The sequence below is a fragment of the Prenolepis imparis genome, unplaced genomic scaffold (assembly GCF_030444845.1).
Source record: "Prenolepis imparis isolate NDT839.2.m4 unplaced genomic scaffold, iyPreImpa1.0 SCAF_9, whole genome shotgun sequence".
Lineage (NCBI taxonomy): Eukaryota > Metazoa > Arthropoda > Insecta > Hymenoptera > Formicidae > Prenolepis > Prenolepis imparis.
Window position 1 is genome coordinate 1498262 of NW_028141167.1, and position 112106 is coordinate 1610367.

Sequence of the window (112106 nt, forward strand, 5' to 3'; positions counted from 1 at the left end):
CACTGTCAAAAAAAAAGGAGAAGTAAGTCTATATATATTTAGTATAGCGTGTGTACATGTATGTGTGTGTGTGTGTGTGTTCAGCAAAGTTCTTTCCAAAAAAATCGCGATAAGAAAAAAAAGAGGAATGAGTGTCCACGTATATTTCGCTTCGCTATATTTTCTTTCGTTTCTTTTTTTCTCTATATGTCTATATAACGCTAATAAAAACTTAATTATATTTTACCGAACACTTTATAGCGTCTCCCTTAAACGTACGTTCATTTATTTATTTATTTAGTGCATTGCGCGGCGCATCGCGCGTGGATTAAGGTTTTTAATTCTACGAAAAAACGCACGGACATGTATAAAAAAAAAGAACACACCAGAAATCATAGAAACGGAATGATTTCTTCCGTTTCGGGTCAGACTTTGTGCACTAAAAAAAAGCATATACAAATCGTTTTACATTGCTTTTACACATGTCCCCTCCCTCCCTCGTTTCTTTTTCAGCCTTCCGTCTCTTTTTCGCGTTATTTATTATTATTATTAATATTAGTATTATCATTTAGAGGTTCTCTCTCTATATCGATAATTTAGAATTATCAACAGGCCGATACGAAAAATGATGATAAATACACGAGACGTTTTACAGTTACGCGGCTGAGCCACACACATGTATTTTTTTCCTTTAATATCCTTCACATGTTTACATAGAGAGAAATTTGTTCGCTGCAGACTTTCAAACGTGACGAACGAGACCGCCGAAAAAAATCTTTCAACTAAATGCAGTCGGCTCGTTTTTCTTGGCAAAGACAAATAACGCGTATAAATCTTAATTAAGATTGATTACAAATGGAAAATACAATAACGTACAAGAGAATACTTATAAAGTTGGAATTAGACTCGCCAATCGTATAATTATACAATACAAGCGACCTACAAAATACGAGCGAATACATATATTCGCAATTCTTCTTCGAATAAACTTATTGTAGTACAAGATCGCTAAGGGCTATCATACCGAAGCTCGTCAGAAAATTAATCCCGTTTTTTTTTCTTTTTGTACATTTTCGCGACTTTTGTATTGCCGATTCACTCAAAATTAATTTTACATCATGCAAGAAATAATTATTATAATTGGAAGGACCTTCGAAGTGTCTGTCTGTCTCTCTCTCTCTCTCTCTCTCTCTCTCTCTTTACTATTTGTTGCGATTCTTCCATTTCGTGAGATCAAGCGCGATCAAGTAGCCGAAAGTTCCTTCCTATCCATTTCACCTTTGTGCTTCTAAGAAATATTATCAAAAAGTTAAAAAAAAATGCGATTTATATACTTAACAACTAATGGAACCTCTCTGCTCAGTTCTTTTTCTCTATAATAAATTATATCTAAAGACTCGCGCGTGCAGACTCTAAAAAATTTTCAAAACACGATCGATATAACTGATTACATTTTTCAATTGCAATTAAACGTCGTTTCTGAAAAAAATTTTTTTAAAAATCATATAGATTTATTTTTATCTCGACAGAATACGATTATTTCTATCTCGATAGAATATGTCTAGAAATGACGATTTTCACTTGCATAAAAAATTGGTCCCTTATCCGATCGATATTAATTTCGACATGATAGCGACAATTTGTTTTACACGAGCAGAGAAAAAACTTGACAGAGAAAATTAGCAAGATGAAAGGACGGAAGTAACGATCGAGACAACGATCGCGCCACGAAAGAATAAAAATAGACGATGAATATGATTGAATGAGATGTGAGAAAATATAAGACAAAGATATAAGAAGCAAGAAATAAATATGCAAATGAAATTATTAATTCTCAAGTAAGATTGATGTTTGAAGCACGTCGTAAAGAGACGCTTAAACGACGTCGTTTTGAATACTTTAAATCTTTCAAACATTTATTTTTTGTTATGTCATTTACATCGTATCTCGTGGTGTTTTAAGGTGTATCAATATTATTATACCTAATATTCTTTTCGCTTCTCAAATCTTGTTTTTATATATCTCATCGTGTCTCAGCCCGAAAAAGCGGGACGCGTCGATCACAAAAAACGCACAATTTGTCACGAGACTTTGTATGGCATTGTCTCGGTGAAAATCGGATCGGTCTTTAAAAAACGCGGGGGGCAGGACCCATCGTATATATTTATAACTCTTTTCACAACTCTTATGTCCCGCTGGCAGTGTTTGTGACAAATTTATGGGCTCGACAAAGTTTTGGCAGTACGTGACACATGAGCGCTCGGAGGATATCGCTGGTCTTAAGAGAAAGTCTTTACGAGTAATAAATTTTCCGAAATTATAAAAAAATGAAGATCGTATTAGAACGAAGCGCAAATTTATGAATTATTAATTTTTCTAAATCTGTACGAATTAACGAACGTAATGTACATGCGGAAAATAAATTTTAGCTTGTAATTAGATTTTTCCAAATAAGTTTATCTACTAGATTACTATGTTGATGAGTTCTTTTAAACGGCAATATATATAATTATATATATATAATTTTATAAATATATATAATTATAATAATTATTTATATTATAATTATATATATAATTTATATATATTATTATATTTATTTTTATTTTATGCATATTTATATGGCCAAAGGATATAAATACGGAAAACGAACGATAGCTTGCGGCTAGGCCGTGACTGTGTAAGTATATATAAAGAGAACAGGGCCGCGCGAATGAGAACGAGTTTGTTAAAGCACGACGTAAGCAAACGAACGTGCGACTGAGAGAGATTCTACGTTAGTAGAGGCGCGTCGTTAAGAAACGACGGAGCTGGCAGTGCGTGAATTTTGGCAGTGACGCGTTTCCTCTTTTTTTTTTTTTTTTTTTTGCATCTTCCGGTGTCGATCTTTCGATTTCCTCAAAAAAAGGAAGGAGCGATCTTCGCCGAAGATCAGCGGATACAGAGAGATTATACCGTATTTTTTTAGACAGCTGTGTCGGATACTCTCGCGAAGTAACTTTTGCCTCGGCGACGACGAACCGCGTGACTTCGCGTAGTGTAAATATGCCGTTTCGTTACGATAATAATTTCAACTAAGTATTTACATTTACAACTCGCGCGTTCGCGACGCGCGGCTCGGAAAAATTAAATCGTAAATCCATTAAAACACGCGTGCCTCGCGGAGCGGAAGCGACAGACATTTTCGATGCTGGCTCGTCCGCTCGCGCGCGTCAGCTAGAGATCTATTCGGTTATACACTTATACAATCGTACCTTTTATAATAATAGTAAGAATAATTATAATCGATTAATTACCGTAGAGCTCTTAATTACAATCGTATTGGCAGTGTTTCTTAGCTGGTGTGTATGTAATGACGTACCGTCTCTGTCTGTGTGTGCCTCACGCGATCTCCATTTCCAACAATCGCTCGATCATCCCTCATTCATTCACTCATTCATCTTTTTCATATCATTCCATGTTTTCGAATCTCAATCTCTCACGATCGTTCAACACACACGACACGACACATATCCGTCTCCTTAATTTAATGAGCCTTAATTTACATAAATCTTTATTCGCTACACATACGATCGCTTCGCGATCCTACGAGCAGCAATCGCGGTCGCAAGAAGAATCGCTCTTGTTTCCTTCCTCGCGACTACGATGGCTAGCTACGCGAATCGCGAATACGGTGTACGTCGCATTCTTTGTTCACGTTCCCTTCCACATTCTTTCTTTAACAACTCCATGGGAAATGTAACACAGCCTTCGTAATTTACCCCTTTTGGGATAACAGCTCAATAGGTCGCGATCGCGCTGCATGTTTAGCTACTCACGTTTCTTCTCTTCAACAGATTAACACTAGATTGATAAAAATCTCGCGAGTCGCGACGAGCGTATGCCAACATGCCGCGCGAGACTCAGCAAAAAGGTAAAAATAATGCGACGATGATGAGGTATCATTGCATGCAAAATCGAACACGTCTCGGGCGCGAAAAGGAAGTAAGCTCAACGTCCCTTAGCGAAAACTCGCTTGCCTCGAACCTTAAGGGATCACTATCTCTTTTCTTTAATTTTTCGGTTTTGTACATCGCGTCTATTCTACGCGTCCCGTTTCTAGAAAGAATAATTATTCTCGAGAAAAATCTCACTGGCGAACGTGTCGTCCGATTATTCCGCAATCTTTCAACTTCATGCCGAGCTCTCAAGCCTGAAGACTGTCAACTCCATTCAGGGAAAAAACGGCGGGTTCGAATCAATATCATTCAGCCTCTTTCTCTCTTTCACACAACACACACATACACACATTCTTTCTTTCTCTCTTACTTTCACATTCTTTTTCATTCATATTTTCGCATTCTCATCTAACAGCCTAAGCCTCCTCCGCGATTTTTTCTCGTTTCTCGATACAATCTTCTGCGTCCGCTTCACGCTGTCCACGATCCTCTTCTTTGTGTCTTCATGTTCCTCTTCGTGTCATTGTACGACGACAGCCGACGCGAGTTTCTACCGAGTTGTAAATCAAAGTAGACGCATCTTCTTTGTTTTTTTCTCGAGGCATCGTCGGGAAATCGTAAAGGTATCATCAGTTCTCGGAAATGCCAAGGGACCGATGTTAGATATTAATTGAATCCTAAGGCCACCAGAGTGATTATCTCCTTAAATTGTAACTACCATTTAAACATTTTGTCTGTGCACCCCTCGGCTTCCTTTGACAAAAGCAAATTACGCAAGAGCTCCCCTTTACTGGTTTCTTCATTCAATTTTCCGCTTTTTTGTTCTGGACTATCGATACTACCGTTTCCATCACGCGATCATCCCTGGGATCTTGATCGGCGATAAAAGACGGTACAAAACGTATCCACGGTGAGGCACTTTCGAGGCCCAGACTTGGTGCTTCCGAGGCCGACGAACTTCGAAATATGCGAGGTACTCGTGGCAGGGATCAGCATAGAATTTATCGCGTTAATTAGATGTATCCTTCGATGAACGATGACGAAGAGTATGCTCGTTACAACGACTAGCAACGCTCTCGTCCGACTCAAACGGGGGACGGATGATCATATCCCTCTATTGTCCTTTTTCCATTGTATATTCTCCTTTTTTTCTTATCGCTATACTGTACGCTATCCGATTCATTCTGAATTTATTATCTTTCGCGCGATTTTTCTCCTGTCACTGCGATTCTTATCTTCTAATCGATCTGAATTCGCAAAAGGATTGGTCGTTCTCCTAGATTAGATAAGTTATCTTCTAAGCGTGTGTGCTCCGTCTCTCGATACGTTCGGGTATTTTCAGGTCGCATAGTCGGCGGCCTTCGTCTTCACCGACCAGGAAGAGTGTAGACCGTGTCCTGCTCGTCTCAATCGGCAGAACCCTGTTCTTCCTCTCTGGTTCAGGTGTAAGCGCTCAGGTTAGGTCAGTTCTGGTATCCGGTCGATTGGCCGACATTATCACGAATTCTTTACTGGTTTCCGGCGTTGCTTCACTCGCGTTGTCGGTGGCGCGCGACCGCTTAACGCTGGATAGAGAGCCAAACTCACCTCTTCCGGATTACTGGCAGCCACTTTGCGAATATCTACGTATTTTATGCTTTGTACTTCGGATTCTAGTACCCATTCGTCCGGTTCTCTGCAGAAGAAACACGTGGAAATGAGCAAACTGATGAGTCAACGCGGTGATGTTACGAGTCGCGCAATTAAAGTTTATAATTACGGGGGGGAACTTACATATCCTGGGGATGCCACCGCAGCAGTACTTTCGTCTTTCCGTCCGACCCGACTCTCTTCGCTAAAACCTGGAAGAGAAATTTTTTTTAGCGAATTTAATTGACAAGTTTAACAATGCGTTGTGGTAGCTTTACACTCTCAACTTACTTGACTAGTTAGTACCATCGAGTTTCCTGGTGTCTCAGCTAGTCGCCCCTGCGTTCTCGATGCCGCTAGTTCCTGTAGCCTATGCTGAAGACCTTCCATCACTCCCGAGTCAAAGTAATCAAAAAGTCTCGCTGTAAAGATATTACAATATTCAACGATCTAACATTTCTCACACTATCAATTTGTGATGAGATATATTCATTACGTTAAAAAATTAGAATAAAAAAAATCTACGTCCATCAAAGTTGTTATAAAGCGACACTCACCAGACCAAGGTTGTCGCCTATATCTAAGCTTCTTTCCGTTCCTTCTAACTAGTTTGCCGCCGTTCTCGCAACTGCGTCTTCCGTTGTTGCTACTTGTTTCCGACTGATTAAAGTGACCGTTCACGTGCCTTTCGAGTGCCGTCTACAAATAAACGCGAACTTTAGTCTCTGAAAATCTACTCGCAACGTAAATCAACATCGCGCGCAGAGACCGCGACATTTTACCTGAGAGCTGAATCTGCAACCGCAACCGTCGACGATGCATCGGAAGGGTTTATTGCCACCGTGAGACAGAACATGTCTCTCCAACCAGCGTCGTGAACACGAGGTTCTCCCTTGCACCTTACAACCCTGCCACTGGCAAACGAAGTTATCGCCACCAGTTTGCGTGTTAATGTGTGCAGCCTGTAAAAGATAATATATACAGTATTGTACATGAATATATAGATTTATATTATATAGATTTGATATTATATCGTATGTGACGTTAATAAAAAACGTTAATAATTTTTTTCAAGAAAGAAATACGAAAGCTGATCGATGTAAAACCTTGTACAAAGATTAAAGATTGTATTTTTCGTTTCTATAAATGTACCTGTAAATGCTCCAGAAGACCTCCCACAGATTCGAAGCTAGCTTCGCACTTATCCCAGCGGCAGATCCCGTTATCGGTAGCCTGTGGTCTGTCCTTCTCGGGCGCTCGCGCCGGAAACCGGATGGTAGTAGGTGCGGAGAGGATGGGCGACAACGATGGTTTCGATTCGCTGCTTCGGGAATCCTCCTCGTCTACGTCGTCCTCGTCGACCGGCATTGGCTGTGCATCCTCGTCCTTGCTGTCTTCCTTCGACGGCGAGGACAACCTCGAGATGGGTGAATCGCGACCGCCTTGTGACCTCAACGCGCCCAGAATACCGCCGCAGCCGTTTGTCAAATTGTTATTCTCATTCACGTGCGGTTTCGACAGGATGCAACCCTTAAAGTCCAGTGGCACGGACTCGTTTAGCGAGATAGCGGTAACTGGCGGAGGGCTGCATTTGATCGCGTTGATACTCGCGTCCGAAGTTAATCTGTTTAAAAAAAAAAAAGTAGTTATTAATCTGAAAACAATCCTTACTTACCAAGATTCATCTAAAAATGTTTCCCCTACAAAATTGGTAAAATCTCACTTTTTGCGGTGAATTAGTATTAGTATTATATTATCAATTTCAGCTGTACACACATCGACAATAAAAGGCCTGGAACATAGTATCACTAAACGTTCAGAATTGCACCACGTTCTTCATGGGATCTTAAGATATTATTCTCAAAAAACTATTCTCGAGAACTGTACCACAAAAACAAAGTTCTGACAAGAGATATCACCTTTATGTTATTTTAATATAACTTTTGTTAAAATGCGTCGAATGTACTCAAAATTATATAGTAGATACCTGGTGGCAGGTGTACCTTATACCTATAGTAATGAGATTTGACAAAATACATCATGATTTTCGAATTTTTTATTAATTTTCCCAAAATCGTATCTTTGTGCGATTTTTGTTTTTCGTGCTGCAGCAATTATTTTTACAGTCTGAATCTAGTAATTGTTAAATTTATTGTCTTACAATATAAATTATGGATTCGTTGTTCATTTTCAAAGCATTTATACTTGTTATAATAATTCAAAGTTTATTATTAAATTTAACATATTTTGAAGATTTTAAATAAAATTAATTTTTCATAAGTTATTGTTTATTATTTGATGAAAAGTTATTTGTTCAATAAGCTATACTTACCATCAAAACACATTACAATTTGATAAAAATCCGTGCACTTTAAAACAAATTATGTTAAAAAAATCGAAAGGTGACATAATTTTGACCGGTACTATACGTGACATATTTTTTTGACTGAAATACAATAAGAGTAAACCCATAGATTTAAGATAGAATAATCCAAACTTTCCACTAGTTATGTGTGCGTCTAATAGCGAACAAATTAGCGCACTGAGAAAAAGGTTTCGTTTTTATTAATAAAATCGTTCTGGTAGAGTGCATTTTAATTAAACAAAACAGAATTTTTGGTTATTATGACAAAATTCAATATTTTATAACTACTTCGTGTGATAGATTTTACTATAAGGATCTGATTGAATATTTTCCTGTTGGATCTGCAAAACTTCTAGTTATATTCACGTTAATCGCACGTACATGGTCGTAGCTTGTGTGCGGCATTCCCTCCCATACTACCGAGACTTGTTATCTATACCAGAATTTCTTGATGATCTAACTAAAAATTTATCAGAATTGTCTGGTAATTTCTATAAGAATTCTGTTTCGTCCATTTTCGAACAGATGGTTGAATCTACCAGAATTCCTCATAATGCAACAAAACGTTTTTTTCCAATGTGAAATCAGCATTTTTGCGAAGACGTGAATTCGAAATCGGAATATCTATACCTAAGGGATGATGAGATCTTGGGCAGATTCTTCAGTACGTCGTTCGAGATTGGCAGACTTGGCAGCGGCTTCGGCAGTTTCTTGTCTATCTTGCCGTTGACCCTCGGCGTGATAACCACCGGCAGCTTCTTCGAGATAGCCGACGGCGACGTTAGCGTTCTCACCTCCCAGTCCTTATTCGAGGAGACGCGGTTTAAATTCGGCGACGTACCGTTGCCCAGATATTTAGCGAGTCCACCCTTGTTCCTCTGCACCGTAGGTGGCCTCCGAAACTCTGACGAGCTCTTCGCTACTAGCACCGACATCTCGCTCGTTTTCTTGATCTGTCAACAGAAATGTTATTGTTATTACAACGATGTATTGTAAATGTTATTACAACGATGGAACTGATGTATTTATTATCATTTTTTATCAGATATCTTCAGCTAGGGTATTATCTTCAAGTTAAGTGTCAAAGATAATCAAACGGGAAGTTTATTTATGTCTTCCAATGAAAAAAGCATCCAAAGTAATAATGTTTATATTATAAAAATAATGAAGATAATGTAACTAAATATGGATTTATATTAAATAAGAATTTTATGAATGTAATGAGCAATATATACGCCAGGTAAATATTCATATATGACGTATTTAATATTCTTTGGTAAACATCCTGGTAACATTGAGGAAAATATCTTTGTTTTTGCTGCGCAAGCTCAAGATTGTTTAAATCGCGACAACATCAAAATAATCTTTCAGTTACAGATAAAAAATTCGACTATTCGAGTACAGAGATTGTAAAAGTTTAAAAGATTGTTTACTTAGATTTTTTTTATATGCGCCTCTATTTCTCGTAATTGTAATATCATTAATAATTTCTTCCTCTTTGTTTCGCCTAACATTAATTTTACCTTCATACTATAAATAGACGAGCCACATATTTATAACGTTTAAACGTACAGTATGAATTATCAAGTATGTGCCACGTTAAATAGTCGATCGATAGGACGCGAGAGCAGGTTTCCGCGAATTAATATCGATCGACAGGAAAAGACCACTTTTACACAGACGGATTTAAAAAAAAAAAAGCTAATTCAATATCCGATAATGTGCGAGTTCGCCGATAAGGCGAATCTGTATCTAAAGTGTCCACGCGCGAAGTAGAGAGTGATATCTTCGATACTTCCGTTGCAACGTTAATTTTATCGAGGAAACATTTATTCTTTTTCCTGCGAGTTTTCTTCGCTTTAATATCTAACTGAGTTTTATAATAAATTAAATTACAAATTAAATATCGCCAAGGACGATTGATATTATACGTCATTTTATAATTATTCAATTTTAAATTTACAATTCGCAGATTATTCGCGAAGATTATTTTATTTTAAAATAGGAACGAAGTAAAGTCGACCCATTATTTTATTTTATTCTTAATTAAAATTCTCCGCTTTATATAAATGTAACGAAGAAGAAGCTTTTACTTCACAATTGTATATTCTTTCAAAATTTCTTTTGAACTTTTGAAAGATCCTAGAGAAAGATTTTCGGAGCTCTATTGGTTTACATTATATTCACGTGTTATAGATTATCCCAACCCAACTCACAAATCGTTCAGTTGTCCTTCCAAAACTCGTTTTTTTTTCGGAACACAAAGAAATTGTAGGTCGGACACCTGTAGCGTTTGACAATTCATTTTTTACGGAAAAGTGTCTTCACTACCTACTATAAAACAACAAAAAATTTATCCCTGATATCCTTATTATTTCTCTTCCTAATACTTTTTTACTTTCTCAATATATCTCTCTCTCAGAATGAACTTTATGTTTTGACAATTTTTTAATTTTTTTAACACCAGATCATCCGTGTAATTTTAGTACTAAAATTGAGAAGTATAAAAAAAAATATTGATGAATCGGAGTTCATATAGCACTTGAAAGTAAAAATGTACCGACCTTCGGTTGCTGCGGCTTGATCTGGGTCTTAAAGTACTCGGTGATCTTGCCCTGGGACTCGTGGTGGTGCTGACCAGTCTTTCCGTTCGCCTTGACGGCACCCCTGGAGATGGGATCGGCGGCGCCGGAGCGCGGAAGGGCGCCAGCTTCCGGCTCGCCCCTCAGCCTCTTGTACGCGGTGGTGGAGCAGGCGGTCGCCGCCAATGGCGGGGTCCAGGGCCACTGGGGCCTGGTGCCGATCTGCGACTGCGGAGCCAGCTTGGGCAGGATCGGCAGCAGCGGACTGGCGGACGTGCCGCGGATCGCGGCTATCCCTTCGTCGCTGCTGGTGCTGCACGGCGAGCCCGGTTCCGTGATATCGCTGGTTCCGCTGCTGCTGCATTCCCCGCAAGATACTGCCACTCCACTGCAACACAACAAGATGCGTCAAATTAAGTTTGAGTGTAAAAGTGAGATTCCTTGGAGAGAGAGAGAATTCGCTCCAGAATTTCCATTTATTCTATATATTATATCGATATTATATCATATATCTTAAATTATTGTAAGAGGTGCCTTCTGTCGCATCATCCTTTTAATAATCTTTAATAATTTAATTATCTTTTATCATATTATATTTTTATTATATCTTGTGTTCTTATCGATATTATATATCTTATATTATTATGAGAGGTATCTCTTACTTCTGTCGCGATATCCATTTTGTAAAAAATTATTCTTACTTAATTTATGAACTGAATTGATAAATTAAGAAAATGAAATATTCTCTAATCGAGTCAAAACTGCAGTAAATGTACACCAATGCAAAACGAGACGGCGGTACAATTTATCCGAATATGAAAGTACGACTCGTCCTCCCTTGCCACGTTCCGGTCGCACCTTTTTTCCCCCCAGGTACAAGCGAAACGAGTCCAGTCAACAGTGGCTTTGCGGTGACCACGAAGCGCCACGAAGGGAACCGAGGAACCGGTTGGAGACGATGAGCGAGGCGACGACGACGACGACGACGACGGTGGTGGCGGCCACGAGGAAATTGCAAGCTTACCAAGTAATGATGTTACCACCAACGCAAACCTAATTACAAGGCCCAGACATTGCCAATTGGCCCCGTCGTTTCGGGTTCCATGGCTTCCAGTACCGCGGTACGACGACCCGTTTCGGTAATTTCCAGGCAAATCGAGGCGCAAGGAGATATATAATACTATAGACGGAAAACACGAGACGCGCATTCCGGCTTCATTATCGAATTTGTTAATAGCAATCTAATTTCGAGACATTTGCGCACAAGTTGCCGCTTCTCCGTTTGTACTTGAACACAGAAAAGTTGTTACCAGGGATACTTTATATTAAGCAGTTATAAGAATCTAGCGAATCGAAAAATAGGATGCTTTTTAATATCGTGTTAAAATTGTAATTAATTATATATTTTTAATAGTAAAATCAAGATAAAAGATATTAAAACAAAAGCACACTTGCACCCAATAGCCTAAGATTCAGCCTCAATAAATTGTCCCCTAAAATTAAAACACAGGCATTCCTTTAATCTTTACACTTGTAATTTTTGGTTTACACAATAACTATTTTCGAATTTTAATTTTTTTTTCAATTTATTAAAAAAAAGAAATTTCATAAAAACTAAATTTTTATCTTGATTTTACTATTGCAAATATTGTTGAAAAATATTTTATGTCTTGATTTGTTAGATTCTTGCTTGACTCTTAAATAACGACTTGTTATTTTATTATAGATGTATAATTAATTGATGTTATAAAAAAATATCTCGATGTCACTAGAATAAAGAAGAGAATTTTCAGTTTCAATAACCGACCGACTCTCATACATATAATTCTTCGTTTTACGCTAGATTTGCTTTTACTACCGAGTCCATTCAATGTAAATACGAGAACAAGAATCACGAGACGGTCACGTTTACCGCTAAATGTGAATAAAAAACACGCGGGATCGATAAGCGCGCGTACTAACAAACGTGACAGGCAGTTACGAGAGTCCGCGATCTTCCGCATTATTGCAGGTTCCTCGAATAAGAAAAATGTGCGTGTCGAAAAAAAAAAAAAAATCCTTGAGAACGCAAGTCTCGCATTCGTTCGTCATCGTTCGTTCGCGAACAGGGCAGGTTTTTCGTTCCGCGCAAAAAAAAGAAGTCCGCGTTCGCGACCATCGTCTCGCGTCGCGTATATATCAGCGGCCGTAAATTATCCGGTCGGGGCTGTAAAGTCTGGCCGCGAGAAAGAGCGAGAGAAAAAAACAACAACGATCCCCCGTTGCCCCGCGTCCGGATAAGCCAGGCGCGATCGTCGATCTTCCTCTCCCATTCGCGGATATTTCGGGGCGTCTGTCGGTCCGTCGCGCGCGCGAATCACGACGACGTCATACCCGAGAGAAAGAGAGACACTGACCTTTCCATCCACGTTACGATAGCGCGCGCGCGACGTTTACGCAACGCGTAACCGTAGTTAGTTAGTCACAGCCTCGTGCCCGGCAAGTGGCAGAAAGACGCGTGCCGCCGCGCCGTTTTATTGACTCATCTTCATTCCTCGTCCATCGAATCATCCTTCCCAATTTCGAATCACTCGCACAGCGAATTCGGGAGCGCGCGTGTATCCTCTCTCTTTTCGCGCGACTGACCTCTTCATTCATAAATTATCGCGAGAGACGCTTGATATGCGCTTCAAAATAAAATTGCAATCGCCTTTTTAATTTTTTATCTCGCAACACTCAGACTTGATCGTATTACCGATAGAATCAACATTGTCCCAAATGCAGTTCTAAATACAGTACTCTGATCAAAACAACTATTTTAAGTTTCCATGGTTCTCAAAATAAAACTTTTTGCATGCAAAACAGTTTTCTTTAACCTCGTCCAGCTGATTCTATTTTAATTTAAAAATAATAAAATTATTGCTCTTTGCACGAAACACTTAATTATGCAATTAGGTGAGAGATAAATGATAGAGGAGAAAATGTCGGGAATAACGACGCGATTTTTCGATAAAGAAAAACGAAAAAAAAAAAGAGGGGTCGCAGACGATGACGATCGCCGGCATCACTGTTGCATAACTGACCTATACTCGCGAAAAAGAGCACGCGTGCAGAGCAGTTCGCGGACCCCGTCTCTTTCCCGCCCGAAAGTTGCGAAAGTACGGAAGAGCTTGGTTATTATTACGGCAGCGCGCCAACTCGTCCACCCACTTCGGGGACCCGAAGTTTGCGAGAGTCGAACAAAGCAGAGGTATAAAGTATAGCGCCGACTTCCAGAGAGCGACACGAATTTATGTTCGCAAACTGCCAACTGACGTTTTTCCCAATTTTTTTTGTTGCATCGTCAAAAGTTTGTTCGCGTAATAGCGCACAGGCGAGTTTTAAAAATAATTTTATTCTAAGAGAAGGGAGAAATTGAATTGCTTTGTTAATAAAAGTTGTTTGCTACAAAGTAACACGTCGCGTTTTTATCGAATATAAATTTGATTAAAAAAGATATAGTATATACTATAATATATAAAATATAGTAGAATATAGTAATATAATTAAATATAACGATCGAACTCTGATAAGTGTTGCGAAAAACATGCTTAACTGGACAACGCTATCCGCGAAAAGACGTGTAACAACGTACATTTCTCGGAACAAAGTACACATAACAATAAGCATTATAAATCCGCGAATGCATATGCGAAACCGATTTCGCATAGCGGAGATCGAGAGCGACTCATCATCGCGCCTCTGTCGGATTTCCGGCGAGGAGCGCGTGCGAAAATCGAGAGGCAGGGCCCCACGGCAGCGTTAATGCACACGCTATCATGCATTATACATGTCCGCATGTTAATTGCATAACGCGCGCCGTAATGACTGAAATAAATGTTATTTACGGCCCCGCGATTTTATCGCGCGCGGCTTTCGCGTAACTGACCTACGTCCATTTCGTCCGTTCCTTGGCCGCGGTCATGCGAATAAATGTGCGAATGTGCGTGCGTGTGCGTGCGTGCGTGCGCGCGCGTGCGCACGCGCGCGGAATTCCGCCCTTTCCGCTGGAAACTCGCTGGGAAGGGACGAGATGACAACAACGGCTGGGAGAGAAGCAGAACGGTGTACGTCGACTCGGTTCATGACGATCTTGTCTCGATTGGGGTCCAGTATAGGTCGCGCGAAATTGAGTGGACGGACCATTCGAAGGCACTTCAAGGACCACGAAGGACCATCGGGAAGTTTAAGCCTCAATAAATCTTAGCGATGCGTATATAGGTCGTATAATTGAATGGCAGATATCTCTCTGAAGAGGTTCGAGAGCAGAAGAGTTTAAAAGTTCCTTAATTAATGATTAATTAGGCTACTGTACACAACCATAATTGTTGCGATTAATAAGAACATATATAAATATAAAATGTTATATTTTAAGTTTCATGAATTTTCATGAAAAATACATAATATAACAAGATTGTGATTTAAAAGAGTATGATATAATTTGTGTTTGCTACAATTAAGACTCACAATCTTTACGAATAATCGTTATACCGCTTACAAATAAAAGCGCAATTAATTAAGTAAGGAATAAAGACGAGGAAGATAAATAGATTATCTGCTTTCGACTTCACTAATCGAGAATATGAAAAACAACACTCTTTCACCTCTCTTTTCCTTCCTTAAAGCAATAATAATTTACCAAGAAAATATAGCTTGTGAACTTATGATAATAAAAAATTTTACACGCGATAAATTTTATTAAAACTATGTGCATATCGCTGACATGTATACATTCATACTATTCTTTGACATATTTTCGCAAATTAATATTTCTAAATAAACGTGAGTACTGAATAATAAAATATATAGAACAAATACAAAATTTGTAGAGATCTTTTTCTATATAAATATGTATAATAAAAAGTAAAAATTAAAGATAGAAAAAAAGTAATGGATATTAAATTTGTAAAGGTCGCCTAATCAAGATCACTTTTAGATCGATCGATTTAATTAAATTGATTTCCCTTGTCGCCAAAAAAATTGCTGAATTTTTAATTCCATCCCGACTTGTATTACTTGTATACCAAGTGCGGAAAAAAAATCTCGAGGCAGGATATTAACCGCGCGGGAATCGAGGTACAACGGCCGACGAAGAGGTTTCCCCGTGCCATACATAATTAGACTTCAACCGGTAATCGTCGAGGGTTTGCATAATGTATTAGCGCCGGCACGGCGCGTACGTGCGAGTTGGCGAATTAACGTGACTCAAGCTGTATAACGCTCGAAAAAGCGGCGAACGAAAATAGTCACACGTGCGATCATCAACATCGCGCGTTCTTGGTTCTTGCGCGCGTGCTGTTATGCGCGTTATGTGTGAGAAAGCTGTTGAGGAATCCTGTAGAGTCATGAACGCTAGTTGGGATGAATGAAATGCAATTTATCGCAAATGCAGACGCATCAGCGAGTGGTGACACACTTTGTACGTACGACATTGTGTAATGTATTGATTAGAAACATTTGTTTTAATATCTCACTACGCTCTCTTAAATGGAGTCGTATGTATTATCATATGATAAGCGGCGGATTTCGGTCTGAAATACCACTGACAATGAGAAGAATCAGTGGCTCGTTTGTTTAAATCAGTAATATTTTAAAATATGTCGTATAATATATTATACGAGGTATAAATATTATATTATATTATGAGAGATGATTTCATATAGCAGTATATCTTGTTAAAGAAATATATTTGAGTTTGCTATTAAACGAGAATTTATGATACGAATAGAGAGAGAATGTACAATGTATGTATTAAGCTGTTAAAAATATATTCGATAACATGTCATATTTTATTATATCTTTTTCTTATTCCACAATATTATGTTTCTCGTTATTTTATTTATTATAGACATGGAACTTTCATAAGATAAACATTTTTCACTTGCATAACATTTTCATTATTTGATCATTGAAAATTACCACAACATTATTAGATCATTGACAACATATGTCAAGGTCAAGGTGATTGGGGCTGGGTCCGTTATTATGCATATTTACCAAAATTACGATAAAGAATATATATCGCATATTCAATATGTTGTTAAGAATATAAGCAGAGATAGATTTATATTTATAATATATTTTAGACAAATAAACAACTTAGCTTAGGTGGGTTGCCATACTGTTGACAAAGTAAGAGCTTATAAGTTTATGAGAAAAATTAAAAAAAAAAGTCTCGAGTTTTTCCCCTGATTTTTCTAGTTACAAAAGAAACCCTTGAAAATTTCAGGTTTTTCGTGTTTTTCCAGGAAGTAGATATCCTGTTGTAATTTTCTCGAAGCTGCAGTTTGTCTTTCGGCGAGAATTGACATGTCCTCGAGAGTTCGAAGGTAAATCTTTCCCTTTCGTCTTTATCCCTCCAGAAGGAAATCCATACGGAGCACGTTGAAATTCGAATCCCTTTCTCGGTTGCGTTTCTTTTCCTCGCGTTTCCCGGCGACAATAATAGACGGCAAAGAGAACTCGGTCCAATATATATCGCTGACCCTTGACACCCTCCCCCTGTCTGACAACGAACAAAATCACCCTCGGGCGGAAGATGACTGATTGGCAGTCCCTCCGGATCGAATACGACTTTTACTACCCCTCTTCTCCTCGGGAAGCTGCCCTTTCATCTCGCGGCCCTTCGCCTTTCTCCGCGCGTTTAATACGAAAAGGGGAGAGAGAACGAACATGCGCAACGACATACATTTTCGTCCGAAAAAAAAAGATTGCTCGGTATAAACGCCACAATAAAATCTTGCGGTAAAATCTCTCGACCTTTGTACCTTGAATGTCCTAATGTCACCGTGGCACTTAATTCAATGACAGCGGCGGTGGTTAGTTTTCTCTTTTCCCATTTTTCGATGCAAGCCGTTTCGTCCTTCGCAGCTTGATCGCTTAGAATTTTTTCACAATACGGAAACAGACCGCCCCTTTTTTCCACCGATATTAAAAAACGCGACGAAAGTGTGGTTCCGGAATAAAAGTAGAGAGGACGTAAATGGGACAATAAATATTAAAAAAATGAATTAGAAAAAGAAAATAAAATGAGAATAGAAATATCTAATGTTCTTTTTAATAAGGATGTAATCCAGATATTCCTTATTAAATTCTTTTTATTATTAATGAAAAAAATAATGATATTTGTGACACTTCTTATACGAGATCCCTTCAGTTTATCGCGAATTACCGTCCCCAAGCATAACACAAAGATGAACCGGCGCGTGTAAAGTAAAATCTCACGCGAGACACGCTCGAGAAGAATCGCGCGCGAAAGAGACAGTAACTCGGAAGACACGGGAGACTCACTTTCGGCGAATAACCGTTACGTCGATCGCACATAACACACATCACACACAAACACGCCCACGCATACGCGAGCACGTCGACTTGTAAGAACAGTGGGCGTATACGCAGGGTGTCCCAGAAGTCGCGGTTTTTCCCCGTTATCTCTCCAGAAGAATGCCAATTGCCTTTAGAGACACGGTCGAAAATTAAAGAAAAATTATTCTTAATAAAGTGATATAAAAAAAAGAATAATTAGTAAATCATACTCGGCTGTCGATTTAATATTTTCGATAACATTCATTGTAAAAAAGGTTTAAATTTTAATTTTCCTTACACACATTGACGTATTTTATTATTTATTCTGTCCACTTAGAATTGCACTATATCGCAATATTGCATTATATTGAATTCGCTTGTCATCGAGGTGTTTAAATGACACATAAATTGTATACATTGCACAATGCAGATGCAAGAATGCTAATGCGCCCGCGAAGCGAGTTTACTCGTGGATCACCGCGTATATCCGAGGTCGTTGTACATTACGAGAGAGACACACGGACTCTCAGAGTTCGCGGGCTGTAACCTGTTATAACGGATGGAGACACGTTTCTTAGAAGATGTCTACGTGCCCACGCGATTTCGCGTCCTCTCGCAGGAGTGCCTACACGATGCATAAGGTGCCGAGCATATTTAATCTTACGAGCCTTCATAGAACCGTATTACATCGCAGTTGAAAATTCTAATCTAAAAAAGTAATTAAAATAATTTGCAACTCTCGGATTTTATTTATCTCGCAACTTTTGCGTGCTTTAATTTACTTAAAAAATTAAATCTAAATTTCCTTAAAATATTTACTTGCAATTTGCTCTCTCGGAAAGTTTTATTCCAGGACCAGCACCGCATACGTCAGAAAGAGCGACGGGGTCTAAAGTTACAAACGCGCTCTCGGGAAGTTGCAAATGTACACGTTGCACTTTTGAGACTTCCTGTCCTGTGCCGTGGCCAACATCCGGCGGCATTTCCAATTTCCATCGCTTTCCGATTTGGCGATCGCGAAACTCTGTTTCGGACTCTCGTGTCGGAATTTGCGTGGGCGGAGTTTCCGTAGTTTCGCGAGTGACTATCGCGTGATTCGACGTCGTTAAGATCCGATTTGAATATCCTTGGATAAGAACGAGGTGAAACGGCGGGGGTGTCGAAACGGCCTCGAGAAGAAGCTTCTTCGTTTAAACGTTTAATCGCCCGTTCCTTTTATATCGACTTCTCTCTTTTTCCTTCTCTATTAGTTGCCTTTACATCGAGACTCATCCTCTCTCTGTGTATAAGTTGCTCTCCTCTTCCCCCTTTCACCTTCCCTATCCTCGTTTCGGAAGCTATTTATATTTATTTTTCTCCTTTTTCTTTTTTCCGTGCAGAAATCAAATCGACGAATCGAATAAATTGTCTGCGCGAACAAATTTCCCAATCCGTTTGTCGGATTGATTACTATCCGTTGAATTGCGAGACGATTATTAATCGATCTTCGCAAAACGAAGAAAAGTTGCAGTCGTGTAGAGGATGTTTCATGTGTGCGACGATGCTAGATATATTACGTAAGATTATTTAAGTAAAGGGAGGATTCTCGTAATAATCCGTGCGAGCGTGTTGAAAATACGTCTATAATTACGCAACATTATTCATATAGTTATACGCGCGCGCGGCGTGAAATAACCGAGAGAGAGAGACTCTCTATATCTTCCATTTTTCCCATCGATTCTGAAAAAGTGCGAATTGCTGCATCCATCCAAGCATCGCAGATGCATGCATGCATGCGTTGCTTGGCGGTCATATTTGCACGAGGCTCAACACGAAGCAAGCGTAACGAATCTTCGTGGCAAATGTTATGTTTTATCGGCGGTCGTGCGAAATGAAGTTTATAATCTCTATAATCGCGCCACGCAATTTAAGAAAAGAGAGAGAGAGAGAGAGAGAGAGAGAAAGAGGCGACGAATAGTTACCACTCCATAAAACGCGATCTCGATACTTTGGAACGTGAGCCGTAAATATTTCAGGAACGCCGGAGGGGAAAAAAAGATAAGTAACATAAGATAATGCATAATAACATGAAAAGTCCAAGAAAGTTGTACGATCGCGAAAATGTGTGCGAGAGTGTCGAGAAAGTTGCGGGGAAAGAATTGTAATGAACGAAAGAGATGCACTTAGCAGAGAAAAGTTGCAAGCAGAAAGGGAATTTTTAAAAATGGTTTGTTGATATCGAAAGAAAATTACATCTCCGCGATTCCTTGTTAAGTCACATCGCAATTATCTCTTCGCTGCAATATGACTTTCCAGGATTATCGATTATGATGTCTACACACGTGTTTTTCACATAATAAATACCGACTAGATGTTTGACGGATATTGATTAACGGCGCAAATAAGCAAAGTTAAACGTGCAGCTATAAAATAAAGTATGAATATTTATATCGTACAAATTATACATTGCACACGAATTTTCGAAATATATTTTAAATATGTATACATGTCGTATGCAAAATTGTGGGTACGAGCGATCAGTTTTTTGCGAAAAAAAGCAAGGAATTTTATATGAATGCCACGAATTAAGTATTCACCACGTTAATTATGCTTCGACCCATAATTATCTATCTATATTTTGTTTGCAAATTGATTAGATTTTTACGAAGAGCGTATAATATTGCGGGGTAAAACACAGTGAGATAGAGAAAAAAAGAAAAAAAGCACGCAGGTGCGAGAGAAAGCGAAGGAAATCTACCCCTTTCGCGAGATTGAGGGGCAGGAATTATCCTCGCTGCCCCTCTTTTCCCTTGTTCGGTAAAAGAAGAACGACGTCGTTCACTTGAAAATTGACCTCGCTGTCGAGGTCGGGGGTTCTCCCGAGTCTTCATGAAACATACCGTCCATAATTAATGCCACGCGAACGCGGTTGTACATATAGTACGTACGTTTACTAAAGTTATATCCCCGTCGTTCGCGTATGTACATTGTAAGAATATGCGGTTGAGAAAAATATCACTTTATCTCGATCAGAGTGTAATAAATCTTTTGCACTTTGCATCAGCCGAATATAAAGTTGATCAACGCAAAACACAGAAAATTTTTCTCTATAATATCTATTTTAAATAAATTTTAGAAATTACGAAAAATACAAAAATCATTTTAATCCCTTTTTCTATTTCCAAACCAAAAATAGATATATCTGGTGGTGAAGGTACCATCGTATATCACCCCGGCTAGACAGACAACTATCGAATTTTAGAGCCACTCCAGCGTTGAAACTTCAGTGTCCATCGGTGAAAAATCGAACTGCAGGGCCAATTTCGAGTACGACCCCTCCTTTCGTGAAGCGCGTGTCACTTCGTGCTGCCGGCTCGTTTATTTTCGTTCCGTTCGGGTTTTATCTCTCTTCTTCCGTTATCCCCAGTAGCCAGTAGCCTGCCAAACTCTGCAGTGCGTTTCGGTAACGACACAGTAACCTTGTCTCAAATTCGACGCATTCTAGCGCGAAAAGAAACAGAGAAAGGAACAGAGGTAAACAATGGAGCGCGGGAGTCTCTGCACTTTCTTTTTTCTTCTCGTCGATGTCATTACTTTGAGGTCGAAGAGACCCTTCGGGTCTCTCGTCCTCGTCGCTCCGAAACTTTCGCAAGTTCATTATCGAGACGAAGGAAGAACCTTGCCCGCGGCTCGCACCAGTCCACTACTTCAAACTGGCCAGGTGAGAAAAAAAAAGATAAAAAGCACATCGATGACATACGTTCGATACGCAAATATCGAAATGTGATTTGCCGAGTTTTGCGGCAACAGTGAATCAAGTTTGTAATTGGTTTAATACGACGATGTAAAATCGCATTTAAACCGTATTGAGTCTCGCAAATTGCTATTCCGTATTCCGCTCTAAATATAAAAAAATAGAAAATTTAAAGTAATAAAAATTAAGTATAAAATTAAGTGATATCACGAGAATAAAGTCATAAAAGATAGAAAGAATAAGTGAGTGAGATATTTTATAATTTAAATAAATTATTTGTTAAATATTTATAAAACCTTGATACGATATATCGCAGGCTATCCTCATATATATGTACTTGTACAAATATTTTAAAGTATAGTAATCAATTTTATAATACAATCGCAATTAAGATCTATATCACATCCGCCTTGCGCATATCGTCTTTGAATCTTTGAATTATGCAATATTTGCAATGCGATGTACATACATATCCCTCAGTATATATTGTATAGCAAATGAATAATCGACGGAAGAGTAATTAGTCCACGATACAGGAAGGGTAATAACATATTGAGCTATAAGAGTAATTGATCCAGGATGCGGGCGATAATTATGATATCGGACCTTTATATATCGCTATATACATATTCATATATTTTTTTATTTCGAATTATGGACGCAGCTGTTCGGAAGTGTCTCATATAGGATTCAGAAAAGGATCCCGACTGGATTACACGAGATAACGTTTGATGTGTAATTTCGTTAACAATTTCCACGAAAGATAAAACGCGACCGTCGTGATACATCGCCCCGACCTGCGTGTACGCGTTTCGAATTCGGAATTACGCCGAGGTCGGAACCCGGAGAAGATCGTAGAGAGATATACTATGGTCCCCCCGAAAGATCCTCGAATATCCTAAACATCATCCTCTGCCGTCTCTCATGCTGCCAGTTCTCGAAGGTGGAATTCGAAATCGAGTACGCGAGTTTCGCGTCACCGCAAGATACGATATTATTTTTCATACGAAAAAAAGGAAAAGAGAGAGAAGAGTAAAGAGAAAATCAGACGACGCGCGCTTGCAATAATCGTGCATAACAAAAGTCAAATTACGAGAATGCAAATATGTTGCGCGCCGTTAGATCTTAAACATTAGGGGGAAGCGGAACTTTGCCGATAAAGTCTGCGTGCCGAGTAATTTTTATAATCTTTAACCTCTGTGTTCGAATATATTCTCGCGCGCTGCATTTATACGCAGCGATTTATATGAAATAGCGTGCTATAAATAATTTTATCTATTTCTATAACTCCTCTACTCTTCTAATTTATAAATACACTGAGAGAATTTTCTCTTAGAATTTACCATGAAAATCATAGTAATCGTGAGACAGTATGGAAAGAATTTTATGAGAATTTCTCTGATTAATATTTATCACAATAAAAATAATATCTATCACAATAAAATATAAAATATGTTTGATTAATTTTACTATGCAGTTTAGATATTATTATTTTTATTGTGATAAATATTAATCAGAGAAATTCTCATAAAATTCTTTCCATACCATATATTGTCCCACGATTACCATGATTTTCAGGGTAAACTCTAAAAGAAAATTCTCTCTGTATATATATTTATTTGTGAAATTGTTTAATAATAGTATTATTTATTATAATACTATTTGTATTATTTATTCCGTTTTTTAGTCGATTTTCACGGAATTTCAATTTAACGTTTAATCATCGAGATATTTAACATTCCAAGACTATGAATAATGACTTTTTATCTTAGCACAGAATGCACATTCTAAAATCTATTACAATTGAAATTACCCATTTCATAGATTCGCCACTTGATTTTAAAGCAAATTTCGCGGACAATTTGGAGTTCACAGGCCGTTAAACGCCAACATTTTCGTCGATTTTCCTCTGAAACACGGTAAAGTGTCGAAGTTGCTAAGGAAAGAAGCCCCTGTATGTCGAAGCTAATGCTGGTGGAAATAGAAAAAGATCGAGCCAGGCAGGAACAGCTGCACTCTCTTAAGATGAACGAACGAACGAACGAACGAACGAACGGCAGGCAGAGCACAAGCGAAGGAGGGGGTGGCTTTTATTGGTTTAGGGTAGTCGGAAAAGCCGGGGTATGGCAGCATTTCGATTCCTCACCGGCAACGTGGTTCTTCTAAATTGTAAAACCGGTAGGTTAGGTAGGTAGGTAGGTAGACAATGCTGGTTCTCGTCGACTATATTATGATCGATACACAGTAGCGAATGCTACGACAGACGGTGACAACCGTAATCTCTCGTCAACCTTCTATTGTCGAATACAGGCTTGACTTTATCCGAATTTTAATTGCGTCTGTCTTGTTTCTCCATCTATTTTATACACTATTTTATTGATCTTATTGTTACAGAAAAAAATTGCTCGAGTTGATAAAATTTCTTAAATTTTCTAAACATCTTGCCACATAGAAGTAATTTTAGAGAAATTAATATGTATATAGTTTAGTACACTCTATGTCAACTTGATTGTCGAAGATATCGGTGAAAGGATAAACATTTCGATGATATAAAATGCCGATTGTCGGATCGTAATAAGTACGTGTATACTTGGAATAAAATGAAACGTGAAAACGCTTACTTTTGCACCATGCCACGTTCGAAGGAGACGAGTCTTCGGGCTTTGTACACCCTTTATGGCGTGCAATCGATCGATGAAATAGCTCGCGACGACCTTTCGAAACGGCTCACCCTTCTCGCAACAGCTGGCTCCCGTCATCCATCAATGCAGGACGAAAAACGTGGAAAAGCGAAGATATTCGGAGGGCTTTGGAAAATTTCACTTTGCTTACGAAACTCTGCTCGAAGCGACAAATTTCTCTGTCTCGATTGGATTATTCTTCGAAACTTTGAACACGTATATGCCACAAACATATATAAGACCTTTCACCAGTGATTTCGATTATCAACAACAATCACGAACACTATTCCGGCGCCTCGGACACGAGTTAATCACACGTGCCATCGGCACGATCACCAATCACAGGGCAAGCAATCACGTTGAAATTAATTTCCACCACGAGGACAATTGTATAGCTTTCTCCTAGCATTAAGAGATTCATTCGCGCCACGGAATAACTTTCGAGGAGAAGAACCTCGCTCGCATAGAATGCGTTTAACGTAAAACGCAGTAACGCGCGTCCGTCCCGCTATATACGATCGAAGCCAGTTCGAACTTTATATAAGGGGGGCCGTATAGAGAGAGAGGAAGAGGGATAGCGCGTGCTGTGCTATATCTATCCCGTGGCCCGGCACGGAGAAGACTGGAAACCGAATTGTGAAGGGGTCTCTACATAGTGCATACGTGTCGGGGTGAGAGATAGAAACATAGAGAGAAAGAGAGAAAGCGAAGAGTTTAGGGACAAGAAGGGACGAAGGGAAAGGGAGTTATTCGACAGGGATGGCGATGACCGGGAGGGTCGGTTTATCCCGCCGGAGATCCTATAGGATGGGATGGCTCCCTTCCTTCCCTTCTCTTCCCCCTGTCGTCGACCGATGCACGATCCGGTTCGTGTTGAGTCACCGTGTATGCACGCGCGCGCATACACAGTTCAGGTAGAAGAGAAGAGTATGCGCGAACCAACTCGTCTCTCCCAACCTCGGCCTCATTAAAGACGCGCGTTTGGGCGCAAGAATGCAAGCCGCTGCACGTGGCTTGTTTATTTTATGCGAGAGAATATCTCGCGCTAATTTATATATATATATATATATATATATGTTGACACGATTCGATGCAATTCTAATTTCTCGCTGTGACTCTGCATGTATTTTCATTGTATACTAAAATTGAAACATAAAACGTTGATATAATATGATTTAATATGATTGAATCTTAAATAAGGGATGATACTGTGAAATCTTATTTTTGGTTGAATTTATGTCTCTAAAGCTTTTATTTCGAAAAAATAGATCTGAGTCTTATTATTTCAGAACACCCAGTGCATGGTATAGCGACACAGCAGTGCGGAATGGGTACTGTGACCTTATATAAGTATCACAGATGACCGTATTCCGGGCATTATAGCGATCAGAGAGAAAAGAACAGTTTAAGGGAGACGAGGGGAGAAAAACGATAAAAGAGAAGAAAGAAAGAGAGAAGAAAAAAAAATAATTTTCCTTAGATTTTCACGGAGGGAAATAATTGAATAATTGACAGCTGTGTGCGTGTGTGCAAGTACGCGGATAAATGCGTTGTAAGAGAGGCAGCACTTGTTTGCATCCAATTTGATGCGAGTATACGGTGTAACACGCTTTAACGAAAGTGCCCCGACTCCGAAGACGGAGCACACAAGCCGGTATATCGTAGTATACGACTTGTAACAAGTGACGTATTGCCGCTCGCGCGACACGCGCGTGCACGATGCGTTCGATGCGACCGACGCCCGCTCGTGACGTAACGCGAGGGCGTTTCCGTCCTGTTATGGTCACTTCCGCCTCGAGAGGCGGCCGCTCGCCCTTTTTCCTCACTTCTCTTTTTTTTTTCTCTCTCCTATAATTATCGCCCGCGCGCACGTCCTTCGGAAATTGTGATGCCAAGGGTACGGGTCAATTAATGACGGGGAAGGAAGGGGCAGGGGATAAAAGGCTCGAGCACGTGATGTAAAGGCCGATTTATATGTACGTCGATGCGTCGTACTCGGAAATATTCAAAGAGATCGAGTGAATTACGAAAATGCAAGTGTGTCGGCATAATTAATTATAATATATTTTATTTATTTGATATTTATCTAATATTTTACTTAAATTGTTATAGCGGAGACTTTTTTAAGGCGTGTTTTATGTCGAAGTAGTATCATTTTCAAGCTATACAGAACGTTTTCCTAGTACAGGGTCTGACGATGATATGAATGAGATAAGAAAGCCGTTGAGAAGCGACACGCGTAAAAGCGGCACAAGAAAGGAACGAGGAAAGAAGCGCCTTACGGGAACAGAAGCGATACAACAGAAGAGAATCGCGCGTAAAGGAACGGACGTAACGAGACAGGAAATCACACCGATGTAACGGGAGATGCCGCGAAAGCGACATAAAGTGACACACGAGACACGCGAAGTATCGCGAAGTGGCACAGCATTGATACTAAACAATGCGTGACGTGATGTGGGCATAGAAACAACACGGCGAGGAGGCGAGGCAAGGATATATCTAGTAGCGGAACAGACAGAAAATATATCGCGCAATAGCGTGAGTGACAAGAGAGTGACGCGAAGTGATACGAGGGTGACATAAAATGCGGCTTGTTTTACGCATATACGCACGATATACGTTAGTAACAACAGCGCTGAAGCGAAATTTCCGAGACGCGTCGCTTCCGGCACTTATATACATATATTGTTATCTTAAACTGAATCGGCGGAAATATCGCTGATTAAAGAAGAGACAAGATTTGATCAAAGATCAGTGAATATTTCACTGACCTTCACAGTGAAAACACTTTGCTCCTCTATTGATTATGGTGATAAGACTTGTCGTAATTAATATGTAAATTCAAAATTATATATACATATGTTACGCTTGCTTACCTTTAAGATATAATAAATTCAGATATAAAAATGAACAAGACTCTTGATCAAATTTAGATATTTCTTGAACAAAATGTATTGCTTAATTTGTCTCGCTTGTAACATTATAAGATGCATTTTAAAATATCACTTATTAAAACAGTCGCTATTATTAACTGATTCTTTTCGCGAGATTCTATTTAAAAGAATAAGATCTCGAAGTACAATTAATTAATTAGATTAGAATCTTTATTTTCTAAGACCTTTGTTTCTTCAAAGAAACAAATCTAGCGGATAATATATATGTTTCTAGCCATCTGTTCTCATCCCATTGTCAGGTAATATATTTGCGCGATGATGACGATCGATATTCGCGATCGATGACATTTGTCGAGTTGTCGGCTGCGATAATTGCGAAAGCGAGAATGAAAGGAACGATGGGGTCCGACGAGATGGACACGCGTGACTGCGAGCACGCATTAAGTCCACGGCGACGATTTGCATACGGCGCGTTATTTGCATAAGCCGCTCGCGGAACATAACAGACAAGCAAATCGAACGATCGCGCCGCCGCTCTTGCATAATATTTGCATAGACGATCGACGATCGACGGGAGAGAATTTTCGTCCCATCCTGAAACGGTGTTGCTTATCGGAAAGTATGCGTTAATAATAAAGAAGGAGAAAAGAAGACGTACTAATTCGCGTACGTGACGTGTACTACGATTCTATCTTTGCCGCAGGAAGTTTGCCGAAGAAAAATGATGTACAGGAATGAGAGTTTCAGCTCTCTTCTGTATATAGTTAACGAGTTCAGGAAACGTTGCGTGTACACGCATCCATAGATCGTTAGATCCATAGATCCGTAAGTTTTGATACGCGTATATGAGAGTTCCTTAGATTGCGCGGGATTCGCGAGTGCTCGAACACTCTGGTACGTTTTGCTACACCTGACTTGTATTTTTGTAAAATTATTCTCTCTGTCTCTTTCAATCTTGTAATGTGATTATTTTTCAGAAATAATCTTCCAGACATTTAATTTAAACGTGCAACGTCTTTAATATTCATCGTGATCTATTCGGATCGGATCGATGAACCGGTTCCCGATTACGGAGATCGTTTAACGGCGCCTTTGTGTCGCGAAACGATAAAATATTTTGTCAGGGCGTCCTCTCTTCAATTTTCCGCGGTCCGAGCGTTTGATTTACAAATCAAACGATAATTCGCCCGTACTCCTGGAGTTTGTCTCGTCAGAAGAGGAAACACAAAGGGGAGCTAAAAGCTCCGGGGGAAGGGTGACGCCCCCGTATACCGCAACTTACCCGCCGGTAAATCCCCTTTGTATTCTCACGTCGAGCCGGGTGCGCCGGGAAACGATATCGACGGACCGTTTTAAGCGCGCCAGAGTCCTTATTCTCTCTCTCTCTCGGTGTGTGCGAAACAAACGTGTTAATCGACGAAACTCGACGATTCCGCGGACAATGTGTCCGTCTATAATCACGTTAATGTAACCTTTAATTATTTTTGATACTCTACTCGAGAGGCAATTTGCGTTTCATAATGAGTGAGAAAATAAGCATCGATTAAATTCGAATTCGTTCCAATTGCGAAAAAATATATGTAAAAAAATTTAAGTTACGTTCATATACGTTTACACAATCGTGCTCTCTCTCTCTCTCTCTCTCAATCTCTCTGTGTTGCATAATTAATAATTGTCAATAACGCTAATTATCCGTGACATCGACAATTTCAGCGAATCGATGAAAGACTCGCGAAAGAATTACGAAGCGACGATTATTTATGGCGCATTGACGATCGATAATTACGGAATAAATATTTCCAAGATGGAATTAATAACTGTTAGCGTCACCATACGATCGATCGATCATCCGACTCGTCTATTGCGAAGCTATAGTGTCACTCTTCGCGCTTATGTTCGATTTCTCCGGTATTATAAAATCTCTTCAGCGATTCAACCCGAGCTCGAGTTCGAAGAGGAAGTCACTCACCGTAGCGTGCAAACAGTTACATCCGGCCTGCGCGCGTATCGTCTGGAAAAAAAGGAATGCCGACTCGCCCGCGAATTGTCCCTTTGCTGCGAAGAGAGAATCGTCCCCCTAATTAATCCCTATTTAGGCAATCGGTTTGTTTAAGGACGGCCTCGCGAGGGACTGACATGGAAATTATTCCGGTCACGAAAGTGGCTATGTCGTGTATGTTGATCGCGGTCGGGAATTTGCCGCATGCTGGGAGGAAATTATTTCGCCCGGCGAATGAGAGAGAAAGAGAGAGAGAGATGAAAATAGAAACTCGTCTCTCCATCTTTAATTAATATATGTCACACATCTTGCTATATCTTTATATCTGTAAAAGAAATTAATCTTTCAAGAAAGTTGTTTAGATTAGAATTTATTTAGATTGATTTAACTTTGTTGAGAGATGTAAAATGTAAATCTATATAATTCTCAATCATTCGCATTTCTGTGTTATTTCACATGTTTATTTTTTCCGTAAAAAAAATTAGCTTTTGAACTTTACTTATTATCGAATAAATAATAAAAATAATAATTTTTATCTTTTTCTTTCTTTTATTTCTTATAATCGTGAATTTAATCATGATTCTACTGCATTTACTGTAATAGAGTGAAAATTTTTAAGCGTAGTAACACAGGCTTAATTCTTAGGGAGCTCTTAGATTTTCCTCGTGACTTTATCAACCCCTTTATCGTCGTTCTTATCGCCTCGATGTGGTCTTTATTTCCGACCTTAGACGACGGATCGCGGAGAGGAGGAAGATCACTGCTAGTGATGCTGATTAAAATTTCAAAAAAACGAGCCGGTCGATCGGAGGACTAAGCTTCAAAGAAGAAAGACCAAAAGGGTAAAAAAAAAAAAAGGGATCAGTGCGGAAGTTAAGTAATTAAAATCTCGATCTTCTGTTGCAGTTTTCGACTTTTCATGAAAGGGCGGCAACTTACTCTGGAACAATCGCGTTTGTTTCGGAGGGAAAAAAGTTTGAAAAGCGAATTTCCTGCTCCCGAAACAGTTTATTCTTTATTTCGAATTATTGAGCTGTTTGAACGACTTACTCTTGTTATCCTACAATGTTTAGAACCAGCGGGGGTCCAACACACAGTGTGCCCAGCCGATTCTAAACAATGGATAATAAAAATACGAGACATCCGCAACAAATGCTTTAATAATACTACACACTGTTATACAGCTATTTGCTATAAACAGTAACAAAACTTGTGTGTCAAGGCACAAAGGTCGTCTGTCGATTCTCGGGACTGTTTAGTTCGTCCGTGCAAGAACGAGATGAGTTTTAAAGCGAAACTGGTTTAGAAGACACGATAGACACTTTTCGGATCGAAGATGAGACTTGGATTCGATTAGCGAGAATTTACTTCGAATTACTATTATGTAATGTTCATTAGCGAAGGAAAAACATCTCTTACGCGGATGAAGACTCGTTTACTCGAAATTGCACCGTTAATCACGACGACATGGACATGGCACTTATACAGGATAACGATGCAAAGTAGAAGTCACGAGAAACACGAGTGAAACGTCGACGGAGGATTAAGGAGGAGTCGATAAGTGCCCTCTCTATCGAGAGTCGGAACATCTTATTCAGCTTCATTCGGCAGGATAGCGAAAAAAAAGGAGAAATACGCGCGCACGCGGGTATATATCGCGCGGGAAATGCCGTTCTCGAGAGGAGGATCGGGTCGACGCCCACATCACACACACACACACACACACACACACACACACACACACACACACACACACACACACACACACACACACACACAGAACCACGAACGTGCAAGCATCTCGCCCACGCCATCGACTTCTCCGCCAGAGACCAACGGAGACAATGAATTCTAAAGTTATGCGCTAAGATCTCGTGCAACCAAGTCGCTGCTGCTGTTTGCAGCGAAAGCTGACTGGTGCATCGTCACGTAATGCTTATAAAGCGATTCTCGGTTACGAGACTTCTACGCGGCGCTATACAGCATCCATTCCAGAAAGTACTACATCATTTGAAAGCATTATTTTATCTTAAAACAGAAAAGATCGAGAGGGTCATTATTCTTTCTTGAGTGTATATTTTTTTAACCTTGTTTCTCTCTTCCTTGTCGAAACAATGGCTTTAAAACTGAAAGTGTCTGAAATTTCAAAGGATTTCCAGATTTAGATCTAAAGATAGCGAGGTTTAAAAAGTCAAAGTCCCAAGACAACAAATCATAAATCAAAGGATTTAAAAATTTCTAAAGATCTGTAAATATACACATGACTCTAAATTCCTTGAAATTTAATAAGTCCATAGATTAAAGAAGTAATTATTTCGCGTAATAATCCACGGATTCTAATTATTCAAAGTTTCGTTAAAGGATTTAAACGATTAAGTTAAGATTCAGGTGTAAGAATAAAGCTTTTAAAAAAGTTCAATCGTGCAGATAGAGAGAATCCACTTCCAATCAAAGACACACTATATAATTTCGATTAACCGTTGCTCCTCTGGCTATCAAGTCCCTCCAATTACTACGCATAATCGACACTCGACTATCCACGGACAGTCGTAAGAATGAATGTACCGTTTGATACACTAATGTCCGAATACCAGTGTTCATAATGAGGATACGCGTACCCAGTAAATCTGCTCGGGATGGCAATAAGCTACGAGACGTGAGGGGCAACGAAGAGAGAAAGAGAGAAAGAGAGAGAAAGAGAAAGAGATGCTCGAATGCCTCGGCGTTCACCGGCCATAGACATACCTCAGGCGGTGGCTTTAAATGATTACGACACCGGTACACGTTATATAGTGGCGCTCTTAATGCGAACGATCGCGCGCGAGTTTTCGCAATCACGTCAGAAGGAAGGGTATGCGAGACCGTGGAAAAGTGCGCGCGAAACAATGGGAGGTCATAACGAGCGTTAGAATAAAAAAAAGAAATATGCCAAAGACGATCTTTATCGATGCAACAAAATTCGCCGCGATATTATCCTGTTTATTCCGAAAGAATGCAAAAAAGTCGTCTTTGGACAGAGTCTTCCGTATAGATTTGTCGAAAAGATCTCTCGCGCGTATATTTGCGTATGGTGTAATTAATAATTAGCGGTATTATTGCGCATGCGCGGACGTATACCGGAAAATAAGCTCCGACTACAAAGTTAGTTGCGATGCAGGTGCGGAGAATTCCGGCCGTGAGACCCGGCAGGAAACCCGGACGAAGCATCTCGACACGCTTCGCCGAGAAGCCGCGTGTTAAGTGAACGCGAATACCGGCTCGCGTTAACCCTTTCGTGCCGCGAAAACCTGACCCTCGCTCGAATTAAAAAAAAAAAAAAAACAAGTTTTCTCTCATGGAGAGAAAATTACCATCTCTCTTCATTTCCTTCGTAGAACTGAAATCGTTATTATCTCGAAATAATCGAGTTTCTGCTCCATCATATATAGACGGTTCGATTCTTCGCAATCGCGATTCTTTTCTCCTTTCATTCTAAACTGTTATATTCACTACTATTTTTAAGCCGCGTGATCGATACTGACGAGAGTCCGCGTATCTGAGAAACAAAGACGAAGACGAAGACGAAGACGAAGACGAAGACGAAGACGAAGACGAAGACGAAGACGAAGACGAAGACGAAGACGAAGACGAAGACGAAGACGAAGATGCGAGGAAGAAGAACCGGCATAGAGAGGGATATATACGCGTGTGTCGCGTGTGCGAATGCACTCGCTGACCTGGGTTAACGGCCCGTCAAGGGCTACAATGCGACATTGTGTTTCGCCCCGCGCCACCGACCCAGGAGCGACACACACCGTCGTGTTTGTTCCGCTTCTTCCTCTCCGCGGAGAGAAACAGGTCCTCTCTCCCGGCCACCTCTCACTTGCGCGCTTCTTATTCTTTTCGCCGCTCTCATTGAACGAGTTTTCTTAAGAGTGGTCCGCAGACTCGGACGAAACGAAAGGGACAATTATGGAGTACTTGTTGTGTTATTTCCCCATTTGGCGAACCTTCGATATACTTAAAGAGTCATTCAAAGATTTCTGTCTCAAGATATCCTTGAAAGAGACGAATATGTTTACGAGATCGAGAATATGCAGAACACGCCAGGACAAATTTTATTGTTTAAAATTCACAGCTTTCGCGGGCAGGTATCATATATAGTTGCATTTATTACGCGCGTTTTATTTTACGTCGAAAGAATAACGGAGCGAAAGAATAACGTACCGCATATTTTTACAACCGTAAAACATGTCCGGATTCATCTCTCGGCTCTATCTTTTCTCCCGGGAATTTTTCAATTAAAATATTTCCAACTCGCGGCTTTTTTGTCTCTCTAATGTTTGGTAAAATAAATTCTGATTCTTGCCGTTAACAACACGCGGCTTTCAACTGGAAAAAAGGAGGACGCGCGTACGAAATACGCGTTACAATTTTATTAAATGTCCCGTGAAGCAACTGGGAGTCGCCGCGATTCGTCGACGACGAGGTTTTTCGGGAGGTCGCGTTAATAATCGCGCGACAATTAACGCGCGAACTTCAACGCGCTCCTTGGAAAATATGGAAGTCATTCGTTCCCGCCGGCGACTCGTAAATTCGACGCGTGCTTCTCCGGGCGAGAGGAGTTAACGCATTACAACAGGGATCCCGAATCTGACCTTTAGACGATGTTATCGCCGGAAACGAAACAATATACTGTGGCAAATAAATAGAAAAAATTTACACGCGATAATATCCGGATAACACGGATTAGAAATGCAAACATTTCTTTTATGTATTAAAATTACATTGACACATGTTTTATTCATTTATGAACCTCTTAGAAGCGAAACTGATCAACTCCACTTGTAAAAATTGTATATATAATCTTTAAAAAAAATCCCATAATATTATCATAGTATTAAAATTAATATAATAATAATGTTATAATAAATATTAACATTGTATATTATTAAAAAAAATTTTTTTGATCTGTCTAAATTGTCACACGTCTAAAAAATTGATGAAGAGACTTGATATAGCTATAAACTATCTTTTAGATAAAGCAATTTTGAAAAATTAAGAATTTAAATAAAATTTACATAAAAAAAAAGAATTGTATATGAGATTTAATTGACTCACTTTGCCGAGACACTCAACGCCGATAAAGAAATCGATTCTGCTGAAAAGGATCAAAATTCCAGATTCGTTGAGGAAACTATGACGAATAGTGATTAATAGAAGGCGCGATTGCAGCCTTCTCTCCCGCGGTCGCGATAAACTCGTTTTACTCGCGCTTATACTTTACATGGAAGCAAAAGAATCTCGCGTGGCGAAGAACCGCGCGCTCGCGCGAGTTGCGGCGCAAATCGTGACACAATGTGAAACGAGCTTGTCCCTGGCCCATATAACGTAGGTAAGCTCCATCCGCGATTGCGCAACACTGGCCGCGGCCGATAGTAGAACGCGCGATTCGCGGCGCGTTTTCCAGCCGCGTACTTTACGAATGCAATTTTGTGCACTGCAAAGAGAGAGAAAGAGAGAGCGCGAGAGAAGAAAAAGGAAGACGCGCTGAGAAATTTCCTCGCCCTGATACGCCATTAGTCTGCCGAAAGAGCGTGACGATGTAACGAGATCCAGGTGTCAACCATCAGTGGAAAGCGGGACCGCAAACGCGCGACTGCGTTACCTTGTTAAGAACAGCCGAGTGCCAACCTGTTACTTTAAGTTAATGGTCGTTCCATGTTCTATTCGCGCGCATATTTCTTTCCTTTCATGCTATTTATCATCATAGATTATTCGCCGTTTCAAGATATCGTCTCTTTCCCTCTCTCTTTCTCTTTATGGCATCGCGTAGGTTGAAATGGTAAATAAATACGAAAGATGGGACGCACGTATACGCGTGGTATAAAGTGCTCCTAAGTATTCCACGAATTCACTCGCAAATATGCGACGTAAACGTTATCGCGCTCGTGCTTTAATAGAAAGATTCTCTCTCTTCCTCCGATATCTGCTTCTGACGCCGATTTTAAATATCGCAAATGACATAATAAATAGAAAGTTTAGACGCGGCACTTGAAAAGTGATCTACGATGTTATTTACAACGCGATCGGGGCTATATATACTTGGCTTCCGTCATTGTTAAGTGCTATAATACTGTCGTAGGTTAAGCTCGACCATGTTATTCTCAAACGACGTATCGGTGAAACGACGATTCGCGGAATCATCATCATATATACATACGGTGGAGAAATTTTACGTGGGATTAGGATCGTGAAATTCGCGAGTTACTCCATTTGGACGAGAGCCACGACGATGAGCCAAGACGAGCTAGGAAAACTCGAAGAGCGTCCATAGATTTCTACGTTAAAGACCCTATGAGATAATTATCGAGTTTTGTCCAAGTTAAAAACGTTTGAAAGATTTCTCAATTTTATTCGATATAAAAGCAATGTAAAATATTCTGGGAAAGAAGGTCACCGGTTTCATACGAACCAACACTTCTTTTGTAATATAAAAGTAACTAACACTGTGTATAAATACTCGCGCGATGGAAACGAGGCGATATAAAATAACGTAATAAATGTCGACGTTGTTTAATTTACTTGCGACACATAAAGAGATTTCTTAATCAAACGAAAGGACACTCTTGGTTTCGACACCTGCGGGGCACCTGCCTCGACCTTCCTCAATAAATCAGAATGCGTTGCTTTGCCCCCGCGATTATTGTGCCGAGAGCCGATAAGCGTATCATCGACGATGAGGCAATCTGTGAGTCACTATATTTCCATTCGTTTCCCCACCAGCCGCCAAATAATCTAATAACACGTTCTCAATTTCGCTGTCATAATCGCAATTTTCTTGCATCACGACCCGTGGATGGACGATGCAGCCTCATCCTCGATTAGAGAATCTAAAGGAATCTTCATCATACAGCGAGTCATTGTATAGTAATTACAATACGTGTGAGTCATTTTCACGTAATTATATATATATTCATTGTTACACGTGGAATGTGTGATTATTATCGGATATAAAATTTCTTAACGACAGCTTAACGGGAGATTTGAAGTCAATTGATATTGGTATATCATATTTTGTTATCGTTTATTTTATTTTTACAAGCATATATATTCTTAACATATTATAAATATATATATAAAATAATATAATATATTAAAAATATATATCTGTATATGGTTAAAATTCCGTTCGTTAGCGAACACATCTATGTATTGAAATATACGATCGTTACGCACGTGTCGGCGCATTGATGGAATCGCTTCCGCGCTGATTCTCGTCCATCGTAAATAGCGATTAATAGTTTTTGCTCGGATTTTTTCATCTCGCATCGCGCGCGTGCAGCGTGAGATAATTCACGCGCGGCGACGTAACCGCGAACGGTCGCCGCCGATAAATTACGTAACTTAATTCCGTTACCTCGAGGAAGCTGGAAACAAAATGTATGTGATGATTTCCATCGCGGTAAAGATGTAAGAGTAGCGACTTGTCGAACAGAGGTGGAAAATCTCGCGACGATTGACGCATCTTTAAGTTTCCCTCGCTCGTCTTTTTTTTCGTCAGCCTTTTCTAGATAGAGACCGGCGAGAGTTAATTGCACCGGAGGAATTTCCAGCCTTCCGATGCGCGCAGGTGTGTACGAACAGTATGGGAAACGCCATAACTTTAACAAGGTGTTGTAAGCCCTCTCCCTCCCTCTTCATTCTTGCACTTAACCCTTGGTAATATTACGGTTCAAGTCGCTCGACGCTCTGATTGGCATAACAGTAAAGTCATTTCCGAAGATCGCATTATGTAGAATGTGATAACTCATACAACGTACTGAGATATATTGCATACAAATAGAATATATATACTATAATATGTCAATATAAGTCTGTGCAGAAATAAAAAAAAAATGTAATTAAATAAATAGAAAAATAATAGAAATAAAAATATATGTAGCATATTAAATATAATATATGACATATTAAAATGTATTTTCTCATAATTTGTAAAATAAGTTGCAAATAACTTTTGGATAATTTAAAAAATAAATGTTTTGACGAATTACGATATCACACATTATCTTTTAATGCGACATTTTTAATGACATATCGCGACGTCCTTTTCGATGCGTATATATAAACCGCAAACAATTCTTACATTTCATTTATTGAATCATCGAAACTTCTCGCAATTTGCAAATTACCGCAAGATGACATATATCCTCTTGCGAAGTCATGGAAATCGGTTTCCGTTTGACTCCTCTTTCGCGATACGAAACGCGATTAAAACTGGTTTTATGTAATTCGCGTTCGTGTAATTAAGAGTGACGCATCTTTTATTCATCACGCACGATGCGTCTGATTTATTACCGTATAAATTTGCTTTGCACGAAAGAAAATGTAGTTTGTTTATTTGATTTGACCTCTCTTTGTCTCTCTTTCTCTCTCATACAATTGAAATTAAATAAATAAAATTTCTTTAATTTAAACCTCAAGGGATATCTCTCTGTCGGAAATTAAATTGTTGGGCACTATTTTTTTCTAATCTCTTTCCCGAGGGAGAACACATCGGAACTAATCTCCACATCGCGCGACCGTATCAATGATCATTTCTGCACCATTAATATTCACGGAAGTGACATTCCCGGCCACGCACGGATACAACAGGTACGCGAGGTGGATGCCCGTTATGTGACCACTTTCGATTTAATTCAAGTGCAAGGCGACAGCGCCGCACACTCTCCGTTCGCGGAGACGAGCCGTTCCGCGAATGTCTATAGCGCCGATCGAATATTAAGCCCGCGCGTCGTCTTTTTATTTCCCTCTCGCTCTCGTGCGGTTATCGACCTTCGAAATGCACGTAGGTCGGATATATCGCATCGGCAGTAGCACGCGAGGTAGCACAAAACACATCGGACTTCCTCTTATTTGCATAACTCACCGAGCACGAAGAAGAATATTTTTTACATCCCTCTTTCTCTCTCTCTCTCTCTCTTCATTATTTATATTTTATTCATTTTAACGCGATTACGCGACCTTTAAGTGAACTATTAATTACAAGTTTTTTTCTTTCATACGATTACACATAAATTTGTCCAATATTTATACGTCGAAAAAGAATAATGAATATTTTTGAATTAAAATAATTTGGCACACTTTTTATAACTGAATCGATAACTAATATTTTATTTCGTAGCCAGTTGCGTGTGCGTTGTGCTGTTGCTGTATAATATACATGTACGCGGTATCGTCATTGCGACACTTTTGCAATAAAGTATCAACGTTTCTAGAGTACTTATATCAAGAGTGGACAGTAGTCTTACTGAAATATTAATATACGACGTACAATATCATTTAACATCTGTATCTAATATCCAGTTTCACCAACAACGGATAAATTATTCGCGAATTAAAATCTATACAATTTCTTCCTTTCGCTGTAATCAGTCGAAAAGAGAAAATCTTTATGTAAATAATATTTATACATTTTTATTCGATAAAGAAATAAAAAAACTCTTAAACACACTCTGTAGAATTATATTTAAAAAAAAAAAAAAATTATTCATCTAGTGAAACTGTACGAACATAAGAGAAATTGTCGCGAAAGCACAAAGCTTCGAATAAAAAAATGCCGCGGCTCGAAATGTCGAGGCTTTATAATACATATATAAGTTGCGTTTCCAGCCGACCGGAGGAAAGTATAGAAACCACGAGAGGAGAACGAGGAAGGTCCAACTTCTCGCGGCAGAGGTTTAGCCCGCTCTAAGTAGAAGTCTGGACACCATCGCGCGGCCACGGCGGAAGGTCAACGCACTTCGGCCAAGGACACATTCTAGACCCACACACAGAGGCCTCCCTCGTAACGAAGCACTACCTCGACACACGCACACACATACACGTACACGCACGCGCTACCACCATACAGCCCGCACACACATATCGATGCATCCCGTAAACGCGCGCTCGTTGCACCTATGCATCTATGTGTGTGCATGCGCGTGCGCGAGAGGACTGCCGTGATACATTTGGTGGCTAAGGCCCTGTGCACAATAGAGAAAATATTAGGAATAAATGTTAAATATTAGAAATAAGAATTATTTTAAAATAATAAAATCGAAGAGACTCTGATATAAAAATACAAGTTCGGGTATAAAGGACTAATAAGGGCTAATAAGCTAATAAGAGCCCTTTATATTCGAAGTTGTATTTGTATATCAGAGTTTTTTCGATTTTATTATTATTTAGAAATAATTCTTATTCCTAATATTCAATATTTGTTCCTAATATTTTCTCTATTATGTGCGCAAAGCCTAAAGCGGATATCGTGCGATGGTGTAGGTATATTTTTTTCCGGTCCCGATATCGGCGCTGCCCTTTTTTGTGCTTCGATATCTGTTTTATCAAGTTTTCAGTTTACATAGATATTTCTTTGACGTCCGATATATATATCGTCCTGCCATGATTCTTAGCTTTGTCCTCTCTCCCTCTGTGGTTTATATTGCATTATTTCATTCAGAAAAATATAGTTTTGCTAATAAATATTAATCAGCACAGCAGTAGTATTCCTATTTTCTGTGTATGTGTATATATTGTAATAATTATCTTAATCTTATTATCCTAATATTAAGATTAATAAAGTAAATAATCATTGAGGTATAATTATTAATCTTTATAATTATACGTTAATAACTATTTTTTAATTTTATTAATTCTAATCAACTTTTACTGCTAGTATTCTATTATTAGAATTCTTTAAATTTTAAATTCAACATTTTTTTACTTCCAGATATACCTGACTGAGAGAACAAATGTGTATCCTTTTTATTCACTCCGTGAAATAGACTAGCTTCGAGTTTAATCGAAAGAAAGCTATCGAGATTCACGAGATGAAGTGATATGCAATTTTTACGGATAAAGATCAATGAATTCTGACGGGTTATATGAATTGTAATAAAAGCAACGCGATTTTATAGACTACCGCTCTTGGGCGTGTTACAGCGCGACATTTAGTGCTAATATATCTGCACTCCATAAGAATATTATAGACGTATCGTTCTCTACGATATTACGGGGTGTGTAAAGTTGGCACCCCTATGTGTTTCGAAACTATAATAGATAGAGCCATGCGGTTTTCACGTTTTTTCTTGTCTTATCGAGTACGATTCAGAACTCTAACGTCTTTCCCCAGAACTTGATATTTAAAAAATATCTTCAATATTGAAAGTATGTTTTTTTATTTCTCTAAAAATTGCAAAACTCTTTCAAAAAATAATCAGGAACTATAAAACTATAAAACTATTAAACAATTTAAATTTACTCACTTCACGGTTGCTCTTTTGTTACCCGATGCCTCCACGGGCCTCCTCCTCGTACAAATTTCGACACACTTGCACTCGCGTTACTTTTTTTCGTTCGCGACGCGCGGCGACGCCCGGGTTTTAGCTATCACAATCTTCGACGCGTTTCGGCAAAACGCGAGACTCGCGCGAATAAAACCGAAGCTCCATTTTCGCGTCGCCGCTTTCTCCAAGACCCATGCACTTTTCGCAGGGGCTTATGGAACGAAGATGATCAAGAGAGCGACTTCGCCGCGACGCACTGAAGTTGCCGAAGGATGCAGCGAGACGAATATTGAGCGCGATTCATCACGATCGACGAGATCAGTTTCACGTGTGCGATCGCGGTTACGATGTCGGTACGTGCGACGCGATCGGATTTATACGATAATTAACCACCGAAGACACTAATTAATACACTCGTCCTTTCGCGGACCGGCAAGAAGGGCGCGACCGTTGATCACGAACAAGAGCACTGGAGGTGGAGCTAGACTGGCACTGCCAGGTTCGGAACGCGCAGCGACACGCGCGCCACGTCGTAGTGGTGGGGGTATGTAGAGGTTGCGACGTGGGAGCTCGGCGAATCACGTCGCGACTACATACCCCCACCACTACGACTCGGCGCGACGTATCGTTGCGCGTTCCGAACCTGGCAGTGCCACTCTAGCTCCACCTCCAGTGCTTTTCTTCGGTTGTTCGTGATCGCCGCTTCTTGCCGGTCCGCGAAAGGACGAACGAGTGCATTAATTAGCGTCTTTGGTGGTTAATTATCGTATAAATCCGATCGCTCTCTTGATCATCTTCGTTCGATAAGCCCCTGCGAAAAGTGGGTCTTGGAAAAAGCGGCGACGCGAAAATGGAGCTTCGGTTTTATTCGCGCGCGAATAAGCTCTCGCGAGTCTCGCGTTTTACCGAAACGCGTCGAAGATTGTGATAGCTAAAACTCGGGCGTCGCCGCGCGTCGCGAACGAAAAAAAATAACGCGAGTGCAAGTGTTTCGAAACTTGTACGAGAAGGACGCCCGTGGAGGCATCGGGCAACAAAGGAGCAACCGTGTGGTGAGTAAATTTAAATTGTTTAATAGTTACATAGTTCCTGATTATTTTTTGAAAGAGTTTTGCAATTTTTATAGAGATTAAAAAACACTTTCAATATCGAAGATATTTTAGAAATATCTTCGATATTGAAGGTACGTTTTTTTATCTAAAAATTGCAGAATTCTTTCAAAAAATAATCAGCAACTATAATATACCTATAACTATTTAAAAGAACCTTAAAACTCTGCTCAAAACTTTAAGAACTCGATGTGTAAAAAAATGGCACCCCTATTTTTTGAAACTGATTTTCGTTATCGTATAATGACCGGAACTATTTCTAAAAATTATCAAGAACTCTTCCTATGGTTCTAAATAACTCAGAACTCTTAACAGAACTATGATAGCATAACATAGGGGTGCCAACTTCACACACCCGATATTACGGCAGCGCCTACACAAAGATTATGAGCGTTGTTACCCGGCAAGGAGTTACGCGTCATACATCGCGTTATATGTGTAACACACACACACACAGTGCATCAACGAATGCTTCAACGAGGCAGATATATCGCGAGGCGAAAAATTTGTACGCTCGCGTAAACCTTCGTAAACGCGTTTCCTCCTTTTTCGCGTCGCACGGAAGGCGCATAAATCGCGTTACGCTCATTTAGAAAATATACGCGAGACGATACGCGGATTTTCTCCCGGCGAAACGCTTTTTCCAGCACACACGTGTGATACACCCTCTTCTTTCCCCGCGTCAACCGCGAGGACAAAGTCGGCACCAAACCGTGCTCCTCTGTCTGGATGCTGATATGAATAATGTATCGCGCAGGGTCGCGGCAGATGTAAGAGAGGGAAAGAAGGGACGAAAGAGGAAATTAGAGTTGGATACGCACCGGATTATGAAAAGAGGCGACGATATACGGCCGTGCGAGGAGGATGAGAGAGCTCTCGAGAGGGAGGAGACAGTCGTGCAAAAATGTGAAAAAATGTAAAAAAAAAAAAAAAATCATAAAATACAAATCTTTGTCCGCGCATCTTACAGGTATCCAGATACCGCTCCTCTCATTTTTTATATATTTTTATCGTCATAGATTTTATATATCGTAATTATAGAAAGATCGAAAAACAAGATTGCTGCAGATAAATTGCACTAATTACTAATTGCGTTAAGCACGAATGGCAATAACATTTTATTGCTCAGTTGCGACAGATTAATATTTCGATAATAGCTGCTGGGAGTGGCCAGAATTTATACGCTGTTCTTATTCAGCGTATCGGCCTAAAAAAAAATACACAACACTCGCACAAGTCCGCTCACGCAAATTCCGCGTATCGTCACGGTATATGTAAATCACCTGCCCTTATTCGCAATAGAAATTTGTCGATTTATCGAAAACGTACGCGCCGATATGTACGTATACGATCGTCCGACGCGATCTATACGGGCGAGAAGATGCATGTTAATGGGCGGCGGAAGCCGCTAAAATTAATGAGGTAATATAACGACATAAATATCCGTTCCACCCGGTGGCGAATCGCGCGCATTTGCGAAAAGCGCGTAAACAGCCTTCCCCGACCGGCTGCATCCGACAAGGCCTAACGAAGAGGCGCGTCCCGTGTAATTAGTAATTACGACGTGCCTGCGAGCGAGCAAACTGGTTGCGAGCGATCGATCGATTCAGGCCGGCCGGTCCGCGACTCGCGGACAGGATGCTTAAATTTAATAAGACATTGATATATATATGTTCATACGTTCGCGAATGATACTGGATACGCGATACTTTGTAGAATTAACGCTGCTCGCGATTATCAAGTAATAAATAACGATGATTAATATATAAGCGAGAATGTTCGATCGCAAGATGTTAAAATTGAAAAATTAATGCAAGTATAATTTTATCTAATTAAATTAGTCACTAATATATGATAAGTATATTTTATCTCGTAAAAATTATATCCTACCACGCGCGAATCACCGACGACAAAAAGATGATTAAAATACTTTTATATAATATTTATTCTTTTTGTTCGACACTCTCTACATTTCAAGAGTACTAAATGTCAGGGGAGCAATATATATTCTGTACCGTGATATAATATACGATCGCAGTATCGTGAGCAGATCCCCCAGGTCGTGGCATGTCGAACGCGCATCTCGGGACAAGAGACCAGCTATCGCGCAAGAACCGCATCTAATCTCGCCCTGAGAGCGACCCTGAGAGCGAGAAGCTGAAGGCTGGCTCTCCCGCTATCGACGCGGGAATAACAACACGCGGGAGTTCGCTTAGTCGGATGAATTCCTGCAATGTGTCGTAACACAGGCAGCAACGAATCGACGTCATCGACCGACGAGATCTCTCTCTCTCTCTCTCTCTCTCCCTCTATCTCTCTCCTTCGTTATTCCTGAGGGACTAATTTGTACGTGCGCGAGGTAATATATAGTGTATATATACAGGGTGTGGCGAGAAAAACTAACAAGCTCGCGTTCACCATATTACCTGGCGAACGATTAGTCACTGTCAGAGAAGGAGGTTACGTAAAATATAGAAATATAGAAATGCAGAGGAAGAACAGGAACTTTAGCGATAACTGTATCATTACGGCGCGATAATTTATTTCAATTACGCAGCACTTATAGCATTAAGCAGTTGAATCTCACTGTTCGATAAATCAAAGTTCAACTTTGTAAACACTGCGAAATTAATGAGACACTTAATATTATTCAATGTGAAAGAAACTCGTGCTTATAGTCAATTTAACATAAATTGTTGTCAAAAGTATTTAATAAAATGCATGTCGAATAAAACAACATTATAACAAAAAATGTGAAATGTCACAAAAAAATGTCGTAAAGAATAGTATTCAGATTCTTTTTTCAAAAGAGCAGTTTTTTCTCACTTTGTTCCGCTATTTTAGAACACCCCTTAGTACCTGAATGCGTATATGTGCGTATGCGTGCGTGCACGCACGGCCGGTCACCCTTGCGTGGCCAACCCCGAGTTGTGCCCGGGTGTGGGTGTCATCGCTGATGTTATCGGCGCGGATCCTGGTCCCTCTTTTTTTTCTCGCGACGAAGAGAGAGAGAAAAACCTATACGAAAGAGCTCTACGGAATGTTTCATAAGCGCTGGATTTTTCCAGCGAAAATCTGATCAACTTTTCTCATAATTAAGTTAAAACACGACTCAGCGGAGACTTAAGACTCTTAATTAACACTTGTTCCCTCTTAAACCACTTTTAGTACTATCACCTTTTCCCACAATCGCCGAGTTCTCGGCGTTTATTTAGCAATTTTGGTGATCAAGCTTCAAATTGGGATTCTCTCGAAGCAAGATCCGCGACGAACTGGTTAATTGAAAGTTTATTTCCGTTATATCTTTCTCCATTCGTAAAATCTAGTTCTTCGAAAAGCTTCTTTCCGCGTTCGTTGACGTTCCACCGAATTATTTAATTTAATATTTTCATAGAAAAATCGATTAAAAATTCATTAAAGAAAAAATCCTCCATTAGAATACTCTGTAATAACTTTACGAAACATCTTGTATACGCAGCAAGACTCGATAGACGAGGAGAGACCAGTCAAAGCGGTTCGCAGCTAGCTAGCCGGGACTAGCTCGACCAACGTAGAGGCTTACTTCGTCGCCATGGGTTCTTTAACCCGCGAGCGCGTGTATATGTGTGTGTGCGTGCGTCCAGGTGATCCCGTCGTGACCTCAGTGCTGATCCACAGTGACGTTGGCTAAGGTTAAGAAGCGAAACTGTGCGCGAGCGAACGAAAGGGGAGAAAAATCTCGGATACCGTTCGGCGACTTGTCGAGAATAATTACAATGCGTGATTGATTGTCGAAAAAATGGCGCAGATTCGTTGTACAAATTTAAGATCGATTTCGAATAGAAACGATCCTAGAGCCAAGTGAAGAAACGGTGCTTTTTATAGCTCGTCTCTTGAAGAATTTGGAAATATTAAAGCTAAAAATATTACGTCTAGATTGATCTCTCCGAGTTCTTAAACAAGTAGATTAATTAGAGAGTTTGTTGAATTAAGTAAATTAATTAAACTAGCGTTCAACTATTTTTACTGCATTATTTGAGATAACGCGCGCTTATCGATATCTCTTTTCTTCGCAAACAGAAGCAAAGTTAGAGTGAAATAAATTCTTGTTATAAAATATCAAAGCGAGCAGTTCGGAGTTTTAGCGTGATTCAATGCTCCTAAACTTCCCTATAATCGTAGTATAAAAATAGACGTGCAATTTCTGTCGTTGTCGCGGTAAGTAACTTCGTCTCGAAAAAAAAAGACCGACCATTGTTGCATCGAAAGTGCATTCGCGATGTTCGTCGACCAGAAAATGGGAGAAGAGAGCGTGGGTGAACACTCGCATACTCCGGATACTCCGATAGTTTCCAGCGGAACGAAAAACGCGCACGCGTATCGCATATCGCCTTCCCGTCGAATTGCATAGTTTCGCAACGTAAATTTACAAGTTAATGATCGTGGAGTTTATATAACGGTGGAACCCACGCGATACCACGTGGTAATGTTCCCTGCTCGTTCGCGAACAATATGCAATTAGATACGATCGCGTTACAAGTATATGTTTGCCGCAATAATATATTAAGACAGACGAATGAATAAAAATTATACAAATTGCATTTTCTCCTATTAATAACGAACATGAAAAGCAGAACAAAGTATCCAAGCTATCGATATTCGTGACATGTTATAAGCCTCGCAAGGAATAGCCAATCTCGTTCTGTGAGTTGAAAATGGAAGGAGACGCGCATTCGGATGTAGAACGATCATGTTTATACCGCAAACAATGAATTATAAAATGACACAACGGTATTGCTCGAAAAGATCGAGACAATCTGAATGTGCTGCTTTTCCTCGCGCAAACCGCGACATCGGGAGCATGCACCGGTGCACAAACGAGACGACACGGGCCGCAAAATTCCGCCGATGGAATCGCGCACGGTAACTTCCGTCGACTCCGCTCTATCGGAGGATCGACCGCAGGAATCTAGCATGAAAAGCATACACCGAGAGAGTTCCTTTAGCCGTCCGTGTGTACGCGCAGGAAGAGGAACAGGGACGATGGAAAGAAAAAGAGAGAGAGAGAAAGAGAAGGATGGATAGACTAGTAGTCAGGTCCATCCTGGGTTCGAAGTCCGGCGTGGTCTCGGTATTGGAGCGAGCACCGTCCCTCTCCTCTCTCTCTTTCTTCTTCGCTCCTTCTCACCTCTCTCTCTCTCTCTCTCTCTCTCTCTCTCTCTCTCTCTCTCTCTCTCTCTCTCTCTCTCTCTCTCTCTCTCTCTCTCTCTCTCTCTCTCTCTCTCTGTCGTCCCACAGTCGTCCTCGTCTTCTTCTTCTTCTTCGTCGTTGTTGCCGGGGTAATTGCACCCTACCAAGGCCGACAGCTGATGCAGCCACTACGCCGCGCGGCCGATGTGCCTACGACCATTTACAGGACGCGTGTAAGGGACATGGGTGGTTGTACGATGGTGGTTGTGACGATGGCGATGGTGGTCGTAGGTGCGCGAGAGAGGGCTCTTTGTGTTTACGCGCGTTTGCCGGGTCTACGTTCAGGTAGAGAACGACGTAAGCCGCACCGACGTCGACGGCAAAACGGGAAGGAGGGAACCTCTCCTCTCTCCACGCCCGGTCCGCGCGCGATGCGGTAAACATAGATCCGCCATCTTTAAACACCCCGCGATATTCGCCGCCACGGGCGGTGGCGGCGGAATCGACGGGCGAGCCCTAAATATTTAATCGTGACGCGGAGACCCCGACGTCTGCGACCTGTAAACTGCCGGGGTCTACTCGTACTAGGCAGGGATTGGAGTCGATAGGAGTTTCGCCGGGTTCAGATTTCCATGGACCGAGGACACGCAAAAGAACACACACATACTCTCACGAAGATGATGTATCATATCGTGCAAAATTCACCTCTTGCCATCTCTGCTCGAAAGTTGAACTTTTTGGGAAAGAAGAAATATTGCATCTTAATTCTGGTGGTCTTTTAACCACTCATTCTCCTAAGACTTTCTATTAACCGATAACACGAGCTATTTATAGCACTACCGAGAGCATCGTGTAACCAAGTACAATAATCAAGCGTGGAGAGATATGTATATACAACCGGTTACGTCGCCAGTTGTCAATCGGACTCCTTGGTTACAATGGACTCCTGACTTGGCTGTGCGATGAACCGACATAGGATTGCAATCCGATATTAAAGCAAGGGATATGGCCTGGTATAATACTATGCGTGGCACGCACGCACGACACGCACAAGGATATCGCTAAACGAATAAATCAAATACGTCTATCTTATGTCGACGAAACCCTTCGATGAGATTTAATATTTCACGCAATTATAGATGAGTGTATATATTGCACGTAAAACGTGTAAATAATACTATATAATAATAATGATAAAAGCGGTGAAATTTACAATCAAATTTTGTACATGTTTATTTGAATATCGATGTAATTATGACGAATGTTAATAAGCGATAATTAAAGACATTAATAAATATCTATAAAATGTAACTATAAATATTGCGTCTCTTGTTCGTGTTTTTAAATATGAAAATTATTTCGGCAAATTTCGGCAAAAAGATATAATAAAGCCAGATTGCTCGCGCACGATTTCTACTACACATCTTAGACGCTCTTTCCAATTTTGTAAAGGAAGAACGCGACGTGGAACGCGGGAGCACGTTTGCGCAGAATCTGCGAGCGTGTTATCGACTCGGTGTTGAAACCTGCGGAGAAGATAGAGAGAGAAGGGGGGGAGAGGAACAGAGAAAGAGTAAAATTGAAAAAGAAAGGAATAAAATAGCAATAAAAGATTCGAAAAACAGAATCGGTTGATTGCGACACACAATCTGAAGAAAAATCAGAATTCAAAGATAGAATCGCACATAAAAAATTATGAGATTAGATATCATTTTTTACATGTACTAATTTTAGAATTCTTCATATATCTTTTTACCTTATATATGTATATTATTGATAGCTGCAAATTACTAGGCATTATATATTCTGTTTGCTTTAATCAATTATAATATTCTACTTTGAAAGGCATACTTTTCGCACTATTGATATATCGATTTTTTTACGCAAGCTACTTCTGTCACATTATGTCAAGGGTTTCAATGTTTTATTTCCTTCGCGTATTATATACTTCATGTATATATATACATACTCTTATTTCTCTTTCTTCCTTGACAACTAAAATGTATCTGACCGATCGAACGCGTTTTCTACCGATCCAATTTTACGGATATCTACTGCGTTGGCGAGCTTGTTATTGGGTGTGCCCCAGGCATCGCAGATGCTCGACACGACCCTGAAAACAGCTGTCCCCCGAGAAGAACCGAAGAAGCAAGTTTAGTTTCTCTATTCTATTTACGAAAACGAGAGCCGTAAAGTATCATGACAAATCACAGAGACGATCTCCGCATCCGGATTAGTCCAACTCGAATCCAGAAAACAGGGATCGGGAAGCGAGGAGAGAGACGATAGAGAGGAATCTTGGAAATGCCGATAGTTGTAGCGATTAATCTCATTTATGAAACACGTCGGAGTATATATCGAGGTAAAAAGAAATAAAAAGTTAAGCAATCAGGATAAAATATATCGTACATTATAAGATAGGATAAGATATATCGCACATAAATACAAAGCAACGAAATATTTATAGAGCGCAAGAATTCCAAATCGCAGGAATGTCTATTGACAGTGTCAATCGTGATATAATGAAAGAGAAAATATAAGAGGTCTATACAGGTATACACCGGATGGGAAGAAGTTTGAGAACATCGAAAGATGGGACAAAAAGGACGAGTTAGTGAGAATTGGAGAGGAAGAAAAAAAAGAGCCCAGATACACACACACACACACACACACACACACAGGGAGATAAACGCGAAAAGGGACAAAAGACACACGACAGAGGAACAAACGAAACGGAAACGGGAAGGAAGGAAGCACAAAAGAGCGACATAGAGAAAAGAAATCGGCGGTGTAATATGCCCACGCGAATAAGACGGCAGACGCGCGACCTACATTTCGCCGAGACAGGTGAGTCGCGTTTTTAAACGCGGTTTTAACGCAAAGAGAAAGAGAGACGAAGACAATGGCTAAATACTCGTGTGTATGTATGTGTGCAGCACGCGGCCGAAACACGCGTATACGGGCCGGTGAATTTAATTAAAGCGCGATATCTCTCGCAAGTCGCACCAGGTTGGCCCAGGTAAGTGTCCGCCACTTCCGTGAATGTGTACACATTGATACCTTTGTCTGTAAATCGTATTGTGTCCAGCGCCGTCAGTTTAAATACGGTTTCTTCCTCTACTCTTTTCCTATCTTTACTCTAAGTTTTCTTCAATGAAGCTATATACTCACGAAATTGACTACACGAGGTTTCTCTCGTGACAATGACAGATTTAAACTTGTGGTTTTTCAAGTTCGTATGTAAATAAATGTTCTTTTTCTCTCCTACGCATTCATTTTTTTTAAATATATCTAACTAGATCGAGCTCTTCAAGTTGTATAATTCGTTTAGCTCTATAAACATCCGCAATTTCCTCGCTTCGTTGAAATGCAACACCTCGGAAAGTTATCTTCCGATACTTTTACTGGTATCTGGATTTAACGATTTGAACAATTTTACAGGCGTAACACGAGCAACGCTTAATAAAACTCGGCGAAAATGCAATTTTGATCATGAATGAAATTTATACAACTTTCTATTGGGATTATTTTGTGACACGCGCGCGCGCGTGAAACTTTCCTTCCTCGAGGAGAAAAATACTTTGGGGAAATAAAAGTAAACAGGCATAACTTTCCTAACTACGTGAAAAAGTTTATATCTCCATGGGAGGGTCAGGAATCCTACGCCACTGTGGGTTCGCGCGCGTCTTCTCTGCTTCTATCTCGCGGAACTCTGATGTGCGCGCAGCACATCGCGATATGCAACGACGCTTACGCAACGGAACCGCGACAAACGCACATGAAAGTCCGCGATAAATTCGCATTGCCGGATCGGCCGGACGCCCGTTCAATGTCGTAGAATCGTTATCGAAATTTCCTCAATTTCTCAAAAATTTCAAGAGAGAAAAGGTTGGTCAGAGAAAACGATTTAAAAAGGAGAACGATTAAAGTATCGATTTTTTATTTGATGTATCTTGAAAGTTACTCAAGAATATGAAAAAACGAAGAAAATAAGAAACCTCTACTAGATTACACCCCCCCAAATTGAACGTCGCGAGACTGTAATTCCGTCTTTGCATACGAATCACTCATTAGTTAAATTATTCATTCATTGTTCTTCCAATGAAACGGCGAATCAAACGAGAGTGTGTGTCGGAAAGGAAGGAGCAAGAAGTATAATTAAATCCTGTTTCCTCTCCATCGCGGCAACGTTCGGTAGCAACGAACAGTTGTAACAATGATTAACACAACGATTAACATATCATGCTAATACCGAGATGATCATCCTCATCATCGTCATCATCGTCGTCATAATTCTCATATAAAGGATATACAAGAGGGAAGAAAACGCGATTGCGACATCGGAAAATAAATTATCCATCGCTCGCGAGAGTTCCATTCGTGCGTTAAGTGTATTATACTTTCTTGACACTTTATTAATCACTACGTACTTACTCAGTTTTTCGCCTCATGGCGTTTACCCCGCCGTCATTATCCGCCGCGTCTCGATCGAGAAACAACAACCTCTCCGCCGCTATTTATCCGAACAAACCGGCAAAAGTCACCGCACGAGCCCCCCCGGATAATTAAAGCGAGCGAGCTTTAAAGATCGACTAACGAGCTGTCGCGAGCTGAGGCGAGCGCGTCCCACGTGGGCCATCGCGAAGGGCGAGACAGTTTTATTTCTGTCCGCGGCCCTACATACACGTACATATGTATTACGTATACGGCCCCCATGCGCGACCCGACGAGCGACGAAGGTTCACGATAACGCCTCTAAAAAGGCTCAGATAGCTCTCCCGCGGGGGGACTTCGACCCGCGCTCTATCGGCTAACGTAAACTTACCAACGGAATTTCTCGCCTTTGACGAAGGGAAAGCAACTGGGCCCCGACGAGCGGTTTCGGGGACGAGAAAGGCGTTGGCCGTACCAGGCCTAGTGTAAATAAACTTCCCGTTCCTTATCAGCGGGTCGTCGTTTATAATTCTTCGGAAATAATTACGAATCCTCGCCGAAAAATACCTGAACGCAAGCTATATTTGTACAACGCATTTTCGGCCTGTTTGCAAAAATAATATTAAAATTTTCTATTCTAATAACGTGTTATACTTGTTGAAATACTTTCTCGAAAGTAAAGTTCTCGGGTTTATATACCGAGAAGCCTTATTTACGTGACGACGCGCGATCACCAGGTAGACCACGTTACGTTACGTTATCGATCCGTATCGGGGAGGGGTGGATGGGGGGAGGAAAGGGAAGGAGGAACCTGATGCGCGACATTGGCGGGGCTTCGCGCGAAAGAAATTATTAGCAATTATCTGCGGGGCCTATCTTAATGGCTGTCGTCGTAACGATTGTTGCAGCTACGATTGAGATAATTACATCGGTGCCCGCATCACGGGTATTAAAGCCGCCGTCACGTTGCGCAGTTGCGAAAGATCAGGCTGGATGAAGGAGAAAGAGACGTCGGTCGTATCGACGAGAGATCGCGCGGGACAGATAACGATATTAGCGATGCCATTACCGTAGTAGGACGTCGTGTGCCGACAGTTTGTACGCGATACATATACAACGATCCTGTCGTGTAGCTGCGAGTTCAACATCGGAAGAGAATGTATGTTCTGTCATGTGCTACTGTGAAATATGATAGATTGTTAGACTAAAGTAGAGAAAAGTTCGTACTTTTCCATTTAATCACTGTTGAACCCCCGTAGAACCTGACGTTCTTGTGAAATTTTTCTTTGTCTTAAGGCTCCTGGGTGCTCACCGCGGCCATATTGGATTGTGACGTCAGAGGCGAGAAAGCACACGCTGAAAATTCTTAGATGCCATTTTTTAATGAAAAGATATTTCGATTAAACAGCACTTCAGATGGCTTTAGCACACTCTTAAAAACCCCCGAAAACTATCCTTTTCCCTTTATAATCAATCAACATCTGTAAAATGATCGAGATATCAGACTTTGACATGCGGAATGACTGCGCATGTGCAAAGACCAGACTGGGCTTCATAATATTACATTTTACAGCTGTTGATTGATTATAAAGGGGAAAGGATAGTTTTCGGGGTTTTTTAAGAATGTGCTAAAGCCATCTGAAGTGCTGTTTCATCGAAATATTGTTTTATTTCGAAATGGCATCTAAGAAATTTTAGCGTGTATTTTCTCGCCTCTGACGTCACGATTTCGACATGGTCGGCAAGGAGCCAGGAGCCTTAATATAGAAAAAAATTCTTACGCATTAAAAAAAAATATATATATATATATATAAGTATATATATTTTATAATAATGTATGCTGTTCTTGTTAAAGCTAAAAGTCATTGTTAAAATCGATGTTATTACTGAGCAATACTTGATAAAAAATATGTAATATATACTGACAAAATGATGTTGGATTTTGCTTGAAGCTGAAAGAGATACAAAATGTTGGTCACGAATTCAGCAGTTTGCTTAATCTTCGTGAGATAGATAAATAAAGAGAGAGATAGAGCGAGCGATTTACTTAACAAGGTACGAACATGGAGTGAACGATATATATGTTATTCAGAATGTGATTACGAATGTTATGGTTATCGCGAGTTGAAGATAATTATAATATCAATACGCTTTTCTCCGTGGATGATGGATGGCGACGCAGTTCATTTTCCATTAAGAGTTGCAGAAATATTTTCTTGCTCCGAGCTAGTAGTAACTAGTAACTACCTGGACCCGTATAACCCTGCTGCGTGGATTTCATAACTTACATCAAGTTTATTGGCGCAATAAAGGCGCTTGAAAAATGACTTTGATTACTCGTGTGCACGGTTAGGTATTTATCGTGTTTAACGCGCGCTCGAACATTCGATTCTCTTACGAGTCTGCATTTACGAAGTTTGCACCGATATAAATCAATTTCCATTGTAACATAAACGTCTCGCACTTCCTTAAATTGCGAAAATATTTTAAATTTAAATAATCTTGCATAACACAAAATTAAACTCTGATATTACAATAAATTAAAAATTTCAAAATTATATATAATTAGAGAAAAAATAAAAATGACGTCGACGGCTCTCATATTAATATAAACACGTGTCGCTTTTAGGGACCGATCTTTTTTTCTCTCCAACATTTCGGTGCAATCTTCGAGACACGCATTCTGATAATCTCGAACATCACGGAGGCGAGATCGTGAGTCTCGATAAATCGAGCGGTACTAATTTGACATACACGATGAATCGCGAGAGACCTTCTCTCTCCTCGCGAGATTCCAAGATCGGCAACTCGGGGTCGTCTCGCCCGATCGCGGGCCTCGCGAAGGATTTCGCGGCCTTTGGGGCCTTAAGGCCGATTCGTCGAATGGATAACCGTGCGTAACTCTCGTCGAATCTCGGTAGAAAACGGTAGTCGGAGGATTTACAACGAGAGGGAAGAGCATGCCCGACGGCCATCGCGAGCGAACGATCTACGGTAACGATAATCGTTCCCGACGCCGTAACGAACGTTCCTTACGAAAGGATATTCTCTCTTCGCGCGGATACAATGGACCGCTTTGAGACCTTAACTTCGACTGCGAATAAAGGACGAAAATTCTTCGAATTTTCTTTGGTCTCGCATTCCTAAACAGTGTCTTTGAAGAATTCGAAACTCACTATTTACTTCATCTCTAACAGAGACGAATGAACCAAAAAGAATTAATGGAAATTAATTTTCTACTGTACTTGTATATAATTTACTTGTATATTAAAAATTTTTTTAAACATATATTTAAAACAAATTTCTTTTTAATTCAATTTTATAAGAAAATATGATTTTTTTTCCTTGACCTTAACTTTGTCTCTTATAAGATCGAATTCTTCTTTCGGGGCAGAATTTTTCCGGAGGAAAATGCCGAGGTCGCGGAGCAACCTTTAGATAGGAACGCGAAGTAGAAATATCTGGAATCGATGGCAAGCGATCTATCTGTCTGTCCGTTCGTGCGTATATGTAGTGCCTGTCAACCGCTCTGTATGATCGAACACTTCCGTCATTCCGTCCGTGAGTCACACGTGTCCGTCACACACATATAACGATAATGCATACCTGGATAACGCGATTCACAACGCACGGCATGCTTAATCGATCACGCTCGCGTTGTCGAGCCGAGTCGAATCATGTTCGAAATGCAGATGCCACGATGGGCGCCTCCTTCCCTCTCCTTCACCGCTTCGCTTATCTATCTAACTATTTCTTACCTGAAACAGAGAAAAGAATCGATCGATGAGTTACAGTTTAAATGTAATAAAATAATTAAAAACTTATTGTAATTATAATTAATAAACTATAATAAAATGTTCAAATTATATTTTATAATTTATCATATATAATTATATATAAAATATAATTTTATATCATGTATTTATATATCTTTTTATATTTTTCGCGCATTTATAGAATTGTTTTAAATATATCTATTTTATGTATCATTTTGAAGAAAGGCAAACTCCCTCCTTATTCTTCTCGTTCGTTAAATACGAACAAAGAATGATCGCATATATACTTCTTTCTCATCATCTAAGAATTCGCGGTCACATATCGCGATGCCCTTTTATCGCGCCCCTCCCCTCTCTTTCTAACCCTTCTCGCGATAATGTAATCGGACGTATATCGCCGTACTTATATGCAGCAACGCTCTTGTGTGCGAAGAGAATTGGAAAATTGCGTAGCGCTTGAATGGAGAGATACACTGGTGCGCGCACCTAGGAAGCTCGGGACATTACACTTCCTGGCACTTACTGAAATTAAGGTTGCGAAACTTATGCAGAGACTCGCTCTCGAGAGATCGGAATAAACGACGGCGTTCGCCGTCTCTTCCTCTACGACAGTTTTCAGCATCTTTTTATTTTTTTCTTTTGTGAAGCGGAAGCTTAACATTTTTATTTAATGCGATTTGAGAAGAGAAAGAAAAAAAAAGGTCTGTGAATCTTTTAGACTCGGAAATTTCGTATCGCGCGAAATCAAAGCCGTCGATCTCTCTCATTGTCAGAGATTATTCTTTTCATTTTTTTTTTTTTTTTTTTTACAATCGGCATCGATCCGCGATAACGAATATCTTTTAACCAATTCTAGCGAGATTGATATATCAAGCGACACATTAAAGTCGCCTCTTATCGTAGTACTGTCATCATAGTAAACATATTAAACAGAGTTAATTATTCGTTATCGCACACATGTTTGCTTATTTATCTCGCATAGCTGCACTGAGATGGAAGCACCCACCATTAATCTTGAAACGTTACATTCATTCCTCCGATACTGGGTGCTCATACATTCATTATAAACATTGTAAACACTCCAAGTATGTGTGTTTATTACAAGTAAATTATGATCGCTTTCGATATTAAAAAATACATATCAATATGTTAAAACAATCTTTTAAATAACAAGTTTGAGACAAAGCTAGTCGGATCGATTAATTCTGACAATGAATTGAATCTCCGTTGTAAACTTCATTCGACACACTACTTCCACGTTTACACGGGAAAGATTTAAACGAGGACAGTTCCGCGCAGCCTGTTCTTGATCGATCTAATCTCATCGTAGATTTATCGATGACTGTCGAGAAGGTCAGCACAAATCGGACGTGACCGCGAGCGATTGCGACAATGAAAAACGCAAAAATGCAGGCAGAACTGCAGTTCTGTGCGGGATCGTCGACTAAAACAGCCTTGGCTCGAAAATGCACTTTCCACCAGTCGTCCAAGGCGGCATCGTTTCTAGTAAAGGTCGCGTCCTATTCCTTCCTCCCTCACCCCTCTATGATATTTTACAAGCATTATTTCTCTCTTTCTCTCTCACTCTCATCTTTCACGAGTCGTGCCACGCGATAATCGTCATCTAACTCAATGTCAGCTGCTTCCAGGTTGACGATACATACACGCGGCGTGTGCGAGAGAACGAAACGACGTTCCCTCTCGCTTTTCCTCTTCCCGTCGCACCAATGCATATTCCATCTCCGTCACGCACACCGCAGCCTTTGTGCAACCACTCGCGCGCATTCACTCTAGCCTTGTGCCTAATGACACGTCGACACAGAGGGAGAACGTTTCTTCTCACAGAGCTCGATGCAACGCCGAATCGCCGTTCTCGCACACTCTCGTAAAACGGAGTGCGTAGATGCGATGTCGTTTTGATGCTATACAACAAGCCTCGTTTAGACGACTATTTTCAAACCACAAATATTGTCTTCCCCTTCCCTTTTCTTTCTCTCTTTCTCTCTCTCTCTTTAAACAATTAGATTATGTATCGAGTAATGTTACCAATTTATTTTACATGATATTATTATGATACTAATATGACATTAATCAAAGATTTTATGGAATGAATTTAACTTAAAATTATCTAACTTAAATGTTACAAAGAATTAATAGTTTTTATGTAGAGATGAGAGAATTAAGCTTTCACGTCAATTACTCTATTGGTTTTAATATAAATTTTTTATAATGCAATCCAAGGATCTGCATCCATAATAATTGCATTATCAATTCGTAATTTTTTGTGTTACTAAAATAAAGAAGAATTTGTCTGCTTGGAAGCTTTTATATTCAGGGGTAGAAGATTTATAAAAAAAAAAGAGCTTTTATGGAATCAATCATATTATAACAACAAATTGTCTCTTTCCTATACTTTCATTCTAAAGCCTAAACTAAATTCATAAACAAATCTTTCATTTTTAATACCATCCGCTTCTTCAGCTTTTAACGTACATTGCGATAGTCTACATACAGAGTTCGGAGAAAGTAAGCAACGGTACTATAAGGATGTTCGCGGATTCGACGGCCGATTAATCGGCGGCGATACGGTGTTCCTTACATCAGAAGAGCCGAGAATCGCGATCGCGTAATATCACCGTGACGTCTGCCGTGTCTCCAATCAAACCTCTGTACTCGTCCAAGGTCATTTTTACATAATACTTTGGAGCGCGCGCTCGCCACGATCGCGCCTTCAGAAGGTGCAAAACGCGTTTGCATAACGCGAGAACCTTGGACGAAGGCATTGTTTTGTCGCGGAATATTAACGGAAAGACGAGGGAGAAGACACGAAGGAAAAACAATACATACACGTGCATGCAAAGCAAAACTGGTACTTGGTTCTTGGCTCGTCCGTGATCGCGAACATTGCGAATCGATACGACGATCATGTTTGATTTGAGCACACGATAGAATCTCGAGATGATAACCGAGTTTCGTATAAGAATTTGTAAATGTCCCGGTCTTCTCGTATTTCGCCCTATATATATGGATTCTCGATCTAGAATTCTCGATATCTCTTGAAAAATGTCGAGGCTCTTTTCTAAACTAAATGATAAATAATTGTTTTAACTTAGGAATAATCACATTCCTTAAAATTAAATGAAACAATTACTAATTAATTTTTTAAAATATATTTAATACTTTGTATTTAATCGCATAAAATACTAAAAATCTTAAAAAAAGAATGTTTATATGAAATTCTCTCTAGTAGAAAGAATGGAGATGTATATACATTATATCCAAGAGATCCATTTACGAATCTCTTTGGAGAATTTCCGCGACAGCACGGAATGAGAACTATACGAGATTTCGTGGGATTCGCGTGCCAACCGGGAAAACAAAAGTACCGGAAGTAGGGCCGCGTCGTTTCACGCAAAATTAAGGGAAGAAAGATTGGTAAATTATTCAGTGCGCCGGCAAAGTCCCAATCCGAGAAATCGCCCCGAAGAGAGGAAGAAGAACTCGCCGCCAATTGCGAGGAGGAAAACGCGTTCGAAGGAGAGAGAGGTGGTTCTTCCGCTTTTTCCCTCCGCTATCTCCTTTTTCGCTTGTCTTCTCCTTATTCCCGTATATCTCCTTACCTTTTCCCCTTCGGACATAAATATGTAAATACGAGACTGCGGACGACTCGCCGAGGCGTTAGGGATACGTCGCGCACGTCGCGGAATAATTTATGATAATTTTCTGGACACTAATTCCTCGGAAAGCTGCAACAACGAGTCGCGGACGAAGAGAGAGAGAAAGAAGGAAGGGAAAAATTTTCAGGATAAAGGACACAGGGTGGAAACGTAACCGAGGGTTTCGCCTAATTTAACGACGCTTTTCTCATGTAAATACTTGAAGAGGGGAAAGGAAGTTGCGAGAAATGGGCATTATCGCGTCTGGCGATGGGAGGGAAAAAAAAAGATATATAAAGAGAACGAATTTCTCTCCTTTCAGACGTTTTAGACATTACATTTGTTCCGATGTTAGCGACTACTGGGATAATAATTCAGACCTTACTTTAATTTATTCTAAATATAGAGTAAATATATTATTATAATATTAATATATAATGTTACTTGTTTTTGTATTAAGCTGTATATCGATTATAGATTCCACTTATAGATTCCTATTATATTATCGACGGTTAAGAATACGTAGAAAATATTTTTATTCCAGAAATATCCTTATTATACTATGTATATTATTTTATGATGAAGCATATATAATAAAATTGTTATTTTAAATATCGCGATTGTAGATTTGAAATATTAAAATTAGTATTCTAAATGTGTTAAAGAGATGCGATGAAGAATTATTCTAGAAGTATGTACATTGTCGCGAGGCAGGAAAGAGGATTGACAGCCGCCTTGCTTCTTGTCTTCCCTCGTGCGTGCACGCATCATGCTACGCGCGTAACAGTAAAACGTCGGTGCGTGACGAACCGACCGACCGACAGGATGGCGGGCGGCCAGAAAGCAAACATCCGAAAGAGCGCCTTCCGATCGGAAATGCCTAAAATGAGCGTCGTCGCGAATCGAAATGACGGTAACGGTAAATCGGAGTCGGAACAGTATTGCGACGTATTGATCCTGCGGAGCAGATATCGCAAACCTGCATAATTTCGGGGTCCAAATTTTCATATCGTAAATACAACCAATTCGAGAAAAAAAAAAAAAAAAAAAAAAAAAATGATCTCTATCGGTCTACTCTCGCGCAATATAAGAAATATCTCTAAGATCATCGATGAGACATTTTCGAGATTTTTTATTCGACTGAAAAATTATATATCATCGAATTTTACTACAAATAATTAGGATATACATATGGCTCATTTGCATCCAGCTTATCGCGATTACTTCACGATCGTTCATTTAATTTCTCAGGAGCCTGATGCTTTTCGTCGTATCGGAGCAATATTGCGCTGCTTCTTGTCTTCCCGTAAACGGACGAATTAATTGAAGCGGATCGTGTAACCGATTACATGACGATTACACGGTTGTACCACGCGCCGGACTACGATCGACCTCGCGCAATATTATTTATACGACACACGATAGCTGCGTCACACGATACGCCACCGGATTAGAATATCGTGATATCTCTTTGGGTATACGCGCGCATTTCGTACACCTCTAATGCGGTACCGTCTCTGTCTCTGGGAGATGAGGTCGCGATCGCCGGGGCGCTTACATCGGCGGCTCTTGCCCGTACCGGAAACGCGTCAGCCCACGCAACGAGGGTGTGGCTTTCCGCCGCATCATCCGAAGGGACTGCGATACACGACGTATCCAGGCGCGCGTGCAATTTTTCTACATGACTCGTAATTCAGAATGGGGCCGAGCTATGCGCTCATTTAATGTAATAATTACGCGATGTGCAACCTAAATGCAATCGCATGCGTCTCTTTTTCATGAATCTATTCGTTTAATAAAAACAGCTGAGAAACTCTACAGAGAAGATTAAATGCATTGTAATCCTAATCAAGATAAGAGAAAGAATCTACTACGTTGAAAGAGTAATCCTATATCTTTTTTTACATAACATAGATTAAAAGAGGTTGCATTGTAATATATTGCTTATATCAGTAAAAAGTATTGCCGTTAGAGAAATTAGTTCTACTTTATATTTTCTTATGATTAAATATATAAACAATTTTTTATAACTAAAACATATTGTATTGATATTTAATAGACTGTGAAATATGATTTGGATGAGACAGATTGAGTGGACTTTTGGCAAATACTCAAAATGGTGCCATTTTGGTGAATATTACGAAGGAATTGACGAGGGCGAGCGGTTTTCGGGTGGAAACCGCTGCGTAAACGCGGCGAAAGGGTTTAATCGCTATCGGCTACTCGTAGCCGATAATTGCAGGCGTCAGCGGCCGAAACCACCTGTTACTTACGACAAGTTGCAAGTTATGCCGCGCGCACCCATACGTCGGAAGTAGCTGCGTGCGATAATCTTTACTCTATTTAACGAGATGACTTTAATTTTCCATTAAAAAAAGGAAAAAGAAAAAAAATATTCGCGCGCAGTTTAAAAATGTTTCTTCAATTTCTTCGTACCGTTATGATCCTGCTTAGTATCGATAAAAATGTGATTATTTAAGCAACTATACCTATGAAGATCAGCAATTCTCATTCCCATCTTAGAAATATGTCGTAGAAAATATTGCCCATTCTCCTGTTTAACAGATCAACTATGAATTTCCGCGAAAACAAACTACACTACTTTGTTACACTCAATTTTTTAAAATTCTGTCTGTTATTTATTACCAAAAATATGCACGTGATCGTACTCGTCGCAAATATTCGAGGGAAAAAAAATTACCGACACCACGCAAAAAAGGAAGAGAGAGACTATCTCATGCGTTCCGAAAAAACAAAAAGCGGAAGGTATACAAGAACCTCGCGAGAGAGGAGGGGTTCGGAAAGAGGCCTCTTAGCGTCTCGCTTCCGCGCCTACCAGCCGCGAAGAAGAAGAAATCCCTCTTATAACGCTTCGGGGGCAGCGGGAGAGAGAGGAGGGTTGCTTTTCTTGCCCCGTTCCCCCCTTTGCGGGCCCTGCAAGTCGCCACCTTTCCCGTCGAGAATCCTACCGTCCCTGGCCTGATCGATACGTCTAGCACACCTTCCCCTGTTTCTCTCTCTCTCTCTCTCTCTCTTTCTCCCCCTTCTTGCCCTTCTCTCCCCTGCCTGCCCATCCACCCACATACCTATCTCATTCTCTCTCGTGTTCTCCAACTCTCGCTCGATCGCTCTCACCTCTTCCTCTCTTTCGCTCTCTCTCTTTGCGTCCCCGACTCCTCTCTCGATCCGCTTCTACATCGTCGTCTCCTCTACACAGCGTCCTAATCTTGCATCCGCGCACGCGCGCTTATGTTAGACTCGCTTCGTCCAATACGACTTTCATTAACCCTATGCCCTAAGGTGTCTTTTGTAAACGAAAATACCGGACGAAATAGTACTTCGCCTAGCCGAGATGCGTGTGAAATTTTTATTTTAAAACCATCACGTTAATCTTTGATTACAGACGAAAAACTTGTATAAAAATACATTATACGATATCCAGAGATTAAAAAAATATAATTATTATATTTTTAGACCAGAATAAAATTCTCTCGATCTCATGATTCTCAAACTATTATCGACAGCGATGAAAGTAGTTGATCCCCGGATCGCAGAGTGTAATTTTACTCCGTTGTTTGCTTGATATACATGTAAGGCAAATATTGCTGCTAATCACCGACACGTAACGCGCGATAATTATCTTTCTTTTTTTTCATCGATACGTATACGACATACCGGGTGTGACGTCGTCGCGACCTGGCGAAATCACTGCCAACGAGAGGAGGGTCGGCGTCGGTTATTGCGCGGGTGACGGGGTATATACACACGTTTCATGGGGTGTAACGGCCTGGGGAGGGATGTGCGCGACGTACTTAGGGGCCGGTCTCGTCCGTTCCTTCTTCCAGATCTTATCTAAACCGACAGCTTCCTGCCGTGTTTCGTATCGTGCGCGAGCACGCACGTATGTATATCGTGCGGACACGCAATAAGATATCAAAACGCAAGATCGGATGCGTGGTCGTCGAACTGTCGTCCCGGAGAACGAGATCCCATTCTAATCCGTGATCACACTTTCTCCCTGTATCGCGCGCCAGCAAGTTTGTAGATTAATCCCGATAGCGCGTAAATTTTAATCAGACGAATAATACCCGAGGTTTATCAGGTGAAACTGTCGTTTACGATTTTACGGAAGAGAGGCGAGTTTTTTTCTAGAATAGAATTGTAAAATAATTGTTACATGTCCTCGATGAAATCTTGAGATGACAATATTGTTCTATGATTTGCAAGTAAAAAAAGACACAGTTCACAACACGAATTTGAAGTGCGATACAATATAATAACACGGATAATTTCGTCCTCTCATTTCGCCTCTTTACGTCGCTCGCACATTTTGCTAATTGCAAACCTTTGCAATTTTTATCGAGCGGCGCGAACGATGGGGCGATAAATAAATGCCGACAAATATTCCATTTACTCCGCGCTCCCTTTCAGCGTTAATGAAGCTATTTATCGTGCAACGAGCCGATTAAATAAAGTCTCGAAAACGAGGATCGCGCAACGTCATCGTCGGCCTGGCGGACACGATTATCAGCGTCTCGTCGTCCCGTGACACTTCCTCCAGCTGTTCCGGCAGACTCGCCCCGCAGATCCGTCGCGATATTACGCGGATCGTACGATATCGAAGAACGATAATCGCAAGCGAGCCGACCAAAGGAGCAACGCGCCAAAGGGGCGCAGCAGCTGTCCGCGACATTATATGTCGGAATTGCAATTGTAGTCCGCGCGGGAATAATGACTAACCGGTGTGCTGGCTCGGAGTTGCAAACGTTATGTTATAAGCGACCATCATTTTCCGTATCGCGCACACGGCTTCATATGCCGGTATCATTTTTCCGCGCGTCGCATCCGTTGTCGTGCGTGTTAAATCCCGCGGGTTTTATGCTAGAAGCAACAGCCCGCACTTTCGCGCGCGATGTTTATCGGCGAACCATCTATGTTCCGAGCTAATAAAATTTGTTCCGAGGTACAAAAATATACTCGTGTCACATTAGCATACGGGGATAATCGCAAGGCATTAGCATATCGTGTCGAGCGTAGGCTCGTGTCATTGAGAAATATTTATTGTAAAATTATACTTTTCTCGATAATTAATTATCATGCATATAACGCAGTTATTTTTTTTTTTTAATGATACGATTATTTTACAACGATGTACTTTTGACGGCAAGTTGAAAATTGAATTCTTTTAAAAGAAAAATTTTAATAATAAAAAAGGTCTTGAAAGGAATATTAAAAGTGGCATGGTATGGGATTGAGACGCCGAACGTGTTAACGACGAAGCGCTCTCGTATACGAGAGTGCAACACGCGAACCGGAGGGATCCTCGTGCGATTCGACGGCTGCTGCACGTGTCCGCCCCTACACAAAACCTGTCCCAGAAATTACGTCGCCGACACATGGCGCGGGAAAGATAAAGCCTCGCGCGTGTCTCGTGAAAGGAATACTGGACATTGGCGAATCGCAAAAACGGGAGCGAGGAACAATTTTCGCGTGGAACGACTCTCTTCCGAGGGCGAGGGCACGAGCGATCGAATATTCCAATAAATAATACTCTTCTCTGACGGCGTAATCACAGAGTTACATCCAGTGTTAAGTTTCTTGGAAACGTTTGTTAAAAATATCGGTCTGTAGTCGAATGTCGATTATATCAATTCACTGTTGAAGTATAGAACGCTATGAATTAGCAAAGATCAAATGTTAATGTGCATCAACGTTCAAAAGCAATTACTTCAATATATTGTGCGATCCAAATTTGATTTATATATGTTATTATATCCTTCGCACTTTTGACTTGGACTATAATATAAATCATATGTAAAAAAAAGAAGTTTCGCACAAGAGAGGGAGAGAGAAAAAGCGATCGGGCGATTGATTTCATCGCGAAAAGAAAGGTAATGCAGGATGAAAAAGACAAAGAAAGAGAAGAGGCTGCTGCCAGGGGATAGAATCGCGCGACTGTACCCTCGAAATTAAAATAATTCGCATGAGAGCGGGAGAGATTCAAAGAGGAAGGGCGGGCGTCTTTCCCCTCGTACAAGAGCGCGTGGGAAATCTCAGCTTGTTAATCCCTCGGTATCGCCGTAATGGAAGTGCATCAAGGTACAGTAACAACCATCGGCGCCTCGATTCCCGAAACGGTGATTGGTAATCAATGTCCGACGCAAATTGAATTGTTGTTAATAATAGGAGGCTTCTCTCTCTCGTCTCTCCGACTAAACTAGCGACTATTGTGAATGAGTTGTGCTTTCTTATTAGAAAATAGTATACGATAGTATAGCATGATTCTAAAATTATCTCATTGCGCGGCCCTTTCAATTTATGAATCTATATACGTACAAATTAACGATTCAACCAAAATGTTGTCAGCGATAACGATAAGTTTTGTGATGAGACTTTTTTAAGAATAGAGGAACTCCCGAAAAAGGCGAAGCTCATTATTTGTATATTCAAATGTCTCACGGAAAGGGAATGATATTCTTGATTCAGCCTTATATAATAGATATAATACCTGTAGACAGGCATCAATCGACATTTTTCATTATTTGGCTATTCATATATATGTACAGAAATGGTGCCTCACAAATGGTGAACTTAATTATGAAATTCGTTATCAAATCTCGAGTTTATTTTTCCGAAAATATTCAGAAAGATCTTTCGATAAAACAAATTTTTCAATTTTTAACATTACATATTTTTATAATTTTAAGCCTCTACAAAATAAAATTCTGTCAAGTGAATTTTTACTTGAGATTAATTAAAGAATACGTTTTTTACGTCATCTATTTGTACTCTTGAAGTTTAATTTGCGGAAAAGAACTTTTTCACTTATAATTCAGAAAATGTTAATATTAAATATTTTTTTGTCTTGACATTTCAATTAAGAAAAATTTCAAAAACTCTAAAAATTTCGTTAAAAAATCTGTGGTTAAAAACAAAAGCTATAAATTATATATATTACATTATCGATTAATGTTCTACAACGTTCTTCGATTAATTAAAATGTCATTATTAATCGCATATCTAGAAATATGCGATTAATAATGACATATCTAGACACATATCTAGAAATCAACATCATCAACAATTCTATTCAAGTCTCTCACATTTTTATCGCCATTTTATTACATTTCTTTTATTATTAATTAAACACAATAGGTCCGATAATGAGCGTCCACAAATAAAGCTAACCAACACATATATATATATGTAAATAATTATGTAAAGTATCGATCTGCCTGAATCACGGCAAACTTTTGTTGCGTGAAAAATAGCTCGCTATCAATAACTCTACAGAAGAAACGACAGTGGCTATTAATAAAATCAATCGATGAAATTGCATAACGCGATTGATTCTGTACAGCATTTCTCGGCGATTAAAGGAGACAGCTGCGAACATGTGTTGCAGAAAAACCAAGAATGGCAAAACATGAAGCTTTCATAAACGGCGCGTGCGAGAAAGAAAAAAAACCGCGTCGCGTCAAAATGTAAACACTGCATCTTAAACAATCTTTTATCTCGTTCACTCTTTGCCTTATCTGTGCATTCGATTTTTTAATATATATCAAGCAAGACGTTGCTCTTTCTTTGTATAATATATACGAATTTGTTATTGTTAGATTATATATAAACGAAAGTCAATATCCATGATATTTTTATCATCAGCAATATTTTAATATTTCACTTGAAATATTCTCTTAATGAATCCCAATATAGTTTGCGAAATAGTAGAAAGAGAAAAGCGCTCACGTACTGTTAAGATTCTAAAAATACAATTTGAAAAATATCGCCGAGACAAACCTCTGCTAATCGGTAGTCGTGTTTATCTAACCGAGCTATTCCTTTGATGGAGAAGCGACCTACTACTGCGTAGTTAAGGATGCAAGATAAATATTAGAAACTGCCGACTCTTGTGCTTGGTTTGACTGGCAAGCATTCTAATCGTCAAGATAGGAAAATACGCAGGAAAATTCCATTTTCCGATGACACGCGAGGATAGATATCTATTCGGGTTTTCGTGCAACCTCGAGCGCGAACACGTGTGTTTCCCCAAAGATCATCGGAAAATTTGCAATGGGCAGGGAAATTTCTTACACACTCGTAGATTACCAGTGAATCACACAGTATACTGCACCGATCGAATGATTATCCGGTATTTTTGCAGCAAGAAAGATTAATATCGTTTCAGATGCCATGCTGATAAAGAGATTTCTTTTTTTGCTTTTAAATGTGTGGCAATACGTAATCATGAATAATTAATATCATTCGATGATAAGCAGGTGTACTAATGTATGTGTGCTTTAAATATGAAAATAAACGCGGAAGCCGTGAATGAATCATTATCGCATAGCACTTTCCTCCGCTAAGGGATAATCTTATACAACTGACATAATAGCGCTGACATTTTTCCGCTATAGATAATGGAATACAAACTTCTCAACTATACTTTATGATCGTTATAAATCGTAATGTGCGATATTCGAGTGATAAAATAGTCATAAAAGTCATGAGGTTAATATGATGGAACTCTGCAAGTAGCTAAATATAATATAGCATTTCGAATTGTATTTAATTAACGTCTTCGAAACCATATTCGGAAATAAATGCTTGCACAAAATTTTATATTGATTAAATTTAAATTGATCGGAAAGGTAGTTCAAATTTATGATTTAGTTCTTTAAATATGCTAATGTACAATTGTGTGACGTATATATATATATATATGATAAATTTATAATATGTATGTAATATATTATAAATTCAATACATGTATGAACAAATCACGAGTTTTATCTATGTAAATGTTTATAAATTAACGCGCAACTCTCGTCCGAAACTTAACATCGATTCTTTTAGGTCACGTCACATAAATAAATTTTATCTTATCGAATAGGTAAAACAAATCTATGATTTAGTTCTTCAAATATGCCAATGTGGAATGGTGAAGTACGATTAATTTAATATAAGTTCAATATATAAAAACAAATGAAAAGAGAGTTCTCCATCTATTTAAATCCTTATAAATTGTATAAAAAGCATTTTTAATATATAACGCGCAACTCTCGTCCGAAACTCAACGTTGCTTCTTTTAGGTCACGTCACAGAAAGATATCGATCGACAGTTTTTGCGACTCTTTCACGTTACTTTTATGAGAACACGCGGTTTAAGGGCTTTCATCAAGTCCACGAAGTGCAAGCTGTGTGCTGGAAAGAAACCCCGACATTGTCGCTGCAAGTGTGCACCCACGCATACACATAGAAGGACCATACGAATAAAGCGAATAAAGCGGGGCACCCACCCGCGTCCGTGTATATGTTCCATGCATAGCCAATCGGCAGTCATTAAATTAGCCACCCCCTGCGGTGACGTCGTCTCCCCTCGGCCGCACATCATTTTCCTCGCAGCATCGCCCCCAATGCCGTCTCCTTTCTCCTCCGCTCCCTTTCTCACTCTCTCTCTCTTCTTCGTTCATTCTGCAGCGTTGCAGATCCCCACTGACAAATCCCTCCCTTGTGCTACCCCTGCCAGCAACCCTTTTGTCGCGAACTCTCTGGGGACGGTCGAGATGCACCGGGCGATACTCTCGATTCATCCCAGACCGCCCTGCTCGCTATCCGAAATGGCAATCATAAAAATAGACATCCGCTCCGCGGCTTATATAAGATATATAATTGCAGTTACAAATGTATTTCGCCTAATAATGAACATTTCTTTTCATTGTTTATTCCTCAATAATTTATACAACTTTAAGCCTGTTTTAGACGATTTATAAAAAATTCATGATAAAATAATACAAGACAAAATTCTTTTCATTTTTCGAATATTTGATCATCTGCATATATCTCTTGAAAAATACAATAAATACGCTTTTAAATTTCCAAATAGGCGTAGAATTGTTTGTCATGAAATTGGAGCTGTTGAAAGAGGAATATAAACGGAGGGAGAGCGACATTTAACTCTTTATCAATATTGCAAACATAAGTTCGATCGTAGAAACGCACAAGCGGAACCACGATTGTTCGGAAGGGGAGACTCTCATATACGTTTACGCATGTCACGTATGACTCATGTAGCGTATTCTATACAGAAGGGGGGGAGGGGACCGACGACCACTCCTCCCCCTTCAAATCCATCGCCTCTGGACCGAATCTCATGGCGCAGCTAACGATGAGTGACGATAGCCAGGCAGCTATTCGAAATCCCATTTGGGATGTCCTGCAGCGCACTCGTGTGAGCTTTGAGGCAGGGAAAAAATCACACATGAGCTAGAAAAATCTTTATTTTGCGAGCTACTACGTCCTTAGGATGCACGAGGGTGCTCCAGAGGGGGAAAAATAATAACATTTTGCATGTAATTTGAAGAAGAAAAGATTCTTGATCGAATTATTAAGTTTAATTATTACTAGATCTCGTAACATCTCCTCAAGATTCAACTCTTGATATTAGAAGATGAGACATATGTACCTTCAAAGAGATAAACTCTATTTAAATTATATTAAAGATTTTTAGATATGTATAATTTAAAGTCTTCGCTCCCGCTTAGTTTTGCTGCTCAGATTTAAATTTAATAGAAATTGTGACGAAACTAATAGAGATTCTTAATAAATCTCTCGAGAAGAAAGAAGCGAAAGTAGGATGAGCGAGAAAATATTGCAACTGACGGAGCCACAAAGTCGGCCGAATGTGGCTTACTCGCTCGCCATAAGACACCGAATTATGCGCCATCATTTTTTCTTTCTTTTTTCGGGCCTTGCGTGACGCCCGCAGGATATACGGCCTCGCGATAGCGCCGCCCCAGGACGAATGTGTATACGCGAACGCACACCGAAATTCGACGCGATGCAGGTATCGTCCTCTCGGAAATCATCTGGCGCGAGTTGCGACATACGGGATTATGAAGGTGCGCGCATAACTAGGCGAGAAGAGAGGGGCAAGGAGCAAAGGGGGATTGAAATGAAGGAGAATGGAAGGGACCAGCTTGCAAGGTGCGGCGCGAGAGACCAGGTGTCGGTTTAATATCACGGTGCTTCCTCTCTCCTGCGTGCCCTCGCCTACTCGCTATTACCTGCAATTTGATTGTCGGTGATCTCACTTGCGACGCGAACAAGCACTCGTTACTCCTCGGTCGGAAGAACGCGGGCGTTAATAAAAGATAACATCACACGACTTCGACACCGAACGCCGAACGCGATCCCGTTGCAGCAGCAACGTCGTAGACGGTAAGACATGCAGAGTCGTTCGAGTACAATACGATAGAGAAGGTAGGGCACAATGTGTGGGATAGAAATATGAAGACATTATAATTACATTGTGGTATAGGCATTGTGATCCCATCTATTCTTAGAAAAGTATATAAAAATTCCTTTCCTTTTTTAGCTTTTAGGTTTAATAATAATTCGATAATTGATAAATGTCACAATATTAAAAGAAAAGAACAACTATACATTTATATACATTTTTACACATATATATACACACACGCACACTTCATTTTTTTAAGTGCTCTTTCGCAATACTCAATACGAACAGATAGCTTAATTCGTTCCGTTTGCGATAAAGATATCTAAAAAGCGTGACTTTGTTAGTAGTAAACGGGACAAAGCTGCTGAAGCAACTTCGCGATGGCCGACTTTGATATTGCACGACGACGGAGGTGGAACGAGGGCTGATGCGAGAACTTTTGCGTTCGCCTGTACCTATGCCGAGGTCCATATCGAACGGCCTATATCGATTAGTTGTGTCCAAAGGCCAGCCTCCTAGGGCAGAACACTTTTCAGGGCGAGGGTGCCCCTTTTCTCTCCTGCACGTCCGCTTCGTTCGCCTTGCACGAGCAAGAGCGATAAAACGAGAAGGCGAGACGCGAGAGAGAGAAAGAGAGAGAAAAGCGGGGGACAAGGGTGCCGAGATATCGTACACACATCCCACGTTCGATGGATCGTTCTAGTGTGACGTAATTTTTTATGCTTCCCGCACACGATCTTGGACATCAAATGCTCTCTCGCCTGTTTTTAACATTAAATCGATGCTCGAACCATCGTGTGTGAGACGTATACTAGCGCATGACCGAAACAAAAAAAAAATATTATAACGAGCATTGAAATAAAAATTCAGACAAAGTCAAGAATGATCATTCGGATATAAATATCTTTTATATATTTTGCCTTGATTTTTTATTGCCAAGTACTCTTGTATTTTGCGTATTGCATTTCTGTTATTTTTTCTGATATTTTTGATCGACATGTTTTTATATGATTTATTTGAAAATAAACTCCTTTCTTTGAAATTTATTTTAGCCGAAATATGTTAAATTCAATACACAGTAATTGTGCAAAATGCACAATTGCCGCAAATTAATTATTTTTTCATTTATTTTATTGATTTCAGTTACATTCTGTATGGAATAACAATGTGATCGGAAAATGTGTATTAGTCGGGAAATATTACGATACACGACACAATAAATATTTGTGAGTTTCCACACTGCAGGCACAATGATTATATTGAGACACGCGCCCAACAAAATTCGTAAGATCCTCAGTGGCACGCGGTTTATTAAATTCTTGTGGAAGAAGATTCTGAGATAAAAAGGGAAAGAAAAAGAGAGAAGGTGACGGCGAGAGATATCTAACGCGATGGTTACAAGAGAATTATAATCAACATGAAATAAACCAATGTAACCAAAAGAAATGTAAAGTCAAAATGTGCTATTTCCCACACATAAAAATTGATTCCTTATTATTATCATTTAAAATAATTTAATCCATTAAACTTGAGTTTTTTTTTTCAATTTGTAAGTAAACATTTTTTTCTAGTTTCGATCTCATTTTCATTTAACATCTATCGTGACACTTTACTCTCTTTTGAAACTCTTTAATCTATAATTTTGCCAAAGTTCTCTTTTGAACCTTTAAATGAAAATTATTCGTTTACTATCTATGTGAGGCACAAAAAGTAGGAATTTAATTGCTATGTAAATTAAATCCATCGAAATCCTTTAGAATCCATAAACGTGAGAAAATTGAGGTCGAAAATAGAAGCAAAATTTCGACGGGTTATATCACATTTATACATTAGATAATTTCCAATATTTTAAAAGTGTCGTAAAATTAATTTAAATTAATTTTCAATAGATTAAAACAAAATAAAGCTCACTTACGTAAATGGAGTAACTTTCTCCAACATATAGCATGGTTAGAAATTAAATAACAATCAAGATACCAAAATATATGATAATTGCAATCAAGTAATAAAGCACAAATAATTTATCATATATAAATCGCATATTATTAAATGAGAAATACACTCGTCGAATAACAATGGAAACAAGGAATTTACGCAAGCGAGTATAATTACCAACCGGAAACGATTTGTAGACCTTTTAAACGCTAACCCAGAATCGCGCGTCTTAACGCAAGTATTAAACTTGCGTCGCGATAACCGGAGCGAGTTCAGGTATTACGAGATTCCTTGCGTTTTCGTGGCTATCGGAGAGAAACGGCGGACTTTCCTTCGCGATATGAGTAATAAACCGGCCGGCAACATATCGCGCTGTCGTCCACCCCCAATCTCTCGCCGGATGCTGCGCTCTCGCGGAGATCGACCAGCTGACACGGTCAAACGGAAGATAATAGTTCGTAAAAGGAACTGACAGGCTTCTGCCGTCTCGAAAAAGAAACGGATATTACGAGTACACGTTGCGAGAGAATGTTTGGACTGCTCCACGTCGAATTATTCGCACGGCAGATGTTTTTTTCCCCTTCTTGTCAAAGAGAAGCGAAAAGAGCGCGAAAAGAGTCGGAAATGGAAGATTGTGGTTTTACGCGAACGTGTTATTTAAAATAATCGTAACGTGGCATCTTTCTGACCCATTTATCGAAATTGACGTGCAATAATTCGATGAGAGAGAATATGAATTATGTATGTTCAAAAGAATCTGATTTCAAATAACAATAGAAGAATTTATATACCATTGGAAGACAAATTATTCAAGTCGTACTTTCTACGAGAATAAAAGAATTATTTTCATGTTTTATATATCATGCTCGACGATCAAAGTGCTGAAAACCTCTACGAATGTATATTATATTTGATCGTATTTCTTTGCTCGAATGATACAGAGAAAGCAAAATGTTTTTTCACGGACAAAGAAAAGATGGCATATCTGTAAAGATGAAACTCTACACAGTTGAAAAATTTGTGTTTCCTTGTTTAAAAAAATGCCCGTTAAAATTTTTGTGTTAAATATTTAACACATTCATGTGTTAATTTAACATATTGCTGTTCTGTTAATTAAACTCAATTGTTAAATTATCAGAACTGAAAAAAAATGTAAAAATAACACACTGTGCATCTATTTTTAATATTACATAATAAATATGTTCCGTATTATTAGTAACAAGATTTATTTGTTAAAATTTACAGAAAAAAAATGTTAATTTTACTTTATAATTTATAATATAAGTGGGGATGATAAAATGTACCCGTGTGGAAAATTGTCTCATGAAACTGAGGCAAATACTTGTGGCTAGCTATTCTAAACTATATTGAATATCTAGCTAGTAATATTATTATCACTTGCCAGATTTTTCGATGTATGTCATACTTTAAATGCTTAGTCAGTGATTACATAGTTATTTGGAGTTAACCATGATATCGTATTCAACTACAAAAATTATATAGTTATTAGATAGCTACTAGCTAAATACTAGTCAGTTTTAAGTAAAAAAAAAAATCATGTTTATACTCATAATACATATCCAATTTCTACCTATATATTATCTAGTTATTCTGAGTTATAAATGGCGTTATTTAAAACTTATCTAATTATCACCTCATACTTGTCTAGCAAAAAACTTTAATTAAAAATGAAAATCATTTTGTATACCATTTAAACTTTTTATATAAGTAACAAATTTACTGAATGTATCAATTCGAATTTGGCGCAGTGAATAACGCGCACAGATCATAATGTGAAGATTCTAGGATCGAATCTTCGAAGGTACCGAGATTTTTCAGCGATTGCAAAGGTAAAGTAAAAAAATATAATATCAATATATTAATAATCAACCACAAGCATTACAATTCTATCTGATTATTAGCTAATATAACTAGACAGTTGTAGGATACCGATGATTTTTATTTTCCACACGGGTAAAATTAACCATTTTTTTTAGTTAATTTTTACATTAAAATTATGTTAATTTTACATAAAATTTATTTCAAATTAGTTGGAGTTTGCATTTATTTTGTGTTAAAATATTAACACAGTATTCGTGTCATCATTTAACATATCCGTATTATGTTAAATTAACACAAAAATTTCTGTGGACCGTTTGGGACAGGTGATATCTGTTAAATTTAACAGAAATTTTTCAACTGTGTAGGTCCTTCGCGACACACAAAACTTTAACGTCATACGTGTGTATACGCGAATAAAAACAGAAAACACGCAAAAATACCATATACACATATGTACACACATAAAGAGAAGTAAAACATATACGCGCGCGCGTGACGATAATTTAGTCCTGACGAGCCGCAGGCACGAATGAGATAAGTGCGTTCGATAAGGAGCACTCGTGTTGTGCACACGCCGAAAAGAACGCGAAGACTACTTCACGAAACGACGAGGAGGTCATGGCACGGCGAGGAAAAAAGGCGAGATTTTTTTTTTACAACGTGTGCGCCGCGTTGATAACAAATTTGTCAAGGAACCGCGCTCATCCGCCACCATTTCTGCGGAAAAAAGTCGCGTCCGACGACAATATCGCCCTGAGCTTGGGGCGATATACGAACACGTTCTTTCTTCGTACGAACTGTTCAAAACACGCACGTACGCGCCTTGTTCGGCTCTTGTTTATCCAAATCCAAGTTCAATCACCCAAGAACGATGCATCGACTTTGGAGAATCGTTAGTCCCTACTTTTCTTGTTTTCATGTTTCTCTTCTCGCATGTTACATATCTTTTCTTTTTTTATCAAAATTATCTTTCAAAATAAATTCTTCAATGTATTGCGTAGAGCTATTAAAAGAAATTTTTTTTCTTTTTTGCGTGTGTATATATGTATACAAACGTACAAGATATCGTACTTGATTTTTTTAGTAAATATCTTGTTATAAATAACATACTGAAATAATTATGCATCCCCTCCTGAGATAAAAGATAGACGAATCAAAATATTTTTCAGCGAAAAAGAAACAAGAGATTAAAATGTTGATTACGAAATAGAGTGTAATGAATATTTAACAAACTTCACAACTGCAGCAGTTTGGTTGCACGCGAGGATCTATTAATACGATATAAAAGAGAGAAAAAGATTTCAATGTTTTATTAAATTGAACATACCGAATTTTCTATTTGTCGGGCATAAAAAAGTGATGACACTTAAATTCATGGTAAATTGTATCAAAATAAAATTGTACGATCGAAATGAGAGCCCTTCGGCTTCGACTATTATCGAATCATCGCGCGCAGATTCGAGCAAAATCGATGTCTCGGCGCAATCATAACGAATGATATATTACGCTGTGAAATGACGGTTTAAGGACGAAACGACGAGAAGCAGCAGCAGCCCTCGGCTGCGTTCGTCAGTCTTATACGGGTATTTAAAGCATCCTTTTCCTGGTGCTGGGACCCGCCGAAGGAATACGGCCGCGGTGGAAAGCAAAAGGACTCGCGCGACGAAAGGGGCGGGTCTAAATGACGAAACCAGTTTTAGGGAGCGTAAGAGTGGTAGTGTCGTGGAACCTGATCCGGTGCGATCCGCTGGTGATATCCTTTTGGTATATGAACCATCGCCCATGAGTTACCGAACCGCAACACTTAAACCGCCCAAGAATATTGCGCGCGAAAGAGGCACAAAGTGAAGAACGAGAGAGACAAGGAGAGACGTAGTAAATAGCAAGGGAAAAAAGAAAAGGAGGAAAAGAGAGAAAGAAGTGCGCACACACACACAGAAAGGTAGAGGGACGTCAGATTTATTACACCTTATGACAAAACCCCTTTAGACACGCGATACTAATAATACGTATAAATTTGTCTTGAAAAAAGATAATTGTAAAAGAAACGCAAAGGCTATCCTGCGTATAAGAAAAAGAGAGATAACGATGGAAAGAACGAGAAAGCAAAGAATAAAAATTTCAAAAGTGAAACAAAAGACAGAGAAAGAGGGAAGGTGATTAGAGCTAAAGTGCATTATCCTTGGTACACATTATGCACGCCCTCGCACACGGAAGATAATTCTTTACGACTATTTTGACCTTGGTGTTATTATCTCATCTCGTTCACGCACGACGCCGCTACGTGATAATAGTGTTATCGCGAGAATTTGTATATGCTCGCAGATCAACAAAACTCTTCGAAATCGAATTTGAATGGTTCTTCTTTTGCGAATCTTATAAATGTATTTCTTTAAAGACTTGAATTAGATTTATATTATCAAAAAGTATTTTCTTATTTCCATTTCAATTAAAGGAATTGAAAACTTCAATATTATATATATATATATAATATTTCAATTCTCATACATCTATTCATAAAAAAAAAAAACAATGAAAATTATTATATTCCTTACACGATGTGAGTCCGTTTTAAATAATTAAATATTCGAATGTATTGAATAATTTTTTGTTTAAAAAGAAGGAGTCTATATATAAAAGACAAAGTGTACGAGATTTCGTTCGTGATTCTTCTTCGAATCGCCATCGCTCTCGGGAGGACTCATCTTTCTCGAAGGAGCAGAGGAGTCCTGTCGGCGGACGTGAGATCCGGAGAGCGGGTTTGCGCGGCAGGACGATCCACCCTCTCCCCGCTTTCCCCCTCGCGATCCCGGCGGATCCTTTTTGCAATTAAAAAACCGGACGGACGGGTTCCAGCCACGGACATTCCGCAAATTCTGACCGCGAAATCGAGCGTAGAGAGGTTGGACCGGATGGAGCGACGCGGAGGCTCTCACTCGGAGAATAAATAGCGGTGTTAGGAGTTCCCTTCCCCTCTTACCTCACTCTATCCCTCTCCCGATCCTCCCACCATTTTTGCGAGTCCTCTCGTTCTGCCTTCGTCCTGCCATTCCCGGTTCGCGAGAGAGAACCATCAAACTTCTCGAGGGCGCAGTCTCCATCTATGAGCGCTTCGGTTTGGATTATCGGGACATTTCCGACGACCCCGCATCGACGAGAGGCGAAAGAAGGAAAAGGGCGACTTTCGAAGGGAGAGGAGACCGTGAGGATGGCAGCGCGTGCAAGAAAAACCGGGGAGTAATATCGGATTTATTCCGCGAGGAAAATATCCGCGCACTTCGGATATATTTTCCGAGAGAAATGACTCAAATACGAGAGAACGATCGGCGAGGAGAAAATTCGTAACGATGTCAAGCGTAAAATTCGAGGAGCCAGAGGAGCGGTGATTTGCCGCTGCATTTATAAGGGGCACTCTTGAACATTATAGATCCATTATGTAGACTATATCGTTTGCCCCGAATGCGCGATAAATATCGAGAACGGCTAGTTTGATCGCGTGATATTACCTTACAATGTACATGGCACTCTCTCATGGGTCTCACTTACCTGAAACAGAAAAAAAAACCAAACGATGTACCGCATGTTCTCTCGACACAATAAAATATACAAAAGATGCAACATATTACATGTATAATTAAAAAAAAATTCTATCTTCTGCAGAGAGAAGAACTTTCCAAACAAACGTCAGCGACGTTCATATAAAGTTTCCACTACTATTCCGTCTATGTTTCTACATGTCTGTGCGCATTTGATGCGCATCGCGGTCAGCGCAACGAGCCCGAGGCGCATCTGCGAGGAAGATGGCGAAACGCAGAGAGATGGAGAAAGAAACGGTGCACAGGGAGAGGAAGAAGGGGAGGGACAGGGGGTGAAGACGACGGGAGGGATACGGTTAATTAGATCGGAGATTTCAGCCGACATTCCCGAAGCGAGAGGCCGGCCGGATCCCTTTGTCTAGTTAGCAACACGGTCTGCAAAAGCGTTCACCTACATTTTTTCCATCGACACAATGCGCGCGCGAACTGCTGCTGCTGCTGCGTCTCTCTGCTCTCGTTTCCGATTGTTACGCAACGATCATGCAATGCCGATCGATCGCTCGGGAGCTCGTGGAACACGTTCGAGAAAGGATTTTACGATCGCGAGAGCCGGTGTTTGGTTGATGGACGCGATTGCTGAAATCGCCGTCATTGATTTCAGCGTTTCACACATTAAGATATCGTGTGTTTTCTCTATTTCTTTATATCACATACAGCATACAGCTTTGTATTTTAATATGATTATTTAAGAGCGAGAGAGTGCATTTGTATGAAAATGCATAAAATATCAAAATCGCTCGAGTTAAGATTCAAAGTGAGATTCACTTACAATTAGAGAATCAGATGGCAGAGTGCATTTAATGTCAAACGCGCGCCGAGGGTTTCCTTTGTCCGCTGCTATTTCTAGCCGTAGCTCTTAGGAGTCTACGATTCCACCTTATTCGCGCGCATTTAATCACGACGGGAGAGAATAATGGGACGCGTGGGCGTGTGCAGACGCGAACGCGATGCATAATCCACCGCGACGTCCATCGTAAGCGGGCAAAGCGTTTCCGCGGTAGCGGTGAAAGTTCAATTCCCTCGATCGCGCGCGCGCGGGACGCAAAGTGTGTTTCATCTCATTCCTAGAGAGTGAAATCGCTCTCGCAATTCTCTCGCGTGGCGAGTGCATGGGGCTACATATATATATACAGCGGATCACTCCCGGGTGCTGAGAGGAGTGATAGACCGCGCATGGGCGCCGCGATGGACCACACTTGTATACCGATTTATCCTTCAGGATAAGTGAACCGTCTTCCAGAATGAGATTCTATGAAGAGACTTTCTTGTCGATCGCTAATTTGTTAAATTTACGCGAAAATGTCTTCAACTTTTAGACACGCAGAGAAAGAGAGTTCACTGTTACAGCACATTTTATGCTATTTTACGTTATTATATGAATATATATTTTTTTTTTCAAAGAATAGTAATTTTAATAATTTTGTTCAATCTGCGAAAATTTTGTTTGCTGTAAAATATTTGTTGCTAGGATATTTTGGAATATTTTGTTCTAGCAGAAAACTTGTGTCTTTTACAAATGAATTCATTAATCAAGATTTCTCTTGAAAATAAATTTTGTTGCAATAATGAGTAATTGATTATACCAATACAGAGTTTGATTACTTTCACATGAAATATGCAGTGCTTGTTTTCATGTTTTCTCGCAATAGCAAATTTTTTCTTTTCGCGTAATATAATGCGGTAGATATCAGATTGATCACTATCATTAATCAGTGATGCAATATATAGACGCTATAGAGATATAGAGATATCGGAGAAAGCGTTAAAGCTTGCTAAAAGTTCACTCTTGTTTAAATATACGCAACTTAAAGAACATACTTATAAATATACTGTTTTAAAAGAAAGATCTGCGAGAAATGCTCGTCTCTCTACAGAATTCCTCGATAAACTTGCGAATATTTGTGTCGGAATCCAGGTATCCGTGGAAAAATCTTGTCGGCGCCCATGGCGTATATACATACGTATATGTATACGTAAAGAGAAGTAGGCGCGCGCGAGATTAAAGCTATAGGCGAGCTCGAGGCGGACGGCGTCCGTGAAAGAGAGTCGATTGCGAAAACGAGCGTCTTGCAAAATGCACGCGGGCCTAGGCCTAGGTTGCAGCTGGTATAACGCGATATTATGTACGTTACATACATATATCCCGCGCATGTAAAACACATTAATCGTGACGTACGAGGCGAGAGATAGAGATCTAGAGGCGAACTGTTCTACACATAACACACACATACGACACGTATAATCCCGACAGAGAGACAGAGATAAAAAGAGAAAGAGAGACGGAAAATTGCAACGGTACGAGACATTTTTTCCTCCTTTTTCCCCGACTATCTTATGAGCCGTTGCAAAATGATCGACTAACGAAACCGCGCCGCAATGATTTTAATTTAAATACAGCTGTTTAAGTCTCATCTTACATTTAACATTGACATTCTATATTAAGGTAGCGAGAGTAAACGGAGAAGAGTAATATATATAGATATAAACACATAAATAATATCTTATAATTTTAATCATGATTTTAGTCAACTCTCAACGCGCATTTCTCAAAATGACAATTAACCGCGAAAAATATTAAACTGAAAGAAATCTTGAATAAAAATATGTGTGAGAATAAAATGTAATAATTACTCTCGTATTCCTGCGAGACATTTCGATAGAATATACATATATAGCGGAATCGCATCAACGTCCTGTTCATAATTACTAATCATCGCTTCCTCCTCTTCCTGGATTATAGATACGTTTGCATAAAAACGAAGAAAAGAGATTCGATTAACGGATCAGCTGATTGTGAGATGCAGAGTCGCGATTGAAAATGATTATTCTCTCGTGTTCGAAAGAAAGTTATTTTTGATTTAATAAACTGTATTATTAATTATATTACTATATTTTCAAAGCGTTTGCTACGCAAAGGTTTATATCGGCACATAGAAAGGGACTGAATATACATATACATATATAAATTTCTACGCGGGTGCACCTTGATACAGGCAAACGGCCTTTTGCGAAGCTAGACGAGCAGCAACTGTATATATACACACAGTTATAAACAGGATACTATATAAGCTTTGGCGCGTGTTTGTGCCTTGTCACAATTAATCACTACCCACGTGGCCGCCACCCAAGCGAATGCTTTTCTAGCGAGGTCTTCCCGGCGACACCGCGAAAGCGCGTTTTGTCGTAAACGTCAATGTTCCCCGTCGCGGGATGAAAGGCAGACAGCTCGACCGCTGGCGAAAACAAAATAGTTTCTTACGGAACGGAACGCGCCGACGAAGCATGCATTCGTGGAACCATTTCCGTCCCTTTCTGTGCGACGATAAACCTTTACGCAGCTTTCAAAATACATATGTAATTAATAACACAGTTTAATGAAAAATCACTTTTTTTCGAACATAGAAGAATAATCATTTCCTGTAATTTTTTAAGGCTTGAATATAATTTGCAATTAAAATTGCAAATAAGTCAAAGTATGTTATTACGATCTTCAGTCCTCAAAAATAATTTGTTATATCGATTATGATTATAATCCAAACAATACGTTTATGATTATAACAGTATTAAGAGCTTATATTTTTTCTATAAGCGTAATCAATTATTTATTACGGTAAATATTATCAATTATATTTTGCTATCGATTTAATAGTTTCTCAAATTTTGCATTGCTTTCTTTTAATTTCTGAAATAAAGTTAACTTTTTCCCAAGGGATGTTATATCCTATATCATATACATATATTATGCAGTAGTATGTGTGTGTGTGTAAATTTCAATACGATTAAAATAAAATATCGTGTACATCTATAATAATATTAGCGCGAATATACGATAAATCATAGAAACACATGCAACGGCATTCAACGTCATAATTATAAAAGCTTTTCCTCTTCCTCTCACATTTGCCACAATTGCAATTAATAGCAGGGCGGACACGCACGACACGCATACACGAACCGCCGGCACTTCCGGCCGGCGCTAAGTCGCCCCTAATTGCAATTAATGCGCGATCATTTTAATTAGATGGAGACAAGAGAGACGATCCTCTCTTGTCTGAATCGCGCGAGGGGCAGCCAGGAAGACGAGAGAGAGAGAGAGAGAGAGAGAGAGAGAGAGAGAGAGAAGGGAGGGGAAAGGGGGAAGCACCGGGGTAGCCGCGAGTAGAAAATGAACCTTAATTGGGAGCCGGAGGGGTGCGATCGCGTTTCGTCGTCGATAAAGGGTGGGACACTCGCGACGGGAGAGGGAGGGGGAGGGGACCACCCGGTTATAAGCCCGAGAAGCCGAAGAACTTGTTGCTGGCGCAGATGCTGAGGGAGGGTCGCAAAACGCGCGGCGGCTTAAGTTCGCGTATTGATCCAACAACACCGACCGATGCATATACATGCATCGTTGTTGCTGCGCCGGCTATCGCCAGCAACGCGCATCCGTCTATCGTATACGTGCGTATTACAATGGCCAATTACAAGAACAATGTTATTTGTACCGTGGATCTCTCGAAATAATGTCGCCTAATTGAAAACGATCTAATTTTATATCTGTATCGCAAAGAACACATACATACACAACGGGAATCTCGTTCAACCGAGACAAACATTTGAGAGACAAACACTAGAGTTCGTCTCTAGAGATACTGATTTATATTGTACTCTCTCTTCTCTCGGGATCTCGGTAAATAAACCCTGCGGTGCCGCCCCCCAGGTATATCCTCAATAGGATGTTTGTTTGCCCGCGAATCAAAAACCGAAAGGAATTTAAATTTGGCTCTCTGTTACTTTAACCTTCCGGAATATATGCGCACTTTTAGACCTATCACGCGGTGGGGGAAAAGCGGCGCGTTGTGTTTGTATATCCAAGTATTACCTTCTCGTAGGAAAAACGATGACGAGCGAACCGCGCGCGTATACATCAAGAGGAAAATCAATACGCGAGGCGCACGCGAGTATTGTACATTTACGTTACAAAATCGTCGCGCGAGTTTGCTGCGCAAACTGTGATTTAAAGTTTAAACGTCTCGCTTCTCTCTCTGCATATGTTCTCTGCTCTGCTTAACTCGGAACTACTTATACGGCGGCGAGAGAGAAAGAAGAGAAAGAGAAGCCAATAATAAACGGTGCTGCAGTTTTACGGAGTTGGCCGCGAGTTAGACGACTTCGGATCTCGTAAGAGAAAAATAATCACATACGATGCTCCGACAGATAAAAGTGTATGTAATAGTAAAAAAAATATTTTAGTAAAATACATAATAAAAAAATATGCAAAATAATTAATAAAATATTAAAAAATATCTTGGTAAAATATATTTTAATATTTTTCAAAATTTTTTTTAGTTCGACACAGTAGTTTAGAATTAACAGCTGATTACAAGCAAATATATACAACGCATCCTCTCTCTCATTAATAACAATGTATATTTAAAAAAATATTGAATTTACTTCGAATTTTCGATCGAGGTTACCAAAGCAGGGTCAAGATCGAGATGTACCGCGTGTAATCTCGCGCACATTCTGCATACAAAATATTTTTATCGTTCGTGGCGAATGTATATCGCGCTTAACATTTCGGCTCTTCACGTGCGCGCATTCGAGGCGAAGAACGCGAGAAACATCGCACGGCCGTGGCCGTGAAAGTGAAATTCGTGAATGGAACGAACGGAACAACCCGGGCGGCGAACCGAAGTGAAGGTAAAGGTTGCTCTGCCGATTTGGTCCCGCTTACGCATCGCACGTCCTCTGTACTCTGACTGTCTTTCTCTTTATTCGTTCATCGGTCATCGCCTCCTCCGCGCGAAAGTGGACCCGAAAAAAATACATGTATATATGCATTCGATATCTGTCAAACATAAGGAAACCTGTCTAATTTTAGCTATATTTCAGCTATATCGAGACAACATGGCTAAACTGTCGTCGTTAAATTTCTTCCAAGATAGAACTAAGTATTAAAAATGCCGCGTGACACACTCGACAAAAAAGTGTCGGAATTAATTCTCTAGCAAAAGACATGACAAAAATATTGCTTCGCCGCTAAATTTGCATAAAAATATACCTGACACGTCGAATCTTATTGTAGCGAGAGATGATGACTGTGCGCGAGGTGTCATTTTTTTTCTTCATTCTCCGATTGTACATGGAAATGTTTCGACTGTTACCGAACACGCCGGAATTTTTGCCCGGCTTTAGAGTCGTCGCGCTTTACGACGTCTCTCGCGTGTGGGCGAATAAAAATAGGCGAGTCTCGAATCGCGGTGCATATAAACGCGTTATGACAGAGGGACCTATAAAGGGAAAGAAAGAAAGAGAGAAGGAGGCGGACACGCCGAGCGGAGGCGGCGTGTTGAGGTTTCTCGCGAGCGAACGTTTGCCTGCGGTTCTTCGCGAAGGATGTCGTAATCGTCGATTAGAAAGCTTAAGAACATTAGTTCCATTTTCTCGGCCGCCGCATCGTTAAGTCATAATACACGCGAAAAACGCCGATTACGGTAAGCGAGGAAATTAGGCTGAGACAGACTTTCCGTCGTAATATGTGGCTGACCCGTCGTGAACCGTGAGAAAACTATATTTCTATAGAAATTTTCAAATGAAAATTGACGCCGTTGATCCATTGTTATTTCACGCGAGAATTTTTGAAAAATAAGAGACACGTGATGAAAAACACGTTGCATATTATTATCTCGAAATTTTACAACATGCGAAAAATCACGTCGAAGTATTATTTATTCGAGTAGTATTGTTGACGTCTGTATGCAGAGAGAGAAAATATAAAAATAGGAAAAAAGTTGCAAAAAAATAGCCCATTATTATAAGGCGCATTAAAATGTTTTGTAAATCAATTATCAATTATCATGTGCATTATTAGGGATTACCGGACACGTTGATACTCCGTATCAATTATCCAATATGACGATGAGTAACGATGGGGGATTGCGAAACTATAAGGTTTCATGCAACATCGTGGTTTGCAATGCGTTCGTTTTGCACAACGGGAATTGCGAAAAAAGGGGAGGTCAAATCGCATCGCGAAACGGACCGTAAAAGCGACATGCGTGCGCGAAGCGAAGAAGGTATAAATTAGCGAGCGAGCGGGGCTAAAACTCGGGGCATAAAAGGCAGGTTTATACAGGTTGCCGTCGAAAGCTCGCGGCACGTGCTGGGTTAAGCAGACGGCAGTAAAATTATTATTATGGCGAATTATGTCTGTGCGCAACGTCGTCGTCGCTTTTCGATCTCGGTTTCTACGTTTGCGGTATAGTAATTAACGACGCTTATCACTTATTACCGTCGATGTGTTTATAAGCTCCGACGAGAGAGATCAGCTTGTTAGAAAAACAACTACATAAGCGAAGATTGTGAAGTGGATCAAAGGTAACTGTCTACTATCCACGAGTTTATATAAATAATGCGAGAGAGAAAAACAGAAAAATTGAATCGAAAACATGTAAGGGAAAAATCGATTTGACCCCGTCTGATGCTATACGGTGATTAACATATTATTAGCCTTCATTAATTACTGATTCGTCGTCCTACGAAAATAGAGCACGATGTTTATCTGTTACTGTTACTTCACAAAATTCTGGAAATAAAGAATTCTCACAAATGTTTTGTAGTCGTATATAAGCTCTTTCTCGATTGCTTGTTATGTAATTTTCTTTCTACAAAGAGATTTTTCCTTAAGGGAGCGGGTGCAATTGCGAAATCATACGACCAAACTACTCTTTTATCCTTTTATTCCTTTTCTTCAACTGGATTAAACGTATTCGTATAATCTTTTTTTTTTTACTTTCTTTTTCATGTGTTTGATTACATTTTGATCGATGCTTTTTGTTTAGTAAACTTTTTCTGAGAGTTAATTATAATTTAAAAGTCAGTTTATTTTTTGGCAACTTTAATCATTGATAAACTCTGGCTTAAAATAACAATTTTTTAAATCAAAACGATAACTTATTTATTTCAATCAAATCATATAACTTATTTATTTCTGACTTAAAAAAAACAAGTTAAATAATAATAATAATCAGTGATTTTCGAGAAAAAGATATATAAAGATCTGAAATTTAATTATAATTGGAATAAAATTAGCTCGTCTGACAACTTTAATTGTTAATAACTTTAGACAAAAATAACAATTTCTTCAAACCAAACACACACACACGATCAAATCATAACTTTATTTCTGACTTAAAAACAGATTAAATAATAATAATCAGTAATTTTCGAGAAAGAAGATATTTAAAGATAAAAAATATAACTTTATAGAAGAGGTCTTTAAAGATTTTGATACCATACTCTTTATATTGAATATTTTTTAAGCATTTAGACATATCATAAAAAATCATTTTATATCAGTTCAAAATGTCCAAAAAATTATCTACTTAAAAAAATTAATAAAAACAATTTTGATACATTTTAATCATTCTTAAACGCTCCCTTAAAACGGTTTTGCAAACTTTATTTTCCTCTTTTTATATATTCATCTAACTGCTCCTTGTTTTGTTCGGTGAGAAACGTATGCATGATTAACGTGAACATGATTAACTGATAGATAAAGAAATACTTCGATGCAAAAGTATTTATATCTCGCGATTTCGTGAAAAATTCGCGATGAAACAGCCTGTATATAGGGAGAGACTGCAATCGGTATCTTGTCGCTCGTCGGACGAGGGTTCACGAGAACCCTGAAGCCGAGAACGACGGCGTAATCGACGGTGCGTAAACCCGGCAGAGAGGAATCGACCGACCGCATGAGAGAGCGCACGGACGTGGACTCTTCTAAAAATAATACCCGCTCGAAAACGAGAGAACGCGAACGCTGGCTCTGGCTGGCTCGGTCGCCGACCAAACATCGCCGAGTAAACGAACGAACGAACGAACGAACGAACGACGATGAAACTCTGCCGTGACCCTCTCGAACTTGCGGATAGATTCAGCGACGAATTTTATTATGCGAATTACTTCCCTCGGGTCAAAGCCTACTTCTTTTAACTGCACTTTGTTACACGCTTCCTGCATGCGAAATGAAATCGATGCGTATATACTATATATATATTCGTTCAACGGGAAGCGATAAATATTTTGTTGGGAGATATAACATGCTTAAAAGTGTCGATTTTTACGTCAGTTTTTCAAGGGTAGAGTTTAAAGATAAAAAGTATATTATTTTTCCACGACATTGTACAATCGGGAATAGGAGAAGAAAAAAGACGAGATAACAGAGCGAGAGGAATAAAAAAGAGAAGTAGGAAAGAGAAATCTGTTTATTGTAAAGGAAAAGATGTGAGTAAATATGTGTTTGCACGCCATAGGAATGCAAAACACGGGCAAAACTCGACTCGACCGCTATTTTAAATGCAAATACTATGTCGACTGTTTATCTGAATGAGTTCGGTTATCAATCCGTAAATTTGTATACATAAAAAAAATAAGATGAAAACGCGCGCGGCTGAGATAACTCGTTGAGATAACTCGCGAGAGAAGAGTGACTTAATCTTTTTCTCTCAATCTTTTCCTCTCGTAATCTATCACGCTCGTCGTAAATTATAAATACGTAATACGCAAAGCTGATACGCAAGCTAATTAAATAATAAATAATTAATTAAAATTTAAAATCTTTAACAATTAAATTAATAAGATGAATAATCTTTCAACTCGCCAAATTTCTCACAATCAGTCGATCTATGGAAAGACATTTCTCTCTCTAAAGAATTTGTTAAGTCTTCCAATTTCTTTCTTAATCTAATATGTTCCACATCACAGAAAAGAGTTGACGAGACAGATAAGAGATAATAGATAAAGGATGAAAGATCAGCGGGAATATCAAACAAAGTTCGCGAATTTATTAATCTGTCTCGTACAGTCATAACAAGACATCGTAATAAAACACACGTGTTACGCAGAATTACGCGAGATCGCGAAAATCATGTCGCTCTTCATGTTGCGAACGTGAGAATTAGGCGAAAACTTGTCGCACCGGAAAACGTCACCGAGACGTCCGCGGGCACAATAATGCGGTTATCCGGAAAGAGAAGGGAGAGGATGAGCGGAGACTTTCTATGTAGACATACGACGGTCGAGAGTTTAGTGTACCACGGCGAAGCACCGTTAGGACACTAAACTTTTATTGCGACCCGTTTTCCCTCGCGCTCACGTATACAGCATAGTATCGGCATCGCTTTTAGAGGAACCCGCGAGATTAATAATAATACATCGTTAATCAGCACAAATTTCGAGAAAAAGAGAAAGAGAGATGGTCTAACCGATAAAATCATGCGAGATCTCTAAACGCGAAAAAAACGTGAATGTCAACCCTTTGCGAAGCAATGTAACTTCAACCATGTAATTATATATAATATATATTTAATTATATTATATATATATGTTATTATATATATTATTCATTATATTATCCATATAATATTTCACGAGGTCACTAGACCTAAGTTAAGACAAGTTACAGAGATGTCAAAAAAAAAAACGAAAAATATAATTGATTGATTGACAGCGCATTAAAAACCCTCATTAAAAAAATTTTACTTCAAAAAAATGATTCACGTGTTTGTTTGCTCTTTATTTAAAGTCATTTTAGAAATCATAGTCGTGCGTCTCTTTCAATAAACGTACGAAAATGGACGATGCAGACGTGTAAAATGAAAGTGCAGTCGTATTTGTACGAATAATTTGGTAAATGATTACGAAGACTTGACACGCTAATATAATCGATAATAAACGATACGAACATCTCGGACAAAAAAAAAAGCCAATTATTCCGCGACTGTCGGAAACGGAGAAAGGAAACGTCTGGTGTAAGAAGAGCGTTCTATGTACCTCGTCATTGATTACTTTCGCTCTAGGAAATACCGGTGTTGGAAATTCCGCGCATATTTGCGTTTCGGATGCAACACGCCCGTGTCGACATATATTATCTCGTACATAATGGATAATAGTAGTTTCGAGTCACGGAGAATCGCGCTGCATAATTACACACAGCAACAACAAACGTGAGAAATCTGGCGATTATCGCGCGACGCGTTACAAAAATCCGCTTTGTTTATAAATAGCGCGATTCGCGCGATTCACGTTAATGGGGAAAAGAGGGTCCTTAGCGCGTTCGTATTGTATTGCAAAAGCGCGCTACTGTTTATAGTTAGCGACGCGTTAATCAGTGGCCGACTGAAAACAGTGGGCGACGCGCTCGATATAAGCGCGCGATGCACCAAAATAATCAGTCGTTCGGCCGATGGAAGGGTCCAAGGAGAGGAGACGGTGATAGAGGGAGAGAGACGGCAGATAGCAGGCATCTACGAACCTATAAACACCGGCGGCGCGGCGCGCACAGAGAGGTCGAAAGAGAGAGACGGAGACAGACAGAGAGAGAAGAGAGAGATCGAATGCGGACGGACGGACGGATGGATGGCCAACAGCAGCAGCAACAGCAGACACGGTCGTCGTAACCGCGGTACAACGACCCCCGCGTGAATTCTCTTCCCCTCCCCTCACTCTCTCTCTCTCTACTCTCGTCTCCGAGCGTTAATTACGAATCGCTCTCTTCTCCGACGAAGCGGGAAGCCGTCGTCGCGAAGCGATCGGAAATCGAATAGAACGAGTTCGATCTCGAATTCTTGAGAGCGAGTTACGACGACGATGCACTTAATGGCGAGCGAGAGAGTAATACGAGAAGACTCGCCTCGCGCGATACGTGATACGAGAAACAAAGTGATTCGAGCGCGTCATTATTTGTTGTAGCACGACGGCGGGCGATATGAAATTTCACCAGGTACATACTCTCTCGGCTTGTTATCGTTATTTCGCGATTGTTAAAGTAGAAATCGTCCCGATATGGAGGAGATACGACACCCTTTTCTAATTCCGAAAAATACACGATAAATAAATTCATTCGCGCGATCGGTATTTTCGATTCGATAGAAACTGTCGCACTCTCTCTTTCTCTCTCTCCCTCTCTCTCATTCCGCCTCTCTTCTTTACATCGTCTCGCTCACTCACCTGTCAGAGCTCTCGGAGCTGTCGTATCGATCCGCGCATCGCTTCTTGCCGCAGGGTCCTACGAGGGTGTCCTCGGCCATCCTAACCTGTCCCTTGAACGGGCCCTGGTGCCTGGTAGCGACGTTGTCCTTCTTCGCAGTCGTGGCGGCGTCCTCGCCGACTACTCTCGTCTCTTCCTTCTCCGCCATCGGTTTCGCCTTCTCCCTCGTCGAGGCAACGACGGCGACGCTCGCTCCTCTCCTTCTACCGCCGTCGCGATCCTCGCGGTCGTTCACTTCCGGCGCACCACCGTCCGCGTTCGAGTCGTCGGCCGCGCCGTCGGCGTCCTCGACACCGACGCCGACGCGCGTCGTCGCGTTATTATTATTATTACCACCGGTCATGATTACCGCGACACCACCAGCACCACTTTTACTACTTGTAATACTACTACTACTGCCACCACTATCACCGTCGCAGTCACTATCGACGCCGCCGCTGCCGCCGTAATAATCGTCGTCTTCGTCGTCCTCGTCGTCGTCGTCGTCGTCGGACACGACGCTACGGACTATCTCGATCTCGACATCGTCGTCGCGATGATGGTACGGATCGACACTGCCGTCGTCGCCGCCGCCGCCGCTACCACTGCCGTCGACGCCGACGCCACCGCAGGGCTTTCCAACACCGATGCCACCACCGCTGCCGCTCTCCTCCTCGTCGTCGCTCGCGGCTGTCCCAGTCGCGTCGACGCACGACGACGAATCACCACCACTGGTCGCCGAGGCACCGCCACCGCCGCCACCGCCACCGCCACCGCCACCGTCACCGTCACCGTCACCGTCACCACTACCACTACTAATACTACCACCACTGTTGTGGTTGTTACTGATGCGATCGCTGTCGTTGTCGCGATGATTGGTAAGGTGATGGCGATGAGGATTAAAGTGGTTATGATGATAATGATGAGATGGTGGCGATGGTGTACGATGGTAAGAAGAATGACGAGGTGAATGATGCTGATGATGACGATGATGGACACGACGATGATGATGATCGTCGATCGACGCCGCGACCGCCTCGTGACCGCCCTTCACCGACGAAAAAGCGTCCTGACCCGGAGAAGTCACGATCGGCGTGGTGGCGTCCGCGCGTTTGTGCCGCTCCCTCGTCACGCGAGAATCACCGTCCCCCTGTTCACTCGCCGCCGTCGCGGTCGCGTCCTCCGCCGCGGACGGACCGTCGTCTGCCATCTTGTAAACGAACGCGCACTACTACTGTACTATCGTTAGATCGTGTCGTATCGTGTCGTGTCCGGCAGTGGCCGTTATGGCACGCACGGGCCGCGCCACCGCTAAAATTCAACGTCGCGCTCCTCCACGCACTGCTATGTTCCGGCAGCGCACACGACTCTCGGCTTGGCTCGGCTCGACTCGACTCGGCGAGCGCGAGCCCCTTCTATTTCCCACTCCGCGTTCACGAAACGGCACCGCCACCTCTCGCCGACGAACTGGCACTGGTAGGCATCGAGGCCGGCCGCCGCACGCCGCCCCCCCACCCACGCCGGAAACGGCCGAGCGCGCCCGAAGGCGACCGAGCGCGCAGCACGCTGCTGCGACTAAAGGCATTCTCAAATGCGCGCAGCGCCGTATTGCATCGCCGTCGCGAGTAATGACACGCTAAATTCGGAATATATATATCAAGAAGAATATCTGCAGGAGATTTTGTCACAAAGAGACAAAATGTTTGTGTTTCGTAATAAATGTATTTCGAGATTGCACATATTGAGCTATTTCTATAGTTGCTTACTTTTCCTGTCCGCATAATTAACAAAAAAAATGCGCAAGTATAATATAATGCAAACTAGTTCTATAATGCGAAATAATTCAGTTTTGTATGCAAGTTAAAGTTTTAATTAAGAATATATCTGCATGTTTCAATTTTATTTTTTATTTATCTTGTATCTAAAATCAACTTTTTGTTAACTAATTGCGCGCGATCAAGCTATCAATAACAGTTCCATATTGATATAGAAATTGATCGAATAAACATTATAAATTATAAAACATTCGTAATATAAATTTATCTTAAAAGTATAAACTAAAATAATGAATTGTGTGTTCAATAGTTTCAATAGTTTAGTGTCAAAAAATCGACACTATTCTTTTTTCGCTATTCCGAGATTGAGCAATTATTTTTATAAATTTGATATTATAAAAAAGAGCAACACTCTGGACGATTTAGTAAAAGATTTGGCTTATCAACCAGAGAAAGACTGATATATATTCGAGATAAAATCAGTAACAAAATAAAAAAAGTAAAAATAGTCAAAATATTTACTCAAAACAAAGATGCATACATCATTTTATCGATAACGATAAAAAGATAATAACAAAATTCCGAATAATCTTTTCATAAAATTTGGTTTTTGTTAATAATAATAACTTCATTTGCAAATTATATATTAATATATAAGTACTATATATATATATATATATATAAGTACTTATATATATATATATAATTATAGTTCTTCATTAGAAAAAGAAGAATCTCTGATCTGCGCATGATAGACATGTCAAAAAATAGATATATATATATATATATATATATATATATATATATATATTAAAAAATTGTAATCGCGACGGATTTATTTCTTACAAAAATTATCGCAAATGTTGCAAATTATAACGAACTAAAACATTTAACGATTTTGTCTTTTTCGATAGATAAAATGTGAATCTAATTAACAATAAGATAAATATTCTCTAGATTGAAAATAAATTCTTGGAGATTTGATTTTCTACATAACTCTTTTTTATACGAAACCATTTCGTTTTATTTTTAATTTTTCAGTATATATTTAAATATTATATTATGTTTTTGCGAATTATTCGGGGCCAAACATTTTCGAAATTATTTTGTTTCTAGAGTGAGCCATTTTATAATAGCACAATATTTGTATATTTTAATATGTAACACAGAAATAATCACCAGAAACTTTTAATCATGTTCATGAATATGTAAATAATGTACTTAAACCAAAAAAACTAAAATATTTAACACTTTTATTTGCTTGTCATATATTTTTCAGTTTTTTTTTTTAAGAAAATTATGTATTTTATTGTTTTAATGAAAAAGTTAACATAAAATTTCTTAAATCTTTTTTTTTTAAATTGCGTTTTAGTTAATTTCTAGTGATTAAAATCCACATAATACAGATAATATTATATATATACATGTATACATGCAATACACTCACCGATACGATGCACAGCAGTGGAGCTCTATAGTACATAGCGTTGATCTATAACATATAAAAAACACAAATAATATGTATACAAAATAGTTTAAAAAATAATTAATATTTAAAAACTAAATCAATAATGCGCATACAATGAAACTTTTATTCGTACCGTAAAATATATTTAATAAAATTACATCATAAAAATTATTAAACTTCTCAATTATTTCTTAGATCTGAATTTATATACAATCTTATAATAAAATTAATTTTTAGAAAGTAAGTTAAATAATTATAAATTGTATAAATAATATTAAAATTATATATATATATATAATACATTTTTTCACACATTCTTAATTATCTAATTATAATCAAATTTAATGTAATATTTTTTTTTATTTTTCTATAAATTATCTTCAATATCTATATTTATTTTTTTTCTCAAATTATTTTTTTTTAATTTTATTCCAAATTCTTTAAAATATTAACTTATTTTAAACTTTATTTTAATAAAAATTTAAATAATAAATTTATATAAATATATAATTATATAAATTATATATTTATTTACTATATTTATATAATTTATTTATATATTTTTTTAGTATAATATAAATTTGTTTTAATTATAATCTGCTTACCGTACGATTGCTCCACCGTTGCCCGATGCCTCCCCGGCCCTTCTCTTCCTCTTCCTCTTTTGTTTGTACTTTTTGTAGCGTCTTTTCGGCACTTACACAGCATCCGCTCGCGAAAATACAATCACGCGCGCGCATTAATCAGCAAAATGAAATAATCGCACGACAATTTGAACGACACTTCCGACGTAAATACGTTAATAGTACGCGACTCTATACGCGGCACTTCCGATTTTAATCGCGCGATACTTTGTGCGAAACTCCCGACATTAATTGTACGTGACTTTTCATACTTCGGCACTTTTGCTTTTAATCGTATGCATATTTTATGCGCTTTTGTTAATTAATTATATACGATGCATATTTGAGAGAACACCACGCGATAATTATAATTATACGAAGCTATACGATCCGCGGGGCGCGACGCACGAAATTTACGCGAGATGTCGCCACAGTGATGCCAAAACTGTTAAAATAAATTATAGAGATTAGTCTTTTGCAATTGATTATTTCGTCGAATAAATTATATAAAATATATGTTGAAACCATCGATATAGAGCATGGACTGCGCCATCCGTCCTAAAAGAAATGGTCGTCAGGAGTGAGAGAGATAGAACGGGAAGACGGCCAGTCTCTATCCTTCTCTGTTGAATACTATCACAATAGAAAGAGATGGAGATGGCCGTCTTCACGCTCTCTCTCTCTCTCTCTCTCTCTCTTGCACTTCTGACGACTTTCTTTTAGGGCGGATGGCGCAGTCCATATGCTCTATGTCGATGGTTTAAACAGATCCAGATTAAATAATCGCCGAATTTATGCTACGTAATTAATAAATATTGAGATATCGCATTATTAGACGTGTTCAACCTCACCTGTTCATCGCTCACAGCCGATACTTATTCGTGCGGAACTTCCGACGTATCGTACGTAACTTTTTATACGGCATTCGCGATTTTAATCGTACGCATATTTTGTGCGGAACACTGTTGTTAATTACATGCGACGCATATTTGAGAGAACAGCACGCGATAACTATATGATTATATGAAACTACGATCCGCGAAACGCGACTCACGAAATTCAAGCGGTTAGTCGGTTAGTCGCAGTGATGCCAACTGTGTAATTAGAAAATATCAGCCTCGCGAGTAATCGATCATTGAAAAGATCGATAGAGCGCCCTCCCGGCGTGTAAAGCGCTCTATATCAATCGATCTTTTCAATGATCGATTAATCGCGCAAGACTGATAATTTCTAATTACACAGTTGGCATCACTGCGACTAACCGACTAACCGCGTGAATTCGTGCGTCGTGTCTCGCGGATCGTAGTTTCGTATAATCATAGTTATCGCGTGTTGTTCTCTCAAATATGCGTCGCATGTAATTAACAACAGTGTTCCGCACAAAATATGCGTACGATTAAAATCGCGAATGCCGTATAAAAAGTTACGTACGATACGTCGGAAGTTCCGCACGAGCAAGTATCGCCTAGCTGTGAGCGATGAACAGGTGAGGTTGAACACGTTTAATGGCGCAATATCTCAATATTTATTAATTACGTAGCATGAATTCGACGTTTATTTAATCTGGATCTGTTTAAATCATCGACGTAGAGTCATAGAGCATATGGACTGCGCCATCCGCCCTAAAAGAAAGTCGTCAGAAGTGCAAGAGAGAGAGAGAGAGAGAGAGAGCGTGAAGACGGCCATCTCCATCTCTTTCTATTGTGATAGTATTCAACAGAGAAGGATAGAGACTGACCGCGTCTTGCCGTTCTATATCTCTCTCACTCCTGACGACCATTTCTTTTAAAACGGATGGCGCAGTCCATGCTCTATATCGATGATTTCAACATATATTTTATATAATTTATTCGACGAAATAATCAATTGCAAAAGACTATAATCTCTATAATTTATTTTTACAGTTGGCATCACTGCGACGACATCTCGCGTAAATTTCGTGCGTCGCGCCCCGCGGATCGTAGCTTTGTATAATTATAATTGTCGCGTGCTGTTCTCTCAAATATGCGTCGTATATAATTAATTAACAAAAGCGCACAAAATATGCGTGCGATTAAAAGCGGGATAGCCGAAGTATGAAAATAAGTTGCGTACGATTAACGTCGGAAGTTCGCGCAAATAAGTATCGCGTAATTAAAATCGAAAGTGCCGTAAAGTGCCGTATAGAGTCGTGTATAATTAACGTTTTTACGTCGGGAGTGTCGTTCATATTGTCGTGCGATTTTATTTTATTTTGCTGATCAATGCGCGCGCGTGATCATATTTTCGCGAGCATGTGCTGTGTAAGTGCCAAAAGGACGCTATATAAGTACGAAGAAAAGAGGAGGAGGAAGAGGAGGCCCGGGGAGGCATTGGGCAACGACGGAGCAACCATGGGGTAAGCAGATTACAATTAAAACAAATTTATATAATACACTATAAAAATATATAAATAAATTATATAAAAATATAAATAAATATATAATTTTATATATATATATATAATTTATATAAATTTATTATTTACACATGTATTAAAAATAAAGTTTAAAATAAGTTAAAATTAAGAATTTGGAATAAAATTTTTAAAAATTAGAGGAAAAAAATATGGATATTTAGAGTAATTTACAGAAAAATAAAAAAATATTATATTAAACTTTAGTATAATTAGATAATTTAATAATTAAAAAATTATCTATATATACATACATATATGTATAATTTTAATATATTGCTTATACCATTTATAATTATTTAATTTACTTTTTAAAAATTAAATTTTATTATATTTTTTATATAAATTTAGATCTAAAAAAATATAATTAAAAAGTTTAATAATTTTTATGATGTAATTTTATTAAATATATTTTACGGTACGAATAAAAGTTTCATTGCGCATTATTGACTTTTTCAAATATTAATTATTTTGAAAACTATTTTGTATACATATATAATTTGTGTTTTTTATATGTTATAGATCAATGCTTTGTACTGTAGAGCTCCACTGCTAAGCATCGTATCGGTGAGTGAATTGCCTGCATACATATATAACATTATCTGTATATGTAGATTAATCACCAGAAATTAACTAGAGCGCAATACCGAAAAAAGAGTTAAGGAATCAATTATATGGTAACTTTATATAAAAAAAGATTTAAAAAATTATATGATAAAATGATGTATGCATTCTTGTTTTAAGTAACACTTAGTTGCTATTTTCACTTTTTTTCACTTTGAGTGTTGCGACTAATTTGTCGCTTTAATATTTCATAGTATCGCTTTGCGATATATTTTCAATTTTTTTTTTCATCATATAAAAATAAATCTCGGCTTGAGTTGCTAAGAATATTGCAATTTCTGTTTTATTCGTTCAAGAACTGATAAGAACAATATTCTCAGTGGTACGACCACAAAACATAAAAGATTTTATGCTTATATTCTAATAAAAAAGAAATCAATGTTTATCTTGAAAATACTTTATTTTAATAATACTGCAAAACAAATGGTTTACTTACGAGCACCGTAACAAATCGTGTATATCGTGGAATGTTGAATCGACAATGACAACAACACAGTCAAGTTGTTTGTGTATATGTATATCCATATAATATTGTGGATATATTTTTATGTATAATACTGAGAGATGAAACGCGTGAAAATTAAATCACATAAAATAAAAAAATTTAATATAAAATTTAAATATAAAGTTTACAGATCTTAATTAGGCAAAGTTATATTTAATTTTTTTTTTTACGTAAATTTAAAATTATTCCTCTTTACTATTAATTTTCAAAGGCGATGTATTTCCAACTTTGTAAATTTCTTTAAAGATAATTTCTTTAAAATCAAATACATCGATTAAGAATTGATACATTTTCATTGATAGTATTTTTACAGTTTTTCTTGTTTTTTCATTTGTTCGAGAAAAATTTTGTACGTCTTATTCTCTACGTGTGTATCCAATGTATCTTACATAATTATAATTAAAATTAATTATACGTTTTTGCTATATACATTTTTTTATGTTAAAAGATACGAGATTTTTTGTTTCTCATTTAAAGACTATGAAATGGTCTTTGTTGGTTTTGATTTTGTTGCTTATGCGAGAAGCTTTCACACGATAGTGCTGCTGCGTTATATATATGTACATATATAATATATATAATATATTATATAATATTGTATATATATAATATATTATATAGATTATATATATTTATATAAATACAAATGTAAATATATTTTATATATATATATATATATATTTATCCCATTTAAAACATTCTTATCAATTTATAAACTTTCCAAAGCTTAAAGCTGATTTCGAGAACTGCTATTAATTTATATATGAATAATAATTTTTATCACCAGCACTTTGTTTTGAATGATGAAAACACAATTATGAATTTCTTTTAAGAGATATTCTTTCAATAATTGTAAGTACATCAAAAACACGTAAAAAAATCTAGCACTTGTGTGCGGTAAATATATTGTCGCGCTACTCTATCCAATTTCTTGTTAGGATATTTAGGCTTATTTAGGCCAGTCGTGAAAAATTTCGATGTAAAAGCGAGATATTTTTCTAAAACTGTTCGTCGCGGTCACTCTCCTTCATTCTGCGTCGCGACGCGTCCGCTAATTCCGTCAGCAAAAAAGTCTCCGAATCGGGAGGACTTCTCGATTGATTAAACGTATTAGCATGCCCGCTGAGACTTCGAGCGAGCTTGTGGTTACGTCTCTCTTTCTTTCTCTCGGTTTTTAGTTTCGTAAATTCGTTCTCGGAATTTTCGCTGGAACACGAAGAGCTTGCGGTACTGGGTAGGTCATCGTTTATCCCGCTACCGGGATAACTCGCCGGCTCGTAGGTGATGCTCGATCGCGCCGATTGCGTGGATTCTTGTGTCCTGAAATTTTATAAGAATAAAATCCCCCCAAATTTTATATGTATAATTTTTTAGTGCACACATAATTAAAGTGCAGTTTGAACACAATTTATTCTCAATGATATATATATATTCAAGTTTCTATACAAATTGAATTCTTATAAGAAAACATATTTTGAATACATTCAATCAATTTCTAATAAATATTCATTGGTTTACATATATTTATAAATATTATTGAAAAATCGCCGGATATCGTTTGTATCTGTATTTCACAGATCTGTTGTTAAATTACCAACCTTAAAGTGCTCGTCCTCTCGCGGATGGCTCCAGATTCCGTGCTACCGGCTATTGTTAAGGTTCCTCCTCGTGCAGGTGCACTCCTAGAAAATACATCGTGCTTATGAAATGTCGTAGATCCAGGAACGTCGACGGGATCGCTCGGCGGCGGCGGGCCTTGTGCGAATATAGTTTGTACATGGGGTCTATTGGTATCATTAGATTGCCGTAACGATGTAAGCGTCATCTGCTCGTCCACCTCTTCGATAACACCTATCCTCATGGAACCACTCGTACCTGCGAACATTGTCATTTGTATTCTATCTCGAATTATCATCGTTTTAACTTGATTAAATAACAAACATACCAGGTGGTCGTATTTGCAATGAAGCCGCCGAAATTGAGTTCGTGATCTTCGCCGGAGTTTTAGTGCCACTCGACACACTTCCGTCCGGTCTGTCTTCCTTGCTAAATAATCTCTTAAGTACGCTGGTAACGCTGTTTATTCTTGTGAGCGAGCCACCCAAGTTGCTAGAAGTTGAACCGCTGCTGAAGTTGCGCTCTCGATTACTCACTCTACTGGCACTTCTAATAGAAAATCAGAATCGAAACTTAGAATCGTAAATACTCGGTTGCTATCATATCTACTTTTACATTCATAATCGCTATATTTTCTAAAAATCAGATTTTAATATTATAAATATTGCATTTTGAGCTCTAATATATACTCTTACGCTATACTAAACTAATCTATCGCGAGATGTATAGAGATAAAAGTTACCTTACTAATCTCTCAGTACTCTCAGTACCATTCCTAATTTCGCATTAAAAATTAAGATGACGCGTCAGTAAACAATATTTCTCTTTCAAACTTGAGTAAATAATTTGAAGGAACTGGACAATTTGCGCTTACCGAGAAATTTTTCCGCTTGCGATGAAATGTATCCCCGATGCTGCATCATCGGCAATGTCGGACCGAAATTTCTGATCGTCTGGAGCTAAATCTTCAATTTTAACCGACGACGGTTGCAGTTCTTGTTGCGCGGCCGACAATTGTATGCCGGCTGTCGAATGCTGAGGATGTTCCTCGGGTTGCGACGCAGCAGTATACGGGAGTTCCATGGGGAATATTTCATCCCAGTACTGATCGCGTATGAGTTCCGGATGATCGTGATGCATCTCGTCGACGATCAAATAGCTTACCTTAAACGCGAACGAATGTCATTAAATTTTTAATTCGATATTTCGTTACAAAAATATTTTTTTCTCTACACATATACATTTAATTGTAATAAGTAAACCAAATAATAAAAAAATAAAATTGAATTTGTTAACTCGTAAATTTAGATAAATTATTATCGATAAATTTGAAAAAAGAGATCAAGAAAGAGAGAGAGAGAGAGAGAGAGAGAGAGAGAGAGAGAGAGAGAGAGAGAGAGAGAGAGAGAGAGAGAGAGAGAAGATAAAAAAGCAACTCTTACTTGCAAATTACGGTCGATTAACCAATTTACTTCAAAATCGTCGTCGTCCTCGCCGAACGGATTGATCAGCGTCTCGGCTACCTTTAACCAGCCCATGTAAAAAAAGAATTGCAACGTCGTGAATACCGGGAAGTACAGATCAATCATCGAGTTTGACTTTTGAATCCATTGACGACCCATTACGCTAGTTAAGAAGTATGTATAAACAGCTAGTGTCACAACCTGCATGACGGAAAAAAGGTAAAATTTAAAATCACAGAGATATGAAACAAAAACTTATAATAAAGCTCGTGAGTCTCTTAAATACATATATTTATTAAATGATGTATCTATAGTACGCTATTTTTTATTAACTTAAAAACAACTTGTACCTACCTGAGTGTAGACTAACGGGACACTGATTGTGTCGTAGTGTAAAATAGTGCCGCACATTCCTCGAAATTTGTTGAGCTCGTCGATGAGAGTTTTGACCGCGAAATCGTCGCGTATTCGACCTTCCTTCCGAGCACGGGTCACGATACTCGTAGCCCAAACTATCGGCAGCCAATGCTTGCTCGGCTTTGGAAATTTCGCGTTCAGAGTTTGAAATATCGTTAGCTCGTTGTCCAGTAGCAGACCGCTCTCCACGAAATGCTCCAAGGTGGGAAATCTCTTCTTTACTCGCGGCGCGACGTTTGTCAGGACTATTGTCAGACAGACGCACACGTACCTAAAATAATAGAATTTATTTCTTAATAAAATCTATGTGGAATCAATTATTTTACAAGAAGATAATGTGCACATGCCTTAGTTTCTTTTATTTTATTTTTTTCTAAAACACTAAAATATATAATTATTTGTATAAAATATTTAATGGATTCATATTAATAAATTCAATGTATAATACTTTGCAAAGAGGATTATATAAAATCGTGGTCTATCGAATAGAAGAATTATCATGCGACTTTCCTTCTTTCTGATATTGATTGCTCTCTAACTGCAAGTCAGTTATAACTAGAACAACTTTACATTGTACGGTACCTAAGGATCGTACGACGCATTAGACGACCCCGCTCGTCGTTTCCATGTATTGTAGCTGATACAAAGACTGCAATGGAATCGGGCCATGGTATCGCTAAATATTGATTCCACCATCTAGTCATCACGATAGTGACATAGAAGCCCAGGATAAACGAAACCGGTATTAGGTCGCTAAACTCATTGCAGTATACAACTACAGATTCGAACGTCTTCTTCTGCTCGTCGTTTAATAGGAATCGGTAGACGCCGGATAGTGAATAGTAGATGACGAGGAAGACTGATAGGTCGAGCCAGACGAGTTTGTAAATACTCGCTCGCCATCTGAAACAAATCGCGTAGCTCGTTAATGAGATGCGAACATTTGTCACGGGAAAGAGATACGAGACTCGAGATGATCTCTGTGAAATCGTGACTTGGCGAGTAGACAAAAGTCTTAAAGATAATGCGCTTTAAGATCTGTGGCAAAGCAGTCAAAATATTTAAAACCATTGCACATAATATATGCAACTAACGTTATCGCGTAATCGTTATCGAGCCGAAAGTCAATCTTTCTCTTACGAGTTACGAGTAGAGACCGTATTTTAATTTCTTCCTACGAATAGCGGCATCACGTTTAAAGCAGTATGTCAACTTTGGATGACGAAGTGTCGTATTTTTATGCAAACACACGTTGGAAACGTGTCGTCACCCGTTATTTGTGATTGGAAATATTCCAATATAATTTACAGTGAATACTCTCTTCTCGAGGACGCAGCTTGCTCGTGAATGTCATTGTGATGTTTTCTAAATCTACAGCTCTACGTCAGTTTTACGTAAAATGATTGAATGCGCACAAATGATTAAACGGAGAAAGAAAGTACTTCATCATATTTCTGCAATTGCATTAATTCGTATTACAATGGAAAAAGATGAAAAGTAAAAAATGTACGTGAAAAATAATATCAATATAAGAAATGATAAGCAATTATATACGCATTGAAATCAATATTAAAATTAAAATTAATACATTCAATATTAATAGAATATCAATATTAATATTGATTCTTTTTAATATTGTGTAAAATTTATATTTAAACATATAGACAAGTATTTTTTTGTTAAAAAATATATATTTTTAATAATAAAATCAAGAATAAAAAATCATTCAAAAATTGCGAAAAATATTGAAATAAAAAAATAATAATAACGTTATAAGTAATAATTATATGTACATGCAAGATTCAATCTCGATAATTTATCTAAAATATAGTAAATAAAGTAAATTTTTTTTTATCTTTACATTCGTCTATTTGTTTCAATAAAAATTTTACACACAATGATTAAAAGATATCCCATTTTCCGATTCGCCCTAGATTTTTATAACTCTAATAATAATATCGCATCAAAAGATAAAAGTAGAAATGCAGAGAATTAAAATACAAACATCACAAAGAAATAAAGAAAATTGAAATATTATAAATGTAACATGAAAAGAGATTAATATATCAGATATGTGTATGATAATAAATCATAATTTTACAATAGTTTAAACAACAAAAAATTCGTAGGAAAAAAATCTCAAAATTTTCATTCTTGATAACATTATCAAGTTTATATTAACATCAAGTATCTTAAATATTTAAATATTTTAAATGATCTTTCGAATGTCATAATCAAAATCATCATCTCACCTGAGCAGCAACTTGGGAAAGCAACCGAGGCCTCTGCAAGTAGCTACTTCAGCAGTGTAGCTGACCGTCATCTTTCAGCTGATGCTTCTTCCACGTGATTCTCCTTTTTTCTCTCTTCCTCTTTGAATCAACTTCTCGTACTATATTCCCGCCTTTGCCTAATACAGACAACTCGTGACATCTCCGAGAAATATCCGAGAGATGTTGTCAAAGTGATAATCGAGCGAATATTCGCATAATCGCGAACGGCGTCAACTCCTCTTTGGCATTATCAGCTGTTTCCTCGATACAATCGAGCCCGCGAACCACCGGTAAGAGACCGCCAAGGTCATCGTTGATTGATCCGCCTTTGACGTGATTATGTAAGGTATAGAATAACGCGAGACACAAACTCGTTAGCTCTAATGAAATGCACTTTACGCGTTTCGCGCGTAAATCGACGCTGTCAATGTAACTATTGTTCGAATCTGTCGTCGTTCTTCCTCACTTCTTCGACGCTAACATAAGTATGTTCGCCTCGTGGTCGATGATGCGAGAGATGAACTTGGTACGGTGTGAATTCTTTGTCGCACTAAAATTTATTATCACGTGTTATTATCGATGACGTTTTATCTTATATGTTATCAGGTTTTAACAAAGTCATAAAAGTCATTCTCACCCTATATGAATTTACGCACGCGACTTGTTAGAATTTATTGTCTCAAGGAAATAATCGAGATTCTTGATTTCATCGCCTCTTTTGCAGCAAACACTTATTCATGTTCGAGAATTATGGAATTCGAATAACTTGTTTTCCACAAATGTGACATTACCGAGAGATATCTTATTTCGTTTACTCCAGATATTTTATTATAATATACCGCGAAATTTTATTATTTTATCTATTTTCTAATTAGCAATCTTTCTCTTTGTCAAGAATCGTACATCTTGAACATCTTTTCGTTACAATGTTGTTTTCAAAGAAACACCTTGACAGTGTTTTCACGGACAAACATTAGATTTGAAACGGTGAATCTAAAACAGGAACTTGTTTTGTTTGAGACTCTGTAACATCAAAGGTCGTCTACATCAAGGGCACTGTTATCGCGTTGTATATCAAAAGATTTATTTGCACAAGTGTTGAGCTGCTCATTTTCCCAATTATAGGATAGTTTCATCACGCAACTGATACCAATCAAGCGCAGATACTCCATTCCTTTAATCTTCTTGACAGAAATTTCCAATCTGAAAAAAAATCGCTGAATTAAAAGAGACGTATAAAAATGTATTATTTCGATTAAATTGTAAAATTCAATTTCTATTTTTCTTTCGAGAGAGGATTTAAAATCAATTTACAAATATTGAAATTTCTCTTACAAAGAAACAATCTTTATTACAATTAATCTAAAAAAAAAAAAAAAAAAAAGAAAAATTTATTAAAAATCTTTCTCTAATTGAAATAATGACTGGATATGATGAATAAAATTTTAAAAATTTCAACAAAGCCATTGCAAATCGCTCTACATTGAATTGCATCGCTGCATCGCGCGACCGGAAACGATCAATACATAGTTGTGTAGAAGGTTAGTGGGGAGAGGAAAAGGATGTGTGGTATCTTGACATTTCTAATTTAATCTTTTATGTCGTTTAATACACTCTTGAATGAATTGAATTTGCGTAATTATTTACTTTCGTTCTCCCTTAATCGCTTTAATCTACCTTCGCGAAAGCATATGTCGTCATGTTCCGCTCGCCACCGCGTGCATATTATCATCGTTATCAATTGGAAGGTGCGTTATCACGAGTATGTTGCGTTATATCCATCGGTGCGTCTCGTCGACGAGATGATTCGACCGTTAGTCAGAGACGATCCTCGAAAGTATCGCGGACGCGAGTTTCTCAGTAACGTCATTGTAACGAGATACCGGAAGTGTTACGGTCATACGCCTACATGTAACGTCATCATCACGTCACATAACGTTATATATACATTTTAACATTAACGTTAAATATTCTTATATAGATTTCAACTAAAGCAACTGGATCACAATTGATATTTTTTAAATTTACACATATATAAGAATATATTTATATATATTTTATATTTATAGAGTGTATATAGGTCTTCATTAATATATGGCTTAAAAGCACTGGCAGAAGAATATTTGTGCAATAAGTTTTCTAGATTAAACTTGAATTATAAACTCTGTTATTCGCGAAACTCCACTCGCTTTAAAAACGCAGTCACGTGTTATCGGAGATGAAAATGATAGAGTAAAGAAAACTAAAATTTGCAATGTAATGTGCAACACATACCTATATATATATAGTCGATAGAGTAAAATTGTTTTCGAGTTAATTGCACATTATTTTCGCATTTTGCGAGGCTACGAGGAGGTATCTTATCGCACGCTATTAAACGTCGAATTAATCGCATTACAATTATTCTTTAAGCTATTTTTAATTTCGCGGTTTACAACATCGCTTCCGCGAAATAGAATATTTAGCTCGAAAAAATTAGGGCATGCGTCATATAGTGACACTGCTGCAGATCAGCTGTCGTGCAATTTTCAACCTTGGATCTCGCGTGCAATCCGTAGGCAGATGCGATCGTAAAATTCATTATTTATTATTCGCGTTTATTTACACTGTTTAGTTCGTTTAGAATCAACGTGCCGTTATATATTTTTACATCCGATTACAATAATCACGTGATTACAAGTTATATACGCCGTTTTAAACATTTTTCTAAGAAGCTTGTTGGAGGAAGGAAGATCATGATGGAAAGTCCGTAGTATAGTTTTCAGCACCCAAACGGAACGAATTGCATTCACGGAACAAAGAAAGGTACGCAATATAGCGTTAGAGTAGATAAAATCTTTAGCGTAAATTTTTCTCGTCTTTTATACACTCACCTCTTACATTCGATCAATATTCACGTTCGCGAATACGCGGAAAATATTAGTTTATCGAATGACACGTGTGCGAGCCCGGACACATATCTGCGAGCTAGGACATTCGCGTCAGTACGCGAACAACACCGCCTGACCAACCAGTACTGAAGCGACAGTGACAGCACGCGGCAACACGCCATCAGCATCCCCTGCACTCTCCACCTTTATCCTCGCCGATCCATCCCCTCCGACATCCTAGCGTTTCCGCATGAGCCAGTGGTGCTCAGCTGGATCCGCTTGTGTTTAGCTAGTACTTAATTTGAATAAATATACGCTTGGAATGCTCACGAGTTTTTAGCGCTATTTTTTTCCATTGATTTTTTTAGCGGTTACGTCGAAACAAATCACCTTGACATCGCAAAAAATATGTAAAGAGACTCATATATATTTGAAAAGGACAAAAACTTTGTTCTGTCTTATTTAAAAATTGATATTTTTAAAACAGAGTGATTAATTTTTAACTACACATATTATATCTCATAACATCTTCATTAACGAGATCAAAATCAGATCGTTAAATGACATCGTTTTGAGCTTTTTTTCTTTGATCAAAAATCTCTCACTCTTTCGCTGTTCTGTTCCGATGAAATAAGAGTTTGTAAGCAGTATTTATGACGTTGCAGTGATATCATTAATGTCTTTCTGAGAGCCGAGAGAAAAGAAATAAAAAACACGTTTATTGGCGTTAAAAATGTTGTAAACATTTATCTTTATTTTCAACACCATTTGTCTTTCCCCGATTTCTGAAGATCTTCCATAGTTTTTATGATTCCCAAATCTTCTCTTGACTAATATATTATTCCGTCCGATCTCTCTCACTGTCTACTTAAACTTTTAGAAAAGTTGAGAGCTGTTAAAATTAAGTCGCTGGCTGAAGGAGGGGAAAGTTCAAAATTTCCAATTCGGTTTTCGCAGATTCAGGTTTTATCAAGATAATTTATCTATTTTCTCATCTAAAATTCACATAAGTTTCGTTTGAAGCCGAGTCACTATCTGCCTCTTTCTGGATATCTCCAACGTATTTGACCTCAGTTTAGATCATTTTGATCTATATCACGATTTTCTTATTTCCAAGGTTCTAAATTTTCTATTCTAATTTTATTTGCTAAAAAAATTTTGTTTGATAAAAATATTGTAGTAATTCTAAAATAAAAATAATAATGTATTTAAATTCTGTCGTAATATTTTATTTTTACATTGTCTCTACATAATATTTTGTGAATAGTGATGGTTTGATTCTATTAATATTATAACGACATAAAAGTTTTGCTTTAAATTATTTATTAATTTTTTTCTATATTATCTTTAAAAATATTGCAGAATTTCGGAACTACAGAATTTGTGCTTAAAATGTTTCGAGGAAATGTTGAGAAGGGAAAATTTATTATACGTATGTGAATTAAATTTTAATAATATATATTTGATTAATTATTTTAGCATTGTATATAATAAATTTAAAAAAATACATATCCTAATAAAGTCAACTTAATTATATATTTGCGTATAATGCAATGATTACTATCCAAAGAAAACCAGATAACAGTCTCTCTGTATCATACTCGTCTTGTATGTGTATAATTTCTTGTATAAGATTGAAAATCACAATATAAAGATGTTTCATGCCATTTCGGCGAATTTGTATTTTTTTACATGCATGTATAAATACAAGCACACATACGTTATTCTCATATTGCATATATTATCCATCATGATATTGATATTATCCATCATTATTTATAGGATGTAACAAAAAAGGTGTTCGCTTTAAAGTGGATAGTACACATCAAAAAATGATAAAAAAAGTTTCTATCAACACAGGTCCGTAAATAACCTTCTATCGAGTTATATGTTATTGTATTACCCTTTTTCAAACTTAAATTTATTGTTAAAGTTATTAAATAATTACAAACAATGTAATGTTTTTATCTATTTTTTATTTGACATCAATAATTAATAATTTCTATTATTTCAATAAAATTACTAATAATTTCAATGGTCTCATCGGTAAAGATTAAAATTTTGAAGATAAATCCTATAATATGGAAACGCAAAGCTCAATTTTTGAATCCAGCATTTAAAAATTAAACAGACCTATCATATCCCAACATTTTAATGAAGCGAGGAATATAAGGGGTTTGATCTTTATTACAATTCGCAAGATCATAAAGTCATAAACCAAATGCCATGTCTGCCATTTCTTAACTAGTGTAATTCTCTATTACAGCAATTGACACCAAATTGTACTTTTTGAAAAATTTTGTTTAGATTATCAGAACGATGTCAAATGAAAACAAAGCAAAACAAAATAAAAAAATATTGTTTGTATTCATTTAATAAATTAATAACAAATTTATGGTCAAAAGTTAATGTCTATTACCTACCCTTAAAGTAACGGATATCTTTTTTGTTACACCCTGTATATAAATTTCGCAATTTAATTAACTTAATTACAAAAAAAATCCATATTTAATCAAATATAACTATATATAATTAGATATAAAATATGCCCCATATATGTGTCCTTTTTCTTTTGTATAATTTGTATCTGTATATGCAGAAAAAATAATAAGAATTTAGAAAATAATTAGAAGAATAATTTTCACATTATTTTAAGAAAAAATTGCTCATATACATATAATCATATATATAATATTATTATACATAAGCAATTTTTCTCATTTTTTAAAATTACTTTTTCTAAAAAAATGCGAAAATTATTCAATTATTATTTTAATTTGTCTTCTTATTATTTTTTCTGTACATAGGGACAAATATTACATAAGAGAAAAAAATATATAGGCATATTTTATACATAATTATATTTATATTTGATTATATATGGACTTTTTTTTCAAGATTTCACATCGTTTTGTAAAATTTTTCAAAAGATTGATTTATCGATATAATTATTTTGTTTAAAAAAATTTTAAAATTATATTAACTTATATTATACGAGTTAAAATACAATATTAAATGCATCAATAAAATTATATATACTTGGAAATTTTTTTATGTCATCTCTTGCAAAGAAAAGAACATTAGATTAATTGTTGTTGTAATATGTGATGTTTAAATAAATATATTTTAAATAATATTTATTATAATTATATCAGATAAATATTTAGTGTAACTTGTCGCCAATGATCTTGATCTTGACATATTATATATTGTCAATTTCATGTAATGTTCAAAAGGTTTTAGCCATTTTCGCGTTTATCATTAAAAAATTCAAATAAAAAATAATTTAACAAATAAAATTTAAGAAAAAATTTATATATAACATATATATATATATACATATATATAAAAAATATTATATATATAAATGTATGTATATAAAAGAGATTTCTATCTAAAAATATGTAATTCTGCATATGCATATACATATATATAGAGGATGTTTCCTAATATATATATATATATATATATGAATCTCTTATAGAAAGTGATTACCTAATAATATGTTAAGACTAATATGTCAACTTGTATGTAATAACGCATAAAGTGATAACGCATTAGTAATCCTTGTTATAATAAACACTGTATTATTTTAAGCAATACATATATACGCGCACACTTTCCTAACAAGACACATTATTTTCACAATATTTTTGAAATGTTACTGCAACATTGTTTAAACTATATTGCAAATTCATGCCTATACAATATTTCTGCAACATTGCAATGTAAAAACAGCAAGATATTTTTCTAAATCTGTTCCTCGCTGTCGCTCTCTTTGACGCTGCGTAGCCACTCTAATCCCGTCAGATCAAATAAAGTGTCCGAATAGAGAGGACGTCTCGATTGAGGCTCAAACAAAGTAGAATGCCAGCTGATACTTCGATGGAGCTCATATTTCAACTTGCGGATATGTCTCTTTATCATCTTTCTCTTGATTTCCAGTTTTATAAATTCGTCTGTCCTGAAATTTTATAAGAATAAAATCCCCCAATGTAATTTTATACACAATTAAAATGCAGTTTGAACAAAATTTATTCTCAATGATATATATTCAAGTTTCTATGCAAATTGAATTCTATAAGAAAATATATTTGGAAAAAATCCAATTTATTAATAAATTTTGTTCAAACTGCATTTTAATTATGTATAAAATTACATTGGGGGATTTTATTCTTATAAAATTTCAGGACAGACGAATTTATAAACGTTTTTACATTGAAGTTTTTCAGGACTGGCCTAAATAAGCCTAAATACCTTAACAAGAAATTGAATAAAGTAGCGCGACAATATATTATCATACATGCTAGATCTTTTTACGTGTTCTTTATGTACTTACAATTACTGAAACATCTCGTAAAAAAATTCATAATTGTGTTGTCATTCAAAACAAAGTGCTGATGATAAAAATTATATTCATATATATGTAAATCAATAACAATTCTCGAACTCAGCTTTAAGCTTTGGAAAATGTATAAATTGATAAGAATGTTTTAAATTCAGATAAATATTTATATATACATATATATATAATATATATATGATTGTATATATAAATATATATATTTACATATGTATTTATATAAATATATATAATTATATATATCTAATATATTATATATATACAATATTATATACTATAATATATTATATATTATATAAATTATATATATACATGTATATTATATATATATATATATATAAATTCAAGAGAAGAATTCTAAAACATTGACGAAATCAAAAATTCTGAAAAATTACGGCTACAATTATTATCGTGAAATTTATTTTCTTTGGATAAATTATTTCAGTCTGCGAAACTGTAAGAGATAGCAATAAAAAAACAAATTAAAGCTATGATGTATCAGAAATCATTTACAATTAATTAGAGTTTATAAAATATAAATTCGCGCGCATTAAATGTTCACAACATTTTTAACGCCAATAAACGTGTCTTTTATTTCTTTTCTCTCGGCTCTCAGAAAGACATTAATGATATCACTGCAACGTCATAAATATTGCTTACAAACGCTTATTTCATCGGAACAGAACAGCGAATCTTGCACGAACATACAATTATTATTTATAACGTTATTATTATTTTTTTATTTCAATATTTTTCGCAATTTTTGAATGATTTTTTATTCTTGATTTTATTATTAAAAATATACATTTTTTTACAAGAAAATACTTGTCTCTATATGTTTAAATAAAAATTTTACACAATATTAAAAAGTATTCTATTAATATTGATATTCTAGTAATATTGAATGTATTAATTTTAATTCTAATATTGATTTTAATGCCTATATAATTGCTTATAATTTCTTATATTTATATTATTTTTCACGTACATTTCTTACTATCTTTTCATCTTTTTCCATTGTAATACGAATTAATGCAATTGCAGAAATTTCTTTCAGAAATATGATGAAATACTTTCTTTCTCCATTTAATCATTTGTGCGCAATCAATCATTTTACGTAAAACTGACGTAGAGCTGTAGATTTAGAAAAAGTCACAATGACATTCACGAGCAAGCTGCATCCTCGAGAAGAGAGTGTTCACTGTAAATTATATTGGAATATTTCCAATCGCAAATAACGGGTGACAACACGTTTCCAACGTGTGTTTGCATTAAAATACGACACTTCGTCATCCAAAGTTGACATACTGCTTTAAACGTGATGCCGCTATTCGTAGGAAGAAATTAAAATACGGTCTCTACTCGTAACTCGTAAGAGAATGATTGACTTTCGGCTCGATAACGATTACGCGATAACGTTAGTTAGCATATATTATGTGCAATGGTTTTAAATTTATATTTTGACTACTTTGCCACAGATCTTAAAGCGCACTATCTTTAGGACTTTTGTCTACTCGCCAAGGCGCGATTTCACAGAGATCATCTCGAGTCTCGTATCTCTTTCCCGTGACAGATGTTCGCATCTCATTAACGAGCTACGCGATTTGTTTCATATGGCACGCGAGTATTTACAAACTCGTCTGGCTCGACCTATCAGTCTTCCTAGTCATCTACTATGCGCTATCCGGCGTCTACCGATTTCTGTTAAACGACGAGCAGAAGAAGACCTTCGAATTAATAGTGGCATACTGCAATGAATTTGACGACCTAATACCAGTTCCGTTAATCCTGGACTTCTATGTCTCTATCGTGGTGACCAGATGGTGGGATCAATATTTAGTGATACCATCGCCCGATTCCATTGCAGTCTGTGTATCAGCCACAATACACGGAAACAATGAGCAGTGTTGTATAATACGTCGTGCAATCGTTAGGTACCGTATAATGTAAATTTGTTATAGTTATAACTAACTTGCAGTTAGAGCAATCAATGTCAGAAAGAAGAAAAGTCGCATAATAATTTTTCTATTCGATAGACCACGATCAATTTTATATAATCCTCTTTGCAAAGCATTATACATTTAATTTATTAATATGAATCCACATTAAATATTTTATACAAATAATTATATATTTTATCGTGTTTGAGAAAAAAATGAAATAAAAGAAGCTAAATCATGTGTACATTTTCTTATTGTAAAACAATTGATTCCACATACATTTTATTAAGAAATAAATTCTATTATTTTAGGTACGTCTGACAATAGTCCTGACAAATGTCGCGTCGCGAGTAAAGAAGAGATTTCCCTTATGATCTTCGGCATTCGACAGCCGCATACAATTGTCGCATACATTGTTATTAATAACACTGTATGCGACAATTGTATGCCGGCTGTCGAATGCCGAAGATGTCATAAGGGAAATCTCTTCTTTACTCGCGACGCGACAGTACTCTGCGTTGATACCACTGCTT

General features: G+C 38.4%; 2 protein-coding genes and 2 long non-coding RNA genes across 7 annotated transcripts in view; 1 reads left to right on the top strand and 3 right to left on the bottom strand.

Moving 5' to 3' along the window:
• Positions 1-634: 634 nt before the first annotated feature.
• On the bottom strand, positions 635-90663 carry Jing (AE binding protein 2 jing). Its single transcript, XM_083046400.1, has 9 exons — positions 89183-90663; positions 10476-10881; positions 8542-8864; positions 6699-7170; positions 6329-6508; positions 6104-6245; positions 5838-5968; positions 5691-5758; positions 635-5592 (listed from the first exon to the last, which is right to left on the bottom strand). The coding sequence occupies exons 1-9, from the start codon at positions 90409-90411 to the stop codon at positions 5415-5417; spliced, it is 3129 nt and encodes a 1042-aa protein (XP_082902526.1). The 5' UTR covers positions 90412-90663; the 3' UTR covers positions 635-5414.
• Positions 90664-95225: 4562 nt separating this feature from the next.
• The window catches only part of LOC145941292 (uncharacterized), a 34699-nt gene continuing 17818 nt past the window's right edge, over positions 95226-112106 (top strand). The window contains exons 1-2 of the long non-coding RNA XR_014426159.1: positions 95226-95444; positions 96024-96068. This is a non-coding gene — a long non-coding RNA (uncharacterized LOC145941292). The remainder of the gene's footprint in view (positions 95445-96023; positions 96069-112106) is intronic.
• Positions 96031-105447, bottom strand: LOC145941290 (bestrophin-4). 4 transcript variants are annotated; one of them, XM_083047353.1, is made up of 11 exons: positions 105274-105447; positions 103038-103603; positions 102380-102950; positions 100710-101030; positions 100065-100398; positions 99690-99911; positions 99122-99411; positions 98990-99022; positions 98576-98796; positions 98229-98505; positions 96031-97950 (listed from the first exon to the last, which is right to left on the bottom strand). In XM_083047353.1, exons 3-11 carry the CDS (start codon positions 102448-102450, stop codon positions 97629-97631), a joined length of 2091 nt encoding a protein of 696 aa, XP_082903479.1. In that variant the 5' UTR covers positions 102451-102950; positions 103038-103603; positions 105274-105447; the 3' UTR covers positions 96031-97628. The 4 variants fall into 4 exon arrangements, with proteins under 4 accessions (XP_082903479.1, XP_082903482.1, XP_082903480.1 ...); XM_083047356.1 differs by having other exon boundaries at positions 103038-103617; XM_083047354.1 differs by having other exon boundaries at positions 102380-103603.
• LOC145941291 (uncharacterized) overlaps positions 108835-112106 on the bottom strand; it is a 6056-nt gene continuing 2784 nt past the window's right edge. The window contains exon 2 of the long non-coding RNA XR_014426158.1: positions 108835-109234. This is a non-coding gene — a long non-coding RNA (uncharacterized LOC145941291). The remainder of the gene's footprint in view (positions 109235-112106) is intronic.

Coding starts and splice junctions, on each gene's coding strand:
- Jing (XM_083046400.1), bottom strand. CDS start 90,411: ATGGCAGACGACGGTCCGTCCGCGGCGGAGGACGCGACCGCGACGGCG. Junction 6,509..6,698: donor GTCTTCTGGAGCATTTACAG/GTACATTTATAG, acceptor TATCTTTTACAG/GCTGCACACATTAACACGCA. Junction 5,759..5,837: donor CGATGGTACTAACTAGTCAA/GTAAGTTGAGAG, acceptor TTTCTCTTCCAG/GTTTTAGCGAAGAGAGTCGG.
- LOC145941290 (XM_083047353.1), bottom strand. CDS start 102,450: ATGACGGTCAGCTACACTGCTGAAGTAGCTACTTGCAGAGGCCTCGGT. Junction 101,031..102,379: donor TTTCCCAAGTTGCTGCTCAG/GTGAGATGATGA, acceptor GATTTGTTTCAG/ATGGCGAGCGAGTATTTACA. Junction 98,797..98,989: donor AGTACTGAGAGATTAGTAAG/GTAACTTTTATC, acceptor ATTTTCTATTAG/AAGTGCCAGTAGAGTGAGTA.